The 144179-nt window shown below is 40.6% G+C and overlaps 1 protein-coding gene and 1 non-coding gene across 4 annotated transcripts; both read left to right on the plus strand.

Moving 5' to 3' along the window:
* Window positions 1–280: 280 nt before the first annotated feature.
* Window positions 281–97895, plus strand: Grb14 (growth factor receptor bound protein 14). Of its 3 annotated transcripts, none has more exons than XM_075985024.1 (14): window positions 281–613; window positions 1861–1993; window positions 60475–60631; window positions 73308–73429; window positions 75255–75329; window positions 77965–78102; window positions 80981–81091; window positions 81315–81410; window positions 87714–87794; window positions 93479–93595; window positions 93691–93763; window positions 93904–93991; window positions 95982–96075; window positions 97608–97895. In XM_075985024.1, exons 1-14 carry the CDS (start codon window positions 429–431, stop codon window positions 97752–97754), a joined length of 1617 nt encoding a protein of 538 aa, XP_075841139.1. In that variant the 5' UTR covers window positions 281–428; the 3' UTR covers window positions 97755–97895. The 3 variants fall into 3 exon arrangements, with proteins under 3 accessions (XP_075841139.1, XP_075841140.1, XP_075841141.1); XM_075985025.1 differs by having other exon boundaries at window positions 93694–93763; XM_075985026.1 differs by lacking the exons at window positions 281–613; window positions 1861–1993 and adding an exon at window positions 41617–41805.
* A 44603-nt stretch (window positions 97896–142498) lies between these two features.
* On the plus strand, window positions 142499–142602 carry LOC142858089 (U6 spliceosomal RNA). Its single transcript, XR_012911968.1, has one exon. It is a non-coding gene; the product is annotated as a U6 spliceosomal RNA (small nuclear RNA).
* The last annotated feature ends 1577 nt before the right edge of the window (window positions 142603–144179 follow it).

Raw genomic sequence — 144179 nt, forward strand, 5'->3', positions numbered from 1 at the left:
AGAGTGGCACTGGGCCCGTGGGACTCCCGGATTCAGCCTTGTGCTCGCTTGCCCACCTGAGAAGGCGGCGATGGGGCCTCAGGAGCCAGAGGCCGAGGTCCCCGCGCGTCTGCAAAGTGACACCAGCGCCCCCGAGTGCCCGGGCCACGCGCAGGGCCCGCCAGGCTGGCGCGCCATCCTCCCCGCCCCCCGCACCGCTCCTCCCGGTCCCCACCCTCCACGTTCCCACCCTCCTCCTCCGCCCCCGCCCCTCCCCCGCTCCCCGCCCCACAGTGTCCCAGCCGCCCCGGCCGTGAGCGCAGGCGGCCCTGCCACCGCACCTGCTGGGCGCTCGCTCGCTGCTCGCACCCGAGCGCCACTGCTCGCACCCAGCCCTTCCCCACTGTCGTCGCGCGGTCGATGACTCCCCAGACCCCTGGCCGACGACCATGACCACATCCCTGCAAGGTGGGCAGAGCGCCGCGGGCCGGGCGGCTGCCCAGGACTCGCCGCTGGCCGGGCAGGTGTGCCGCGTTGCCCAGGGCAGGGGCGACGCCCATGACCCGGCGCGGGTCCCCGGACTGCACGCGCTGTCGCCCGCCTCCGACGCGACCCGCTTCGGTGCTGCAGACAGGTAGGCAGCTTGCAGGGGGGAGGGGGAGAGGCGTCCGGGTTCACAGTCTGCTGGGGTGAGGAGGCGGCCCAGGGGTGAGTGTGTGCCCAGAACCCAACCAAGTTTTGAAAGTGTCTGAAGACAATTCCCATGGAGTCAGCCCCCGCGGGGTCAGCAGGGTCTCAGGATCTCCAGGTGCCCTGTTATAAATAGCATCGCGGGTCTGTGGAGAGCCGTCTGTCTCACCTCTGCCCTTTAGTGTGAACCAGGAGGCCACACTCCAGACTGACCACACTCAGCTCCTGGGTGACCCTTTTCATACTACACTATGGGCTTCAAAAACCGAAGCGTGAATGCGTTCACCTCCCACGTAGAGTCTTCCGGGGACCCCGGAGACGCAAAGCAGGATTGACATTTGAGCAGTCTTTATGTTCCACAGGAAAGAGCAGAGGCTTTCAAAGGTTTCCCATCTCCACAGAAATCAGCACCAAGTGCCTTCGGAGTTGTCATACTTTAGGAAAGAAAAAAAGGCGACAACAGTATATATATATAAAAAAAAAAATCTGTGGCCCTTTGCAGGCATACATGCAAATACCACTCTGGCTTCTTTGTCAGGATTGCAAAGTGCTCTGGCTTCAGCCAAGTTAAAATAACTCACCAGCGGGCGAGCGGACATTCATGCTAACACGTTTTATTGACTTACCTTCCCAGAAGGATTGCCTTGGTGTTCAGTATCTATAAGCGCTTGAAAAAACGAACAGACTGTGTGTGGGCAACATTGTGAATGAAATTTGAAGCGAGATGAACCACATCTATATTTAATAAATCATAACTTCCAGCAGCGATGAGTAAAAATTCCTGGGGATGAGTTCATTGGATGTAACTTACAGATTTTGTCAATTTAATAGGCGCCAGGCAATGGCTCATCCCTCGGGGTAATGTTTGCATAAATCATGACGTGGCCTGTATTGGTGTTCAGGAGAATCCTGAGTGCAGGAAATGGAGTGATCATGCCTAGTGAGATTTTTTTTTCTCTTTTTTTGGCCAGGTGTGTGTGTGTGTGTGGGGGGGGTGCTACAGAATTATTTGTGCTAGTCGGCATATTTTCTCTTGCTCCACAGAGAGATAGCGCTTTCCTGTAACTTGTATGGTGTTAGCATTGTCACAGAGTGGGGCCCATTAACCTTAACAAACGCTCTCTCCCCTGACAGCAGTTATATTTTACATTCGGTTTTATGTAAATGACATCCTATGTTCTCTTGGTGTAGGAGAAAAAAGAACGATCTGGATGTTCTGGAAATGCCGTCTATTCCCAACCCCTTTCCTGAGCTCTGCTGTTCTCCGATTACCTCTGTGCTGTCGGCAGGCCTGTTTCCCAGAGCAAACTCAAGGAAGAAGCAGGTATGTGCTTCTCGGTTTGGAAAATGCTCGTGTCTTCAGAGGTGTCAGTCCACGCAGACTTAAAAGAATTTTTCAATAAAGCATCAAGAGAGAATTTGCTTGACTCATGCTACATTACCCTTGCTGAAGAAGTTCTCTAGAGATAACCTTCCTTTTGGGGCCTCAGTTTCCTTAACTGTATAGCGTCAATGTCCAAAGGATTCCTTAGAATCTTGGGGAAGAGTAAGAGAGATGTGCACCGTCCTTGTCGGCTACAGTCATTCACTAGGTAGATGGGACAGTTGTGTGTGCTGACAGGTTATCAATTTCAAATCTCAATGTTAAATTGAAGGGATGGGGCAGTAGTAGTGGGTGGGTAGGGATTGGCTGTTTGTTTGCTTTTAACAATATCTTTCCGCTTACACATTTCATCCTATGCTAACCTCAGTTACCAAGGGAGGGAGCACTGTAAAGAACCTGGCAGGAATGGAGGGATGGTTCAGCAGGTGAAGGGTTTTGCTGCCTAGCCTGAGGATCTGAGTTTCATTCCTGGGACCCATATGCTAGAAGGAGATAACTGAGTCCCAAAAGATTTTCTCATACTTCTCAGTGGGTTCTATGGCAAGTACATGTGGATAAACACTGCACACACACACACACACACACACACACAGAGAGAGAGAGAGAGAGAGAGAGAGAGAGAGAGAGAGAGAGAGAGAGAGAAACACACACATGCATACACACACTACCTTACTGCATAAGGTAATTGAAGTACAGGGGCTGAAAATACTTTCCAGTAAGTTCTACATTTTGGAATCTCCAGTTGCAGAAGATATCTGACTTGGAGGTAAGGATCAGAAAATGAATTTTTATTTTTCTATTTTCTTTCTTGTTTAAGTCTAACTTATACAAATCAGATTGCAATGTCCAAGCATCCAAGAGACGATGCCTCATGATTATACATTTTGGGAGAGAAAAAGCAACACATCCTAGAATTATTCATCTCTTCTCATGGACTTATTCCAGTTTTGAACCAGCAAAATAAAGAACAGCTTCACTTGACAAAATCCACCTGTTCCTTTACAGGGAAGGAACAATAAAATTCAACACTCAGATAACTGTGGTGAGGGGAGGGAAGGAGACAGGTAGCCATGTTTCCATCTCTTCTCTTTTCTTTCCCCCTCCTTTTTTTAAAAAACCTCGGATAGGTTCGGTGATGTAGTTTTTCTTAGGGAAAAGAAGAAAATACTAAGGGAAGAAAGCATATTTTTATTGCAAGGCAGCAATAATGGACATAGCAAGAAATGCGCATGCAGGAGTCTCACAGGTGTTCAAGCACTGTGATGTGTGGATGGAGAGACCCCAAGTCAACGTCATGTGTCTTCCTCAAACTCTCCGTCCCTTGTTTTTACATTTATGTATTTATCCCTCTCTCTCCCTCTCTCCCTCCCTCCCTCCTTTCCTTCCTCCCTCTCTCCATGTGTGTGTGTGTGTGTGTGTTTATTTTCATGTGGAGGTCAGAGGACAGATTTCAGGCTTGCTATCTGATTCCACCATGTGGGTCCCAGGGATCAAACCCAGGTCATCAGTCTTGGCAACAAGAACAAGTGCTTTTGTCCACTGATGCATCTTCTACCCCACCCCTTACACACAAAACCTTTTTCTTTAAGACAATGTTTCTCACTGTCTAGACTGGCTGGCCAATGAGCTCCAGGGAACTAAATGCCTCCAACTGTACAGATGCACACTATCATGTCCAACATTTGGAAATGCTTTTTCGGTGGCTGTCTGGTATATACCAGACAGGGTTGGAACCTGGTGGCAGCTGGGAGAGACTAAGAGGGTCTATTCTCATCAGAGTAAGATTTGAAGTCTGATTGCTAAGCTACACATAGCTTTTCTGAAATATCCCAGCACATTGAGAGTTTGGGCATGGAGTTAGGGATGACAGATTTAAATGTGTGCTCTGTTGCATTGTTTTATCCTGGGTGAGGAACAATCTGAATGACGTTGGCATACTATTCAACTGGAGGGATTTATCAGACAGTTTCTTCAGTCATGGAAGACCACGCACTTCTCACGTTATCCTAGACAGTAGACACCTAAGCAGGTAGAGATGCTCTCCAAGGAGTGATTGGCAAAGCAGGCTGTGGTATGTGACTGGGGTAGAGGCTGGAAAGAGGAAGAATGGTTGAAAGAGTGACCTGGGAAGACATTCTTTTTAATTTTATGAATAAACACAGGATCCATCTGTCTAAAAGAAATTCTGATAGAACAGGCTGAGTTCAGAATTGAAAGGGAGAGTAGGTATTGGTGTGTTCGTGCTCACGGGTGGTGCAGTTAGTGATGACTTTCAACTAGACAAAATCCAGACTCTGAGCGTACTGCAGGGATTATCTTGATTTGGTCTAATCTGATGTGGGAAGATTTCTTCCTGGAGGTGGGACCATTCTCTGAGCAGGGACACCTGACTGGATAAGATGGAGAAACTGAGTGAGCTGAGCAGGCAGGCATTCATCCATTCATTGCTCTTTCCCGTGGATGCAATGTAATTAACCATCTCAAGCCTTGCTGCTGTAACCTTGAACTGTGAGCTGAACTAAACCGTTTCCTCTTAAGTTGCTTTCATCATAGTATTTTATCACAGAAAAAGGGAAAGAAACTAAGATTAGAAGAGAAAGAGGGTGCCTAGGTCTCAGACCTGGAAGTGCCTTCGGATCAGGCAGAGGCATTGGAAATGGTTTTTCAAGTTAGGAAGATGGAAAACCAGGGAAAAGGTGACTCGTTGCTCACTTCAACAGGTTTCCTCTCTGCCCTTGCAGCCTGTGTCCGGCCTGAGAGAAAACACTGCACACACACAGGAGGCTGAGCCAATTTATGAGCTAGTGCTGGTTGACTTACTGGTGCCAGTTCCTGAGGGGTGTCCCACTGTCTCTGCCTAGGTCAAGGACTGATAACATTTTGTAGAGGATGTCTCATTGTCGAAGAAGAAGATAGGTTTCCCTTTTCTTCTTTTTTTTTCCCCTTTTTACCTCTCCCAAACTTTGCATTGAAAATTGATCTTTTATTTTAATTACTTTGTACAATCTCAGTTCTTTGGGATGTGGTGCTTTGAGTACTCATGGCTCTCCATATCAGTTATTTCCATAGGCTCAGCACCTTTATCACACACAGGCATGGCCCACCCCCTTACAACACAGTACTTCTGGCCCCAATATCTGCAGCCTTTGGATGAGATGATGTATATGATGGTATGTGGCTACATTGCCCCTCCCAATATGACTTACGGCCGAAACACAGGAACATGACACCTTTTTATGCATCATCTTTCATTTGTTAAATCATTCCAGACATGTTGGAAGAAAATTCTGTTCTCTCCCTAGGAAAAAAATGAAGAAAGAATCGTTACTTGTTATTTACAAATGAATGTCTAAAAGGTTTGAGAGACTCCAGACTAGAAACGTTAAATTTCATTTGACCTTTCAAAGCCACAGTCAAAATCAGGCCACAAGTGTGCTTCCAAAAAAAAAACCATCTCGAGATGCTTCCATGGAGTGTGATTGGTATATTACACTGGCGCCACAAATAGGATGGGCTTTATCTCTTTGGCAAGTAATATGTGCCAAAGCATGTAGCGCTGTGTGATTTCAGTATTATTTTAACACAAGAACTAGGATGGAAATCTCTTCTTTAGCTTCCACCCTCTTTGTTTTAATGTTAACCCCATCAAATCATGAGCCTGTTTCTTTGTGTTTGACAGTAATAGTTATTTAAAGTATTCGTTCCTTTAACATATGTGATCCAGGAAAATTACTTACATTAAAAATGATTTTCATTATCTAAAGAAATGCCTTTTATAATTTCTGATAGAAATTTGCTAGGAAATTATCCTTTACTGATGGATGCCAAAGACCCATTTGAAGACACTCGGAGAATAGGAAAAAAGGAAGAGATTTTGATCTTCACAGCCAAATCATTTCTTGTGTTGCTTTACAGGCCTTAAATAATTTTTGAGCTTGGACACAGTTTGTGTAGGTTTCTGGATGGTTGACTCCCAGGTCTGTATAGGGTAGCTAATGCAGAATAAGGTGCCTGGACATTTTCAAGATTCAACCCAGTGAAAAATTACGTCACTGAATACTGGGGTTTGGAGGGATGCTTGACATCATCTACTGCCCTACTTTCATTGCCGTGTAGATTGTGTCTAAGTGATGCTAGGTGCTTAAAGGTGATGTCACTAGGATTTGGCAATTGTATTTTTTCAGGACTTGACAGTAGTGTTTTTTCAGGAGGTACAAATCTCCAATGACAGCAAGGACCAAGGATCATGTAACTAGTGTAGGTAGTAAATTCTTGTGAATATTCTTAGCTACAGCCTTACCTTCAATACAAGACAGCAGGTCCAACTAACCCTGTCTGTTAATATTCATCTAAAGATGTGGAATTTCTTTCTTTTTCCCTTTTTTAAAATATAACTCTATGATTTTCCTATGGCTTTGCTTTTCTAAAATTGATATGAAAAATCAATCAAAGAATTAGTTATATCAAATCATATTTGTTAGTATTGTTAATAACCAACTTTCACATGCAGTTTATGGTCCTTGGTAAACATCCCAGGAGAGTATTAGAATGTAGTTGGTCATTGTAGGCTGCCTTGTCAATCTAGTATTTAGGAGACTGAGTCAGAAGGATTGTGAGTTCAAGGTCACAAGGTATTTATAGTGCATCCAATAGAATATAATATCTTTATGTGTTCTGTGATAGATATATACGGTTTCTAGTCTGTCCTGCAGCATTTTTCTTTCCCTCCTTCTTTCTCTCCTTCCCTTCTCCTCCCTTTCTTTCTTTTTTCCTTTCCTTTCTTTCTTTCTTTCTTTCTTTCTTTCTTTCTTTCTTTCTTTCTTTCTTTCTTTCTTTCTGTTTGTCTTTCTTGAGGCAAGTTTTCCATGTAGCCCTGGATGACTCGACACTTGCTATGTAGAAGAGGTTGACATTGAACTCACAGAGTTCCACTTGCCCCTGAGTTCTGAATGCTGGGAGTAGTGTGTGTACCATAACTCTCAGCCCCTGTAGTCTCTTCAAATATAGCTCATAAAAACAAAATTGTCTCCCAAATAATTAAGACATTAGTTTTCCATATTCTTTGCCTTGGTTATCTTAAGGAAATTTCCTCTAATGTGTTGATGTTGTTCAAAAGATAACTGTAGACAGAAGTTTCTGTCCCACCCAGCCCCACAGCTGTTCAGTCCCAAAGAAACACACAGAGGCTTATATTAATTAAAAACTGTTTGACCTCTTAGCTTGGGCTTATTATTAACTAACTCTTACAACTTAAATTAACCTATAATCTTTGTCTATGTTTAGCCACATGGTTTGTTACTTTTTATCAGTAAGGCATTCTCATCTTGCTTCCTCTGTGTCTGCGTGGTGACTGCATCTCTTTGTCTTTCATCTCTTTGCCTTTTGTCTTCCCAGAATTCTCTTAGTCTGGTCACCCTGCTTATTTCCTATTTCCTGCCTGGCTACTGGCAATCAGCATTTTATTAAACTAATATGAGTGACAAATCTTTATGGTGTGCAAGAGCATTGTCCTACAACATATAACTAGATCTCTATCTTCCAATTAAAAGTCCTCATGTCATTGTGATGCCAATAATTATACCACTGTATATGCTGTCAAGCCTGTATGTGTGGTCCAAAGGATTTATGTATGCTATTCCATATTCACTACTTTAATATGCATAAATCAGAGAAAGAAAGTCTACCCAAAAGCTCATAGTTCCCATACTCAGCGATTATCAAGAGTTTGCTTAGTTTACTTCAGCTATTCCTTTAAAAAAAATTTAATTTTGTGGGGATATTTTGGAGTAAATCTAAGGCATTCTACCATTGTAACTCTCTGCCTAGTTTTTATATGTGAGCCCTGAAAAATACATTTAAGAACTATAATCCAAATAGTATTGTTTCTTAACAAAAATAATTCCTTTGTATCATTTGAAAACACTCATAATCAAATTTTCTCAGTTGGAACAACACAAGAAATATTCACATTACATATTGATTATGCTTCAAATGTCTGAAAATTAGCTATTTGGAAGTCTGAATTTATCTTCAGATGAAAACAACATCCTAAATTGTATTTAGGTCCTCCAAGCTATTCTACGAAATTCCATTTAATGTGAAATGAAATGCAATATATATACATTTACGAGAAGAATCATAGAAATAATGTTTGTTTCTATTAGGATGTCAAACAACTCTGTTTCCATCACAGTCCTTTGCTCCTTTTGAACGGTCCTACTTGATGAATATCATTGTTATTTTGGAGAATGTAGAGTGCACAGATATTGCAGCACGATTAAAGCAGTCTGTAAGAGCCAAGGTTTCTCAATGGGTCCTCAAAAACCACCATTTGTGGAGAATTTTCACTTCTTGCAGAAGTCCTTGACGAAAAACATCCCTGAAAAGGAGAGGGGAAATGGACTCCTTGTGTGTTTTCTTTGCTGTGTGCACAAAATCATCTGTTCTCTTCTCTGCCACTTTTAGAGCCTGTCAATATGGCTTTGAAAAGCTGTGGAGAAAGCACTTTAGTTGAGAGAAGGTGGGAACATTGCAAATGGACTTTGTTCGGTATCTTAGCCGTGTATTGATACTCTGGAAGAAACAGAGCCTCACATGAACTGGCTGGGAAAGTTATGTTTTATTACAAAAGTATAAAAGTTCACTGGTTTCATGAGAGACTGGAACTGCAAAGTAGAATGTCAACAAAAACCAGGGCAACCAAGATCTCACTCTTTCCTCTCACAGACACATCACGTAGCCGGTGCTTCTTGCAACTTCACTTTGTTGTCTTAGCTTCTGTGTTCTTCTTCATCAATGGCTGCCCTTCGGTTCTCTTAGTAGTGATTCAGTATGTCATAACTGACAAGAGTCTTTGTCTGCAGAGATACTATCCTAGCCTATCCAACTCTGAAACAGTTGTAGTCAAGGGGACAGAAGGACCTGTCCACTGCATGCTCATCTAGTGTGTGGGAGGGTCTTCAAGGAAGGAAAGGTTCAGCAGGCATGACAAAGAGAGACAGAAAAAAAAAACCCAGATGCAAAAAGAGCTTCCTTAGAGTGTGTGACTGAGAGTACACCAAAGCTAACTCTTGATAGGCATGTGTGACAGTGGTGACCACTAATCAGCTGTCTGATTTTGCCTGTGCTCTTTAGTGTCCAGTGGTTTAACTCACGTCTTCTACATGAAGCCCATTTTCTGCTGATGCCACTCTTCTGAGATGGTCAGATTGTCTTGAGCTTCATGAAGCATGCTGGCCTCTGATGATGGGACTGTCAGCCTGGGTCATCTCCGCCTTGTGGAACTGACCTTCATTTACAATAGAAGCCAGATAGCTCGTTACACTCCAGTTTCCCTAGCCCATCACCCACTTCAGAGAATTCTAATTGGAAGTTTATTTACCTCCAACATTTGGTTCATTTTGAGGGCACATTTTTCAGTTCATCTTGATTTTTCACATTTTAGAGGCTTGGCTTCTGTTTTGATTTTGCCTCAGGGTATAGATTATGTTCTGTCTGGGGAAGGAAAATTGGAGTCATTCACTATTCAGTATAAATGTGTATCTTAATATAATAATCCCTCAGACTTTCATATATTGCTTTGGAGAAAATGCTAATTTATATGGATAAGTAATACATTCTATTGTGTGAATATACACACTTAATAAGTAGAGATTAACAAACTAAGGAATTACCTTTAAGAAACTTAAAGGGCAGGTAAAAGGAGAACCTTGGAAACAGAGACCCTTGGCCCTGGCAAAGGAATAGAAAACAAGACTCTGAGGTAATTTAGAAGCTAAATGAGAGTGAGCACAGGAAGAAACTTCCTTGCTTTCATGAAGTCTTATATTTAACAATTTTCAAGCCACAGGGAAAAATGAATGCAACAGAAGACTTCAACTCCTTAATCTGCTTACAGTGTCTCCATCCCTAGAGGTCACTAGTGAGTTAGTTTGAGGGTTATCCACATGTGTGATTGCATAGACGAAACACTGTATGTGTTATTTTGGAATCCTTGTAACTCGAGAGCATTGTGAACTTACAGCATCCTGTGCCTAGCATTGTATCCGTGGGATGATGTGAGTTAGTGTGTTGTGATTGAAAGATGTTAGAGTGGGGACCAACACGCCCACAGTATAATAGCATCTTACTGCTTCTGACAAATGTGGTATCAGACCACTGCCCATTTTTCCCATGCTTTGGCGCTGTGCCATTTTGTTTTGGTTCCAGGGCAGGTGAATCCTATGACTTTTATGTCACTCATGACTCCTGTGTAGTAGACAGAAGATTCATAGGAGGATGTCTTTCTTTTTCTCGCTAGACGCCTTTCTGAGCTTCTTCCATGTTCACTATTGCTAAAGAATACATTTGAGGTGTGATGGAACAAGGGCAACAGTCCCTCCTCCACGGAAAGGGCGAGAATAGGAAGTCCTGGTTCAAGCAAACATGGTATAGCAAGTCAAGTCAACTATCAAAAAGAGAACCAGGAGTCATCACATCTGGGAGGCAAAAGGGTGTGTTGCTGAACCAAGTACTTAAACTGAGAGCTAAGGATATGAGGTTAGATGTGAACATTTGAGTTTGCCATAGGTCCAGTCTACACTTAGCTTGGGTTAGCTTCTTAAGTGTGCATTGGCTATAGCCCAAGTTCTTCTTCAGAATCCTTATGTTCCACCCTCCAACCCTTCATTTGGTTGTTAAGGACAAAATCGGAGGAGACTACTTTCTGTTCTTAATTACTACTGGCTATGCCCTTGAACCAGGCAGACTAGACTCAACACAATTCCCTTTGTCTCTGACCCTAACACCCTATTTTAAGCTTCCTGCAGAGACCTTAAAAGACCCTGGCTACATTTGACTGTCTTTATTCATTTTTCTATGCATTGGTTACTAGGAACTTATAAGTACAACGAAAGGACATGGCTCAAAACAGTCTATTGACCCACATAAACCAAGCCTAGGAACTTAAATAAACTCAGTAAACCTTTATGGAAAAACAAACAATACAGATCACATCTCTTCCACTGGATGAAAAGGTTTTGATCAGTTAAAGTCAAGATAGCATCTCTTCCTTTGGCCTATGGTACTGTACACAGTTGATCTGGTCTAGTGGCTCCTCCTCTACATTTGCACTTAGCTCATGAAACTGTGCTTGGAGTCCTGTCTGTGATGAACTAACTATCAAGCTTATTTCTTCTGCCTCAATGCCCTTGGTGTGTCTGCTTTCTGTGCTTGGAGACCCTCCCCTGACTCTTTATATGCTGTTAGGTTTTGGCATAAGATCCTGCAATTGTTGTGGTCCCTTTGCAGTAGTGTGCATGGCAAAGCTTTCTTTCCTTTATTTTCTCTACCCTGTCAGATTTCTCAGTTTGGGTTTTAACTGCACTTCCATGATCTGACTTGTCTTTCTATCTGTTTGGTCTACTTATTGTTTTTCCATCCAAATGGATTATCGTCAGTTTATTATTCCTAGGTTCTTTGGCTGAAAATGAATGGAACAAATGGATTCTCAAAGGGTAATACATAACAAAAACAGAATTTTATCAAATTGTGTCTTGTCATAGTTCAACCAAAATCAATTAGTTTTATTAAAATTTAAAAGTAACTGCAGTTCTATTAGAGTATTCTATTTACAAAAACAGACTTACATATTAGGACTAATTGGATTTGAGAAGTGTAATAATTTACTTTAGTTCTTAGGACTTTTGTCACCTGTAATGAGATAGTGGAGATATTTCTAATACACATTATTCTCATATAAGTGACAAGTGCCCAGTGGACTATTAGAGTTCCTTCTGCCCTTACTTTGTATTCCCAAAATCTGCACAGAAATACTTAAATGCAAATATTATCTGCCTATAATTCTCTCAGCTCAAGACAAATGCTTTATTTGTTTACTTTGATAATTTAATTAATTTGTTTAATTTGAGACAGGGTCTTGCTGTGCAGTTAGCCTACAATTTGTGCTGTTAGACCATTGCCTCATGCTCTCAGAGATCTGCTTGCTTCAGCCCCATGAGAATTGATTACTAAGTATTAGTGTCGCTAGTGACTTATTTAGGCCAGAGTTTGTCACATGACAATAAGAAGACATAGACCCCTTAGATACATGACAATAGGCGACTCAGAGATCTGAGGGAATCGGGTGTTCATTTTCTATATAAACATTACCTCCCTAGTGCTGATGACACTTTTCATTTTCCATTTGCTTATTTTCCAATTTTTGGCTTCAATTGTTTTGTGTCTAGACTGATGGGGGAAGACAAAGCCTCGAGAAGAGTGAAGGGCTCGTCTGTGAAAAACACTAAGTGCTTAAGAAGACTCTTGTCATGGATTTCAATGTATTTTTTACTGTGTTAACTATATACTTATAGGGTGTAATGTCAGTTGAGAGAAACTGTGCTTAAAAATACCTGGTGTACTGAGCAAGACTTTCCGGGAAGCTTTTTGCCGAGCACATTTGAAAACAGTACCTGTACTGGTTAGTTTTGGTCAACTTGGCACAACCGGAGTCAGAGTCACTCAGGAAGAGGGAGCCTCATCTGAAGAACTGCCTCCATCAGACTGGTTTTAGACATGTGTGGGGGCATTTTCTTGATTGCTGATGGAGGTTGGAGGGCTCAACCCACTGTGAGCAGTGCCTCCCCAGGATACATGGTCCCTGTGTAGGAAAGAACTTCAAGAACTGCAAACTGAAGAAACCGCGCAGAGCAAGCCAGGAAACTGTGTTCACCTGTGGTTTCTACTTCAGGCTCTTGCCTTGGCTTTCCTGGATAACTGACCATCACTTAGATGCTAAAATCAACTCCCCGTTTGCAAACTTGCATTTGGTTAGAGTTTTATCTCGGCAATCGAAGGCAAACTAGGACAGCACTGGTGGGAATGGGCACTGGAGAGAAGCCGGGCTGTCGGGCAGTTGCAGCAAAGCCTTCAGCCCGTTCCTTAGATACCCTGGAGGCAGGTGGGGCCTACAGAATTGTTGAGAATTGAATCACAGCAGCTGGGGTGCTTAGGAAATGCCCGGCTTTGGACTGAGTAGCTCCCTTTAGCAGAGTGCAATGGCTGTTCATGGGAAAATGAGCACTTCAGTCTGGAATATACGGGATGCTGAGTGGTCGTCAGCATCCCATATAGTTAGTGATTGATTCTTCTAAATGAAACATTTTTTTCCTGCAACTACAAAGATTTGAGGATAAATTGGATAAAGGCTAAAGATTAAAATTTATTGATGATTTTTCAATCTTTGTGCCTATTTTAGCTTTGGGATTAACTTTATGCTAACAAATTATATTATGAACTGTTTATTCCAGCTCTGCTCAGTTCCCACCCTATTTTGTCACAAAATATTTAAGTATGTCCCATGCCAGTGGCTGCTAGCGATTTTTGCAGGACACATCATTTGCTTTCATCAAAAGCATAAGAGAAGCTCATTAGGACACTTAATTTAGACATTCCTAATTTGATTTTTATTTAATCACACCCAGAGTTGGAACCCAGAGGGGAAATGTGTACTCACACAGTTTCCAGAGCAGGTCTGTGCACTTCCTAGGATTTCAACATAACAGTCAGAAGTCTTAGCCCCTCATCCTTATTATCATTACTGCTTTGAGTGAAGGATGAGACAGGTTCTCATTTGGGGGGAGGAATTGTGCTTAGACCTTATACACAACCAAGATTGTTCTTGAACTCATGACTCTGCTAACTGCACCTCCTAAGTGCTAGGAATACAATCATGGACCACCATGTCTAACAATCTAGTATTATTTCAAAAATTGACTTTTTTTTAGCTATTTCTATTATTCACTCTAACCCACCATTTATTTATTTATTTTGTCCTTATTTTTAATGTTTTGCTTCAGAATGATATTGATATCTCCATTTAAATGAAGAGTAAAGTTGAATTTTTTCTGATAGATTATCTTCTGTGAGAGGGGATTAACTTCCAAGTATATAGTTAGACACTCTAGTTCACTCTCCTCTCCTCCTCTTCCTCTTCTCTCCCCTCATCCTTTCTCTTTCAACAGTGTTCTGCTGTGTGGCTCAACTGGCTTCTGTCTGATCTTCCTACCTTACCCTGATTGCTGTGATTATAGGCATGTGTGCACTACCACATGTGGTCAACATTATCTCCAAACTGAACACACTAAATCTTAAGTCTTATGCTTTTGAAGAAAATATACTTGCAAGCATTCTATGAAAGTAAAAAGCTGGAAAAAAAAACCATGCAAGAACCTTATGAATGCATTGGTTTTGCCAAGGTTTGATAAAATCATCCATTTACTTCCAAAATTTTCTGCATATATTAGTTTGAAAAAATGTGTTTATGTAAAAGAGTATCAGTCACTACTGGTCAAGCAGTGTTAATGAGATATCTAGAAGCTAGAAAATGAACGAATCTAGCCAGTATTAATTTAGGAGGCTTGACTAGTTTGCAGCTGACTGATTGATAGAGAAAGATAATTTTACCTAGGTGAACCCAAAGGTTAACATTTTCTCTAATGAGTTCAGCACTCTCTTTCCTCCTTTTTATCGCTCAGATCTTATTACTGTAACACAATACCTGAGATAATCAATGTAAGAAAGAAAAGGGTGTTGGATCACAGTTAGGACGGGTTCTTTTGGTATCATGGCCTTGAGTCTATGGGGAGTTGCATGTCATGGTGGGGAGTGTGGGGTGGAGCAGAGCTCTTCACCTCCTGGTGGCTGTGAAGTTGCACAGAAAAGGGAAGGGCCCCCGTGCCAGGATCCATTTTAAAGAGCTCCACTGTTTCCTTCCTCCTCACATCTCAAGTTTCTGCCACTTCTCAAGGATGCCACGTGCTGGGGACTAAGCTTTTCATCCCCAGGCTTTTGGGAGACATTCACAATCCAAACTGCTGTGTTTGCCCAGCTTAAGCTCTCTTCCGAGTGCTTGCTATCTCCCAGTAGGCCTGTTCATACATGTGTGTTTACACATTGCTTTAACTCATAGGAAGTTCTATAAAGGCATCCATGCTCTTGTATTAATATTTTAAAATTTATTTTACTTTTAATTATGTCTGCATGTGTGTATGGAGGGCAGGTGCCTATGGCATACAGGAGAGGATACTGGATTCCCTGGAATTGGAATTACAAGTGGTTGTAAACTCCCCTTTATGGGAGCTAAAAATTCTGTTCTTTTACAAGAGCATACTCCTTGCCTTAAGTTTTGTACACCCAGTTTCTAGGAAGTTAAAAAAAATTCCTGGCACTTAGTAGTCTCTCAAATTTTTGCTTAATAAATAGAAAAATGAATGCATGAATGAGTGGGGGAGCAAACTGGGAGTTTTCGATTCTTTGGAGTGGGTGAGAGTCTATCTGAGATCATACTGAAAATTTAATATAAATGATAATTTATATAAGAAATTTGGACCTGTTAAGTCTACTTCTTTGTCAGAGAGGGTTCTGCTGTTGAAAGAGGCAGGATGAAATCTTGGGCAGGATAAACATTAGAGTATTGTTTTAGCTCTATGAGCACATTCTAAATTTGGATCCCCCTTGCTCAGGGTAAGTCCTGGTCTTTGTCTCTTGGTCTCCTTGTCAGCATTTCCATCCTTCCCAGGACAAGTGTGCCAATTAGAAAGCACACCAACTTTCTGGGACTGAGTCTGGTATGCTTTTTTGTCAACCCCCATTCACAGTGGAAGATTACTTTCATTCTTAGGAAGGGAGACACGGTCATGAGAGGCTCTGTATTCAGATGAAAGGGCCATTTTGGTGTTATTTAACTGTGTTTTGGCAAGACTCTGGCCAGTGTCTGGTTTCTCTTTAGAGCCATTTTGCATTAAATTACAGTTCTGTGCTATGCCAAGGAAATTAAGATCAGTTGGAACTCTCTGTTGGCCATTGGCTTGGACTCTTAGGGCACTGGGGACTTGATGACCTCATTTAGGCTGAACCTGCCTTTGTTCCCGAGCATAAGGGCTTCTTTACAAAACCACATCTGCACCTTGAGAAAGATATGGGAGAAAATATCATAAAAAAAGATATTCAGAGAAAAATGGCTTCATGGTGGAAGATATTTGGGTCAACATCAAGTATGGAGTACATAATACATGATGACAATTTAATTGAGAAAGATGAAGAGGAGGCAGAAAGTTCCTTCAACATGAACTTAGTCAAGTGCACTTATCCTGGAGACTTATTTGGAGATTTTGGTTTCTTTGACTCTGTGTATGCATCCGTGTGTGAGGGTCAGAGGCCAATTCTGGGTGTCTCCCTCAATCCTTCCTATCTTATTGTGCTTGAGATAGGATCTCTTACTGAACTTAGAACTCTCTGATGGAATAAGGCTGGATGGTAACCATGCCCCAGGTATCCTCCTAGCTCCAATGTTTGGATTTGAGGTGTGTGCTGTTGCTGGCCATAGGTTTTCGATGTGGGCTCTGGGGAGTCAAGCTCAGGTCCTGACTCTTTCTTGTCAGTCACTTTGCTAACTGAACGGTCTCCTCAGCTCTGAAAGATACGGCTTAAAGAAAACTAGAAGAAAGAAAGGCTTACAGAGCTGGCAGCTGTTGATGGGTCTTCTGTTTTCTCAAGCTGAGAAGATTTCCAGGGTGAGGCTTTTTTTGAGTAAACGTCCTCTAGACAGTGGGGCTCCTAATGACTCTGTGTACACGTGGTGTGTAAGACACTCGTGGGAGAACAATCATATGAGAAAACATTGCATGACAAACATGGAGAATCTTTTTAATGACAATGAAGATGATGATGATGGTGATGAATTTTGGAGACAAGGACTCATTCTATAACACTGACTGGCCTGAACTCACAGAGCTATGCCTGCCCCTTCCTCCTAATTTCTGGAATTAAAGGCATGAACTTGCCACACCCAGCCTGAATGAGTAAACTATTTCAATTGAAAATACGAAGAAGAGATTTTTCTTTCAGAACGTGGTTGAGAAAAAGGACGGGTACATGGATTTTCCAGCACAAATTAAATAGCTCAGTAATATTGCTTTCTCTGAGATGCTAAGGGGGCTACACAACTAATCTTCTAAGTTGGGTGGGTATGGTGGAGACATCTGCAAATTTCAATGTTTCTCATTCGAGAAGAGCCTGTTTGCGGCCTCATCTCTTTCTTCTCATTTCTTTGCTGCCCAAAGTTCTTCCTCTAGATTTGTTGTTGTTGTTTTATTAGCATCTGTGTTGTTAGTCTTGATGCTACTGGGTTTTGCAGCATTTGAAGAGTACTTTTTCTTTATGATGACAGGCAGTCATTCTCAGCAGTGTGGCTGAAGACCAGCTGATCCCCCAAGACTGGCTTTTCTGCCTTTATTTTGGTGGCTTTAGAGTTTGCTGCACCTTTCCTTCTGGAGACACCTTCTCGGTTTCAGTTGCTTACAGAGCTTGTTGTAGGAATTCGATATCTGTGCACTTTAGGGCTTTATCTCTAAATTTGTTTTCATCATATGGCCAGTGTGGTCTCATCGGCTTCCATGGCTGCCACTGCAGTATTGTAAGCTGGGGCTAGAACTTCATCCTGAACTGTTTGCTCCAGGTGTTGATTGGTGCAGTTTAGAAACTGCTCAATCTCAGCTTGTTCCAAATGGAATCATGTGTTTTCTGTTGGGGCTTGCTCCTTCCTCTCTGTTGTCCTTCACTGGAAATTGAAGATTTTCAACTCATATTGGCCAATCACAGAGTTCATCTTATCCTCAGCTTCTCTGTTCCTGACTCTTCTTCCCCATCTTATTGGTTATTAAGTCCCCTTGAGAAGACAAGTCTTGGGTCATCCACTTATTTGTAACCTGTCTTCCGCTGCAGTGGCTCAGGCTGCATCATCTTTCTCATAAGCATCTGGAGACTCTTCTCAGAAACTAGTTATTCTCTTTTGATCTTCTATTTTTAGAAATACAATGTGCTTAAATTTTGTTCTTGATGTTGCTGCTGAGGTCAAGTTCATGCAACACAATAGCTGTTTTACAATGATTGACTTATTGGCATTTAATACATTGACAATGCCACCATTGTATTCATGTAATTTCCAGACCTTTTCATCACTGGAAAGAAACACTATCCCCATGAAACTGTCAGTTCATCTCTTCCTCCCTCTCAGTCGCTGACAGGCATTCGTCTGTGCTTTGTACCTATGACTTTACAAATTCTGGACGTTTTATAAAAATGGACTTCTACCCCCTGTGACCCTTTGAGCCTGTTTCTTACAGCCAGCCTGTTTTTGTTTAAATGTAATTCCCAGTTTGTAGAGATGTAATTAGTTTCCCTTTTTAAGAACGAAGAGATTGTCATTCTACTCCTTACTGCTCATTTCTTAATTCTCCGTCTTCTTTGTTCCCTTCTTTCTAATTTGAGGGAAGCACTGTTCAAAGTCGGTAGATATCATCCTTTCCCTTTCAGAAGAATACCCTCCCATATACCATATATTAGTTCCTTCCCTCTCTTCCCAGAGCTTTGGAAACTTTTGCTTATCATGACCACCTTTCTTTACAGAAATAATAGTTTTGAAAGCAAGTCCGATTATAATATTCATTTCTTAATTTTTTTCATGGATCCTTCATCACTGTTCAAGTACTGATTTCAGTGGGGTCGTTGGGGTGCCAGGGCTGGGCCCACTGTCTAATCCTGTTTCTAACCTGTTCTTATTTGTATTGTGTGCTGTGGCCACACTGAACCTCTTTAGTGTCCTACTGCCCAACTTCTCTGATAAAGGTAATGAAATTCAGCTACACCTTGACACATGGGACAAAGGTCAAGGCTTCAACATGACGCCGATGCTTAATCTTTCTCTGTCCCTTTATCTTTAATCTCTAAATAGCTAGTGTGAAGAGCATCTTTGTGAAGGTCAGCCCAGAGAACTTTCTCTTTCCCTGATAGATGGTTATGAGCTGCCCCGATTGGACACCATCCACCTGGTCAGCCACATGGCTCTATCAGTCTATTTACTTAGCAATGTTCCATGACCTGGGAAGCTTTCCCAGGCTGCAGGAGTCATGGCTGCCTTTGACATCAATATATTCCTGGGTTCTAACCTTGTACCTGGACACACTCTGCAAATACTTGTTGAATGAGCAGGAGGTTCATAAAGCTCAACTGTGAGTTGGGTTTGTTCCAGGATCTGTGAATATATATTCTATTTAGATGTGTGTGTGCATGTGTGTGTGGCTTGGCAAGAAGACAATCTCAGATGCTGTCTTCTGATCAGCTGTGGAAGCCAACCATGTTTCTTAAGACAGGGCTCTCTGATTCAGTCAGGTAGTCCTGCTGGCCTGTGAACCTCAGAGATCTATCTCCACCCATGGCCCCATTGCCAGGATTACAAGCAAGTATCTCGCTTTTTTTTTTTTTTTTTTGTGGGCTCCAGGAATCACACTACTGGTTTCTATGCATGCTGTCAAGCTCCTACCCTCTCTTCCTGTTATTTTTCCCATGGAGTATGTATATTGTCTTTAAGAAATGTAAAAAATTCTTTTTTTCTTTGCTGTTTCAAGAAATGTCAGAAACCTTTGTCATTGTTTTGCACTGCGTAGGATTTTGAACAAATTTTCAGAGACCAGAAGAGAAACTGGATCATTGTAAGATCAGGATGTATTTTTACTGTGTGTGTGGCTGTGTTCTGGAGTTTAATTTTTATTTAGAGATCATAGTCTTAGATTTAATTAAAATTTATGTCAGGCAAAGAATCCTATTGAGTGCCCTAGGGACAAAACAGGTGGACTGGAGAGGACAGATCCCAGGGCTTCTGCAGAGAGGGTGACAATCTGGCAGTGGACCTGTCTTGTTAATCTACAGTAGTGACTAACAAGCCACGCACATCGTCATTGGAATAAATGTCGCTCTATAAGTATGACAGAGTATAATACTGTTTGTAAAATTAGGAAGTCATTCAGGCACTTAGACTGTGAATCCAATCTTATTTAGCGAAGAAGGTGATAGTCTTTTACTTCTGGATATAACTAGTCTTCCACAGGTTGTTTATATGTGATACTTCATGGTGGCAGTAGCAATCTCTCGCCTAGATCATTAAGTACAGGGTCCTCTGTGTCTCTAGACTGAGGCAGTAGGAGTCTGAACAAGTACCTGCCAGAAGAATCCTCTCTCTCCGATGCAGCTTGACTGTAGGCAACTTTTGAAGGGATCTTGCAGCTACACTGAAGGCTTAGAACAGCTCTTTCCCTTCCAGGAAGTGTTGGGCAGTCTGCCACCCTCACGGGAGGAAGTGGTTCTTTCTCACCATATGCTTGTGACAGATTTGTGCATCTGTAAGTTTTCTATGGACAGTTCTTGCCGAAATCTCTTTACTTTGTCTTAAACTGATTAGCTTTTGCTTGGATTTTAAGGGAGTTCGCCTTTAAAATGAAAGTATATTTACCATTGAATAGGGAACTTGTGTGGCAGATGGAAGTTGTCTCTGCTCCATGCCTGCTGCGCGGCTGCTGAGCTCACAGGGGGGCGCTGTGTGAATATGCTTTGGCCTAGGCAGTTCCAGACACACACAGCAGAGGTGACGTGCTTTAAAAATGACACAGGGAGGCTATTGCCTGATTTGATTAGATTATTTTATTCTTCAGAGTAAACTTTCCTAGATCACATTATTAGTTCATTTTGTTGGGATTATTAGAGCAATATAGTTTGTTAAAACAAATGGTCTGTTGAATAAAGGATTATGTGAAGTTCTTGTAAGACAATTACTTGAAGAAAAGTATTTAAAATGTTATATTTGGGAAATTCTCATTTGTGTCATGGTCTCACATTGTATTATAAACACTGGCCCCAGATAGTGTCTCTTTTAGGCTGAGTGTGTGTGTGTGTGTTTTAATTGTGAGAGTTTAAATTTTGATATGCTAATGGCCTAGTTGAGTATGAAACTATAATTGTCGGATTTCTCCTACAGATGTGTAGTTTATTGGAATAAGCGTTGCGTAGTGTTTTTGCCCGAGAACTAACATGTATCATCAGGCTGGATCATGTCAGCATTATCCTTTCTTCTAAACTTACTGTCTACGCAGACATTTTGTGTATAACTTAGCAGTCTCCTTTCTGTAACATCATTCCATAGATGATTTTAAAACATAAATTCTCTGTTAATTATAATGAACCGAAAGGTCTTGAGCTAAGTAGATTAGAAAATGAATACCTTTTTACATCATTCTCTTTTCAAACTGTGAATCCTTTGGTTCTCAGTGTGTTGGATGAGGACGGGGCTGCTCCACATTCGTTGATAGTCTCTGCAGCCCCTGTGAAACTTTGGACCGAGGAACAAATGTTAGTGCCTGTGTCCACACCTAGATGCAGGCTATTGTAGAGTAAGGATGATTAGGGACCCTCTCTTAAACCTCCAGGTGAGGGGAGGAGCCTTAATCTCCTCTGGAATCTTGGAGGGTTCTAATTACCTAGCCTGTAAACCGGATGTACCAGTGTGAGTTTGAAGCTTTGAGGGGCTGTCAGCTTCCTTTCTACTCATTGGAACACTCTCAGGAACTCTGCGTTGCCTTTTCTGAGCCCTGGCTGTACCACACACTCCATGCTGGAGAGTCCAGAGGATCATTAACTTTGCCTGTTGTAGCTGGAGAGCGAAGCTACAGCAATATGGGACACCTGCAGAGTAACTGCCATTTCGGGAAGAACTTCGCCAGTCTCAGACAGGTCACCAAGCAGAATTCATCATAGGCGTAACTAGCCCAGTCATTTTATTTTTCTTGTAAGCTATTGTGCAAAGATACCTTCCAGTGTTTGCTTTATTTGACATTCAGCTAGAGAAAGCTAATCAAGAGCAAACACACAAATAACACATGCCCATGGTATGTGTGCTCGTATATAAACAACTGCAGACGTTTACATTCTAGACATCCCTTTGGAAACTTTGCCTGCACTTTCCCATAGAAGCATTCAGAATTGAATTTCGCAAGTGTTATACTTAAAATACAACACTAGAAATGATCTCTGTCTTTCTCAGTACTCAAGGGGGGAATGCCTTCTGAAGTGCACTTCAGTATCCAAACGCGTGGTCAAGCAGCAGGAAGGAAAGTTCTTGGTGCTCTGTGTGGAGAAGTGTGCTCTACTTCATGATGAGGGAACACACAGCATCATGGTTCAGTTCTTACTCGGATTAATTTCATTGCTTCAAGTAAGCTCCTGGCACATCTCCTTCCCTCTTTGTTTTCAGTCTTATAAGGACTCTTTTCCTTGTGTTCGTTTCTTTCTTCTCTTTCTGTCATTTTCCTCCTAAGAGAAATTGAATGAAGCCTATCTTGTCTCTGTGTTGTGTCTTTTAGAAAGAAAACTGTTTCTCTTTGTCTTTCTTTTATTCTTTCTTCCCTCCTACCCCCTTTCCTCTCACCTCTCTCATTTCCTCTCTCCCCATCCTCTCCTCTCCTTTCTCTTTTCTTCTTTCTTCCCACCTTCCCTTTATCTCCTCCTTCCACTCTTTTTCTCACCTTCTCACTTCCTCCTTACTCAATCCAGTTTGTTTGTGGCCCTGGGAATTGTTAGTTGATATAGTCTACTAGATTCCCTCAGTTTACTTTTAGATTTAGGGAATGTGAGGGGTATCACTATATATTTTCACTTACAACAAATTAAGATAAATAATTTAAGGACAAAGGCAAAAAACAAATTGTGTGTGTGTGTGTGTATGTGTGTGTGTGTGTGTGTGTGTGTATGTGTGTGTGTATACTATTGAGGATGGAACATAGGCTTTTCCTCACACTAAACAAACATCTTTCCACTGGCCTATACCTCCAGCTCATTGCTTAAACAAATTCTAGGTATCTCTACTAGATTAGAAACTTTCAAGAGGGACTATAATTAGTTCATCATTATAATCACTAACACTTAGCAATGCCAAGTAAAGTGAGCAAAGATTGGGGCTATGGCTTCTGTGTGCAACTGTATATCTGTGACACAAAAGGATGAGTGCACCAGGTGGGCATTAGCTTGACATCTCACGAGCACGTGCAGGCTGGCATGTTTCTAGCCCTGGTGCTGTATGCAGCAAGAGCACGCAAGGGTTAAAGTTAAATTTTGTACTTGGTGTTCCCCTTTACTTCCCTTTCCACTTGCCTTGGTTCTCTTGTTAAAACATCCTCAGACCCTGGAACTGTGAATCGCTACAGGTCGGTTGTCAGCTCGTTAATGTCAAGGGAAAACTGGACATTAAGCACTCATCAGAATAAGGCGTAAAGGAAGAGTTTACATGTGATTCTGAAGAATAAGGACGCCATAGAGGGATCCTTTTCTTCCGACAGTTTCTTTGGAATAACAAACCACAGTTTTTTTCTCAAGCAAAGTAATGTACACTGTGACAGTTCCAGGTTTTTGCCAAGGATAAGATAATGATTGTTGGAATAGTTCAAGGTAAGTTTTGAGTTTTATGTTGCCTTGAGCCTGATTAAAGTGTAAAAATAAGATTCTAAGGAGTCCCAAGTAAAGAATAAATCATTCCACAAAGTGTTATCTTCCTTTGCAGTTATCAGGGATTTCACTTTAGCCATTCTAAAGTATTTGCTATTTTTATCTTCTTAGACTAAATATACTTCAAATAATTCCTCAAGTCACCTAGAAGGGAAGTGCAGCTATGAAAGAATCCTACATACTAATTTTAAGAGACATTTAGAATATGCAAGAAAATATATGTCAAGGATTTTAGTTTTATTTCCCCTGGTCTCATTTTAAAGAAAATTTGCATTTCAATGACACAAGGGGTATTCATTACTTTCTTTACATGTCATTTGAGTTTGGGGATTGCTCACATTTTTATTACAGCACAAATTAGATATGAGCTAAGAATTTAAAAAGATGAAATTACTCTGGGGACCTTGGCATATGTTTGTTACACATCCAAGGCGAAGTTTATGTTCTTTGAGATATGGCAGAATCTCTTACCTCTGAGAAAAGCTAATTTGTATTTTTTACATAGAGTGAAATACAGGACATTGAAAATCGCAGGTTCATATCTAGATATAAATGTAGAATATGCAACCCATGGTTATTCCCCACCCCGCCCCACCAGACACATTCCAATAAGACAATTTTTCTACAGCATTGCTATAGTTTCTAGTGCTAACCACTGCTCAAGTGATCTTAGATTCTGTCTACCTCTTCTTTCCTAAGATACAGCTCCATATTCTCTCTGGATTCTTAATTTTTAGGGTACCATTGTCTGGGAATTCTTGGTGTCTTAGGGTTCTTTTGCTGTGATAAAGATAATGACAAAAAGCAACTTGTTGGGGGAAAGGGTTTATTTCATCTTACACTTCCAGGGATAGCAACAGTTCATCATGGGGAGAACTCAAGGCAGGAATTTGGAGGCAGAAATCAAGGCAGAAGCCACAGAAGAATGGTGTTTATTGACTCTTGAATTGCTCAGTTTGCTTTCCTAACTCCAAGACCACCAGTCCATGGATGGCACTACTCACAGTAGCCTGGGCCCCTCTACAAGTAACCTTTGGAGGCATTGTCTCATTTGAGGTTCACTGTCCCTTGATAAGTCTAAGGTTGTGTTAAATTTGCAAAAAACAACAACAACAACAAAAAACCCAAAAAACCAACCAGGACACTTGGATTACTTCTTATGACCCATCCAGTGGAATCCAAGGTTTTTGTTGCTTGCCAGGCCTCTGTGATATGACCTATAATAGCCTACCCCTGCATGCTATCTTATTTTATCCATATCTGTCTTGCCCCTTCAGACATAGTTTACCATCCCAGAATGAATAATTAGCCTTCCTGAAGAGCGTGTCCTAATAGCTTCAAGGAAAATGGACCACATTCTCTGTGGTATCCATTGAATTTGTTTTTCAGAGTATCTATAATATCTGTATCCTTAATATCTATGTCTGTGCTCCTCTGAATGAGCAGATCATCAAAGTAGTGAGCTTGTATCTCAGTCATATATAACACTAAAGTGTCTATGGAATAAGAGTAGGCTTTCCAAATTGAAAATCTGTAATATCTGTCTGACGCTGCAAACACTGATTTATTATAAACTCCTTCTTGGGTCCTGGAGGATCTGTTCATCTCTCTCTTGCTTCACTGGTGTATCTAATGGATGTGTTCTTTCTGCTGTGTGCAGACACTGAGCCGAGCTATGTTGAATGGAACTGACATAGACCTATTAAAGTGCCCCATACTCAAATGTGGTGGCTGAGGAATAAAATTATTTTCATGGAGACCCATTACCTGAGGCCTGGCATGGACTAATTCTGGTGTTTAATATGCAGTAGGACCATGCATCCCCCATTTTAATTTTCGTAAATTTCCCTTTGCCATAGAAGTTTCAAGGAAAGTTTTTAGTGGTTAAGTTAAAACATGTACACTATATTCAGAGGAAAAAAACAAAGCTATACAATCCCTTATGAGGAAATAGATTGCTTCTTCCCATCCTGGATGATGGCTAATTCAATTAGTGTTCCTGGAGGTAGTCAGGATATATATGAACTTGGAGGCATCGGGTCTCTTGAGGTACTTAACATGCATTGTTTAGTGTTCTTGGGTAAACAATCCCACTCAATTCTGATGCCTTACAAAGAAAAACACAGTGGAAAGATGCATCTAACAAAAGGCAAGCAAGTTAGCTTTTCAAGTTAGCCCTGATGTTTAGTTGGACTTCATGTTGAAAGCCAGCAGACACATTCTGTGCTTCCACACCAATGGTATGCAGATGGCACTTACTCCGCTTATATCCTGCTGTACCATGAAAATTAAATATAATATAGTCCTGTGTACACATACAATCTTTTTATCACTTATCTCCTGCTGTACTATGAAAATTATTAAATATAATATACTTGGTGTAGGAGGTCCTTCTGTCTATGTGTTGCTTTCATTGGTTGAATAAAGAAACTGCCTTGGCCTTTTGATAGGACAGAAATTAAGTAGGCAGAGTAGACAGAACTGAATGCTGGGAAGAAGGACAGACAGGCAGACAGCATGAATCTCCTGCCTGAGACAGACGGTAAGCCACAGTCACACGGTGATACACAGATTTAAAAGAAATGGGTAAATCAAGATGTGAGAGTTAGCCAATAAGAGAGGCTAAAGCTAATGGGCCATGTAGTAATTTAATTAATACAATTTCTGTGTGGTTATTTCGGGTGTAAGCTAACCGGTGCCAGGGTGAAACAAAGGGACATTCTTCTACAACATATAGTCCTGTGTACACATGCAATCTTTTTATCACTTATCTCCTGCTGTACCATGAAAATTAAATATAATATAGTCCTGTGTACACATGCAATCTTTTCGTTTCCACATAGCCCATGATCCCAGAGCCCAGAAATAAAGTCTATAAAAAAAAGGTGGCTCTTTTTACTCTTCTTGCTTGATAGGAAAATGCCACCAAATGACTTAGCCCCCTTTCCTGTTATTTAAAAATTTCTTTCTCTTCCTTCTCTTCCTCTTCTTCTTCCTCCTCCTTCTGTCTCCTTATATATCCTAGTGTGGCTTTAAATTATCTCTCTGTTTTCCACAGTTTCCCAAATGGGATTATAGGGGTTCACGTCACACCTGATTGGGAATGTTTCACTCATTATCTATATAATCTATATCTGATGTTGGATTGTGTGTTACCAAGTTCCTGGATTTGTTAGACGTTGAACCTGGGTCCTGGCATCTATAACCAGCTATGCCTGACCTCTGTCCTCAATCAGCCAAGGAAAGAGATGCATCGTAGTGAAAGAGTAGAGAAAGATTTATTTAGCATAGCTACATTAAGAAGAATAAATAAAGAGACACTCCTTCCCAGGTCTGTCTTCAGAACCATGACATGAGATTCCCATGGGCTTTGAGTTCTTGGGCAGCTTCAATGGTACGTGCATGCCATTTGTCTTTCTGTAACTCCATTAATATAAGCGTACACATATCATTCATACTGCATAGAACATTGTGATCGTACTGCTTTTACTAGGAAATCTTTCTGTTTTCCTAAGGTTAAAAGTTGTGTTGTTGTCATATCTGTTTCTTTTCCTCTCAGCTGATCACCAAATCCTCCCAAGGAAACTGATTAAATTCGACACAACCTTCCAAAGGGCGCGGTGCAGGCCGCTGTCAGCCCCTTCTCCCTCCCAGAATCTCTGTCCAAATGCCCTGTCCTGTTCTGCTCCTCTCCGCTCTCCAGCACTGCTCAGTGCAGTCTGCCTGCTTTGCTCCCCTTAGAATCCCCTTTCCTCTTTCATGTCTTAGATTCCTCATTTTGACTCTCAGGATTTCTTCCCTTTTTTCTTTTTTCTTTCTTTCTTTTTTTTTTTTTTTTTTGGTGTTGGGGTATCTTGCTGAGAGGAGATGAGAAGTAATTTATTTAAAATTTTTTTTTGCATGTTTATCAGTTGTGAAGTCAGCGGTAGTTTTGCTTGAGTTTAGAATGATAATCATTTTCACCCCATTGGAGGTATTTTCTTCTTTTATTCCTTTTTTTATTAAAAGGTTGTTCTGAGATGTCTCCTTGGGACCTGGACTTTCCTCTTAGGGTTATCTATTTATCAGTGCTACTTGGTGGCTCAGCGTGAGACTTGCTCAGGAGTTCATTGTGTTGGGAACGCTATGACCTTTTTAACCTGGAGTTTGTTTTTCTGTTTTTCTGGTGTTTCTCTGCAGCATATTTCTACCCTCTGTTTGTTTCTTTCCTTCTCATTTTTGAAATTGCATAGATAAGATGTTGGGCCTCTTGACTTAATATAACTACTTTTTACCTTAATCTTTCTTTTTTTCTGTTTTGTAGGTATTGGTTTACGTTTTCACTTTGAGATAAAGTTTTTGTTTTCAGCAATTATAGCTCCAATATCTAAGAAAACAATTTTCTTATTTCTGAGTATGGTCTTCTATTTATATAATCTCTTGTATTATTTCTGCCAGTTCCCTCAGGATTAGCTCTGGTGTCTTTGAAGTTACCTCTGTCCTGTTTATTGGTTTCGGTCGGTTACTGTGGTCCTTTACATCTTGGGTGAAGATATCAGAAACATGACTACCCATTTTATTTTACCCATAAAGCAATGGCCAGTTTGCTCAGTTTGGGCGCCAGTATCCTCTAACAGTAGGCCAGAGTCATAGGCCAGATTGACCTCCAGAGCACAGAGTTCTTTTGAGAGATCTCTCTACTTCATGAAAGTCAGATCTTTTACTTCACTGCACAAGAGAATTTCAAAATGAGCTGGTTTGAAACAGAGAGTTTATCAGAAAGAGTACCAAGCATGCCTGCTAGGACTCCCAGAAAGTAGACACTATATTAGAGAAAGCAGTGGGCTCAGAAGATTGGTTCAGAGATTCCCAAGGATTGACAACTTAGCTGCCTGGCCCTTTGCAGATCAGCAGTCCTGGGGCTTAGCAGAGGCTGGCTTTCTTTGCCTGTTCTCTGAGGATTACAAAACAGCTGGAGTTCTTGTTGAACCTGGTGGGACCTTTGGCTTCTTCTGTTTGATTGTGAGACAGGGCTTTGCTGTGGCTCCCAGCTATTCCTGGTCTAACACGCTCAACCTCCTAGGATCTCCCTATTTAGCCTTGGTTGGCTTTGAACTCACAAAGATCCGCCTGCCTCTGCTCCCCAAGTGCCAAGGGCTGGGATTAAAGAAGTGCACAGCCATACCTGGCCCAGCATGCTGTTTCTTTTTCTTTTTGGTTTACTTTATTTTATTTGATGTGTATGGGTGCTTTACCTGTATATATGTCTAGGTACCATGTACATGTTTGGTGCTCTTGGAGACCAAAAGAGGGTGCTAGACCTTTCGGATGTGGAGTTAGAAATGGTTGTGAGCTGCCCTCTGAGTGCTGGGAATCAAACTCAGGTGCTGAGGAAGAACAGCCAGTGCTCTTGACTACTGAGCCATCTCTCTGGCCCATGGCACAACTTCTTTAATTTTCAAAGTAAAGACAGCTGTGGCACCCTGGGCCCGAGGCTCTGAATGAGGAGATGTTCTCGGTTGGAGGAGTCATAGGGGAATAGAAATTTTTCTCTGGGGCCTTGAAGCTTTCTCACCTAGTGGATAATTCAGCGGCATGTTAGAACAGGGTTTGGAATCCCAGGTGTTATGATGGCATGGGAGGTAAAAATGCATGTGTCGTTGTCTGTTGCGTGTGTCCTCCATCCTAATCTTTCTTAGAAATTTGGTGGTAGAAAGGAATTTGTAATTGCCGGGGTATCTCACTGCAGGGTTGGTAGAAAGTCTCAATTGAATATGAAGAAAGCTGCTCCTATGCATTCCTCTCTTCAATGAGCTTTTTATTAGCACTGAAAGCAATTTCTCAGTGTCGATACACATTCATTAGGCTCAGGAATCTTGCTGCGTTAAGAGACTATGCAATTGATATAGGATTACAGCCATGTACTGAGTGCTACTCCACAGGCGGAGTAGCTAGTTTTGAAATAAATCAAGAGAAAGTTTGCAAGTATGGATTAGAAAACGGGACTGGTATAGTTGTATACTTAGAACACTAAATCAAAGTAATGGCGATGCTGTTTTGTGTTTATGCAAAGAATGTGATTGGATCTTGTCTGTAGAACCGACTGCGAGCTTAGCCACACAAGTGACATCACAGTAGATTGGAAAAGGCTGGTCTTACCCAGTGTTGACAGCTTGCTATATGCTCTCTCGAGAGGTGACTGAATGCCACTTTTACAATTTGATTTTTTGATGAAATGAACAATCATCTGGTTGCTTCTCTTTTCTCTAAACTGTTGGAATTGCTTTATTTTAGGGGGGGCTTAAAGTCAGTGGTTTATTAATTTGTTTATTGTTTATCAGAAGACACATATTTGGATAAAGACAGGCTCATTCAAGCTAATCGCTGGGAATGGGCTTTGGTTCTGGTGACAGTGTTACTACCCAGCAACTCTGGAATAGGTAATTGAGCCTTAGAGGTTAGTAAGCAACTTTTATTTTGCTTACTGAATTGGTGATTGATCTTAGTGCCTGAAGAGTATCTGCTTTAGAGAAAACACACATAGTTGTGGTGAGCTAATTCTGGGAAAGAGATAAGGGATCTATTGGGAGAGAAGGTGTTGAGAATCAGAAGTTTTTCTAGGGACCTTGCAGAGCTCGGGGTTTGCAATAAGAAACATTAGCATGCCTCTGCAGAGGAACATGACGGGGTGAACATGTGATCTCTCCCAACGTCCTCTGTTGAAATCTGTAGGTGGAATGGGATGGAGACAGGAGGTGGGGACTGTGGGGGATCAGTAGGTCAGAAGGTCGGAGGGAGGGTAGAATCCTCACAAATGGAATTAGAGTCCTATGGAGGTGAGTGAAGACTCAGGAAAAAGATGGAGACTCCTGTGGAACCTGGAAGTGGCAGCGCCTTCAGTTTGGAGGCTTTGCCTTTTGCCTCCAAAACCCTGAGAGAAACATTTTCGTTGCCAAGTATATGGTTACAATGCAAACTGTTTAAGAGAAAAACTTCGTTAGATTAAGAATGCAGACCCTGTGAAATCTTTCTGTGGATCTTCAGTGTGCTCACTTTCTCTAGAACAGTATTTCTTCAAAGCATTAGTGTAGTTGTGGTTTGAACCCAATACTTCACAGCAGGGCAATTTATGGTTAGTAAAATTTAATAACTATATACCTCGGTGAATGGCAATTGAATACTAATCTTCCATTTTAGCTTTGTGATTGCATGCCTGAGTGATGGGAAGGCTCTGTGTACTGTGATGAGTACATTGAACATACAGAAACTGTGAATCTCTTCCATCAGTCTTCATGTATCATGGGCTGGACTGAGAGTCATGACTACTACCACCTAAATGTTATCCAAAAGAAGTCCTTTTATGATTTTACTTCATAAGGAAAGAGTCTTGAATATTTAAACAGAATATATTGTTTTTTAAAAAATATCTTGCAGCAAGCTGAGCATTCAAAAATTATTGCATTGATTTTAGAGTCTTTTTACTAAAAATAGTTTGCAATTTTGCCTCATTTATAACATACAATAGCAGCCTTTACTTTGTTATTGATCTGTCAAATAGAAAAGGATGTCCAAAAAATAAAAAAAACAAAAAGATAGGTGCATTTGAAATAATTTTGTGTGAAGCTTTGCTTGATGAAACTTGAATAATATCTGAGACAACCACTTTTGAAGAATTTCACTCATTTCCTGGCATCTAGATCTTCCGGCATATTTCAGGTTAGGCTCATTATCACGAAATCATATCTCCTCAATATTTTAACTGGAAGTCTAAACATTGCATAATCTCCCACAATTACTGTCAAGAACACTTTTTTTCTCTATACCTTCATAGAGCTCTATTAATAATGTCCACATTTGCTTCTGCAATGCTTCCTCTGTGTCCACTGGCAGAAGCAGCCTAGTAGACCAGATGGTCTGCTGATTTGAGGAGAGCCATTCCTTGGCCCTTGTTTAATTCAGGAGTTTGTTACAGTCTGCCTAGGAGCATCTAATGAGAGAGCATAAGGACGCTGCTGAGAAGACTAGGTACTCTGGCAACATTTCTGCATTTTCTGCCCACCCTTGGCTGGGCATTGATTTTAATTGCCTTATCTTAGTAAAGACCACTAAATGAATCATTTGAGCAATTAAAAAAGCGTTTTTTTCCCACATGACATAATATTTTAGAGATGTGCCTGTATATGTAAAACCCATGACTTACAGTTTTAGAAGCAGACTCATCTTTTAACTAGTTATGTTGAAAAGGAATCACCACTTGCATTTGGTTTAATTTTCAGGTCCAGTACTAAGATTTGAGAAATGTCACTCATAGGCTCATGAGTTTGAATACTTGATCCCTAGCTGGCGGCACTGCCTGAGGAGGTTGTGGAATCTTTGAGAGGAGTTTAGCTGCCAATCACAGCTGCAGGTCACTAAGTTCAGTCCTTAATGGTTCTAACCAAACCCCTATTCTAGGGCTCTCTGATCTCTGGCACCCTGAGATGTGTTGAGGAGCTTCGTGCTGCTGCTGCTGCTGTTGACTGTGTCGTCCCAGTGTTGTATCTCTCTACCCCGAAGAGGCAAATGACACCCTCCTTCTTTAAGTTGTTTTTTTAATCGAGCATTATTTATAGCTTTGGAAGAAAATAACTAATAGAACCGCCATGCCTGTGTTGTAGGAAAGAATGAGCAGGGGATCCAAAAGAGTACAAGGTTCTCTTCTGCCATCAAAGATTCTTTATCCACCAAATTCATGGGAGGGGCTAGTTTTTACTTCTATGAGTAAATACTCATAGAATAGCTGTTCTGTTATTCTCTCCAATTGGTCCTGATATCTAGAATAAACATTTCTTTTGGGAAGTAAGCCTAAGCCTTACTTTTTCTGGTCTTTCAAATAAAAATAAGCAGAGATTTTTTTCCCCTGTTGAATATTTTGTTTAAACTAATTAAAAGATACTAACAGACTCCCATTTCCCCTTCCCCTTTCACTGATAATGGTACAATTTATTAGTTCATAGTAAGAGACTTAGCTTATACAGCCAATACAATACTTTATGACAACTTTTATATTAAAGACAATAACCATGGAGACATAGCAAAACACATTGGGGAATATAGTATTCCAATAAACTAATTTATTATTGCTATGATTAGCTAAAAGACACTTCCCTTACGTGGAGACAGACAAACTGACTTGAGAAGTTATCCTCCAAAATGATGACTACCTGAAACAGTGTCTGAAACAGAATGAGTATTCATTAGTGAGGTGCTGCTTCCTTATAAAGGGTGCCTTTGCGTGACGATTCCTTTCATTTCATTTGGCTGAGTATACAATTCCATGTTCAAAATAATTTTGCTCTCAGAGCTCTGAAGTTATGAATCTGTTGTCATGTGATACCCAATTCTGTAGATTAAAAAAACCTTGCAATGTGAGTTCCATTATTTTTAAGGTTTATGTTTTGCTTTATTTACTGATTTTTAAACCTTTCTATGGAGGCCTTGTGGTTTTCACTGGTTGGGATTATGATATTGTCCTTCACTAGTCTAAAAGTTATTTTATTTTTAGAAGACTCCAAACAGATTCCTGCTTTGTCCTTGGTAAACTCATTTAAACTTAAGCCTACAGTCTTTCAGCTCAGAAAACAAGATGTGTTTTGTTATTTTTCTTTTCTGTTTTCCTCTTCTGGGTCCAAAGTTTGCTAAGCGTTATGCTCGCCAGTCTTGTGGTTTTGAGAGCATTAACTTCTAACATCTTTGATTGTCAACTGTATCATCATAAAGTGGAAATTAAAATCCCTTGGAGGAGGGGTCAGGACTCACTATGTCAATCATCCTTACCCTTTCAGATGCTGTGTAGCTCTGAGCCTATCCTTTTGATCAAGGGACCCAAGTCTAAATATAGACCTCAGGCTCCTACAGTGCTGTCTAGGCTGTTTTTAGCATGAAGGTTATTGGACACGACCCAGGTTTTCAAGGTAGCACTTACTCATTTGTGAAAACCCTTTGAACAGTGGGTTATGGGACAAATCCAGAGGTCAGTTCCACGGAAAGGATCAAAGTGTGTGTGCAAATGGGAGAAAAACATTAACTGATGAGGTTACCCTCAGAGCTTGTTTTAAGGTAGGTATCCATAAAATAAACAGCTGGCTTTATGATAATCTCACATAGCTTCAGCTAACATTTACAGAGGCACAGCTGTGGTCATTTCCCATTCCTTCTCAGAGTCTTCCTTAGATCCTCATTGTTGATAAGGCTAATATGCCTCCTCTGCTTAGTCTTCAAGCTGTGCAGAAGACTGGCTTTACTGAAATGTCCCAATTTTGTTTCCCCTATACCCAATATGGACAAGTTCAACAGAACCACCATATATGGGTTGCCCATGTATGCTTCAGCATTGCCAGGGTATAAATTTTATTTTTTAAAAAATTCGTTCTCTATAGAGCCCTCCAGTAAAACTCAGTGTACTACTTTGTTTCCTAGATCTAACCCCCACGTTTACCTTTCTCTGAGATTTCTACCTCTTACTTCTTCTAAGGAGATTGTTCTCTTACCATCTGGCTCAGAGGCCTCTTCCCCTACCAAAGCTCTTGCCAGTCTCTGTAACTTCCATATTCTGCTTCTCTTTGTGGGCCAGAGCCGAAAAGTTACTTGTGTGTTTCTTATCACACATAGCTTACTGCATCAAGGTGATTTTTATCTGGAGGGAGGAAAACGCATCTCCTGTATATACGCCCTTTTTTAAAAAAAAAATACCGTGACAGGTGTTGGCTTATACCTTTAATCCCAGCACTCAGGAAGCAGAGGCAGGAGGATCTCTGTGAGTTTGAGGCCAGTCTGGTCTACAAGAGCTAGTTCAAGGACAGCCTCTAAAGCTACAGAAAAAAATCCTGTCTCGAAAAATGAAAAAATAGGAAAGAAAAAAATTACTTTGAAGTTTAATATAGAGCAATTCAACCTGCTTTATTATGTTTCTTTCATATTATTATTTTATGAATATTATTATGAAAGAATATTATTATTCTTTCATAAAATGTTTCATAAGAATTATTCTTTCAAGGGCAGTAAGCTGAATGCACCAAAATATGTAAGGGATAGATTTTTTCCTCACTTTTTCTTTCTTTTTATTTTTTAGGCAAGGTTTCTCTATTGTAGCTTTGGAGACTGTTCTGGAACTTGTTCTGTAGATCAGGCTGGCCTTAAACTCACAGAGATCTGCCTTTCTCTGCTTCCTGAGTGATGGGATTAAAGACATGCATCACCACCACCTGGCTTTCCCATACCTCTTAGATCTTAACAATCAGATCTTTCTTGATTATTATCCAAATAGTTTAACTTTAGGAGGATGAAGAAGGAGGCTAAAAGTAAAATCTCACACTAGCTCAGAATTGGGTGTAATAAAGGGTTATTTATTTAAAGGTATACTCACAGATTACAATCCTCTGCATGAATGGGGAACAGAAACCGAATCATGCTCCCAGAAGAGAGGCCAGACCCATGCTTTACATCAACATATATAGTATACGAGGCCACGCACACGTAAACGTAAAGGCTACTACTGGCTTTAGAAATTCCTACAGCACCTCCTCCTTGTGTTTAAAGAAGAGAGTTTTAAGCCTAATACAAAATTATATACAATAAGAACAAATATCAGGTATAAAAATTAGAATTACAACCAGCATAAATAATATCAAGCAAGAAACATGATGTTTCAAAAAATTATCATATCCTAATGAGTTTAAGTCTTGTATAATAAATAACTTGGCCAAGTTATGAGAGGAAAGTAACTACAATTATCTAGTCTTGAACTCCATTGAAGATCCGAGGAGGAAAATATTATTACTTGAGTAAGCAGAAAGTGCAATCAAGCAGCTTCCAAAATGTGCAACAAATGACAGAGACAACTGGCTACCTGGGCAATCACCCAAAGTCTTATTTGCAACTTTGGAGCAACCAACTTTGGCTAAGGCCTAGAATAACTGACAGACCATTGTCAGAGACAGGAAAAATTTTCAAAACTCTCTTACTCTGTCTTGACAAGATTTGACTGTCTTTCTTTCTTGTATCCTGCTTGTTCTGTCCAGACATCGTGCATTTTGTCAGTGGTCAATGCATAGGCAGTTCTTGCCCAAGGCCAGTTTTTCCAAGAAGAAAACAAAGTCCAAGTAGAATGTCTTTGGTGCTCAACATTCTCTAGGGAATAGATTGGTGTTGCCAGGAGCAATCGTGTCTCATGTCAACAGAACCCTAAGTTATTTAAATGCCATATTCTACAACTCTTTGAAGTGGTTGAAGATTACCTATCTATGCAGAACACAATCTCTATGTATCTAAAGAATCTGATTAATCTAACTATAAGTATGACAAACATGGATGACTAATGAGCTATAATTCTTAATACTTATATAACTTAAAGACTAAGTTTTATTATTTAGAATATCAAACAATCTTTAAACAACTGTGCAACAAATGAGGACAATGACCTCAAAATGTAAACAATGTATAAATATCTTGATCAGAGGTAGAGTTGTATATTGCAATATAATAAATAAATCTGAAAATTGTATCAATATACAAAATGTCATAAGCAGAGGTAGAAGCATGCATGCATACACTATTACAAAATAAATTTGCCTAAGTATACAGATAGTATAGACCAAAATAGGAACATATTCAATATAATTTAAGTTTGTATCAATATAAAGGAATCTAAACCAATGTAAATTGCCTATAAATAATAGCTCACAATCTCTATTACTCACTATTATTATTAGTGTGAGTAAGATTAGTATCTATTATCCCATCTAATTTTCTTTCTTTTTTTCAAAGAGATCCCTGAGCCTACATAATTTCCCTCCCAACCCCTAACCCTATACCAATTATAATCAACCCCTAATTGATGTCCCTAACCTTGAGGACAAACTTTGTTGGGAGAGGGGACATTGTCTTTTAGAATTACTTCCAGCTCTCATGGGAGCGTTGTTCTTTCTATGGGATCCCGTGAAAGTAAAATGATGGTTAAGTTCCAAGATTATTGTTTTGTATAATTGCAAATAGTCTCTGAGTATTCAATACAGTTTTTCTGAGATTTTTATTTGGAGTTCTGAATGTTGTAAAAAAAAGTGCACCATTTCTGCTACACAAGTTGGAACCATCTGGTTTTAGGGGCCCTTGGGAGTCTCCCTAACCAAGTACTCAAACTTTATGCTAAGATTATATTATCAATTTTTTTCTTACATTCAACTTTTCTGATTATCCTTTACTCTTGTTCTTATTTGCTTCTGTGAAGATTTGTCTTTTAAATCTTTCAGTTTTGGAGTTGGGACATGTGCCATGGTGTGCATGTGAAAGTCAGTGGGCAGCTTGTAGTTCATCCTTTCTCTCTACCTTCTGGGTTCTGGGGTCAATCTTAGTGCCAATCTTGGAGGCAATCATATTTGCTCACTGAGCCATCCTGTCAGTCCAGTTCTTACATCTGAAAGGACTTTTTTAAATAAACAAGTAGGTAATTTTTCTTCTCACTTTGGCTGACTTTTGTCTCTGTCACCTCTTTGCCTGCAATTGCAATTTTCTTGGGGGAATTTAATATACTGAAATTGGATCTTCATTTTGCTACTGTTTTTCCAGCCCATGTGCTGACACTTATTACTTGGAAATCTTGGAAGAGGATCTTTGTGTTGCCTTTACTGCATTTCCGTTATGTTAAGTCCTTACTTCAGGCCCTGGGATTATTTTTGGTGTGTGGTTCCAGGATCTTTACTGTGGGGTCACGAGAGGTTTGAGGACTACCTCCTTTCAGCTCTCTTCCCTCCTCTTTCTCAAGTGCTTTTCAGTCTCTCCTGAGTTTCTGGACATATCCTGTCACTTCTCATGTGAAAGTGATGGCTCTAATTCTTTTTTTTTTAAAATAAATGCAACTCCAGGGATATTTTAGTTTTAGAAATTGTTTTAGTTTCCTTTCTCCATAAAGCATCATTTTTATCCCATCCCAGAAAAAAAGGATAAGATGTCTTCTTTCCCAGCAAAGATATTATTCCCTCTTCTCCCTTGCCCCTTCTTCATTCTGTTCTCTTCATATCACTTGAAGTTCGGAGGGGATGGAAAGAAAGGTAAGTACTTGTTTCACACACTCAGCTTAAATTTCTTAATAATATCCTTAAAAGAAATTACAAATGAAGGTGTTTCATCAAGATATTCATGTCAGCTGGGCGGTGCTGGCACTTGAAAGGCAGAGGCAGGCAGATCTCACTGAGTTTGAGGCTAGCCTGGTCTACAAGAGCTAGATCCAGTACAGGCTCTAAAGCTACAGAGAAACTCTATCTTGAGAAAAACAAAAGTTTGCCTTTTCCCTCATCTGGTAATTCTCTGTACTTTATATCCTTAATCTTCCTAAACAGCATTACTAATTCTATATTAAGATAAAATCTATACTATAATGTATATGTTTATTCTACAGATGATAGTCATACTCTTTAGTGGCATAGCATGGATATTCCTATCTGCCTTGCTGCATTATTTTCCAGACTTTCTTTGAATAACTGTGTAGATTTTCCACTAGGATTTATCTTTATTCTTAAATTCTTCATCATTTGGGTGAATTCTCTAATCTTATATTATGTTTTCTTTATTTTACATTCAATTACAAAACTTAATACATTGTTTAAGTTTGTGTGTGTGTGTGTGGCCACATAATCCACCTTGAGACAATACCCCCTTGACAGGCTGAGATAATGGATCTAGGAACAACTTTTGGTAGAACAGGCGAGGACATTTTCAAATAATTGAATGAAGTGTACACCGTGATTCCCATCATCACTAGGGCTTATGTATAAACCATTCGATTGCCTTTAAGAAGACATTTGCTGTGAGTAGTTAATCTGATGAGATATTCTAGGCATTCTCCAAGAAAGGAAACAGCTGTTGGAGTGAAGAGGGGAAAGCCCTGTGGGTAGCACTGGGCTCACGGGTGTGAAGCAACAGCATGTGGTAGGCCTGAGAAGCAGCGGGCCTTAGAAGGACGGATGGTGACAGAGACGGAAGTTCTGTTTTTTTTTTTTCACATAGAGGTAGAGGCTGTGCACGCTGGCTGCTGTAATAAGCTGCTTCTGAAACTCGTGTTTGCAGAACACTGTGCAGATTTAGCGTTCATGCCAGTAGCCGTGCCAAGAATGTCATAAAACAAAGATATGTGGCCGGGTGGGATGGTCCACGCCTTTACTCTCAGCACTCTCGTGGTAAATGCAAATGGATCTCTGTGAGTTTGAGGCCAGCCTGATCAGCATCAACATAGTGAGTTCCAGGCCAGTCCGAGCTAAGAAGTGAGACACTGTCTTTGTAGCTTTCTTAGGCAGAATTGCCTACAAACTGTGAAAGAATTTATGTTATTAAACCAATGCAATACTAAGCTCAGACCCAAACACAAGCAATGGATATAAAAATGCACAAAACAATAACTGCTATGACTTAGAAGGAAAGATGACCCCCTGGCAGAGTGATATTTGATGTGGGTCTTTGAGAGAGATGATGTACCTGGAGATTCAATAATTTCCCTCAGGTGGGTAGCTCAGTAGCACCGTGTGTAAGGATAGATGAAGGGGTAGGGAAAACTTGGTTGGCTAAGAGGTTCATGTAAGACTTGGTAAAAAAAAAAAAGCATTTTTTTCTCCTTATACCCGCCCCTTTGAATAATACAGTACACTTTGTAGATCATAATAATTACACTTGAACAATGAACTATCTGTCAAATGATTTAAAACCTGTAGAGGGTTGATATGTTGAACATTGGGATTCTGTCTTGATACGATGGAGTCCCTTTTATGGATTTGCACACTCAGTGGAGTAATGCAAAGCAATGCTAGTATGAAGTCACCCAGACGTCCAACCTGAGAATAAACTTGACACATTCTCATAGATCCCCATTAGTTCTCAAGCTCTGTGCTCTTTTCTATTAATAATTTCTGAAGAAAAGTTTGGCTTCTTTCTTGGAGTCTGCTTTATCCTAATGTGCAGTTTCTTCTCCCGTGGTGCAACCTGGTATTGGCCATTTAATAGCCATTAGTCTTGCCAGCTACAGAGTGTGATGCTTTAATTTAAAAGCTGATGTCTGTATTTTACTGAGTTAGTGATGTATTTTATTTAGTAATATACCTAATGTCTAATAATGTGGGCACACAGTGGGTTATTTTCTTAATTGATAGAGTGAAATAAATGATTTTGGTTTTGGTGAAACACCAAGAAGATATTTAAGACTAAGATAATACTTTATAATATTTATGTTGAAATTGGGGCTACAGTAAAGTAAAATATTATGAATAATGTTCTTGAAATTATGTAGGTATTAAAGATTTTGTCAATATTGGCTCCAGATGATACCAGATTTTTATTTATCTTTTATTTCATAGATGGTAGCCCCATCTCTGCAGTCATTTTCTTTAAGATCACCTGCACACACACACACACACACACACACACACACACACACACACTCACACACACACACACACTCCACACTTGGACATCATGAGGGTCTGAAGCGAGTCAGCTAGATGGCTCAACAGGTAAGGGTGCCTCCTGCCAGGCCTATTACTTGGAGTTTGATTATTTCTGGACCTGCCCAATCAGTTGCAGAGGACAATTGACATCTACAAGCTGTCCTCTGGCCTCCACACATGTGTGGCGGCATACGTTGTGATCACAGATATGCACAATAAATACAAGTCATAAAATTAGAGGGGATATTTAAGAGGAAGAAGGTTCTAGTCTGCAGAGTGGGAGACAGAGAGAGGAATAAGGTGAAAATGTCAATGTAGGTTTAGCAGAATGTAAATATTATTGCGGAATCATTGCTTCACGTAATGAATATATGCTGACAACTTTTCTCAGGATAAACCTAACTGAACAATGATCAGACTGATGTCCCCCACCCGGACCTGTCTAATATTACCTACCTTAAGCACACCTACTATCCCTGCTCCCAGACACTAAGTTGAGGGCACACTGGGCTTTGGAATTCAGAGTGGGGAGTCTGGATGGGCAGTGCCGCTCTCTCTTGGGGAGCTCAGTTTGTGCAGAAATCAGACTCTGTGGGGACAGCGAGGTGCTCCTCGGGAAGAAGCAGTTTGCGCAGTGAAATGGGAAGTGTGTGTCTGGGTAGTCCTGCTGCCCCCGCCTGCCCTGTGATGCGACAGCCTGTCATTCCCTAGAGAAGACAATGTGCCTTCATGGCTGAGGGCAGTGCTCACTCTGTCTGTGGGCACTGCCGACAAGCACTCAGGGTTCAGCAGACTTTGCCAATGACTTACTTCCCACCTGGGAAAGCTGATCAGTTTTTACCAGCAACTTTTTGGGACATTTTTGAGTGTTTCTTTCCTTCTTAATTGGAAACTTCCTTGTTAAGCATTATTCTTTTTTGTTTTGTCTCATTTCACTTGTGAACTTCCTCTAACCCCTGATTTTATTCTAATTTTTATTAGAATAAAAATTATAGGTATTCTAAGAAAAGTGAAAAGTTTTTCAAGGTTTAAGATAGCTTTAGGAGCAGCCGTTTTTAAGTTTTTTTTTAAGATACTGAAGTGTGCTAAATTATGCAAACCTCTGCGTACCCTAAACATGTGTGAGATCAGACCAGATATCATGAACTCTCCTTTTTATTCCACATTATTTCTACTGATTGCTAGACTTGTGTCTGGTAGGTAATATTCAACAGGATATGACCTTGAGAATGGCCGGAAGTTTCATAGTTGAAGCATTTCTGTTGTTTGGGCTATGATCTATATCGCTTATATTAAAACTAGCCTTAAAACTTAGGGCATAAATTAAAATTCTTTGCTAGTTTTCAGCCAGAGTTTTTTTTCTTAGCCTCATAGCTGATGCTGCAGTTGGAGCATTTATTAGTTTTGTGAGTAGCATAAGTAAATTTGGTTCACTTACATAGTTATATACCTCAACGTTTCTAACTAATGTATGTAAACCATGTAAAGAGTTTTCGTATCGCCTCACGTTGAAACGCTTTGGTGAAACAGCTGTTTAGTCAACAAAGATGGCATTGAGTTGCGCTGTTTTGGAAAAAAAAAATGTGAAGGGAACTAGATGCCTGTTAATCTGGGGCTCTTTAAATATCATAAACAAAAGTATCCGAATGAGTCTCCAAGGACAAAGGCGGGGTTCTGGGAGCTGTGATTGGCTACTGCCCTGTCCTGTCCGCTGCCATCCTTAATTGGCTTTGGGTAGACTGGGCTCACAGGGGCAGGGTGACATTTACTACTCCCCTAGAGCTCCTCTCCCTGAGCCTTGAGATTCCCGAGGAGTTGCCATCAAGGACTCCTTTCATTTTGTCTATGAGCACTCAGGACCATACTCGAGGAGCAAGCATGAGTCTGAGTGCAAGGAGAGTCACTCTGCCTGCAATAACACCACTAGTTCTACAGAAGAGGGTAGGTGCCTTATTTGGCTTTCTCCACCCTTGTCATTTTTCTGCCTGCCTTTATTTTTCGGTTACTGTGTATTTACTGCCAACTTCGAGCCTTACATAACTGTGAGAGAAGACTAGAATGCATTGAGACTACGGGTACTTAAAAAGACATATTATTGGAATTAACCCCGGGGGGGAAATGCTGCCAGGACATCCCTGTGGTAAAAATACCTCTATACAAAAGCCGCTGGTCTCAGTTACGGTCTGTTGTGATTTAGAGATTACATACAGTGAGTGTTCCCCCTTTTATTCTTCCCTTCTGTAACTTCAGGCATCTCTGCCCTTAATTCAACAGGAAATATGCTCGCTGTTGGGGTCTGTGCTTGTGAAGTGACAGCTTCTTTGTTTGCCTGAGATTCGTAATGCACCCACCTCTTCATTGTGGGGAGGGTGGTGTAGCATTTCATGCATTATCTTCATGTGTCTGCCCATTTCTGTGGGGTTTCTGTTTGCTCACGAAAGTTTCCAATAAATTCTCCTAGGAAAGGGCTTTCTATTAATTATTAATACAGTGAAACCCATGTGTGAAAATATTAGTGTTTTTAAAAAGATTCCTTTTGTGTCTTACTTGGGACATTTCATATTGCAAGACTGTATCTGTCCCATGTGATGGAGTCACAGCAGGCTTCTCTTGCCAGCACACCAAGAGCCTCCAAACAACTTACAGGGTCACCGTCGTGGTGTAGAGAGTGAAGACATGGCAGCTTCCCTGAATGGTTGTAGTGGCATAAGAAAGTCTAACTTTCCTTTCTCCACTCAGCTTTTTTAAAAGTTAACTGTTAACTATTAGTGCACTCCATTAAGCCAAAGGTCGTGTTTTAACTTACGTGAAACAGGATAGATTGAAAAGCAAAACAAAACAAACTAAAAAATCTTTTTAAGAAAATCATTTTTTATTGCTTTTAATTTTTAGCTCTCAGCTTATTTTTTTCAGCTGTTCAACTCCTAGTTACTAAGTCCATTATTCTCGTCATTGGCATAACTGCATTACAATTTTGCCACTATGTGTAATTTTACTTGATGGCTTTCTTTCATCTTAAGCAAATTTAATTAAAACCTTTTCCTTTTAAGCTTGACTCTTCGTTTTGGCTTAGATTTCATTGCAGTGTGGGTTGGTTTTTTTGAGGGTTATGCATTTAGGAAAAGTATATGAATCTGCATCCAATCCATGCTCTGTTAGAGTTTTTCTGCCCAGTTGATATTACCATATAGGCTCGCCATAACTCCACTGTGTGCATATTCTTTGGCCATTAATTGGATTGGTTGCCTGTTGTCTGGAGTCCCTTTCTAGCTGAGCTGTGTTGGTCTATCACATCAGGTCACATTCTGTAGATAAACGGCATCTGCAGGAGGATTTGGGGCTGTTGTTCTGTGACCCTAGCGTGTTGCCTTGGTTCTAGTTAACATTTGAAGTTGTCTATTTTGTTTTCGTCACACTGGATGAAACCATGGGAAAGGGTGCCGTCATTTCATCTGAGCACTAGCAAAGGCAGAATTGGTAAGAACAAAGCTTGGCTGGAAAGCAGCAACAGCGCAGTTGGCTGAAGAGAAAACATGGTGGCTCTGGACAGCCTCACGTTCTTCTGCTTTCTTACTGAGAATTTCTTATCAGATTGTCATCATAATAACTGTGTACATCAAAATTCCCAAAGGCCGGCTCTGTGAATGTGTACTGACACAAGGTGGCACCCCCTTAATTTTCTCAACATATTTAGGCCATTTAACCCCCCAAAGGTCTATTTGCCTACCCGATTGGTTTGATAACCTCAGAGTTTTTTGCCTTTTTAATTTTAGAAAATTCTTTTTTTTCAGACTAAAAGACACCCACCTGCTATGGTCACACAGTTTCTAAGTTTTCTTCTTCTTCTCTGAAGATATGAAAATCTTCCATGGCTGTCATTTTTCAAATGCCATTAAATTTAAAGTGATTTTGCACTTAGCATGTGGTTCATTAAGTCACCATTTGGTCCTCAGCACTACCTTCCTCCCCAGCAGATCTGACAAATAAGCACAAGCACGCTAGAATATTGTCAGGGAGTGAAATTTCTCCTCTTTCCCAGAAGGCTCTGTGCACACATTTTTCTTAGAGCTGCTCACCCTGGATGAGTGGTCCTTGCCAGACAATTGAGCAGCTGGAATCCCTATCATTTCAAAAGCCAGGAACATTTCTGAAAAGCCCTTGAGGAGGGGGTCCTTATCAGCCAATGTGTCCTTCTGCTGTGGCCCTGGGATTCTCTTGGAGTGATTAGAGGCTGAATTAGAAACATAATCCTTTATTCAGTACAGAGCTTGTTTATCTCTGAGAGCGGTCTGGTAAATTCTGACTAGTAGAAGGAAGAGAAAATTTCGACTTCCTCTAATTCTATAAGGATTTGAGTTCATGGATTTCAGAAAATCCGAATTTTAATGATGAAAATGTTTCATCAGACCTCTGACTGACTCTCACCTCAGCATTTTTTTTTTTAAGATTCACTACTAGGTGGTGGCTTCCCCCTTTTCTCAACTCCTCCTCCTTCATTTGCTCCTACTTTTTTTTGTCTCTTTTTTCAAAATGAGAAGACTGAGTCTCTTGGATGTTTAATACCTTATACAAGGCCACCCAGAAGGTCAATGACAAAGCTAGAAATAGAATCGAGGCTTTGTAACTTCCGTGGTGTTTTTCTGAGATGTGTGTTATGTCCTGAAACCAACCTGTAAGTGAAATTGCCGTATGGTGTGTACCGTTACCATCGTCCTCAATTCTGGGTTGAGGGAAGGCAAATCCTTACAGTCATCTACACCTCCAGCAACTCACGTATGTTCTAGTGCAGAGCATATTTTATGTAGAAAGTGGTTGTTATGCCCCTCCCTCCCCCTTTATTTCTGTCTCTCTCTCTCTCTCTCTCTCTCTCTCTCTCTCTCTCTCTCTCTCTCTGTGTGTGTGTGTGTGTGTGTATGGGAGAGAAGAAACAGAGGGACAGACAGAGATACACACATATGTGCACACACAGGCGGGGGGTGGAGAGGATGAGAGAGAGAGAGAGGTTTGGGATATTATACTTGTACTAAGACTTTAGATTGGCATATTAATTAAACCAAGAAAGATAACATTTTAAGGTCACAGAATTAATAGTTGAGTATTTTACTGTATAAAATAAATAAAGCATAAAATGTCTGCAAGATCAGAAGAGCCCATTCCATATTTTAATTCTGCAGCTTGTAGTATTTGATGCCCCCTGCTCGATTAATACTGCTTTTCTGATTATGCTTGCAAATTATCTTGCATTCACTATGCATCTTACCTTTGCAGGAAGTATTCTTTTTTTTTGTTTTGTTTTTTTTTCTTTTGTTTTTTTTTCTTTTTTTTTTAATTTTTTTATTGATAAAAGGAGGATAAAGAAAAGAAAAAAAACAAATTTCCACCTCCTCCCACCAGCCTCCCATTTCCCTCCCCCTCCTCCCACTCTTCTCCCCCTCCTCCCACTCTTCTCCCCCTCCTCCCACCCCTCTCCCCTTCCCCCCACTCCTCTCCCCCTCCCTTTCCAGTCCAAAGAGCTGTCAGGGTTCCCTGCCCTGTGGTACGTCCTAGGTCCTCCCCCCTCCATCCATATCTAGGAAGGTGAACATCCAGACTGGCTAGGCTCCCACCAAGCCAGCACATTGCGTAGGATCAAAACCGCGTGCCATTGTCCTTGGCGTCTCATCAGCCCTCATTGTTCGCCATGTTCCGAGAGTCCAGTTTTATCCCATGCTTTTTCTGGTAACAGTCCAGCTGGCCTTGGTGAGCTCCCAGTAGATCATCTCCACTGTCTCAGTGGGTGGGTGCACTCCTCGTGGTCCCGACATCTTTGCTCATGTTCTCACTCCTTCTGCTCCTCATTGGGACCTTGGGAGCTCAGTCCAGTGCTCCAGTGTGGGTCTCTGTCTCTATCTCCATCCATCACCAGATGCAAGTTCTAGGATGATATGCAATATATTCATCAGTATTGCTCTAGGGTAGGGTCATTTCAGGTTCCCTATCTTCAGCTGCCCAAGGAACTAACTGGGGACCTCAGCTTGGGCACCTGGGAGCCCCTCTAGGGTCAAGTCTCCTGCCCACCCTAAAGTGGGTCCCTTAACTAAGAATTGTGGTTCCGTGCTCCCCTATCCAACCTTCCTTTATCCCGATCCTCCTGTTTCCCCAAGTCCACCCTCCTTCCCTTCTACCTTTTCTCAAAATTGCCGGGGGGAAAAGTGGGATCTTGGGGGTAGGGTGGGATGGGGGTTAGGAAGTATTCTTAATAAGCACACAGCGTCTTAAAGTAGTTTCAGAAACGAAACAGGTGGGGAAAACCCAATTTTTACAATATGCTTTTTCTTAAGACCCAAGGCCATCTGTAAGTGGCTTTTCTGTTTTGATACAAAATAGTGTCTTATTATGTTCTAACCATATTTCTCACCCAGTGGGTCATTGCTGTAATTCCAAATCATCATATTACTGTTTTTCCCAGAAAGTTTTGAGCAGATTCAAACCTGCTCAGTAAGCACGTGCTCCAGGTCTGGCTGACCACGGAGCTGCCCAGTTTCCCAGGAGCCTGCAAGGGAGCCATTTCCTCCGTCCACATGAGATGATGTTAACCCCAAGGGCTCCGTGCTCCAGTTCCCAGGGTTGCCTCTCTAGACCCCGGTGCCTCCTGCCTTCTTTCCCAAATGCTGTTGTCTAAGTCTTTACCCAAACTGAAGACTTCTTCCAGTTCTCTAAAAGTGCGCTGCTTTTCTCTTTGGTGTCTTAATTCTGAATGAAAGGGCATGCCTTTGTTACTCAGCAACCATGTCCTGCGACATTATTTTACTGTTATCTATTATCATACTCAAATCTTTGTAGCCTTCATGTGTATTTATCCAAGGCTCCTAAACTTTTGAGATTTGGCTTTTTATTCTCTGTGTGCTTTGTTATTATTTATGTATTTGTTTCTTTCAGTATTTGTTTTTCAGATTTCTTTATTTTTTATCAATTCAAATTAAATATTTTATTTTGCAGTTCTAATTTAACACTTTGGTACTAATGTGCAAAATTTAACTTTATGTAACCAGAAAGGTACAGAGACATGGCTCGAACAGGGAAGTGATTTGTTTTCTTACACTTTGCTGTAAAGATCAGTCCACAGCTCATCCAGCAGTGCCGCGATGTCCTCAGGCAACCAAGCTGAGTATATGCTCCCTGATGTGGGTCCCTTTCCCTTTTATGGAGTGATAAATGTGAATCCCCAGGCGTCCAGTTCACAGCTTTGGCACGGAGGATGGATGCACAAGGCAGACAGGCAGACAGGCTAACAGGCCAGTGCTAGCTCGTGTTAACGTGACACTCAAGAACAAACCAGAGTTTAGGCTTACTGGCTGCGCCTAGACCTTGTTGGGTAACCGCACGCAAAGCACCCTGGGAAAGCAGGCTTGGAGCTCAATGTGCTCCTCTCCTCACCAGCATCAGCACTGATAATTTCATACATATCTACTGTGTTTATATCATTTTCCTCCCTCCTCTCCTCTAGTCCTTTATATATCACCCCTGCTCCTTCTCAAATTCATAGTATGTTTTTCCTTGATTATTATTGTTTTACACACACACACATACACATGTGCACAAGTGCAGAGAAAGATAGAGAGAGATGTATACACATATACACACATAAATAAATATGTATATAGAACCTAAGGAGCCAATTAGTGATACTTTTATGTATAGGGCTGACCACTTGGTATTGCATAATCATTTAGGAATCCTCCCTCTTTCTTCCAGAAGTCACTAATTGCCTGTAGCTCTTCATCTAGGGATGGGGACCCATGAGATTTCCCCCATCTACGTTGGCTTATTAACTGATGATGCTATTGTGGTCTTGTTTAGGAAATCACATTGTTGAGATGTTTATGGGTGCAGCTTCCCCTTTTCTATAGAAATTACTGTCTCACAGCAGAAGTCCTGGTTCTTTGGCTTTTACAATCTTTCTGATCTCTTTTCTCTGATAATCCTGCGCGTTGGATCCAGGAGTTGTGTTTTAGATTATCAGTTGTGGCTGTACACCACCACAGGCAATGTGCAGATTTCAATGCAATACTATCAAAATACCTATACCATTCTTTACAGAAATGCAAAACCATCCTAAAGTTCATACGTAGCCAAAAAGACTCCAAAGCAACTCTGGACAAAAAGAATAATGCTGGAGAGATGACCATTTCATATTTTAAGTTGTGTTACAGAGCCAGCATTACACTGGCACAAACCAGATATGAAAATAAATGGAAAAAATAGAAGATCCATACATGAATATGTGTAACTTATATCTGACAATGGTGCTGGGAAAACTGAGTATCAACATGTAGAAGGATGAAATTAGACCCACATCTGTTGTCCAGCACAAAAATAAGCTTCAAACGGATCATGATATGAAACCCCAAACAATGAAACTTCTAGAAGAAAACATGGGCAACATCCCCAAGGCATAGGGATAGGACAGGGGTTTTAGAATCGATCTCCATTTTCCTAACAATGAAGGCGTCCATCAGGATTCTTTGGAGAGGAACAAATGAAGGGTGGCCTTGAAGCCCAGCTAGCCATCCCTACCACAAGTGCCTCCTCTGTCCTTGGCGTTCAGCAAATATTTGTTATGATAGCGTGTACCAAGTTTGGTGGTGTGTTTTGGAGGACATTGGTTCTGTGCTTGTGCATGGGTGGTAGGCAGGCTAATTGGGGAGACGGCTGATTCTCTGAGTGACCAGGGCCATGGACGTCTACAGGTGGTGTTTTGGTTTAGATGGAGTCTTGCTTGGCGGGTACAGTCATAATTATTCCAACTTTTTAAATCTTATTTCTGCTCGCCCTTGATTTTCTTTCTGCTCATGTCGTTTCTATCAGGGTAACTTGACTTTGTCCTGAACTCAGGAGGGTGGCACCCGGAGCACTGTTTGGGTTATATTTACACAGAGTGTTCTCTTCCTTGAGAAATAAGGTTTCAGTAAACATGCCTTCGTGGACATTGTGTGTTTTAGAGGCAGAAAGCCTGGCACCTGAACTCAGCACTCTCCTTAACCCGTGGAGCGACCTTAGGTCTATCCTTTCTTACATGAGAGCCAGTTTCTCTGTGTTGCTCACAGTGCTGGGTTTACATGGACGCATGGTGCCCATGACAAAGACAAATACTTAGAAGAACTAACACATAGTAGAAGGCCCACAAATGTGCGTCACTTCCCTGACCCAAGCAAAGGCAGGAGCTGCGTTTTATGTTTGTTTGTTAGATTGGTTTTGGTCTGCTGTCATTGTAGTTGCTGAGAGACAGTTCACCTATGTAGCCTGGAATAGCTTCAACCGCAAGTTCTCTCCCACAGCCTCCTGAAAGCTGAGAGGACAGATATGCATCACTGTGCTTGGTTTCAAAATATCATGTTTTGTTAGCTTCATAAGCAGTATAAGTTATACCTAAAAACTTTGATGCTATCAGGAATTTAAATTTCCTTCTACAGAGGTTACCTAGAACTTTTTGTTGTAGCAAATGAATTCAATAAAAACGTATTGTCCTTGGTATCACGCCACCCGGGCCACAAGAATGACATCCTTTGCCAATTCTGTTCCTACTGCTGACTTTCTGTAACTGTATTTATGAACTTCTGCAGAACTTAAAAAAAATGAATTGCTGGTACACGGACTTCATATGTATCTCCCTCTCATCTAACTTTTCTGGACGCATAACTTGAAACACCACAAGATCTGCAGTCCGATTTTTCTTCTTGTCAGGGGTTGTTAGTCAGGAACTTACAGACTGTGTGCTTGTGCAAGTCAGAGTTGTGTGACGGCCAAAATGTTGGCAATGTTTGTAGCCTAACTGTGTGACAGTGGGCCTGTGGAACCTTTGATCATGACATGGGCAGCAGAGGTACAGTGTTATTCTATACAGGCAGAACACACTTAATTTGAAAATCCCAAATGTGAAATACTCCTCAATTTAAAGCAAAACTAATGTGCACCAAAGGCACTGACTAGAATTGTGAAGTGCAGATGAAGCATGAAAGATTCACGTGGAAACAGAGGATTCTTACTTTAGGATAGGACATTGTGGATGCACAAATGCTCCGAAATGAAAGGGAAAGAAAAGAAAAGAAAAGAAGAAAGAACGAACGAAAGAAAGAAAGAAAAGAAGAAAGAAAGAAAGAAAAGAAATTTGATACATTTTCCACTCAAGTACTTGAAACAAGCGCTATCAAATGGCAGTTACCATTATTTGTGTAAACATGGTTTTTGTGAAAACAAGATACTGGGATTTCTCAACGTCAAAACAATGTTGGGATTTCTCAATGTTGTTTCTCTTTATTATTCTTAGAGTTTTATCCCTTAGGGTGAAAAACCACAGGCCAGGGTCTATTCATCATCTTTATCCATCTACAACTTGGTGCTTTTGGTGAGTTAGAAGACTCCCTGCCTTCCCCATAGACCAGGAGAAACCAAAGCAACTGTGATCCGCTTAGCGCCAAGTCATTTTCTTTAGCCTTTGTAAGACCCTAACAAGGTTGGTCGCCAAACCTGTTCTGCTTGAAGAAAGTTGGTTTGGAGGAAGGTCATCCCCAAAGCTCCCACTAATAAATGACAGGGGGCCGGGTTATAAGCTTGGCCTCTCTTCCCAGACAGAAAACTGTCACAGAACAACCTGGACACACATGCTGTACAGCAAGCTTCATGTAACAGCTGAGAAATGCATACTGCATGGTCTGGCTCTGCGAAAAAGCCTGGGCACACACATTGTACACCTCTGCTCTGCACAACATCCTAGGTGCACACAGTGCATGGCTTTGCTTCACACAACAGCCTGGCCACACACTGCATGGCTCCGTTCCACTCGACAGCTTCTCCTCTTACCTGTTCTCTTCACATGGGACAAGTCTCACCTCTTTTGCCAATCTACTTTTTGCCCTCTGATGACTGCTCCTTGCTGTGGCCTCAGTCGTACAAGCCAGTGACTAAACTAGCTTGTCAGAGTACCCGAGAATGCACTTAGGGATGGAAGGGTTTCTCGAGACTTAATCACTGTAGACTCACTTTGCTTTAAGCATTACAACACTACTGCTAATACACAATACATAACCTTGAGCGCTGTTAGCTCTTTGTACATTTTAAGGTATGAGATGAGGAGTCTACGATATAGAAGATGATCAGTTGATCCTTTCCGGTTTGACCCAGATCAAATTGCAGTATCCCTAACACTGCAGACACCTGGACTGTAACTCCATGGGAACAGGCACGGAGCCTCACGTTATTTTGTAAACCACAATGCCTGGTCCATGCCTGGCACAGAAGGCTGATTAAAAATAGCTGGGGTGATGGACAGTCTCAGACTCCTTCTTGGGGCAGTCTGAAGGGTTGGCTCTCTTGGCTGTGCCCCAGCCCCATGAGCCAGAATTTAAAAATAATAATCTCGTGTTGGCAAGGAAATAAGTAGGACTTTTGGTAATTTCAGATACTACCTCCCTGCCCCCAAAAAATAGAAAGATTTCCACCCTGCAGGGCATTAAGAATGCTCAGTCTTCAGACAGTTCCAAAAGAGAAATGGAAAAATCGTGTTGGCAATAATCCCATTGTCAGAAAGTGATTATCGACTCGTCGCTCTGTTTTACATCATAAGAACTCAGAAGACAATTTTCCCTCCCTCCCTCTTCCGCCCTCTTTCTCTGGTTGTAATTTTCAAGATATATATATTTCTTTTATTATTCATTTATTTAGTTTTATGTCTATTTATTTACTGTGTGTGTTTAGGGTGGAACATGGGTATCCTTCCCGGGGTCAGAGAATAGCTGTGGGAGCCAGTCCTCTTCTTCTGCCCTCTGGGTCAGTATTTTATTTAGGTAGCTGACTTGGCAGCAAGCTGAGCCATCACTCCAGACAGAAATCTATTTGGGGGCAGCAGGGTGTCTGTGTTTGTACCAACTCAAAATAACGACTCCCTCTACTGGCTGTTTCTAGATTTGCATACTTTCTGACCAAAGATTTCTGACCAAAGGAAAAAAATGAAAAGACAACTCTTTGACTCTTTCTTTCTTTCTTTCTTTCTTTCTTTCTTTCTTTCTTTCTTTCTTTCTTTCTTTCTTTCTTCCTTTCTTTTCATATCTTTTACATGAGTTTAAATGTTTAACAAAAGCCAGAATTACAGCACGGATATAATTTGGTTGTCCCTAGAATTGTCACAGCATGGGAATGTTAGGATCTGAAAAGTAATTTTTTGGGGGTGCTATTTTTGGTCTATAGAGTAACACATAAATATCACAGAAAGACTGTATGTAGCATATATAATTGACTACTTGGCACTATATATTACATGAAAATATTATTTCATATATCTCCAGTTAAAATACTATATACCTTTTGTGGTAAGCTTCATGTGAGTTTCTGAGACATTAAATTGTAAACAATATTTTAAAAATCAGTGAAAGCCAACAATTCCTAACAGTGCATGGATTGACACCACATGTCTCAATAAGTGTGATATGGTTGAACGTGTCATGTTTTCTTTCCCCTTGTAGTCCCTTTCTCCCTGTGATTTCTTTCCTTTCTACTCTTCTCCATTTGTCCATTTTACTCTTAGTGTGAACTGACTTTGAACTTTTCACTTAGACACTTAGTGGTTATTCTGGGAATAAATGGTTCCTTAAAAATTAAAAGGAGATAGTTGGATAATACTGTGCCCAGCATAAGCTTGAGCAGTATGTTCCTCCCTTAAGTATGAGTAAGTGTTAGCACTTGAGGTTTGTGCCTTGCAGAGAAAAGTTAGTCCTAATGAATTTCATGTGTTTTATTGTTGAAGGAGGCTGCTTGGTTTTTCTGGTATTTCAGCCCCGAAATAATCACACAGAAACTGTACTAATTAAATCACTGCTTAGTTTATTAGCTCTAGCTTCTTATTGGCTAACTCTTATATATTAATTTAACCCATTTCTATTAATCTGTGTTTTTCCACATGGTTGTGGCTTACTGGCTAAAGCTCCGGCATCTGTCTCTGGCAGGGCTACATGGCTTCTAACTCCTTCTTTCTCCCAGCATTTAGTTTAGTTTTCCCCACCTACCTCTATTCCCTGAGCAGGCCCAAGACAGTTCTTTATTAACCAATGGTATTTACAGAGGGAAATCCCACATCACTTTAAAGCACTGACTATTCAGAGACATTGTCATGAATGAAGTCGTTGGGTACTTAGTGTGGGATTTGTAACTTAACTCTCTATAGCACACTTTAGATTCAAATGCACAGAAATGTAGTTTTGAGAGGCGCCTTGGAATTTGGGTGTTATAGAAATTATCCTCAATTGTAGTGGCACCAAAAGAAACAGGTAGGTGCCCAGCAGATCTAGGTGAGGTCACCCTCCCCTCCGTGGTCTGTCGGCAAGGGTGAAGCTCCACTAGTCATGTGAAGGCAGCCCCGGTGTCTGCACTTTGGACTGTTTTCTGCAAAATTATTATTACTATTATTATATTTGCTTTTTTCTTTCTCAGTACCTTTTCTCATAATATCTTCTCCAACCCCATTTTTCTCTATGTGTTTTAACTTTTCACACAACCCCAAATGTGACAATACACTACTGTCATCCCTTGGTTGGCCTTTATTCAGCTGAGAAATGCCATGAAAACTTGCTAATATTTTCTCTTTGGTCGTTGTGTGTGGTTTCAAACTTGAGGGCTCAATACTGCTCCTGTGGAATCCCTCATGCCTCACACAGGGCCACTGACAATGGCTTCATTCACCATGGAATAGCTGGGATAACTGCTTCAATTGTCCACTATGAGCTCTGTTCTCCACTAGCTGCTAGGGCCATCATAGGAGGCAGCTGTAACATTGATGTCATGTGGCATTCTGAGTAGTAAGGGCTTTTGATGCTGATGGCATAGGTACACCAGACATGGGACAGACACTCTGTCTCTAAACTGAAAAGGTCATTGAAACCTCTCTCATAGAAATAATGGCGTGTCTGGATTTTAGAGAAGAAAAGTAGGTTGTAGGGAGAGATGGTTTGTGTAGTGCCAGTGGTATCTGCGCTATTGCAAAGGTTCTGTGTTCTAGAAAGTGCTCTGCTCTTGAAAGTAAAGGAGGAGGGAAGGGTCGTTGGAGTCAGGTGGATGGGGTGGGGGCTGCACAGGGCCCTGTCTGTCAGTTCCTGAAGGTCAATATTAGTGACATTTACCTGTTTTGAAGTGCACTAACTAATTAAAAATTCACAGCTTGTGCTCAGGTATAATGCTTATTAAATATTTCTCTCAAATGTAAGACTTTATTATGTGTTTCCTCCAAACCATGTCCTCCTTTGCTCTCAGTATTTCACACCTAGGGAAAGAGTACAGTAGAGACATAGAAAGTAACAGTGCTTCCTGAATATCAGGGGCTTTTTGGAGCAGAGCCGTTTTAGAGATTCAATGTTTGAAAAGCAGATTTGGATGAATCCATTATTTCCATTCCCTTAAGCAAACACACAGGCTTGTTTAATTCAAAACTCCTACACTGTCTCCTCTTATCTCGGGCCACAGCATTCCTTATTTAGAAGAATGTGAAGATTCAAGGCTTCTCTGACCTTGCTATAAAAAATGTTTGTATAATTTAAATACATTTCCCGATCTGTTAAAAAACCACAAGAAATCACTTATTACATGTCCCACCATTGCTAAAGCCAGTCGGTTGCTATTCTCTGGATCCAAGCAGGATTTCTTTCTTTTGGTGTACAATTTCCAGTGATATTAGTCTTCTTATCCTATTTTCTTCACATTATAAATCAAGCTGGGAATTTGGGTCACTTAACTAAAAATGAATAATATCCTTTTATTAAATAGCATGGTTATATAAACTTCAGCCCCTTTTAGCTTTTAGGCTGTAGAGGAGACAGGATACTAATATTATGTTCTACGGGACCTGAAGAACAGTGTGCTGTTTGTTTTCCCACGATCCTTAACAGTGCAAGCTTGAGTTTTACACACACCAGGCCTGTGGCTTCTGTGAGGAGTCGATTTCTTTTTCTTGGATAGGAAGGTTTTAGTGTAATAATGCTTTATGCAAGAGACCTAACTCTGCTTGAGAGCTGAGGCTTAGGTTATCTTTTCTGTCTTCACATGTTTAAAGGCCATGAATAGACACTGAACAGAGTTTTCAACTGCCCTTCTGCACTAGTAACAGGACAAATGTTGTCTTACTGCATGGGTTCCAGAGACCCCAGGGTTATGCTGCAGGAGAATGCCAACTTAGGTAAAACCGCACCCAACCCTCACACATGCACACATACACACATACACACACACTCAACAAATATATACATGCATACACACAACAACATATGCCCCACAGGTACACACACACACATACACAAACACATGCACATGCATGTACACACACACTCCACAAACATAGACATGCATACACACAACAACATATGCCCCACAGGTACACACACATACACAAACACACTCACACACACTACATACCTTACACATACACACTATACATATACCACTCAAACATGCACACACATGTTTAATCATATCACCCATATACACATGTGCATATACATACAACACACACATACACACACACACAAATACATATACACAGAAGTAAAGATTTGAAAAACAGCAGCAGTTCTTTTTTCCAAAATCCGGCTTTGAAATGGAATTCAAACCAAAGTATTGTTCCTTTTCAATACATATTGTTTTTTGAAATCAATAACACTTATTCCGTGAATTTTAGTTGCCTTCTGGCCCAAGTTCACGAAAAGTTTCTTTTGGCTTTGCTTCTGAAATTTAATTTAGTAGTACTTACATGCTAGTAACAGATGTATTTGATAGGCATAATAAAATAATGAGGCTCTCAGGTCACATGTCTCAATTCTTGACAATCCTGATCATTTGTGACAGTGGAGGAAAGCAATGGCTTCCTGGGTGGGTGGGTGGGTAAACTGTCTGCTTCCCAGCCTTCTTTTCTGCCCTGTGCTTTTCTTGCCCTCGGTTACCATCGTGAATACCTTCTGAGTGTCTCCAGCTTTTGCATTTCCATAGCTTCCGTGAAATGTAAGGTGGAAATGGAAAATAAGAAGCAGGCCTCTCTAGCACCAGGTGATGAGAGTTTGCTGTAAGAATATACACAGGGCAGTCAGGAAGCTGCAGGGGTCTTTGCAGCTCACCCATCCTTCTCCAGGTACCCTGCCTGGGTTCTTGGCTCAGGGACACACCATTGCTCCACTGAATCCGGCTATGCTCACGTGACTGTTGGCAGGGGCTTCTTTCAGAGTCTGGTCAAATACACTGTAAGCCCAGCAGCGTGGGCACAGTGGGTGTGTCCGGTAGAAAGTCAGCCCTGGTCTAGTCCAGACCCAGATGTAGGAGGCATACCCTACAAACAACAGCCTACCAAGATGATAACACAGCACCGTGAAACTCCACACAAGTCGCCAGACAGGGAATTTCTGAGAGACAGATGATGATGGGAAAGGAAGTTCAGCAACAATCCTGATACTCCATGGCCGCCTCGTTGGCTTTGCAACTTCGGTCTGCCATATTGAATCAGTTCCAACTTGGAATTGTTTTCTTCCCACTGAAAAGTTGTGTGTACCAAGAACGATCCTCAGCAAAGATATTTTTGAATAATTATATTTACTGTGGTGGAAAATAGTTTCAAAATGAATGCCAAGAAGGTATATTGAATGTTGACCGTGTGTAGGATGCGGGTAGCCGTTGCCGTGGATGCTGGCTGCATCTGCTTGGCAGAGCTTGATTAAGCCAGGATGACCTAAGGCAGCTCCCTGGGATACAAATGTAAATAGTGAATAAAGAGAAACTGCCCTGGGGGTGGGGGCTTGCTAGCACAGGTGGGTAGGATACTTCATGAAGCCCTGAACAGTCAAGACAGCCTTCTGAAGAGGAGTTCATTTGATTTCAGGTGAAATATAAGTAGGAATTTCCCAAAATAAACATGGGGGGGGCATGTAGAGCACAGACGTGAGTTCCAGGTGGAACATCACATGATACAGGAAAGACAGCTTATAGGCCTATGTCATGTTTTTTATCCCCTAGGATCACAGAGTGACCCATTCCGTAAAACCTTGATTGCTACCAAGAGATCCACAACCCTACTCTAATCACCCCCGAAAGGCCAGAGCAGAGGTCACCCTACCACTCTGGGATTAGGGTTTCAGCATACGAATTGTGTTGGGCACAAACATTCAGCATATTGCCATGTGACTTCTTCTATCTGGGTTGCATCTACCACTGTGTTTCTGACCAGTAGCAGCTCTGGTCTACATCTCAACACCTACAGCACTGAAGGAAAGAGATCCCATACTGTGATTGTTAAACAGATATCTGTATGAGTTCTGCTGGCTCTTACACTCTGGCCTCTCTCATGGTTCATTTCCAGATCCCTGGCTTTCCCAGTTTTGGGGTTCCACCAAATCCAGCCCCAGAACTTCAGTAGAGTGTGTCTGAGCTGGAGGAGGAGTAGCCACAATTGAAAAGATAGTTGATCACGGTGATGGGGGAGCGGGGGTGCTTAAAAAAGGAATGACAGTTATAAAAAGAGGGAGAGGAGGCTGGGAGCCAAGGCTAAGGAAGCTTGTTGTATGCTGTAAATGTTTTAAACCCCACCTTTCAGACTGGCTTCAGACTCACTCTGTAGCCAATGCTGGGCTTGGATTCTGAATTATCCTGTCTCTGTTTCTCAAGTACTGCGATTACAGCCATGTGCCACCATGCCTGACTCGAAATATTCTTATATAATTTCTTTGGGTAATGTTTTCAAGATTGTCCAAACAACAGTCTGTTCTATGGAGGTATTTTTTATTTCCTTTTATTGTTGATAACTCAGGTCATTAAAATTAGGAAGAATGTTTTGTTGGCCTAAAAGTCACTTTTGAAAGTTGGCAAAACAACTTTTTAAAAATATTTTTGCTGAAGTGAAATTGCTGAGTCAAAGGAATGAACCTTTTAATACTTTCAATAAATATCCTCCCATTAATACACAGAAGGATTTTTCACCTTAGGTCACCTCTCCATTGTAAGAGAGAATTTACCTCATTGTAATACAATGAGGCTACTTTAATTTAAAGGCTACTTTAAATACTGAACAGGACGTGCCTCAGCGCAGTAGGTAGCGCGTCAGTCTCATAAAGACTGAACAGGGATATTTTTCTCTATTGCCTTTGCTTGACTTTCTGGCCATGTGTAAATGCTGGTGTTCCTATGATAGGCTTGTTTTCTGGACTGCATATTCTCGTTCTCACTCTGGTCTGTGCACACAGCTCCGCAATGGCTCCATTGCCATGTGTATGCTTATCTGATTACTAGCTTCATACAGATAATTCTTGATACTGGGGAGTCTCGTGCAGAGCGCAGCTTGGTGAATGCTGAGTGGCTCCTTTGTGGGAACTTCTAACTCTGTGTCATTTCAGCTGGACATTGGATGCTCTAGTTGTTCACTCCTAAGTCACAGAGTTAGCAGAACGTACACTTGCTTCTTACTCACAAGGATACTCCTAGCGGAGAATTGTCCTTGAAGTCATTTGGGGACAAGAATTCCTTCTGTCCATGACCTTAGTCTCCTCAAGGCTGTGCAGTTGTTTTTATTCTGTGGGAGGGTGCTGAAAGACAATCAGGACATGTGGTAGAATTTTATGGGACAGATCTAGAGGCTCACTGTTCCACAGGCTTGCGTTCTGCTGACTAAAACTCAATTCCATGGCCACATGGACTGCAGGAGAGAAAAGGAGTGTTAAAGGGACATGTGAATACCTAGTGAGCCCTTGCCCAAACTGCCGTACCTGAAATGGCAACGTCTGTCTAGGTATAGTCTGTTGTATTCTGGGTTTTATGACTATGTCTCAGTGTAGAGCACCCAAATTCCTTGGATTGTTTGCAAAATTTATATATGGAAAGAAAAATGTAGAATACTGATAAGAAGCTCATAGCTTTCAATAGACCCGAGGGTGAGAAAAATGACAGACTAGGCATCAAGCGGAACTTAGTTTAGACAATGGAGAAAAGACAGATGTTGAATAATGTGGCTTGGTGCCTAGGTGTGGATGCATGAAAGAAGATGAAATACACAAGGAATTTTATGGGGCTTATGCTCAGTTGGCAAGTTTGATGACTTACAAGAATGACATTTGTTTGAATGGAATATATTAATGAAGGGCTGCATGTAGCAAGGAACTGCCTATATATTTGAGCGTCATATATCTGATAAGGCTGCTATCTCTTTCCCACAACTCAACATCAGAAAGTAATCAGAGTGAGAAATGAGCGACACCGTTTCTCTGCAGTCTAATGGTCAGGTGACAGGGCTGTGAGAAGCCCTGAGCACTGAGATGTATAAATCAGAAACACTATAGGGTGCCATCACCCAGGGACCAGAGGACGTCGCTCTGGAGATGATGTAGCAGAAAGGAGAAAAGCTTCCATTTGGATGCAGGAAGAAGGGCATATTAGTCATTAAAAAAAATGGCAGAGGTGTTTCTAAGGAAATTCAACAGAGAACTACCACGTGACCCGGTGCACAAGTGTAGGCACTCAAAGGAACTGAAATTGCTATCTGTTATAGGCATTTGTAGCTTCATGCTCATTGTAAAGTTATTAATGATGCCACAGTATAGAAACCACCTGTGTCCCCACAGTGGAAAGATGTATATAGAAGCTGTAGTGTTTATGTGTATATGCGATCATAATGGACCTTTTAGAAGGAGGAGATCCTGAGTCGAGCATAGTAACTTTTGCCCATTTTCTCAGCATTTGAAAGTCTGAGGCAAAAGGACCACTGATAACTTCAGGCTAGCCTGAGTTAAATAGTTTGAGGTCAACCCAGGCTATATATAGTAAGACTTTCTGTCAAAAGAAAATAAATAATTTTATTTGCCTCATGTCTTAACCTGGAGGACGGTTTGTTAAGTGAAATCGCAGACATAGGACAATATTTTATAATATTATTTACTTGTGGAAGTACTGAAGAAAAAATATCAAATCTATAGCTATACAAGACAAGGCAATTGGCACTGGGTTCAAGGGTGGGCAGGTATATGCAAATTAGCAGATGCCTGGGAAGAGAAAGTCTTCAGCTTGTAAAGTCTAACATGTGGGCTGTGGACTAGTGTCATGTGGGGTGTGGCAGAGCAGGTGATCTTTAGCTCTCTGGCATTAAGCAGAGTGTGGATAACTGGGGCATGATTGACATATTAGTTTGCTTCCATGGTAACCGTTTTATTAGTTAAGCCAACCTCATGCTGAATATCTGAGATAGAAAGGATCACCATGGAAACAGAAGCTTTGGTATGTTTGAAGAATTATTCAGGTTGTGATCATTGACATGGTAAGATTCATGTAAATGTGAGTGGCCCCATTACATGGGCTGGGCCCTGGATTCTGTACCCAAAAGGAAGTGAGCTGGGCATGAACATCCATCTCTCTCTGCTTCCTGACTGCAGATGCCCTGTGGCCAGGCGCTTCAAGCTCCGGTCACCATGACAACCCACCAAGATGGCGCAAATTTCTTGTGACTATGAACCGAAAATCAACCCATCATTCTTTCAGTTTCTTTTCTCAGGGGTTTTGTCATGGAAAAGGAACCGAGACACTAAGCAGGGTTTCCTGAGCTCTTTCTCTTGTTTCTTACAAACACAGGTGATTAAAGTCTTCAGCGAGGATGAGACCAGCCGGGCGTTAGAAGTGCCCAGTGACATCACCGCCCGAGATGTTTGCCAGCTGTTGATCCTGAAGAACCACTATGTGGATGACAACAGCTGGACCCTTTTTGAGCACCTGGCTCACACCGGTGTAGGTAAGGATATGAGATTACTGTCTAATAGTGCCCCTTCTGGATACACAACCACCAGATGGCAAAAATTTTCTTCCTGTAGACAAAACCAGATAACTAGGTGTTAAGTAGTCCTTCTCTTTCATTTGGTGCCATGGATGGTGGACAAAGAAAGCACAGAATAGGAACAAAGGCAGAAAAGTTGTGAATTTGTCACCCTATTTAGTTAAATCATGATGGAGCTACAGCAATTGTGGAACCACAACACGGCGTTAAATTTCACTGTCAAATCTCATAATAATGCAGGAAAATCTCTCAAGAAGTTAGCAGAAAAAGATTTTGTTTGGTTGCTTGAGTGTTGGTATACACTCTAGATTTTTCTTGAAGACTTAAAAATGTAATCAAAACTTAAAATAGTATCTTTTCTCAAATATTTAATGGGATACTTCTCTGGGTTGTGGATTGTGCAGAGAGTTTTAGGATCTTCTTTTTCTTCTTCTTTTTTTTTTTTACTAAAAAAATGCACCGCTCATGGTTCATTTTTATAACACCCCTCAAAATTTTGACAAATGTGCTCAATCAACTATGGCTGAAGACTTTTAGCTACCTAGTAGATCTTTTGTTACAGTCAAGAAACTATTTTAATTTTCTGCCCCTGGAAGAATAGATAAAGAAAGTGTGGAATATATACACATTAGAGTACTACGCTGCGGTAAAAAACAATGACTTCTCGAATTTTGCATGCAAATGGATGGAAATAGAAAACACTATCCTGAGTGAGGTAACCCAGTCCCAAAAAGATGAACATGGGATGTACTCACTCATAATTGGTTTCTAGCCATAAATAAAGGTCACGGAGTCTATAATTGGTGATCCTAAAGAAGCTAAATAAAAAGGTGAATCCAAAGAAAAACATATAGTTATCCTCCTGGCTATGGGAAGTAGGGTCTTCTTTTAATGAAATACAAACAATTTATTGCCCTTTAGAGTGAGAACAGGGTTTGGCAGTAATTTTATTCTCTACTTTCTTATTCTTGTAGGTGTTTAGGTGGCAAAGCCTGCTTTTGTCTTTAAGTAGATGAGAAAGGAAGGGGTGAGTCCTGGCACGCTGTTTCATGCGTTCAACTGTGCACTGCTTTCACATGGTTGCTGTTACAAGTTACCATGAACTCGTTTGCTTATACAGGGCTGTTTACTGTCCCACACTCCTGGAGGTGTGAAGTCAATGCCTTTGGTTGAAGTCAAGGCTTGCACGATTCCTTTGAAGGCTCTAAGATAGAATTTTCGCCTTTTTTCTTCTTCTTTTCAGTTCTCATAGCTACCAACATTCCTTGGATCAAAGATGCACCTCTCTGATCAGCCTCTGGTCTGAGAGCCTACCTCTCTTCTGTCGCTATCAAGTCCCCTGTTATTGTCCCAGCCATGTTTAGAGCCTCCCTCTTCATCTACAGCAGTACCACCGTTTCAGAATCCTTACTTAATCACACCTGCAAAGTCTTATGTTTATATCTGATGGCAGGTGTTCAATGTGACACACACATTGCTTCTCTTTTTGCCATATAAATGTTACTGAGCAATCATCAAAATCATTTCTTATAACTTACTATTGACAGCCAAATTACTTCAAGTGATTTATTTAAAGAACTGTCGAGGACTTTTTTATATTCATCATGACAGTCATTCACTTCTGGAATGACTGTATAATTCTTTACCTTTGTTTCATTTGTTCTGAAAAATATGGTAATGACAACAGAGTTATTTGGTGGACGTGCTTTAAAAGAATTCTCGAGTTGGGAGATGTCTCCATTACTAAAGTGTTTGAGGTGCAAACACGGGGTTCTGACTTTGATTCAGGTACCACTTTGAAAGTCAGATGTGGTTACTTGAGTAAGAGATTGCTATACAACACCCTGGCACAGATAGACAGACTCTGACAGAAAGGCAGGCAGGTAGACACACACACACACTTCTGAAAGTGGTGTTGATACTGTTTACCTGCTTAGAAAGTGTTGGTAGACTTTCTCTTGGTGAGGACAGTTGTGGAATGTCTGAATTTCAAAGGAAGAAGGAGAATATGCTTGAAGCCTCTCTGGGAACAATCAGCCGCTTGACTGCTGAGAATCTTAAGCGGCTAAATAATTGAGAGAAAGTAAATGTCCTCACTCGGTTTTAAGTCTTTGAATTGTTCAATGGCAGGATATAGTATGACATGGTTCTGATAATGCAGTTTTACAGACATTAAGATTAAAAGGTCTCTGTAGCAATACACTTCCATAGACATGGCTCTGTACTTCCCTTGACAGCCACTGGATGTCACTGCAGTTCCCCAGATGAAGCCATTTGCGCTCTCTCTCTCTCTCTCTCTCTCTCTCTCTCTCTCTCTCTCTCTCTCTCTCTCTCTCTCTCTCTCTCTCTCTCTCTGTGTGTGTGTGTGTTGGGTGTGGCTTCAGTTCCAACTCTTCTGGAACTTAATGGGATCCATGTTTGTCTTGCTCCCATTTGGATTCCTAATTGAAGCTGTGGTACAAGGCAGTGGCAATTAACACTATACCTCGAGCACAAACCTACACACTTCAGGAAGAGGGATTAATTGTGTTTTAGTATCATTGCTACAGCAGCAGAGATTTCCATTGTGAATACTACCGTGGAGTGGCTTTAATAAGCAGAATGAATGACCGGAGGCTTTTAATGAAACCGGTTTTACACGCGCAGCCTTGTCCACACCATCTCTCAAAGCCAAGAGGAGTTGCACATTGCCGGGAGCTTGCAGCTACCTGCTCCTAAGCTGCAACTGCAGGGTTTTTTTTTTTTCCTTTTGTTTTAAACAGAAGAGGTTCCGTAATTTTTTTCCCTGTTGTCTAGAGCCAGTATAGAGTGAGCCTTTCTGTGCTGGGTATAACTTAGCAGATTTTAGAGTTGTGACCACCCTTGTCACCGTCAGGAACCTCAGTGGAGCCCTTAGGACGTGTTCTGTGCAGAGAATCATGTGCCCAGACCTCCTGTGCTCTCAGATGCAGTATCTTGGTGGCATGCGCAGTCCCTAAGCCAGAAAATATTTTACCAGCAAACAGTAGGAATTGTCTATAAGTAAAACTGCCTCTTGGTTCTTTGGCAGGTCCTCAGAACTGCCTGAGATCCCACTGTTTCCCCTTCAGGCATTATGGTAGCCTCACAGCTGGCCCTCTACCCCTTGGGTACCAACTTCATCCATCTGGGCAAGAGCCCGAGGCTTGTAGTTTTACCCACGGTCATTTGTAGGACCGGGATTGCCTGCCTACACCTCGGGTGCTCAGCCTGTGTCTCATGCCTCCCTCCTCTACCTGCAGAGTCGTGGGCACGCTGCCCTGGTTGCCGCTTGATTTCCTTGTCATGCTATTAGGATCCTTAGGTACCTACTTTATCTGGCTACCTGCTTGGTCACCTGGACTGTTATTTTTAGTGCCTTTAGCATTTTCTCACAGAATATGCATGCCAACAAGGTAAATGTGGTATTTTCTTTAGCAGTTGACAGACTGACGGCAGCTCCCTTAGTGTCACAAACTAGGAGGGAAAGCGAGATAAGGTCATTACCACCGTACACTCAGTCTTGTGTGGTATAGTCATCCTCTGTGTCTGAGAGGGGGCAGGTTGTCACACCTGCTTTTTCCTTGTATGCCCAGCTGGAGGTACATTCCTTTTCTGGCCTCCATGGGAACACACTCTCTCTCTCTTTTTCTCTCTCTCTACCTCCCTCTTCTCCCTCCCTCTCCTGCTCCCTTTCTCCACATATATATATGTGTGTGTCACCCTTATAAGTAAAAAATTAACCTTGAAATGACTCATTTTGACAAATATAATATTATGATGACACTTGAATAAAACATGTCCAAATGCATTATTTTCTAAATTTTATGAGAAATGTTTACATGTATAACCTTATGTCGACCTGGGGGAAAAGCCAAGGAGGAATGCTTTCTGATTATCTCTGGTTGGTAGAATTAGTGATGGATTGTGGTGACCAATAGTGTGTGACATCTTCCCTAAAAACTTAGCACAGACTCGTGGAGTAGCACAGATGCGTGGAGTAGCACAGACACCTAGAGTAGCACAGACACCTAGAGTATCAAGCAGGGTTAAATATCCATCTTCTTAGCTGCTGTACCATTTTTTATAACCATCTTCCTAATGACCCTATCGTTAAAATTAGATAGAACTTTTGTGAGATAAGGGATTCTGCCTGTGCATTCATCTTTGCATTCCAGGGTCAAAGACAAATAAATGTGTTTTGAGTGCACTTGCTCTGAATTGTAAGGTATTTATATCCAGTCATTCAAAGTATTGTCTTATGAAGTCCAGTGAGGAGAGAGACTTGGAAAACCCTCCATAGAGTTCCCATGCTCAGATGGATATTTAGTCCATCTCCCAAGGATGCGCCTGGTGACGTGCAGTCTATGGAGGCTGTTTATGAGCATGTCAGATCCGCATGCTTTCCCAGTGGACTGGAGCAAGCATAGACACAAGCCTTTGCAGGACAAGAAGTCTTTCTGTGAGCTAAAGTTGCCATCGCGGATCTGAGGTAATGCATAGGTTATTTTGATTTGCTGGAAAACGAATTTAATGATCTGTACGCCTTCAAGGTAAAGTGTCATAATTTCCCTGTGACTTTTCTTGGGGCCTTAATCTGATTGGCAGTTGTCTGGGAGCTCTTGGTGGTGTTAAATAGCATTCTCAGGCTAAGGAGCTCTTTAGAAATTGAGCTCCGGTTTATTCTTTGCTTCTCGTGTTCAGGTTTTGTTTTGCTTGGTCTGAGGCTGTTCATTTTGATCTGGAAATAAGATTGGCAAAATATAGGTGGCTTCAACCCAGCTCTGGGAAATACAAGGGACATTTTTTTTGTTGCCTGGAGTTTTCTGTAACAATGGTGTAGGAAGAACTGTTTTCTGGGTGCATTAGAAGAAAAAGCCACTTTGTTTCTCCTCTTATCAAGCGATGAGAAGAGCAGGGCTTTGCCTTCTATTTGAGCCCAGCGCTGTGCTTTTAGTGGATTCAGGGAACAAATCCAGGCAGAAGGTCACAGGTGAGCACTCCCATTCTCGGCGGATTGAAGTTTCTTAAAAGACTTTGAACTTAAATCAACACTTTCAGAGGAAACTTCTCTTTTCTTTGTTTTCTCTCAAAGAAAAAGTTCTTGAAAATTAAGCAGAAAACAGAATTATCTGGTAACTTTTTTTCTAACAGCAAGACTCTGCAAATACGTTAGAAGCAAAAATAAAATTTGAAACAATATGCCGTTCTCATTTTTTGTTGCTGTTGTTGTAAACATCATTAAGACTCCTCGAAGCTTTTCTTCCCATTTCTCATTCTTACTCGTTGTTTTGAAGTAATTTAAGGAGGCCTTCCTGGTATTCTTTACTTATGTATGAGTGATGTTTGATGACCACAATTCACTTTCTGATGTCTGAAAAGAAACTTCAGAAAGCTTATTTGAAAGAGGCTTAGCCAGTTCTTCCTTAGGCATCTAAGGGCAGGCAATATGGCCTTGGTGAATAAAATGATTTTTTTAAAAAAAAACAAAAACATGTGTCCATGTTGATTGTTTTTGTGTGATTCTGATCAAGTGCCCATCTAAACTACCTCAAGCAGGAGGCCTTTTATCTTTGCTCACAGTTCTGGGGGGCATCCATTCACTTGCTCCCACATTTCTGTGCTGTAATGATCAGACCATCATGGTTACTGGGGCTTGTGGAGAACAAAGGGGCCAGAGGCAAAAGGACCCCAAGGACTTGTTTCCTAACGTTGTCTCCCACCTGCTAACACCCTCAGAGTCTCCCGGAATAACACCACTGGCTGTTCAACGTATGAACCAGTGGGGATCATTTCATAATTTGAACTAAGGTTGCAGCTGGAAAGTTTTAGTAACATTTAACAGAGTATCTAGGTCGATTTTATGAAGTTAAGACAAACAGACAAATAAGCAAACAAACAAGGTATTTAAAATAATAGAGATGGATTTACACAAATGGCACCTATGGTTCTTTCTTGAGTGGCAATTCCAAGGCTGGAGTTTATTCTCATTTTGAACACAGTATCAAAGAGCTATGTTTTGGAGAATATTTTGCATTAAAAAATATAGGGAACTGAGAAGGAGTAGTTAGCTGGCTAAAACTTGCTTGTATTTAAAGTATATTTAAAGGAGGACAATTATGAGGAGAATTCAACTGGTGCCAGGGGAGCTGCTGTTTTTCTCTTTATTACCAGGTCTTGGTAGCATGGTTTATGGCAGTGCCTAGGCTTTTACACTGGTGTTCTGCAGCTTTTCACTCCCTCTACACATTACCTCTCATCTTCTCAGAAAGATCTGCCCCAGCATTGTGTCTCTTCCTGTTGAACGTTATGCCTACGAACGCTTGTATTTAGTGAGCCACCTCGCTAAAAGCAAACAAGTCACAACAAGCTGTGTTTAGTTGGTCATCAGCTGTCCCTTCCAGGGTCATTTAGATCTCTGTAGCTGTGGCTCCTGGAGGAATGAAATCAGCTGGAGGATGGAATACAAACGTGTCTCCACATCGAGACCATGATGATGGCTGTGTAAGGAATATCTAATATGATGTAATTTTTCAAAGCCACATTCCATGGGAAGACAACTTTAAGTTCATTGTCAGACTTGTAGATGATGAGGTAGAAAACATAGTTGTGTTCAGCCCTGTGGACTTTTACTGGATTTATGTATTATCTGAATTATCCATAGATGAGAGACAGAGTATTGCTTTAAATGAGTAGAGCAGATGTATTTTGCTTTCTTAAATAGAGCCTAGGATTTCATAGCCTTTTGAAAGCATGTTTCTTCTTAATATTGTGAGGATATTCTTCTGACCTTACTGTTTGCATTTTTTTTCAAACATTTAGTACTGGAGATCTGTGGAATTTCCTGAAGTACTCCATTGCTTATCTTCCCTTTCCAGATCTGTATCGTGGCTCTGCTGTGTGTGTGTGTGTGTGTGTGTGTGTGTGTGTGTGTGATGTCAACAAAGCACTAGACTGCATTCTACTTGGTAACCACGCACACCACACTGGTTTTTTTTTATTTTTATTTTTTTATTTTCTTATTCATTGTGACTGTACAAATACAGCTTGTTTTTTTCCAAACCATTTTATATTTAATTTTGAACTCCTCCCAGACTCAAATGATCTAAATTACTTTTATGGAAGGTGAAGATTGGATAATTTGAAATTTAACTGTTGCTTTTATTCTCCTTACATTCAGAACATGACTGTTTATTTTCAATAGATTAGCAAATATGGACACATTCCAAAATCAGAAGAAATAGATAATTAAAGCAATAGGAAATAAGAGAGTGACTTATACTTCTCCTGGTTATAGAATTAGGACTTGCGGAGGTGGCTGCTTAAGCGCCAATGGGAGCTTCAGTGTAGGCTGAAGCAGTGTCTTGCAGGAGAAAGGCCATCAGTTTGGGTCAGGTACAAGGGCTCAGCCAACCTGGACAGCTTGGGTTAGCTTTAAAACAGAAACATAACTTGCCCATTAGGTTATCATCATCATTTCATAACAGATTACCACGAACTTGGTGAACTATAAACTGCAGAAGTGTATTTCCACAATTCTGGGGGGTTTGGAGGGCTCTGAAGGGAGCCTGAGTGTTTACCTTTCTAGGTGCTGGGTACTGCTGATGTTTCTTAGCTTGTTGCCACATCACTAAATCTTTAATTTGTATTTCAATTCCCTTTGTTGTCTATTTCAAATCCCTTTCTGTGTTTTGAAGGATGCTTACAGATAGATTGAGAGACTAACTCTTTATTCCTCAACTCCGTATGTTTGTTGTCGGATGTCTGCAAAGGCTTGTCCTTGGTAGGATAACATTTACAGATTCCAGGAGTTAGGCTCTGGTATCTTTAGGGACATAATTCAACCTATTTAGGGCATTATACACCTGAAATGTATCAATGGCATGCTCACACACTGAGCCACGCAGAGATGCAATCTCTTCCTGTAACTGGAATAGATTTTAGACTCTGCTTCTCCTGACATCAGAAAAACAGAGAATTTAACCTCATGGTTTTTGTTGGCAGTCCAGATTGTGCTGTTGGGGTCAATAATTCAAGTTCTGCGGTGAGCTGCCTTTGGTTTGAAATGTTTATATTCGACCATTGAGACCCCTTTTACCTTTCCAGCATCCTAGTGGGAGACATCATTCTCGGCCAAGGTGTTTATCTTACCCTTGCGTCACTGTTTTCTCCATGTTCTGGAAGCTCCTGCTTGTCTCATTCTTCCTTTATGAAAAACACAAGGCCTTTCTTATTTATTTATTTAGATTTTTCAGCTCTCCCACCTTCCTTCTGGGTACATAACACTCATCCTGGTATGCTGTGAGGTTGGCATTGCCACCAACATCTGCTTCTATTTGATGCATGGGTTCTTGAGGATTAAAAAAAATAAGTCTATGGTTTTAGTCACTCTTCACATTACAGCTTACAGGGACCATGGACCCTGAAAGTGCTTCTGTTCCTGAAGGGGAGCAGATAGAGTTCTTGGTTCCTACATGACCCAGGGTCTGACTTGGCTCTCTCTCCCCTTCATTATTCCCTTACCTGTAACTCCCTTTGCAGATAAGGTTGGATCCTTGTCTGAGGCAGCAGAGGACCATGCTAGACGGGATTCTTCCTAAGCAATTTTATCTGCCAAAGATTGATTACATATATCTTGAAGTTTAACCATCAAGAAAATGGCTGTCTGTTGCTTTTTCGTCTCTGTGTTGGTATACCTTCAGGGCGGGGCATAAACTCCTTCCTTATTGTTAGAGACAGGACACTGTACAAAGAAACAGATCACTAAAAGCCAGGACACGGCTAGCATTATTGAATTTCTTCTCTTGGCGGTCGCAAAGAATATAGGTACACACTCTGTGTGCAACATGTGCACCCATTTTAGCTTAGAAGCATGAGCTAGATTTGTGGGAAGATGAACAGAAGTTAGTACTCAGAGACTGCTAAAATGCCGCTCTGTGCTGCAGGCCATTGATCTCTCGGCCGCACTCGCATGGTCTAAGTCTTCCAAGTTCCTTCTTACTAATTGCAGTCCTTCCAAGATTAGACTGAAAATCGCAGTGTCTTCCAGCACGTGGCCTTTTTATGCACACATTTGGAGTCTTTCCTTGGTTCCCACTGCTTAGATCTTCAGATGCATGCAGATTCCTCCCACCTTTTACAAAGCCCACAGCTACTATGTCAGTCTGATCTCTATCATCTAATCTAGCCTGCCCAGGTTAACTCCAATCAACTTCCTAAGTGGACTTCATATTTTCAGTCCTTGGAATTGTTAAAAATCCACTTGACAGTCAATGGTAAGTGTGATGCTGCTATAACAGTCCAAACCTGTTATTCCACGTTGTTCCTCTGTTCATTGTACTGTCTCCCGTAAGTCCTTATCCTGGAGGGTGGGGTTCAACACCCCCCCCCATGCCTCTAGAATCTCTCCTCCTGGTTCTGTCCTGTCACTCATTCAACATTACTTATGCCCACCGCCACGCTGTGCATCAAACATCCCAGCCTCGTCCTCACCCCGGACCTTCTTACTCTTCAGTGTGTGCTTGGCTCTGGCCTTCTTGTTGGCATCTTTGCTGGAAGATCACCCTCCCCACAGGCGCTTCTCTGTAAAGACACTGGAAATGAGCCCTTTCCCTTGCTCTCAGCACATTCTGTCTTCTCTGTGCCATCCTTTCTTGTGGAGTTTATTGCCATCTTTAAAGGGCTTACATTTTATTTATTGTCTGTGCTTTCCTATTAGGGGCTTCACCAGGGTAGTCCTTCTCTTCTGGTTCTGTCCATTTCAAACCCCCAGATCCTAAGAGGAGCATCTGACCCTTGCAGGCCTTTGGTGACAATTTGAATGGATAGATGGATGGATAAGGTGTCCTTGCCAGCTCTTACAGTTTCATTTCATGAGAAGTATAAATTCTTAAGTCTTTTGGGCAATAATCTTATGGGCAGTAGTTGAGGGTTGACTGCTATGATACCAGTGCATCATAGATACAAATTGTAACTGGAGGTTTGGGGACTAGCAAAGAGATTCTGTGAGAAAAGATGGGGGCCTATTGGCATGGTGGCATCGGGAATGGGCTGTGGTGGTTTGTTGTTTCTGAGGAGGATGTGGAGAGAGCACAATGGACAGCTGGGACTATTAGGAGTGAAGGATACAGAGTGGGAGGCAGAAAAACATGCTGAAGGGATTTTTAGTTTGACATTTCTTTGAGAGAGTATGGCAAAATAAGATGATATTAGCATTCACGAAAATAATATTTGAAGAAGAACAAGTACTTCTAGGTTTGAAAGGAAGATAATTGTAAGGGTAGTGAAGCACACTATTAAATTGTGGAAGAACAGCACAAATAGAATTTAGCATCTTAGCCAATGTAACTATGCAGTTCAGTGGGTGTATACGCCACATAAGCTCTGTAGACCCGGCACCTGCCTGCAGGATGCTCTCTTCCCACCCTGAAACGCTTTACTAGTTAAGCAGTAATTCTCTATTTCTCCTTCCCGCCAGCTCTGGAAACTCCTATTTGTTTCTCTGTTACTTTACATTGAAGCATTTTTGGTACCTTTATGGGGTTTTTTATGGGGTGTTTGTCTTTGTTGTTGTTGTTTTTGTTTTTATCTCCGTAGCATTGGAGCCTGTCCAGGAACTTGCTCTTGTAGACCAGGCTGGCCTCGAACTCACAGAGATCTGCCTGCCTCTGCCTCCCGAGTGCTGGGATTAAAGGCGTGTGCCACCATCGCCCGGCTACCTTCTTTTCTTTTAAGACTGATTTTCTATCTTGTTCATTTGTTATTTATTTTATTTCTATTTATCTATATCTATTGATTTTAAGGCTGATTTTCTATCTTGTTTATTTATTTTCTATTTTATATATATTTATCTATATCTATTTTCTATCGTGTTAATTATGTCCTCCATGGGCATGGTATTGTTTTTACCTTCTTTAGGCACAAATATCGTCTGGAAGTTTAACTTTCATTTCTGCAGGACTTAGAGCCAGATGTGAAATTGGGAGTGGCACTGAGTCATGATTCTGATCTACTGTTTTAAAAAAAATGATGGTGTGGACCTTGGCTCTTGGCAAATGTTTTTTAAGGGGGTGGAGAATCTCAGCAGTGGGGAGGGCAATTTTAGGCAGAGATTCACTTTGGGGAACTCTATGGAAGTGTCAAAAGGAGCCACTTCATTTGGAGAAGAAAGGAAAGAATGAGGTCAAAGCCTGGGTTCTGGAAACGGAAGCAGGGAAAGGAACAAGCCAGTGGGATGAAAACAATGGTATCTGATCCACCTAAGGACGGAATTCGCCTTGCCCAGGAGCAGTTACTACAACTCATCTGTATACATTGAGACGAATTCCTTTAAGAGAGCAGGTTTCTGTTTAAGTGTGGTTGCTTACAAGGGTTCCTATAATATGGCCCAGATCATGTCTGAGTGTTGAACCTCTGAGACGCTGCTAGGTCCTAGGAACATTTAAAGAACAGAGGAGTCCATATTCCCTTTTTAGCTATTCTAGGCTTTCTCTTCCATATCGGCAATTTCATAATTAAAATTTCCTGACTTTCTGTTGGAGAATGAGCTACACCAAGAAAGGGGAGTTCAACCCATGGGGGCAGCTTCGTGCCTTTTCATACACGGCATGTTCCTGAGTAGCATCTACAGAAATGAGCAGAATTGTGACCTCACTCAGTTGCTTCATGCACTCCCCACTCACCTTCCTTCTCCATTATTCCTGGCTACATGGATGAATTTTCCTCCCTTGGAACCTTATGTGAAAGGACTCATGCAATATACATCTTCTTTCACTTTTGAGATTTCTGTGGGATTATTGTAGAATATAGTTTTAGTGTTCTCTTAAAGATCATTTTTATGTCTCCATATATGGGTGTATAGGTAGTCTCCAGTTTGGGATGTTATGAATGATACAAATACCATCACAGTTTACAATACAATAGATGCTATGCTGATTATGTTTGACTTTTTTAAAGTTACCACTGCTTGGTTCATTTGATATTTTTTCTTTTCTACTAAGTACTTTCCTACTTTAATTATCTTCTTTGTTAATACAGGATCTATTTTCCTTGAATTAGTTTTGAGAGTCTAAAGTGCCACAAGGAATTGAGCTTCACAAAAAAAAAATTGTATCCACATGAGTGGAAATTTCCCTTTAAAGCAACTGTTTTAAATTTTTCAGCTACCTAGATTATGAGTCTTAAAATGCACAGTGAACCTGTCAAAATTCTTCATCTCTTAATGAGGTGAATTGTTCAAACCTGGAGCAAATATTTTAATTTTGGCACCATGATGAGTTAAATAAAGAATAGCTCTCATGTCTTAATACAGATTTGTCATCAAACTTATACTGCAATTTACATAGCAATAGAAGGAGACTGAGAGTTAGCAGAAATGGCATTTGTGATATTCTATGTAATTTTCTTTTTAGATGACTGTGTTGGCACAAAAGTCAATATAATAATTCAGAATTGAAAAGAAATCTTGCCAGTGTAGGTATTTAAGAACTTAGACAAAACTTGCTGCTTAATAATGCATTGTGGGTCCTACATAATTTACTCTATATGTTTGTGTGCTGATGCAGCCGGGTGTATCTTCATGTTTGTCTGCTGAACTATCTCTGTGTCTACCAACCCTCTCATTGAAACATTCTTACAGAAAGAACAATAGAAGACCATGAGCTGGTGGTTGAAGTGCTGTCACACTGGGGGATGGAAGAAGACAATAAGCTGTATCTTAGAAAAAATTATGCCAAATATGAATTTTTTAAGAACCCAATGGTGAGTGGACTCTCCATTAACAGTGGCAGAGTGAAATGAGTCAGTTAAACTTTATGTGTAACAGAGCATTATTCGGAGTAAGACAGAGCTAGTTACTTTGGATTTGCTCTCTGGTTTCTTATTCTGGCAATGGTGAGCTAACGTGATGCACGGTTGTTTTCATTCACAGGTAAAAAGCTGCAGCATTTTTGACAAAATCTGAATGGAAGTGAATTTGGTTATTTAATTGCAAACTATTGGGAAAACGAATTGGGAGATACTTTCTTAAGACACAAAGCCAAAGAAATTCTGTATTTGCTTTAGAAAATGAATTGTTACAGGTCCCCACGTGTCTTCCAGAACATTACAGTTTAGAACAATTCATAGAATTAAGGGAAGTAAGGCCTTCTCTAGATTAAATTGGTGATTGTTACAAGCACTGTAGCCTTACCAGATACTTAAGACTGATCTATCTCTTTCTTTAAATTACTTCATTTACAGCGTAGTAACTTCTGAACTAAGTAGAAATGAGATAGAGAACAGCGCATTACCTAGTAAACACTGTGTTCATTACAGTTCTCTTTAAAAGAAAGTAAATGCATGTCATCCTAATGAAGTCTGTGGATTCAGAGAAGTCAGAATCGCCTCTGGGCTCATTATTTTAAATTGTTTTTGTCTCTGCAGCTGTGGTGTATTTTTATACTAAGTTTTGGATAATTGGATTGAAACAATCCTTTATGAAAAATATATGATACACACCATAATAGAATATTTTCAAACCCTGGAAGACCTCTTATGTTCTCTTTTATTGTAACTTATTAATAGAAACATAATGGGTTGATCTTTGACAAAGAAAACGAGAGTTCTAATAACGATGAAATGAAATTAGATTCGAAAGAAAAGTATTTTCTTGTGGGAGTCTTTATTAAGGCACTCATTTAAAGGTTATATTGAAGGAAATATGGCTTAGAGTACAATTTTCATTTTATTTATTTTTATTTAAATAAAGCTTGACATTCATTTTTCTAGATCTGAGTAGTGGTTCTTAACTTGGGGGTGATGTGACAATTTATAGGGGCTTTTTTGTTTGTTTGTTTGTTTTGTTTTTTATCCACGCAGCACGGGTGAGGGTAGAAAGCTGGGCGTAAACCATCCCTAACCCACAGGTCAGCCCCAACAAGCGCTGAAGTTTTCGACCATGGTATTAGTAGACGGCCGTTGACTAACCTGCTCTTGAAGTAAATAGAGTAGAATATATATTTCCAAACTTTTCTTATCATGAAATTTACCTCGGGGAGCCCCAGGACTTATTAAAAACACAGACTTCGAGACCTGTCCAAATCTACTGAATCAGAAAAGTCAAGAATGAAGCGCTGGGATTTTCTATTTTAAACAACTTCCAGGGGTGGATTTTATGATTAAACTAGTCTGGAGAAAGAGTGGGAAGAAATGAGTGGCCTTTTAGCCTTCCAGGTGAGTCCTGGCTGTTTTGTGTTCTGGCCTATGACTTTTGACAAAGCCTTTGCCCCTTATGTCTTGACTTTGTGAAATGGGTCAGACCTTCCAGTATCTGGTAGGGTGATTGCGGAACTGAAGGAATAGATTAGAGCAAATTCAATATAAACTCAAGGGCTAGGATTTCTCCATTAGTGTGACTGGGGTGTCAGCTGATCTGAGGACGCACTGCCACCTGGGTTCTTTAAGAGGCCATATCTTTAGGTTCAGGAATGGGATTTTTCAAATCATTTTGTGGGAATTTTAGACATGCTGGTTTTAAGACGTTTTGCCATCATGGCATCTTTCCTGGCAGAGGGTTGGGACTGATTTAACTTCTGTCTTTGGTCAGTATTTCTTTCCAGAGCACATGGTGTCTTTTGCAGCTGAGACCAACGGTGAAAGATCCCCTACACAAATGCTGCAGGTAAAATGTTTTCCTTGAAATATGTAAGAACACCAAAAATGGAAACCTTGCTTTCCTAACTTCCTAAATTTTTGCCAGATTCTGAAATGTTATAGCCTGCAAGATTCACATTTTTCCCCGAAGATAAAAAGGAAAAAGAAAACCAGAATAAATAATTTGCTAAATAATAAATTAGCATTGCCCATCCTGATGGTAAAGAATTTTCAAAATTAAAAAAAAATGTTTTCTGTGAAAGAAAACTTGCATGCGATTTAAACTTAAAAATGTGCATCTTCTCAGTAAGCTGCAGACATTTGACTGGTATTTGAGAGAAAATGCACAGCAGTTAAATGAATAGAAGAGAAGGGGTGTGCAATGCATTCATTCCATAAGCCAGCACTTGTGGTGCTGTGAGGGAAACACATGCATCAATCCTAAAACATCCTTAGCATCTCCAGAAATTTGACCTTACGACCACTGGGCTTATTTCTGTCCCCCTGTCTGTGGCTTGGAAGGGTTGTTTACTCAGGCATTGTGTTTACAGTCAACTCTTTGGGTAATGTTATTTCCAAGAGATTAAGAGATCTGGCAGCTATGGTTGTTTTTCACAGGTTCATTAGTGCTGTTTAAGCCAAACCTGGGTGTTCACAAATTCAATTAATGGTAATGGTCTCTGGTCCAGTGTTTATAGCCTGCCTTTTGATATATGAGGCAGGGGCATTTAGCACACTTTTCTTTTCTGTGGATTTTTAAATAGGGGTGTTTTATTTTTATCCTTAAGGATATTCGATAAATATTGTTAGAGAATTTTTTTTTCTACAAACAGCTTACATGCTGCAGGGTCTCATGGAGGCACCCCTTGGAATAGTAGCGGGGAACCCCAAAGCTTTGCCTGCGGATTCTTCACTGATTTGTGTGATGTGGTGGTGGGAATGAGTTTTTCTTCCACTTCGTTTCCTAAATTGTCCTCTCCCATGATTCTTTTGCCTCAATGTTAAATTATAATAAAAAGGAAAATCACAGGCTTTAGAATCAGATAGTCCAGTGCACGCCCTGACCTCTCTTCTCCACTGAGGCAATGTTTCTACTTTTTAAAAGGTTTCTTCTCTTTCTAGCGTGACCCCTATGACTCTTCTTTAAAATTTTAATTGGTTTGGTTTAATAACTTGGAAAGCACTCAAACTAAAAAAAAAAAAAAAAAAACCTACTTGCCTGTTTTGCATATCAATTAATTAATGGCTCATTGCATCAAAAAATTTTAGTGATTTACTTAAAAATGTAAATATCTCCTATCAGCATTTCCCTGAATGTATTGCAGGCCTTTAGGGCATATTACGCCATTCCAGTTAATGATTTCTGCTATTTTAAATTTTCCCATTTTTGCGTCTGTGTACTCACAGGGATTTCTGTTTCCATTTAGGAGTCGCTAATGCATTTTCACTGTCTTAATAAGGACACAGCATAGCCACTCATGGCTCTTCTTTGCCTTCTTCCCCAGTATCACATGCCCACTGCCTAAACTAATTACTGCTTTGTAACCAACTGGTCCAAATCTGAACATTTTGCCAGTCATTTTGTGGGGCATGAGCTGGGTGAGAGTTTGCTGGTTGGCTCAGTTCTGTAGCTGTTGGACTCAGTGGCTAGAGGCTGAGCATCCCCTTCAAAGCCAGCTTTTCACTCTGTCTCTCCACATGGTGTCTCATTCTCCAGGGCTTCCCCACTTTCATTAGACTTCTTGCTCATGGGGGTCTCAGGTAACCCATCTTTATTTTCTCTTTTTTTTCTTCTGACAGCTGGTTTTCATGAATCAATTCGTGGAAGCCATCAAGCTAGAACTTCGCCTAGAATGGGTAGTGTTACCCCAAACAAAATCTAAGGGTGACAGGTTTATGAAGATTCAGGGGGCGAACGACAGATGCCACCTCTTCATGATTCAATATGAAGATTGTATTGTGGAAGAGAATGTGGGATAGAAGATGCTGTTAGATTTTTTTTTAAAAACCCCATCCTGCTTTGCCCACCTAAAATGGCAGGAGACAAAGAGAGATTGCATGCTTTATCCTCACTAGGCAGGTGAACTTGTCTCAGCTGTCTGAGTAAAGAGTGAAGTCAGGATAGTGAACCTACAGAATACTGCATTGCAAAATATCTTTTAAAGACAAAATACTTGTTTGGGAATCTATAAGTAGAAAAGATGAAACGTATCAGGACATAATTCTCCAGATAATGCCCAGTTTTATGTAGACATTCAAATAATTTGTGATTTGGGTTTTTATCCGATTAGTGATTACTCTGAGTGTGTATTTTCTGAAGACCCTTAATGTGGAACTTGTGACAGTTATTGATGGAGTTCTATGAAGCATGCATTGTAATCTCTGTACAGTACAAACACCATTGCTACAGTTTAATTTTTTTTTTTCGAGACAGGGTTTCTCTGTGGTTTTGGAGCCTGTCCTGGAACTAGCTCTTGTAGACCAGGCTGGTCTCGAACTCACAGAGATCCGCCTGCCTCTGCCTCCCGAGTGCTGGGATTAAAGGCGTGCGCCACCACCGCCCGGCTGCTACAGTTTAATTTTGTGTGCTCTTATCTGACAGGTTTTTACTATTGTCATCATTGCTCCCATAATATTATGAATGCATCTAATGTGTTTTCCAGATGTTTTTAAGTTCAAGCACATATCCTGAAATCCATGGCTTTCTACATGCAAAAGAACAAGGAAAGAAGTCTTGGAAAAAAGTTTACTTTTTTCTGAGGAGATCTGGTTTATACTTTTCTACTAAAGGTACTTCAAAGGTAAGCCAGTATCTGCGGTGATATCAAGTTTGACTTCGTTATGGCAATTTCTTTCTTAGTTGATGTCCAGAGTTGGAAATTTATCTGAATCCTAGTCATCTGCTAAAATACTTTTTAAAAGTCTTTGAACTTACTTTACACTGATGTTATCTGTCCTGTAGCATTTGTGGAGCCTGGTTGCTCTTATTCCCATATCAAAGGCATCATTTCCTCCCACTACAAACCGATTTTCTGGTTCTCCTTACTCATCGGAGGTTTCAGATTTTGAAGTCCAATAGAATTTTCAGTTTTTCTTTTCAAAAAAATATTCATTTTATTTTATATGTGCATTGTGCTGTGTGCTTGAGCATATGTCTGTGCACCACATGTATGCAGGGTCCTGTAGTGGTGAGAAGTGTCTGGAGCTGGAGTTAGAGGTAATTGTGTGCCATCACTTAGGAGCTGGGAACTGAACCCAGGCCCCCTACAAGAGCAGTAAATACTATCAACCACGGAAACATCTCTCCAGCCCCTACACCAGTTTATACAACTGGTCTCCAGAGGCGGGCAAAAAAAACAAAACAAAAAAAAACCTATTATAAGACTTGGGGAAATAATATTTTAAATGTTGTCTGTCAATTGGTATCATAATATTCTTCTAGTCTATATAGGAGGCAGGCAAAAATAGCTCAGTGAGTAAAGGCATTCACTGCTAAACCTAGCAAACTGAGTTCAAGGTTGTTTGAACTCACATGTGGGAAGGAGAGAACTGACTCCCACAAGTTTTCCTTTGAAATCTCCACAAGCACACACACACACACACACACACACACACACAATAATATAATTTATGTATGGAGAAAATTTTAAATTCACCAACTTAAAAATATCTATGGAAATAAGAGAACTTCAGTTTTTTAGACCTTAATATTCATGCTATCCGATGTACTACATGGTATGTCTACCTAGTAAAGAAAATGTTTCTCATTTTTGTTCCTTATTTTTCTTATGAGGGTGTCTTGGTTGAATACTTTCACTTCCAAGGAAGGTTGCATGGGACTTACTAATCACTACCATAAGACTTGGCGATATGGCTGGGAATTACATGTTAGTGAAAGCCCTAAGTACCATCTTTCCTTCTTTTTCCTTACATAAGCATACCAATAGATTTTGATAACTACATCTACATAGCCTTTTAGTATGCATTTTTATTATCAAATTAGGTTCTGTCAATGATAATATATATTCCAAAATATCACAACAGTAAGAAAACCTTTCTATTTCAATTCCTCGTTTTATTTTATTTTTTATTAAAGAAAATGTATAGCAAGTCTTTTCTGTCCCACCTGCCAGAACCCAAATAACCAAATGAAGACTGTTATTAATTATGATAGTTGGCTGATAGCTTAGGCTTGTTTCTAACTAGTTATTTTAATTTAAATTAAGCCACGTCTTTTAATCTACAATCTTTTATGTGGCTTGGTTACCCTTACTCTGTAAAGCCCATGCTGCTCTTCTGGCATCTCCTACAATCTTGTTACAGCATCCTCTGTGCCTGGAAATCCTGCCTAACTATTTGGCCATTCAGCCTTTTGTTAAATCAATTCAAGTGACACATCTTCACAGTGTATAAAAAGATTATTCCATAACAAAGGTTTTCTTTCAAAAAATATTTTCAGGCCCGGCATGGTGGTACATGCCTTTTATTCTAGAACATTGAGAGGATCTTAGTAAGTTCAAGGCCAGCCTGAACTACATACTGAGTTCCAGGATAGCCAGGACTATATAGAGACCATTTCAAAACCCAAAATAAATAAATAATTAAAAATTTTCTGCTTTATTCTCCAAAGAAGTACACTTTGTAGATTAAATTGCTTAGGAATAGTGATACACAATGACATCTTTTGAGTTGGGATAGCTTACTGGCAAATGACGATGAAATGTATTCCAGTTCACACTGCTGAGTGTATTTGGTGTGTGTGTGTGTGTGTGTGCGCGCGCGCACGCTTGCGTAGTCCTTGTGCTGTTGCTAAACACTGTGCATACAAGACCACCTGGGATCTTGTTAAAATGCAGATATTGATTCAGCGGGCCCCACATGGGCCCTGGAATTTTGCATTTCTAACAAGCTCCCGGGTGGAACAGGTCCTGGGGTTCAGTGACCACACCGCTAGTAGCAAGGTTCTGGAGAACAAATGCATTCCGGCCAGTTTTGATTATTGAGTCCACCTCAGAATTAAGCACTTCTCCAAGTTATTAACCTATCGCGGAATGATGTGACCTAGTGATTTCCCATGGCCAGCTCAAATCTCTCGGATTTTCCAGAGGAGAAATAGCCGCTCACGATTTCCCTTTGCCCTGACAGTCAGACACATTCCATCCCAGGTAATTTCCCTCAGCTCGTCTGTGCAGACGCCGCTTCTTTTGTGGAACAAGATGGCCAAGGCCTGCTGCCAGACAGCACATGGATGTGAGGGATGATCCTGTCTGCAAGAAGCAGAGGTTTTCTTTTTCTTTCCCCATTTTCTTCTCAAGAAGCCAAGTTTCCTCCTGTAGTAGAACCTCCGAGACGCAGGAAACACTTTAAAAAGCCTTTGAGGTTTTCTCTTTTCTCTGTTAGCTTGATACAATGGTTAACGGTTAACGAGACTAGGAAATGGGAATTTGTCTGTTAATAAAACAAATTGCCATTTGCCAATTTAAATGAAATTGTTTGCAGCTCCTGGTTATTTAAGGAAGTGGCAACTCCCTTCCTTTTGTTTCTATGACGTTGCACTGGCATATTGTTTGAGGTGACTTTCTCTTGCCCAAGTTATAAATCATGTAACAGGAAAAAATACAGAAGCTATTGTGAAACCATATACATCTATTTCAACATTCACATGTATGTTTCTTAAAGGAACCACGACATTTGCAGTTTTTCAGCGAATTCAGCACTAGTAATGTTTACATGTCACTGGCGGGCAAAAAAAAGCACGGAGCACCGACTGCCTATGGATTCTGCTTTAAGGTACAGGTTTAATGTTTTGGTAGATGGTTAAAGCAAGCCTCAGTTTTTTAGGTAAGCTTGGGCGTCTTTTGGTTTCTGGTTTCTTTCTTTCTTTCTTCCTTTATTTTTTTTTTTAAAAAGACAGAGTTCTCTTATGACTAGGAGAATTTTAGTGACTTTTATTTCAACAGGTGTTACCTTCAAGATTTGCATTAACAATAAACCATGTGCTGTGGCCTTCTAGCCTCACAAAGCAGGAGGGCCCCGGGACCTGAAAATGCTCTGTGCGGAGGAAGAGCAGAGCAGGATGTGCTGGGTGACCGCCATTAGATTGCTTAAGGTAATCTCTCCGGAGGGTCGGGGGCTAGCCAGTGCTCTGAGATGTGCCATGTGTGAAGACACCTCCCTTTCCATGTGGGAAGAGGCTGTGCTCGTCTGTGTGACTGGTGGAGGAGGAAGAGACGTAATCACGCCCAGATGTGATCACTCTTGAGAGATGACCATACAGCAGAGAGCGTGGCTCTAACCCCTGTGTCTTCGGTGTGTGAAATAAGTGTCCTGTTTCTAGAAACGACTTGTCTCTACTGTTGTGAGCTTTATCTGGATAGCCTGAGTGGCTGGATGATGTGTCTCCTGTATACAACTTGGTCTGCATTTGTAAAACGGCCCCAGATCCATAGGGATCGGGTGTCATGCTAGGTGAAGGGAAAGTTTGATTTTATAATTTTCAATGTTTTTATTGAGTTCAAATTTGTCATTTTACCTTATTATGAAGCATTTCTGTTTGACGCATTCAGCATGTTGTGCAACCATAGCTTTGATTTAGGCTCAAAAGCAGATAGTGGTCTCAATAAGTAGATTCTCCCAGGCCCTGGTAGCCACTGATCCGAGCTGTTCTTTTGAATGTACCCTGGGAATGGAATGATGTATGTACTCCTCCACGTTGGCATGTGTTTATCCACTGATGGACATTTGTGTTCTTTCTATATTTTGATGGGTGGTGTGTTTGTTATCCTAACAAACACAAGAGAGACAGAGACACAAGAGCCTCTGGGACGGGCTGACTGGCTGTTCTAGTCAGTCTAACGAGCGTTGGGTTCAAAGTGAGATGATATCTCAAAAAATAAAATGGAAAATGATTGAGGAAGACACAAGACATGAACCCCTGGCTTCCAAAAACATAGTCTACATACAAAACCACACACACACACACACACACACACACACAAACATACATATACACAAAAGCAGTATAGGAGACATCCTTTTGCTTTATGAAAAATACTCTAGATACATAAAAATTTATACCAAGTCTGAGGCTTGTAACAGAGGCTCGTTGCTCCGTATTGTGCTGTATCCTGGCTAAGTGTCAGCTCTTTCCGTTCCCGTCAATTAGAACTCTGCCAGCTTCACTCTCGCTTAGTTTGGTGCCTGTCTGCCCCTCCATGGGACAGGCAAATGTTGAGGTGACCCATGCCCTACCCCTCGGCCAGAGTTAAATGCTTTCTAAAGACCCCCAACAGCACCGAGGCACTGCCAGGATCAGGGACAATACATCTTTGAAGAAAACTGTCTTATTAGTAGGTAGCCGGCTTTTCAATGCTGATAAATAAAAGGTGGCCAAGCAGCGTGTTTCTTGTGAAAGTGTTGGTTTGAGGTTACTATCTGTTCTCTGAAATGAATGGGTCTAGGAATTAAGCTCCTCTACTTTTCTTTGTGAAGTTATTGTTGGCTTGGAGTTAAATTTCATTAGGTCCCATTAATGTCCATCAAACTTTAAATTAAAAAAATTTTTTTTTAGAAGTTGAGAAATAATTGGATAAAGGAGTCAGCATGGAGGAGTTTAAATGAGAATGGGTTTATATTCATGTTAAAATCAAAATCTTGAGAACAGTAATTCTCCTCTTTGACATTTTTTTCCTAATTACCAAATATATTCGCTTTGTGGGAATTACTTTAGGGAAATAGTTTAGTAAAAAGAAGCTGTTATGGAATTCATCCTGTGGCTAAGATTTGGTTCCTTGATTCTGTTTTCTATTTAGTCTCTATATTGGTCATGACCCCCCACCCTCTCGTTTTTCTATTACTTCAGGAAACAATTTAATGCATGTGATCGTCAAGGCAGAGGTTTCTAAGTATTGTGCTGGCAGACAAGTGTGTCATCAGCCCACACTTGCCCTGTGGAGGCAACACAAGGCACAAGGAGCTGGCCTAGGCAGGCTCAGGGAGTAAAAGTAGGTGACCCAGGCTGGTCTGCAGGAGATCTGCAGCTAGCTTTTAGGAAGACTCCAAGCCAGGGAGGGAGGCCCAAGCTACACTCTGGCTTTAGAATGTGAGGTTGAAACCTGATTAAGGCTTCCCAAGCCAAAGAGGCAGCTGTCCTGTGTCTGGTGGTTGGACTGCTCCCAGTGTTGGTCATTCTTCAAAGTGGAACAGACACGCAATGATGATCTTCACCTGGAGTTGATGGTGTATTTTGCTTCTCAAAACTGATGCCCTTACATTCCATGCCTGACTACATCTTCTGTTTTAGAGTCTTTCTGCTGCACAGCATTGCTGGCTCAGATGCGGCAAGAGCTGCTTGCCGGTGATGATTGATGTGTCGAAAGCTGGTGCTAGAATACGGTGCTAGAACCTACCAGAGGTTTCTTAGCTGTCCATGCAATGGCAGCGTTTGAAAAGTGTGCTGAAATAATTATATCAGTAAAGTTGGCCATCTCATTAGTTTTTTTTTCCTTTAGCACAGTGAAAAATTCAAGGGGAAAGCAACCAGATACATTTTTAAATGAATTTTTAAAAATTTCATTTTACATTCCAATCACAGTTCTTCCTCCCATCCCTCCTCCCATACTTCCTCACCTTCTCCCCCCTCACCCAACTCACCGCCCATCCACTCTTCCCATGGTGAGTCAAGAAAGCCTGGCCCATTAAGTTGAGGGAGGACCAAGCTCCATCCCCCTGCATTAAGGCTTAGTATGGCATCTCACCATAGGGAATGGGCTTCAACAAGCTAGCTCATGCACCAGGGATAGATCCTGGTCCAACTTCTAAAGGCCCCTCAGATAGATCAAACTTTACAACTCTCTCCCTCATGCAGAAGGCCTAGTTTGGTCTCTGGGAGACACCACAGCTGTTGTTCTAGAATTCATGAGTTCCCACAAGCTTGGTTCAGCTGTCTCTGTAGATTTCTCCTTTATGATCTTGACCTCCCTGGCTCATATATTCCCTCCTCCCTCTCTTCAACTGGATTCCCAGGACTCAGCCTGGTGCTTGGTTGTGGATCTCTGTCTCTGTTTCCATAAATTATGGAATGAAAGCTCTATGATGACAGTTGGGATATTCACCTATCTGATTACAAGGGAAGGTCAATTCAGGCACCTTCTCCACTATTGCTAGGAGTCTTAGCTGGGATCATCCTTGTAGATTCCTAGGAATTTCCCTAGCCCCGGGTTTCTCTCTAACCCCATAGTGGCTTTCTCTAAGATATCTCTTTCATTACCTTCATTCCTCTCCTCCCAACTGAACCATCCTATTTCCTCATGTTCTCATGCCCCATTCCTTCTGCTTTACTGCCCCCCCACCCCCATTTTACGCAGGAGTTCTCATCTAATTCCCCTTCCCAGGGGGATCCATGCATCCCTCTCAGGGTCCCCCTTGTTATTATTACCTAGCTTCTCTGGAACTGTTGGTTGTGGTCTGGTTCTCTTTTGCTTTACATCTGCTATCCACTTATGAGTGAGGACATACCTTCTTTGTCTTTCTGAGTCTGGGTTATCTCACTCAGGATGCCTTTTTTCTAGTTGTTTGCAAATTCCATGATGTCATTGTTTTTTATAGTTAAGTAGTACGCCATTTGTAGTAATAGGAGCGGCGGGGCTGCGTCCCCAGCACCCCGGCCACCTGGCTAGCTTATGCCCCGAAATAACAACACACAAATTGTATTCATTTAAACACTGCTGGCCCTTTAGCTCTAGCCCTCACTGGCTAATTCTGATATCCCGATCAACCCATCTCTAATAATCTGTGAGCACCGGTCTTACTGGGAAGATTCTAGCCTATGTCCATCCTGGGTTGGAGCTTCATCGCATGTGCCTGGGAGAGCGGAGCATGGCGTCTCTGCTCCAGAGAGCAGAGCTGTTGAGTCTGAGCTCACTCCCTCTTCCTCCCAGCATTCTGTTCTGTTTACTCCTCCCACCTATGTTTTAACCTATGAGGGCCAGCCAAGCAGTTTCTTTATTTTTTAACCAATGACCTTCCTCCATCAGCCATTGTATAAATGTACCACATTTTCTTCATCAATTTTTCTGTTGAGGGGCATCTAAGTTGTTTCCAGGTTCTAGTTATTATGGATAATGTTGCCATGAACATAGCTGAGCAAGTGTCTTCATGGTATGATTGAGCATCCTTTGGGTATATAAGCCCAAGAGTGGTATCACTGGGTCTTGAGGTAGACTGATTCTAAATTCTGAGAACCTGCCATACTGATTTCCAAAATGACTATACAAGTTTGCACTCCCACAAGCAACAGAGGAGTGTTCCCCTTACTCCACATCTTTTCCAACATAAGCTGTCCTCCAGATTCTTATGCAGACATCTCCAGAGTGAGTTTGCTCACAGCAATTTGTAGGCTTGTTTCTCGAATATATGATCCTGGCTTACTTTCCCACAGTAGCATTCTAGTTAATTCTCCATGATACTGTTTCCTGAAAGTAAAGGCACTACCATTATTTACATTTGGAAAATTGAAACTCTGTGTTGGAAATCTAATTCATTCCCCATTTCTTTAATGCACGAAGTCAAAAATAAATATTGTAAGAATACTTAAAGAAAAAGTGGCCTGGGAGATACTCCATCTGACGGAGTGATTTTTTTTTTAAGTGGGAGGACCTGAATCACTAGAGTGATGGGATTCCTGGAACCCATGTGAAAGGAAGGCTGGCTTGAGGGCAGGCATTTGTAAGTTCACCACTGGTCAGCCAGCCCTGCCTACCTGGCAAATTCTTGGATAGAATGTGGTTTTTTTTTTCTAAAAAGAGGAGGAGGAGAAGGAGGAGGAAGAGGAGGAAGAGGAGGAAGAGGAGGAAGATATAACTGAACTGAAGAATTACAACTAAGGTTGATCCCTGGACTACACACACACACACCTAGCCATTCTAGGTCTGTGGATTTTAGCTTGATTTTCCTTTAGTTAACAGCTAATATCCACTTATAAGTAAGCACATAACAAATGTGTCTTTCTGGGTCTGTGTTACCTTACTATGGATGATTTTTTTTCTAATTCCATCTATTTACCCCAAAATTTTATGATGTCATTTTTTTAACAGCTGAGTAACATTCCATTTATAAATGTATCACATTTTCTTTATCCATTCTCCATTTGAGGGAGCATTTGGGCTGTTTCCAGTTTCTGAATCTTATAAATAAAGCCACTTTGAAGGTACCTGAGCAAGTGTCCCTGTGGTAGGATGAAGTGTCCGATGGGTATATGCCCAAGAGTGTCATAGCTGGATCTTGAGGTAGATCTATTCCCAATTTTCTGATGAACCACCATATTAATTTCTATAGTGGCTGAACAAGTTTGCATCCTCACCAGCAATGGAAGAGTGAACCCCACAGAAGAAGGGGAGAAAGAATTGTGGGAACCAGGGGGATGGAGGATATTTGGAGAACATAGCCTGAAGAATTAGGGCTCACGGGGTTCACAGAGACTGACGTGGGAATCACAGAGCCTGCTTGGGTCTGTGCTAGGTCCCCTACACATATGTTATGGTTGTTGTCTTGGTATTTTGGGACGACTCCTAACAGTACCAGTGAGGGTGTCTCTACTGTTTTGTCTGCTCTTGGGACTTTTTTTTTCCTATTAGGTTGCCTTGTTCAGTCCTAATATGAGGGTTTGTGCCCAATCTTACTGTAACTTGTTAAGTATGTTCAGTTGATATCTCTGGAAGGCTCTCTCTCTCTTTCTTCCCCTCCTCCTTATCCACCCCCGGCGAGGGGAAATGGAAATGGAGTGGATCTGGGGGAGATGGGAGGTGGTGGGGATCTGGGAGGAATGGTGGGATGGAGAACTGCATTCAGCATGTATTGTATGAGAAGAGAACGTCCAAATCAGGAGGAGAAGGAGAGAGAGCACGAGCAAGGAACTCAGGTCCGCGAGGGGTGCACCCACACACTGTGACAATGGGGATGTTCTATCGGAAACTCACCAAGGCCAGCCGGCCTGGGTCTGAAAAAGCCTGGGATAAAACCGGACTTGCTGAACATAGCAGACAATGAGGACTACTGAGAACTTAAGAACAATGGCAATGGGTTTTTTATCCTACTGCACGCACTGGCTTTGTGGGAGCCTAGGCAGTTTGGATGCTCCTTGGACTTCCCACAGGGCAGGGAACCCTGATAGCTCTTTGGGTTGACGAGGGAGGGGGACTTGATTGGGGGAGGGGGAGGGAAATGGGAGGCGCTGGTGGGGAAGAGACAGAAATCTTTAATAAATAAATAAATTAAAAAAAGAAAGTATGGGGCCTAAAAAATTGTAAAAAAAAATAAAAAGGAAATGTGTATTGATAATATATAGCTATGAATGGGTTGACAGTCAGTCAGTTGATATCCTGAGAGCATGTTTTCTTGTGTGTCTGTTCTGCAGTATGGAATGCAGCTGTACCAGAATTACATGCACCCATACCAAGGTAGAAGTGGCTGCAGTTCTCAGAGCATACCACCCATGGTAAGGACCAAGGTTTCAAATCTTGACTTCATAATTATATCATCTAGTACTTCATTACACTAAACATATAATGTTTACATTTTGACTTTTGTTCTCAAATAAAGTAATTCTCTTGCAACATTTTCACGTAATGTTACAAAGAAGTCTATCTACCTATGTTCAGTCTCTGTAATAAAAAACACAGAATATATAAGAAGCATTCAATGAAATCCAATAATTTTATTGTTAAAGTAAAAACAATGGAAAGGATTATGTGAGGCATTCAGGGTCACTATGACATCTGAGATAAGATCATAATAAGATAATTTATAGAATATTTTTCTTGGCTATGTGGATTATGCTTCAGTAACCATTGATTTGAGATGTAGATTTATTGATGCCTTTCAATATTAATTTAGTATTGTTATAGACAAATAACATACCGTTATTAAAATATTTGAAGGTACATTATGAATACTCAAGCTCATCTTCATCCTGATATTTTAATAATAATATTTTTTATGTTCTAGGCTATTAAAAAGTCACCTGCTTTCCAGGAAACCATAAAACTAGTTGAAATCTAGGTCATCCATGACATTTGCACAGAACTGCTTCCCCAGCTTCGCCTTGATGTTCATTCGTAGACACACGTCTTGTACGTTTTCAGAACTTAGTTTTAATTCCCTATCCATTAACACAAAACATTTATTTATGAATGTAAAGTTTCTGCTCTGTTCTTTTTGCTGTACTCCTTGGTATTTGAGTGCATTCAAAATTCAGGTGTATGTGCCTGCATTACAAATTAGTTAATGTGCGTTTCTGAAATCTGTGTCTCCACTGAGGTTAACATACATTCTTCATGGCTGTGACCAAGGAAGGTCCGTGTGTCTCACTGCTCAGCTAGCAGATGCAATGTCCTGCTCTTGGAATCAGGCATGAAATGATGCTGGCTACTGAGTCTGATAGAACTGCAGAGAAAAGGCCCTCAAATTTTGTAGTTATGTTCCTTTAAGTAGTCGAAAAACAACTTTTCATTTTTGAAACATACCCTTATAAGCCTTAAAATAAGGAACTAAGGAAGATAATGAATCTTATAAAAGCAATCTCTTTAAGGTGGGTGTTTTTATACTTTGCCAGCTTACTTTTATCTTTCAATCCCTCGCATATAAAAAAACATTGAATTTTATTATCTTAATCTTCTAAATCTCTCCAAATTTCTTTTAGAGTCTGAAGTTATTGTGATGAATTTGTTAACAGCATCTAAGCATTTGGAAGCAATTATTGTTTAATGGCCTTTTAATCATAGGAAAATATTATAATCAAACTCCTTTGCATGCCCATCTCTGTCATTAGCATCCAAGCATGGGGTCAACTCTTACCTTTAGAAACTGTTTAATATGGGAAATGCTGGCAGTCAAGGTGTGTGTGTGTGTGTGTGTGTGTGTGTGTGAGAGAGAGAGAGAGAGAGAGAGAGAGAGAGATATTTCAGTTATAGTGTAACTTGATTACTATGTATAGGAAGACAAATTCCATTGTGACTCTTGCTGGGTCTGGAGACTGAAGAGGAGAAGCAGTTTAAGTGTGTGTATGGGAGAGACCTGTCCCTGGGGTGGCGGTGATGATCCGAAAGGGCAGTGTTTATGACTTTTATCTGTGTAGTTCATGATTTATGTGCTAGAGACTTGGAAGCAGTGGGAGACGTTTTGCTTATCCTGGTGTCTGTGCAGGATCCCACTTTTCTAGGTTATTATGGAAGAATTAGAGGCTTAATAGAAGCAACACACCTACCTTAGCTGCTTCTCATTCAGGGACTACTTAATAGGATGTCACATATAAAAGACAGGATACCCAGTTACACATTTAAAGGCATATTCCATAATTTTTTCAATATATACACTTTGAGAAGAGAAATGATGAAAGCAGTTCATACACCATACTGACCACCATAACCGCATACAGCTACCCCTCATTGACTTTGAGATGGGGATCAGCTGCAGTCATTTCAGGAGGCTGGACACACCTGGTTTTTCACAGGGCAAAGTAAGGATTCTTGTGAAAGAAGGGCCTGTTGATAGGGTCCTAGCTGGAACGGGGGGCCAGGGGAAATCAACCAGAGTTGCCTCTTTTCTCCACTTTTGACCTAACCTATATGTTCTAAACTCAAGTTCTTTCCCGTGCCTCCTATTTGTGTCAGTAAAAGAACCATAGACAAGACACAGCATGTCAGTTACCCCTTTTACCAGAAACTATCTACATGACTTTGGCTAGTCTCTGGCTTCTTACTGTGCAAAGATAAAGGGATTATGGAATAGTCTCTGAGGACAACATGTCTCTACGGTCCTTTGGCTCTGTAGGGATGAGATGAGGTGACAATATAGGAGAAATTCTGTGCCCTTTTTTGTAATGAGGGGCTGTGGATTTATTCAGCTCCTTCGAATGGGATGGTGTGCCTTGTAGCTAAACTCATAAAGAGACATGTTGTGCCAAGGGCACTAATAGTGGGTGGATCAGATTTCAGTGTGGGTTGGAAAACCCAACCTAGTCCCAGGCCCTTTCTTGTTCGGAAAGAAGGCAAAGGCTGTTATAATCATGGACTGTTTCTTGGGGAATGTCTCATCCATCTCCTAAGAAGAATGGGGGAGAAAAGGAGGCATATAATTGAGAAATCCAACCAGTTTTGAACGTTATCAGCATTGCTTTCCTACGTGAAGAAAATCGAGCTGAAAATGACCTTTCCAGGCTGTCAAATTCAGCTTCCTTTCTATTTCTTTGTCCACTAAAGGTAAACTATTAATTTTTCATCCACCACCTGCCATTCAGTAGAAAACATTTGCTGTATTACTGTTTTCCCACAGTGTAGTTACCATAGCGAATAAAAATGTTCTTTGCTTGTTGTGCAATCTTCTTACATTTGCCAGGTAATTATGAACATGGGATCTTATTTTACATCCTTGTCTGCCATTTGTGGGGAAGAAAAAAAAGAAGAAGAAGAAGAAAGAAAACACAGAGCAACTGATTGTGTTTATGTCTCTTTCCTAACATCATTTTTATGTTATCTGGCACTAGAGAGTGCAGAACCATCTTGGCATGTGGAGGTAGAGATATTATAGGGATCAAGCTATCATTAGGATCGAGGCCAGTTACTCTGTGTTGGGGCAGGTGGATGATTTTCATTAAGGTCGGCAAAGCAAAGGCATATCCGACTGGTCCACAGCCCGGCACCGAAGATCACGGGGTGAGGAGGGCAAACTGAAGTGTGACAGCAAATAGAGATTACAGAGACAGCATCTGCTGGAAAGAGCAGCCGTCAATAATAAAAACTCCCCGCAACAGACAGAGGATTGCATGCGGGTCTCAGGAAGAGAGGTGAGCCGTAATAAGGCTGCAACTTCTCTCATGTTTTGAAGAGAAAATAGCAGATTCTAATAAGTAGGGGTCTGTGATGCAGTGATAAAGGAGCCCTGAATTCTTCCTTGTGGATAAAATGTTGTGTGAAGTCCACACGTGACCGTGGGTTGTTGACTGAATCCTCGGGGAGGTAAGAAACGGCACTCTCTGAAGGTTCCCACATGTGGCATGGCTTCACTTCACCACCATCACCACACTCTGGGTTCATTCTTTTAATAATTAGTGGAGATTAATAATAAGTGTCTTTCTTTCATGCTGTTTTCTTTGGGAAAGTCTTATGTTATTTCCCTGGCTTATGAAAACAGCAAGACTCTTAAACTAGAGACTTTGAAAATTCTGTTTTCTAGATTCTTGACTTTGTGGGGTGATAAACTTTTTAAGAGATGTATTGCCCAATAACACCCTAAAGGAAACTAGGTCCAGGCATTGATTGTTTTGTTTTCAGAGAATTGAAAACAAAAGAATAAGCATCATAACAAAATAAACAACCAAATCAAAAATTGATGGTCTTCTCGCTTATTTAAAGCAGTCTTCATTTTGTGACACTGTCTGTGGTTCAGGCTCATGTGTGTAGTTTCCGTTTTTTCCATGGGTCTCCCCAAAAGAGGGATACAGATGATGCGTTGAACACAGACATTTGAATATTATGGAAATGTCTGAATTATTATCCCACAAAATTTTGCTTCCTAAATTTAAATAAGAGTTGGTGCCAGAAATTTTCAAAATAGATGTCCAAGTTTGTTCCTCCATAAAACACTAGTAATTTTATTCAGCAACTATGATACATTTTAGAATTATAACAAACAATGAAAAATAGTAAGTTTCTCAGGATTTTTAAATTCCTGACATGGTATTCTTTGGGTTTGGGGACTATAAATTACTATTCTCTAGAATTCTTAGACACTTTGAAATTGTGTCTATTTCAAGGGTACTTTTATACAATCTCTGTACTATTATATTTGGATAACTAAATTCATTTTTATAGAATATATACATCAAAAATTAATAATAAAAACATGAATACTAATTCCAAGTAGATGTTTGCCAACTTAAAGTATACCTTTTGTAGATATGTGTTTTATAAAGAGTGAGTCCAGGCTGGAGAGATAGCTCAGGAGCTAAGAGCACTGATTGCTGGACCTGGGTTTGATTCTCAGCACCCACATGGATAAATCTTCTATAACTCCAGTTCTGTGGAATTCAATCTCTTCTTTTAGCTTCCCTGGGCACTATATGTGCAGACATATATGAAGAAAAAACACACAAAATAAAAGGCTATTTCATAAGTAGTTGAATTTGACATTTAAATGCTTATTGACAAAAATCTTAGAAGGATGAACTAATAGATCATTTTCACATAATAGTTATGCCTCGCTCAGTGGGTATTTTGCCATCTTCCTGGAAAGATGAAGAGCTAGTTTATTTCAAAGTTTTTCTAAATCCATCCATGCAGTATTCACTTAGTTATCTTGACAATTACCCAGTAGCTCACTGGATTGATGAATATTAGACCACCATCTTACCTTATACACAATTTAACTTTAAATTTCTGATTAACCACATTCAGAATCCTGTAGGAGGCACAGTCTAGAGAAAGCATTGGAAAACCACGAATTGTTAAATAGGCAGGTCTTTTTTCTTCAAAGGAAGAAAATGACTGATGTCTGGTCACCTAGAAGATCGGAGTGGACGTTGTCTAACAATCTGGTGATCATTTGCTATTCTATGGAGCAATCCTTCTGGACTCCCCCAATATCCGGAACATTGTTTAGGCCCTCATCCTGAGCTTAGTCTCCCAGTGAATAGAACCCATCCTTATGAAGAAGGTCCCATGAACTTTATTAGTAGATAAAATTCATCTACTAATGGAATCCATCCTTATGCTTATTAAATCCTTCCTCCCTAGGCCCCTACCCTGAGCACTGTCTATCAGTCAATAGAACGGATACTCATCGTAAAGGTCACAGGTGCTTTGCTACTTTGCAAGGGAGTTCCTATATAACTATGCCTAAAGCTTTGTTGAAATAATTGTCACATGGAAACCCATCTTCAAAGAATTGCTGTGCTTAAATGTGTAAGGGAAATAAACTGTGACGTCAGACTCTGGAAGTTTTGACCCAGCGCCTGCTAAAGACACGTGGAATCTGCACCTGGCATGGATCATTTCCCTGCTGACCGTGACCTTTGCAGGGTCCCTGACCGAGTGGACACATACGGACAGAAAAACACTGAAGGTTAGTTGGTAAGGTATACATTGATAGCTCAAAAGTTTTTGTTCTATTGTTTGAATCTTTCAGAGAAGCATATCGGAGAACTCCCTAGTAGCGATGGACTTCTCAGGTCAGAAGAGCAGAGTCATAGACAACCCCACGGAAGCGCTTTCCGTTGCCGTTGAGGAAGGGCTCGCTTGGAGGGTAATGCTCTCTTCGTTGTTCTCTGATGTTTATGATTTGAGTCATTTTAGAAGATTAAAAGTTGAGATTTTATTTTCGTTCCTTTTTATGCTCAGAAGAAAGGATGTTTACGCCTGGGGAATCACGGCAGCCCCACGGCCCCCTCGCAGAGCTCGGCTGTGAACATGGGTATGTCTCCTCTCAGTGTTCGTCAGCTAGTGGAGGGAAAACTGTATGGATGGTCCTTCAGATTCAGTCCCATGGGACAGGACGGGCAGTGCGTGTAATGAGGTCATGGTCATTTCAGACAAACCTCTGTCTTCCTTCAGCTATCCATCGGTCCCAGCCATGGTTTCATCACAGAATTTCTCGAGACGAAGCTCAGCAACTGATTATCCGGCAGGGGCCTGTGGACGGGTAAGTTTGATATTTGCAGTTTGAGAGATAATGTTTGGATATTTTCCCTTTATGAAAATGATAACTTGGCACATACTAAGAAATTTTAATTTTGACTCATCACAAATGAGAGGCCCTTTTGTTCCATAAGCATGGTTGTCACTCTGTTATAGCAGTGTTTAATGTTTGTGTGTAAATAATTTATTCTTGACCAATCAGCATTAATATCCATTTTTCATGAATGCTATCATCTCAAATACTAGTAGATGAATGGTGGCATCTAAATCTCTTGAGGTGTCAGCATTTTGTTTTGTAAATATAATAGATATAATCTAAAATATATTTTATAGCATGATGTTTTCATAAATCAGGTTTCTTGATATGTTGCAAAATATATTAATTAAAATTTTTCTTATATATTTTGAATTCTTTCCCCATTTTTTGTTCTTTTTATGTCTTTATTGCCATTTCTCTAAAATAGTATGTGCCTATAAAATTGCTTTTTGGCGATAACCCTTATTATTTTTAATGAGTATAAAAGAAGAAGCTAAATGAATTATCCAACATTTATAATAAGGATTTTATGTTTCACTTAGTATATTTCATTCACTTAGTATAATTTTAGCCGTCTTTCTTTCTCAAATGCACAGCAAATTGGAAGGTGGGGTTTGTATTTGAAGAGGAAAGAAAGCAGCATCCATTTAAGCAAGTAGTGATGGATCTTTTGTCTGCAAAAGTTGGCTCAGGATGTTGACAATATTTAGTTTTTTGATACTGGCATTTAGATAAAGATGCACAGATGCACATCTTAGATTCTAAGAAGAGATATGACTATGTTTCTATATGTCCTAGCGTAGTCCCTGGGGTTCTAAATGTGATGAGCTGCAGAGTTATACAGAGAAGAGACCAAGAAAAAAAAATAATAAGCACTTACCTAAGTGTTCTAGAAGATTACAATTCCATTAATTTTTGAATCCAGTATTTGTAAATTAAATGGTATAATTGAATAAAGAATAATATTGAATATGTTTCTTTAACCTTTTTTTCTTTTTTTCTATTTGGAAAGATGTGTTGCTGCCAAGTATACCACTAGGTGGTAGTGCTGATCTTCTTGGGGAAGAGAATTAGAGCTGACTTTACCACTGAAATGCCCTCTGCCCAGTCCCCCAGTGATGTAATTTCTGAGTCTCACACAGTACACAGGAAATGGATGCTTTCCTCAGACATTGGCTGCCGCTTGGCCCAGGCACAGTGAGATTAGTATTGGAGTCAGCGTAGGGACATTTACACAGGGTGCCTCCCAACAATTAATACAAAACTAGATTTGCACAGCGCTGCCAGGAAATACGAATCCCTGCCTGGTAGTCTTTTTTCCTTAGGCCATTAGGCCACATCTTGCCTGTCTAGCCTGACATTATAAAGGTTTTATGCTGGCCTCTTCAAGGTTAAAGTGCAAGTTGTTTGGTGTTTCTTTTACTTAAAACATCTTTACCTAAACATTTCGCAAACAATTCCGAGATTAATTTGTTAGAATATATTCATTACTTAGTACTTGTGTGTGTGTGCTGGTAGAAACAGGAGGGCCCACTGCAGGAGAAGGGTAAAAAACTATTTGATTCCAAATAATTACCTCCTTTCAGGGGCCCGTCAGGACCCGTCAGTTAAAATAGCAATGTCCATCCTTTGTGATGGATAGCTGTGTGGGAGTACCTAGGTTCCCAGTGAGAAGAGGGCATCATAGTCGTTACTGATGCCATTTTAACCTTACATTGACAGTCACAATCATGCAGCCTGCCAAAGGGTTGTGTGTCTACCCTACTACACTCCATTAGGATAATGACAGTTCAGCCCTCTTGTTTTCCAAGTTGCATGGTCTTTCTCGTTGGTCCACCAGTAAAGGAGGCCCCGAATCTCCCATTTATATGGATGCTTTCCTGCATTTGAACACGACGTATTTCTGTGAAATCTGAGTGTGAAGAAAGACACAGTGAAATTCCTTCTCTCTCTTTAGAGTGTTCTTGGTACGGGACAGTCAGAGTAACCCCAGAACTTTTGTACTGTCCATGAGTCATGGACAAAAGATCAAACACTTTCAAATCATACCCGTAAGTAACTGTCGTCACGGTGGCATGCCCTGCGATCCATTGGAGATGCACAGATGCATGTATCGGAGATGTTCTTAATGCATACGCTTTGGGAAACTTTGCTTGTCTTTTGTTCCTTTTAGCAAATATAATTTGGGAGCTTGTGCTTTGACTAGAGTTAAGTTTGGCAGAAATGGTTTTATGAGCCTGAATTAATATAAGAAATACAGGAATTGTAAAAAATTAAATTTCCCTCTGTTCCACCAAATGTGATTTAGCAATACTGTGTAACCCTCATGCCACACATTGTTAAAGGCCACTAAAAAGTCCTTCTTCTGAAGGCCACTAACAGATTATTTTACAAAACAGTGCTTGAAAGCCCCTGCCTCCTTCTTCCTCTCAAATATATATACTTTTTTTCATGTTAACTTCTTCTTTTTTTATTTATTTATTAAAGATTTCTGTCTCTTCCCCGCCACCGCCTCCCATTCCCCCCCCCCTCAATCAAGTCCCCCTCCCTCGTCAGCCCAAAGAGCAATCAGGGTTCCCTGCCCTGTGGGAAGTCCAGAATTCTACCAGCGATGTTAACTTCTTTTTAACCGTGGCGAAATCAAAGGTGTTGTATAGCTAGTGGATATACAAACTATTCTTAGAACATTAAGAAAATTCTTTGTTATAGTCTGCTTTGGTGTTCCTCTTGTGTTGCTGATGCATATACACATGTGTGCATGTGTGTGGTGTGCACACTGGGAGCCCACGAAACAGCAGAGATGTAATTCATCCTCACAAAGGTATTTCTTATGTTGCCAGAATGCTGGTAGTTCCTCCTGAGTCTCCTCTTTCTGAATTTTTCCAGTAGTTGCCTAAAGTGTCCTCCCTGCTTCTTTGATTATTTTTTATTATGTGATCAGCAACCCCAGCAAATATGAAGAGATTTGTGCCCCAAAGCATGACTAAAAACCAGTCCACAAATCAAATCACAACCCAGGAGAACCTAGACAACAATGAGTACCCTAAGAGAGACATACATAGATATAATCTACATGGGTAGTAGAAAAAGACAAGATCTCCTAAGTAAATTGGGAGCATGGGGACCTTGGGAGAGGGTTGAAGGGGAGGGGGGAGGCAGGGAGGGGAGCAGATAAAAATGTAGAGCTCAATAAAAATCAATTAAAAAACTGCAAAAACTCTAAATGAAAACAGATGTTTTATGCTTAGTAAAGACTACAGAACCCTCACTGCTGATAGACAATTGTTGTGCTATCCTAAATATGCTGAACACTGGGAGAATTAGGAGAGAAAGAACTAGACTGCTTAATAAAAGAATAGATAGCTCCTTTTAAATGCAAGAAATATTACCAGGCAAAGTGGCCACGGGGCTATTTTCATTGTCCTTAGTTTTATAGACTTGTTGATTTAGGCTTATGAAAACATAGTGTGCAGAGAACTATATTTGCAGTTCTGGGCGGTTTATCCCCTCCTTTGTTTTTAAAATATTTGCTTGTTTGCTCATTGCTGTTCCTTTCACTGGCTTGTTGCTTGTCCTATTGAAGGTGGAAGATGATGGTGAGTTGTTCCACACCCTGGATGATGGCCACACAAGATTCACAGATCTCATCCAGCTGGTGGAGTTCTACCAGCTCAACAAGGGAGTCCTTCCTTGCAAGTTGAAACATTACTGTACTAGGATGGCCCTTTAGCCAAACTGTATGTGACTCAAAAAAAAAAATGGAAGAAAAAGGATACAAGAGAAGAATGTTTAAGGAGAAAAATAAAAAATAGGCTGAAAATAAACCATGGTGAAAAAAATTGAGTTACAAGAATGGTCATGCATTGAAACTTAGTGAAGACTTGGATTGGTATTATACTCATTACTTAAAATTTATTAGTTAAAATTAAACCTTAGTAAAAAAAATACTTGCTTGTGTTCTTGTGTGATTATACATTCCTATAATATTTTGTTAAACATGTAACTGTAAAGAACAAATTGTCTTTGTTTACTTTTGTACCACCAGAATTCTCACCATGAAGTATGAAAGAGCAATGGGGGGGTAGGTGTACAGACTTGGGGACACATGTTTCCCCTGAGCACTGATGAGGCAAAGACTTGACAGGCATGAGCTCAAGGTCTGACTGTGCCATGAAGTGAGACCCTGTCTTAAAGAACAAGGTTTTGGATGTAGCCACGTGGTTCTGCCATTGCTTGAAGTCCTGGGTGTGATCCTCAGCACAGCCAAAAGTGAAAACCAAAAACTGATCCAGAATGTTTCTTTATACACTGCATTTCAGCTATGCTACCTTAAAAATATTAAAAATATAATAAAAGCTTGACTTATCAATTAAATGGAGCTACCTATAACTAGGCTTATATAGTTATAAACTATTTTAATGCACATATACTCCTGAGTTTAAAATAGTCAAAGCAGGGAAAACTCCAATTCATGTTGTTAAGTGGGCTGAATTATTTTTTGGAAAATTGTTTTTTGAGATAATTCATAATGTTTTAAGATCTCTAGTTATACAGTCTCTCCCAGTAATAAACCCTTAGTTGTAGATTATTAAAATTTTTTCATTTATTAAATTCATTCATTCATTCACTCATTTTTTGGTAGAGAGATTTATCTTTAAGGAAATAATCAAAACATAGAAAAGGTTAGGATAATTAACATGTGCTTCAAGACTTATAATCTATGATTTTTGTGCCTGGTCACCACAATATTTCACATTTCTCTCATGGTCTAGTTTGCACCTTACTTTAGATCCTTTTACTAATAGATCAGTTTCCCAACAGAGCAGGTGAAATTCAAGGCTTCAATTGAAAGATCCAAACAGTTAAACCTGTTTTCTTTGCTTTGTGTGTTTTCCTTTTAGCTCCTCACTGTGGTAGCTAATCAAGTGGCAAACTTGAAACACTGAGATACTATCCTCCCTCATTATCTTGGAGACCTTCCAGAAAGAAGCCAATACCTCCTCCTCCCCCTTTTCTCTGCCCTTCCTCCTTCGGCTCCTCCTCTTTTTCCTTCCTTCCTTCCTTCCTTCCTTCCTTCCTTCCTTCCTTCCTTCCTTCTTTCTTTCTTTCTTTCTTTCTTTCTTTCATGACTCTTTTTTTTTCCTTTTGGGGGACAGTAATAGTTGTTCTTAAAAAAGGACTAGAAACAAAACACCAGCAAACATTGATATATCTTTTTTTTTTTTAAACTGACCTTTGTAAGAACCTCGTGGGAAAGTTAAAGATTTCTTAAAAAATATTTCAGAAGTGCATACTTTATCTTAGATAACAGTGCTGTATTTTGGTAACAGAGCATGGTAAATATTCCCAAGATGCTAATAAAATCAGTCATCACTGAGACGTAATTATTGTTCAACTTACTTTAATATTGTAAGCTTAACTCCTGAAGTACTGAAACATAGGCCATTTGTCTGTTGTAAAATCCTGGTCTGCTCTCTCTGAAGGCTTAAAGATACAGGATCTTTAACTGTATCAGTCCCTCTTCATCTTCCAGAACAGGTCTGAGTAGATCTGATTTATTTCTAATTCATGAAACACACTTTGTGTTTTGAGTTAGAATACATTTTATCATTTTTACACAGTCCAGATAGATAATATCGTAAACTAGGCTGCTCACATAAATCCTAATCCTAATCAATTGACCCATTTGTGTTTGTCTTTGTTATTTATGTCTCTGACTCTATTCATAATCTAGAGTTATTATAAATCAAAGAAAATTATTGAGGGAAGCTTGGTGAAGGGAAGTCATTAGTTTTTATTCCTTTTGAAAATGTGTGTGTGTGTGTGTGTGTGTGAATTTAATGTAATATTAAGTCTGGTGATGTCAGACTCATTCAATTGCTAGAGGATTTCAATGTATTCCTCAGAAAATATGAATTACCTTTAGGTTATTTTCCACTTTGATTTAACTCTGTTCACTCAGTTTGCACAGTTTGGATAAGGGTGAGGAAGAATCAGTTGCTTTCTTCTCTGTGTGTTAACATGTTGCAGTGTGTTCCACTCTCTTAGAGAGGAGGGGATGTGGTGCAAACACCTGTTCTCCATTCTTTCTCTTCCCCTGGTACTTAAGGATTAGAGTATTATCATAAAATATTTAAATATCCAAGAAAACAAGATTAAAAAGTGTTAGGAGTGTTTTGTTTAAAATTAATTGCTCATTTGTGCCAGAGTATAGGCCTTGTCTGGTTGAGGAGACTAGATAGGTGTTCGGGTTTAGTGTTCTTTCAGAGGGCTTACCATTAGTTAATCAGAATCCTCTAAGGCCTCTGACTTTTGAACAATGATAATTGCAGACATTTTATTTGTATGTTTAGTCCTCAGGTTATAGTGTCTGGGAGGAGGAAGGATTGTCATCGGCAAAGTTACAGAGCAGTTCCCAGAGCTGGCCTCACTATTAAGAAAGATGTTCTCTCCATTGACAGACATTTGTAAGCCCCAAGGTGTTCTGGATGCACCCAGTGGCTGGCTGAAGCTTATGGACATCTGTCATGGGATGCCTTGAAATGTGTACAATTGTATAATGTGTATAAATAGACTTGGAGCTAATTGTGTAAATACATACTTCTGTATTCTTCTGCATCTAGATGACCTCATTGCAAACCCTGATGAGAAGTTTCTTTCTGTGTCTACTTCTGGAACAGTGTTTTGTGTTTTTCATGTAAATCTTTGAGTTTCTATCTTGTGTTCTCTGGAAGCTCAGTAGGTGACTCAGAGCTCTACTTATACTCCCAGAAGGGCAGAATAATCTTCTTGAATGCGGGGCCCCTCTAACATTTGTTGAACATTCATCGACAGCTCCATGCCTGCTCTGGGATGTATCATCTTTGCCAATCTTGGCTCTTGCTTTGCCCATCTGTGATGTTTAGGAATGTTCCTTGGGTTATAACTTTGATTTTTGCATAAAAGAAAGGCCAAACTCTTGCTCTTGGCTGAGCATGTAAAAAAATAATCACCTTAAAAATACTGCAGAAGTTTCTCAAATATGTTTCTCTCCAGTACAAATGCACATTTGTGTAGCTGTAATGCCATGTGATCGAGTCTTCATCTTGCCAGTTGCCTTACTAAGTTCACAAAATTCCCAGCTTTCTAATTCAACCTCACTCAATACAGAGGCAGTTAAGATGACAGCTTGGGTTTTACATTATATGGGTTTGAATTCCAAACCATTTTCTGTAAGTACATAGCCCTAGCCAAATAAGGTTTTTAACTCTTTAGAGTACTCCACCATGGCTACCCTCATTATCATCCTTATCTTCACCATCACCTCTTAAATTGCCTTGACTCTTAATTAAAATCACTCATGCTGGACAGTGCTGATGGACACCTTGAATCCTGGTACTTGGGAGGCAGAGGCAGTCAGATCTCTATGAGTTCAAGGCCAGCCTATTCTACAGAGTGCTTTTCAGGACAGTCAAGGCTACACAGAGAACCCTGTCCTGAAAAACACACACACAAACAAAAATCATTCATGAAAAATGCTTAGCAACTTGTCAAGAATCTCAACGAAGAATTTATATTGCATTATTGACTGTACATTTAGGTCCCCTGCCTGCCAGAGACATCCCTCTTCTGTGTAGTGGTGTTGCTTTGTTGCCCATTCTTGGCGCTTCATGCCATGAGCAATGTGCTTCGTATGGTGCACCTCTACGTTTGGTCTAGGCCTCCCTTCAAGGCTTTATCTTGGAAGTAGCCAGGAGCACCACTGCTGGTCCTGCCCCTAACTTCTGTAGGGCCAGTGAGGATGGCCAGACTATGTTTGTACCAGATCCTACAGAACATCCCTAATTGTTTTCACCTGCTATGTAGGACAATGAAAATGAATTTGCTATTCTCAATTGTTGAATCTTCTTCTTTCCTAGTAATGGAAAATACAATAAAAAATATGGAAGCATGAAAACTCATTTTGGGGATATTGAATCGACACTATGGGGGGAAAAAGGAATGCCAGGGTAGGTGGGAAGTTGAAAGAACTCTTCCTAGGTGATTTTTTTCAACCCTGAGAAATTAGGAAACTGCGTACAATCGTCCACCGTGAGACAAAGTAGGATTTGCTTTAGTTAAGTGAGACCACAGTAAGGTAGTTCAGTATTTTTTATTCCATTTTTTAAAACTTATTAGGCATTGTAAGTAGGATTTATCCCTTTATTCATCTTTGCATCTCTTTTAAGCATCTCCATTAATTGCGATGGCTGATGAACGTGCATGGCAGAAGCCTGAATAGTCCTTCAGGGAAAAAAAGAAGTTGAGAATTACCTTCACTACTTAGGCTGTGGTCTTTGTCATTGAGAGGACCCAGAAAATTTCCATTCCAAGGACCTGCTTTATAGATGTGGTCTCCTCTCCCCATCTTGCACCCCTGTTTCTCTGATACCTTTCCTTGGTTTCTCATAGAAAATTGCTTAGCCTTTCGACTTTCTTGCTCTTGTGTCTCTTATCTTCTTGGTACTTTGTGAACTTGTTCTTCACTCCATGACACAATTATGAACTTAAATTTTTTAAAATGGTGCTTTCATGTAAGTTCCAGAACCCTGTGCATTAGTTGAAATCATCTGTGAAGCTCCTGAAGAACTGGGATTTTAGTCGCTGGATTTATAGAGAGAATGCAGCTGCCGCTCATTCGTTAACTAATATCAAGATTGTTGAAGGCATCACCCAGTTCTTCCCCACACTCACCAGTCCCCAGAAGCTGTAAGATGTGTGCTTAAAACAAGTCAGAAGAAAGGAAACTGTTGGGACTAATTGAGTCCTGGCCTTGAACTACTCTCAGGGATCCCTGTCTAGAGCCTTCTAATTGAAGCGACTGAAAGCTGTGCTTTGCCTAGAGGATCAGAGGATGGGATTTTCACCTGTTTGCCATTGATGGCACGGTATTTACGCCTCCAAGGTGCTATTAAAGAAGGGCTTTTTGGTACCAGTGTTGGAAGGCCTGTGTGTTGGTCTGTCTTTACATGTGTATTCTCAACCTCCAGCCCCTTGCCCGAAGCTCGTGAACTAGGTTCTAGCGCATAGAGCACAGACGGGGGCCCGCGGTTTGCGGCAGAAACATCTTCGTGAGTAAAACATTAGATAACATTGGCAAAATCTAATCACTCAGAGTTATGACTCATAGATGGCACACTACTACAAATACTGGTGTTGACAGTGAGAATGCCCTGCGCATCATGCCTTAGCATTTCATGCTAGTGACCCCTCATCTAGCCAAGGTAAATTCATTTTGGGCACGTGACTTGTTTTTGCAAGTAGTCACAAGTGATTACTATCTGTAGTAATAAGGGCAGCGGGGCTGCGTCCCCAGCACCCCGGCTGCCTGGCTAGCTTATGCCCAAAATAACAACACACAAACTGTGTTCATTTAATCACTGCTTGGCCCATTTCTATCTAGCCTCTTCTAGGCTAATTCTCACATATTAATTTAGCCCATTTCTAATCATCTGTGTAGCGCCCCTAGGTGCGCTTACCGGGAAGATTCTAGCCTATGTCCATCCTGGGTCGGAGCTTCATCGCGTGCGTCTGCCTGGGAGCTGGGAGCATGGCGTCTCTCTCCGAGGCGTCTGCTCCTGAGAGGAGAGCTGTGGAGTCTGAGCTCACTTCCTCTTCCTCCCAGCATTCTGTTCTGTTTTCTCCAGCCACCTGTGTTCTAACCTATGAGGGCCAGTCAAGCAGTTTCTTTATTTTTTTAACCAATGACCTTCCTCCATCAACTATCTTATATGTGCTTTGTGCACTGCCCGAAAGATTTGGGAAATGGCTTCAGAAGATTCTGCATGCATGTCTATGTGTATTTTATGTGTGCAATTGTTTGTGTGTATGTGTGTGTATATGTACATACAGGTGTGTTCATGCATTTGGAAGCCAGAAGCCAATGTTAGGTTGTCTCCTGCAGTAGCTGTCCACCTCATGTGTCGACAAGGACTGCCACTGAACATAAAGCTCACTGATTTGGTTAGATTTTCTGGTTATTGAACTTTCAGAATCTTTCTGCCTCTACCCCACCTCCCCTCCACGCTTCTAGTGCTGGATCATAGAAACAGGCGATCACACTGACTTTTTATGTAGGTTCTTGAGACTTGGACTCAGATACCCACGCTTCTGCAGCAAATATTTGATCGACTTTGCCATCTCCTCTACCCCTGTAATAAGTTTTGATTGATGTGGTGGTGAGGTTTTAGGAAATTGACAGTATAAATATATAAATTCTGAAGAATTTGGTTCCACTGATGAAGTTGAATCTATGAATGTGTGAACTTCTAATATTGGAACACTGAGGACAATAGTTTCAACATTCATGCAATGCTTCTCGAGGTGTACTTTGTGAATAAATACACGAGAAATTCTCAGAGTTTCTACTATAGATAGGCAATGGTGCCACCAAATTTCCAGTGGCAATAAGCCTTCCAGCTCATTGTTCTTCACTTGAGAATCAAACTAAACTTTAGACTCAGTTCTAAACTTTGAGAATCTTAATTTACTTGATGTTTTCTGGCTCATTGGTTTTTATCCTAATTAGAGTAGTAGGGAAATTCAGCAAATTCCTGGCACCGTGAGATGACAATCTTGATGTCCATTGTGAAACACTAAAACACGCTTTATCTGCTCACTTAGTTTTTCTTATTTTAACTCAGAACAGTAAGAAATTTTATCAGCTCCATTTTACACCAGGTGGTTACCACCTATGAGTGATTTACAAGATCTTGAATTCATCCATTTGGGGCACTAAAGGCAATGGAGAGATAGGGAATATGATTTGGACAACACCCAGGGAAGACAAGCACAACATGCAAAAGCTACCAATTCTCTTTTACCCTTTGTAGTAAGGAGCCGGAGAATCCATGCAATGCTAGCGGACAGCCAGTAGGTGTCACCAGTGCGCCATGGATTTGCAGAACCAGTGTTTTCCCTCGGTTCTCTCAGGATTAACTGGCTGGTGGTCTTGTACCTCATACCATCCAATATGTTTTTCCCTTCCCTTATAAATTATTGACTGACTTTGTGCCAATTAGTTCTACCAGTTGGTAGGTTTGTTATCAAGTTAAGCTTCAAGACAAGAACCTGGACTCGAACGATTAAAAATTTAGAAGCAGTTGATTACATATGCAGCTGGTCTGTGAAGTTACTTCTTGAAACTATTATAATGTTTTTTAATACTAATGATTTGTCTAATTAATAAAAAAGGCTTGAAAGGGTGTATGATAAAGTGAGGCTTTTGAGAGAATGAGGATAAATGTCAAGAAGTAAGTACATTGGTAGGATATGTACACTGTGCAAGATAGATACAGCTATTTTAAGAAATGATTCCCTTCTCAGAAAATTCTGTATTCTAGAATGTCACAATGGTTATGGAAATTTCATGCCCAACAGATGAATGATCTGAGAGCTAATTAGATAGATTTTGTAAATGATATATTTTTTGCTTGAATTAAAAACATTGGTGACTGCCGGGCGATGGTGGCGCACGCCTTTAATCCCAGCACTCGGGAGGCAGAGACAGGCGGATCTCTGTGAGTTCGAGACCAGCCTGGTCTACAGAGCTAGTTCCAGGACAGGCTCCAAAGCCACAGAGAAACCCTGTCTCAAAAAACCAAAAAAAAAAAAAAAAAAACATTGGTGACTGTTGTGGATTTTGCAACTTGAAGGTCTGCTGTGCTGTCAGCAGCAAGGCACAGAGGCTCCCGTCACACGAGATCACTGTGGAGACTCCAGCCCCTGGCTTACAATAGAGCTCTATTTTAGTTGACAATAGAGTTAACGTATGTCCCTAAGCAACTCTGATTGCCAGCTTTTAGGTTTTAAAAATGTATGCATGCATCTCTAGGTCTTGACTGCTTCTCTGCTGTGGGCAAGAGTTAAGATTCAGCCCCGATCCCGCCACTGTCACTAGCAAACAAGCCACTGAAACCTCTTGCACTTTTCTCCCTCCCCTGTGTCACTGAACACATTAAACAAGGGTAGGGATAGCTAGTCGTGGACTTCTTTGCTCCATGTTCTGTCCCATCACTGGTTCTTTGATTAGGTAATTCCCATTGAAAAAAAAAATCCTGTAAGGGTAGTTGTGCAGTTCTGACACTGCAGAGAAGAAAACAGAAGGGCTGAAGCTTGCTTTCAAGTCATGGGGCGTGTGATTCAGTAACCTTAGCTTTCAAAAGGGTTCTGTTCAGCACATAATGCTGTTGCTGGGCTTTCGAAGGCCCAGGCATCGCATTGAATACACTCCATGGGTAGCACATTCACGAAGGGCTGGAAGTGCATGCCTCAATGTGAGCACCATTGATACCCAAGTTTGATATTACTGGACAGAAAGTATCTGTCAAGCCTCTTCCAGAGTCCTTTGAAGTGGGCCCTTCATGTCTGTGCTGATCTATAGGATTAAACCTAGTAACCCACTCTTGAGACACCGTGAAGACAGGGCCGTGAGGAACATTAATGTTTATTGGCTAACTTGTGGAGCACGATTAGAAGACAGGAGAAAATGTTCTCAGTCTTAAACATGGGAAAAAAAAACATCAACAGTAAATAGGTGTGATTAATTCTCTCCAGGTTAGCCTGAGTTCTAGGGTTGACTACCTCGTCTCATGCTAATGCATGGATGTGCAGTTGTGTGCAGTGGCATATTAACCCCAACGCTGCTGCAGAAGGAGATGTACAGGTGCACTGAAACCAAGGAAAGACGACTGCTTTCACAGCTAAAGGGATTGCTAGGTTGTTCGTAACTGTGTGTTCTAATCACACAATACGATTTGATTTGTGGTAAAGCACTATGGGTAAATAATATGGCAACTATTAAATGATGTTAAATCTTAGGAACCAAAATTCTTTTTTTTTTACCAAAAATGTATTGGTAGCATAATTTGTCTTCTATTCTTTAATAATTTAGGATTTGCTTGTATAGTGAAAGAATTTTTTTTTTAAGTTACATATTTTGTAGTTACTCAAACGTAGTTGCTCAAATTTTCAATGGCCTGATGGCGGTTATCTCTACTTATCTTTTCTTTAACAACCTGGTCTATAAAGTCTTTGAATAGGGGAATCTTGCCACTAGACACTTCAGTGGGCTAGGATTTGTGGGAGCCAGCATGTGCTGGGGAGAGGAATAAGAAGATCATATGTCTCCGCCCCAGAAAGACTCGGGGCCAAGCCTGCTTATTAACTCTGTGACTTGAGATGAGCAACGTTTCCTTTCACAAAAAAAATTGCCATATGAATCCAGATAAAACACACAAAGCAGAAGGTCTAGGTTGTAGAATAAAATCTTTCAATAAATATTATTTTCGATGTCTTTTTTTTCCTCTTTTGAATACAACAGCCATTCCTTAAGTTCAAAGGATAAATGACCACTATGGTAACCATGTGTCTTTTAAAGCCATGTAAGGATTATTATGTCCATTCTCACTATGTTTTTTTTTCAGTGTCATGTATTCTAATTTGTTCCTACTTTTTTTTTTTAAAGGCAGCTGTAGTAGGAGAGCATTTGCCTTGCATGCATGAGTCTTGGTTTGTGTTCAGCACCAATACCACACTCAAGAGAGAATGCAAATCATAACTCGCTTGAGTTCTCTGCTACACTCTGGGCTATGCTTTTGTGGGTTGCTGTGTTTGTTCTGGGTAGGTTCCTCCCCTGCCCTCTCTTTGAATCCATTCCCCTAGACATAGACATTTTTCTCACCCAGGGTCTCCTTTGCTATTCATAGTCTGACTGTACTTCAATGAGCTACAGAAAAGGAACATTTTCACTGAAACCATCCAAGAAAAAGACAAGTTAGATTTATACGGCAAACTGTTCTCTCAGAGGCTTACATTCCTAAGAACACATTCAAGTGTACTTTGTCAAATTAGCGTGTGTTTGGAAGAGCCTGGATGGTTCTCTTGGACAGGCATTGCATTTCATGTTCTGCTGTCGGGTCTGGCCATGCTGTCTGCCAGGATAGGCAGGCAAATATGGTCTGATTTGAATAATAGATATGTCTCCCACCAAAAGATACAAAAATAGAACAGAATCTTTCCTCAGCACTTAAAAATAATTTTGATGGCTGGAGAGATGGCTTGGTGGTTAAGAGCATGCGTTGCTCTTGCATAGGATCCAGGTTCAATTTCCAGCACCTATGTGGTGGCTAACAACTGTCTGTGGATATAATTTCAGAGGATGTGGCACACTCTTTGGCCTTGACACATGACATGTACATGGTGCCCATACTTAGGCAAAACGCTCAGACACATGAAATAGATATAAATAAAAACTAAGAATTATTTTTGATTATTTCTTCTTTCCTTTGCTAGCATGTTAGCAATATATGAAAATAATCTTCAATTTGTGTATAAGGTAGCTACTGAAGCTGTTTTATTCTAACTCTGACACACCTATTTAACATTTAGTGATCACATCCTATGTCCCAGCAATTGTCATGTGGTGAGAAACCGAAGTATAAAAAGACAAGGTCTTTGTCCTCAAAGAACTCACAAGCAAGGAAGCCATAAAGCTATGAACAGGTAATTATGAAAATATGCTGTCTAGATAGAGAACAAAATCGCATATACGATGACTCTAAATGGGTAACTTCACCCTGCATTTACTGTTATTGTTTTCAAAAATACATGTTCTCATCTTGTATCTTTTCCTCAAAGATTTTAATGGAAGTGTTCAAAATATTTTATCTCCCCTCATACTATTGTTTCCTACCATTCAAGTTCATAAAATCTTAATTTCCATGTTCCAGGATAAAAATTTAATATACATATGTACACACAAACATATATACTTCTGATTTTTGAATTGTATTCATAAGCCTCCTTCCTATGCACAAATTTACCTTTTAGATTTCAATATATGACAATATTTATAGAAAGATTCTATGGCATATACTTACTATTTTATAACAGTAATAGTATGGACAATGTCTGTGAATAGCCACACAGACTACAGCATTTTATATTTCCATATCACTTGATACTCTTCAAAATATATTTTTTAATATCTGAGTCTTTGGATACATGTTTCCCGGAAGAAATGGACCATGTTTCTTACAGACAAAAAGGGACAGAGTCTATGGCTCCCTCTTTAATACAAAGAAAATTCCAAATGTTTACGTGATCCTTGACTTGTCAGAGATTGCAGATGCACTTCAGATACGGTTGACTGATTGTATAAATGAGTTTTTCCACTTTTATAGTTATATCAACAGACATTTCGTTAAATTATACTTAAAGATTTGATGAGATAGGTGCTGGGGAAAGGAAGTCAGCTCAAATTTCATTGTCACGTTCTGATTAGTCTAGGTGTGGCGGAGTCTGAGAGGGTGGTCTTAATCAGCGCAATCATTTGCAGGAAGTAATGAAACTTAATAAAAAATAATTCCAAGAGACCTCGTTAAGCTGGAACATTATTATCAAACAGATATATGTGTGGAAGACTGTACCAATAAATTTCGGAGCTGTGGACACATAACCACATAAAGAAATGAAGGTCAGTGAAGAGGAACCACTTCTCTTGTACTGGGAGAAAGTTTGCTTCCCAGTTTTGTTTTATTTCTCTGCTAAAAAGAAGAAGAGGTGTGTTTGGTTTTCCACCCCGACATGTCTGAAAAATCGAGTATGTCTGCATGCACTGCATGAAACACAAATACATTCTAAAGAAATGTATTGGATTATTTCTGCTACCCAAGTTTAAGATCTAGCTGACCACAGCAGTCTCCTGAAGTTTGGGAGTCTTGATACCCTAATAACAGTGCTTTGGATTATAGTCATGAATAGCGATGTAGGATTACTTAATCCAGAGAGTTTGCTTTTGAATGCAGAATTTAGTAAACACTCAGTATTGTTGCAGTGTTGAGCTTAATACAGCTAAAGCCAACAGGTGAATATGCTTGAGAACAGGTTATGTTAGTTTTACAATTAACAACAAATTTAAAGTTCTTCCTTTGACATGAGATAAAGAAACAGATGTGCTTGGTTGGATTTGCTTGTTACAGAACACGTATACACACTGGCATGAAATTGCTGTAGACTTAAAAATAACCGGCTTGCAACTTTCACACTGGAAACTGCCAGCACAGATGACTACAGCTTGGCTGGGCCAGGAGAAAACTAAATCCATTACAGAACACAGGGGATTAATGAATTTTGTAAAGAGACCGAATCAGATGAATTTTAGGTATAATTGTACAAACCCAGACATCAATGAAGATAAACATTATATAATCCCCTTAAAGATATTTTTTAAATGTGTAAAATATCTCAAGAATTTGAACAAATTTTTATTTTTTTATTTTTTTGGATTTTTCGAGACAGGGTTTCTCCATAGCTTTTGGTTCCTGTCCTGGAACTAGCTCTTGTAGACCAGCCTGGCCTCAAGCTCACAGAGATCCGACTGCCTCTGCTTCTCGAGTGCTGAGATTAAAGGCGTGCACCACCACCGCCCGGCTCAAATTTTTATTTCTTATACTGAATACAATGAAGACTTAGAAGAGCAAGAAGGAGTTACCTTTATTTGATTTTTGTATTTCCTTTTAGGCATAAGAAGTTAGGAAAGGCCTGACTCCTGCTTGCTGATTACAGCCTTGAAAGGAATTATTTGAGAAGAAAAGTCTGATAATCCATGAGCCATTTTTGGGTCGGGACACCTTGCATGTTCCCACTCTGGTTCTGCACTAACAACTGCTTTAAAGCTATTCTTTCCCCTAATTCTTGCCTGACAGTCAAATGTTGGTTTTATTCATGTATGCCTTTAGGAAGAGATTTAATAGTCTGCTCTTGTTTTGTGGTTTCTCTTCTCTCTTTCACCTGTGCAGTCGATGTTCTCTCTGGAAGCCCTCCTCGAGCCGCCTGACTTGCACCTTGGCCCTAGGCAGACATCACCAGTGGCCATTAATGTTGAATTTTCTCTCCTGCCAGGTGATGTGGGAGTGTCATATATCAATCTGTTGATTTCATTGGTTAAGCAATAAAGAAACTGCTTGGCCCTCATAGGTTAAAACATAGGTGGGAGGAGTAAACAGAACAGAATGTTGGGAGGAAGAGGAAGTGAGCTCAGAGACGCCATGCTCCCCTCTCAGGGCAGATGCACGCAATGAAGCAAGCCGCCAGGTCAGACATGCTGAATCATTCCCGGTAAGACTGGGGCTACACAGATTATTAGAGATGGGTTGATCGGGATATCAGAATTAGCCAGTAAGGGCTAGAGCTAAAGGGCCAAGCAGTGTTTAAATGAATGCAATTTGTGTGTTGTTATTTCGGGCATAAGCTAGCAGGCGGCCGGGGTGCTGGGGACGCAGCCCCGCCACTCCTATTACAACAGCCAGGTTCGTGGCAGATTGATCTCTAGCACTGGGAACAAAGCCGTGTGCCACCACACCCTGCTCAGAAGCCATTTCTGCGATTGTTTACCATTTCACTGCTTACATCCCTGTTTCTGTGTCTGGATTCTCATTCCTGTCCATCATTCAAGTTGTATTTTGTACTCTCTAAGCACATGGCATCACCTACTAGGACTTTATATAAAACAAGGTCTTCTTCACTGGTGAAGCAAGTATGTACCTTTTTCTTCTTCCAGAATTAGTTTTGAAATGTTGTCCTCTTCTGTGGATTTAAGAATCAGTTTGTCAGAATCTTTGAGGCTGGAGCGGTGGCTCAGTGTTTAAGAAGACGGGCTGCTTTTCCAGCGCACCGGTGAGATTCCCAGAACATATAAAGCTGCTTACAACAGCCTGGAGCTCCAACCTCAAGGGATCTGATGCCCCTCTTCTGTTCTCTACAGGCACCAGTTTTCGTGCGTGTGCAGACGTACACGCAGGCGCACTATCCATATGCATAAAAATAAAGAATTTAAAAAGAAGAATCAGTTTGTCAATATATGGAATCCCCCACTGTGCATTTGAGTCCAGTTGTGCCGAGTTTACAGATGCCCATGGCGTTTTCCCTTGTCCACGTTCCATTCGTACATTGGACAAAAGAACTAGTGCCTTTAATGCTAAAGCAACAAATAGTGTGTATATATCACTTTCAGATCTAATGGGACTCTCAAGAAATGTGAACCTGTGCTGGAGAGGTACGTTAGCTAGGAGAGCAGGTGGTGCTTAAAAACAGGAAAGAATTTGGAGGGAATTCAATTTAAAAAAAAAAAACGGAGAATGAGCAAAAAAAGAATCATAACCATGGCAGAGAATGAAATGAAATTTTATCAGGTATGTGTAGGGTGGGAGGGGGCGTTAGGGAGACATCCCAGGAGAGAGGATGCTAGCTGTATTGTTTGACGGCAATGCTCTGAAATTGGAAACTTTTGAGTGTGTTTCAAAGTGGCAACCTTTTCCCGCAAATAACAAATAAATTAGTTTCACGAGCCATTGCCAAGTTCAAGCTCTAGAATCCGCCTGTGTAAATGGTCGGTGCCAATGCATTCTTGTCCATCCCCACTCTCCTCTGCCAGCTTCACTGCTGATTGGGTACTGATGGATGGCATTGTTCTGTTCCACGGCAGCACTTTATAAATAACAGAATGTGGGATTCCTACGTTCGCAGAAATTGGACCTTATGGAAACAGACGATTTCCCTAAGAGCAAGGCTTTGGATGAATATAGGCAATTTGATCTATCTCTAATAAATGTGTCAACACGGAATTAAAACAAGATATATACGAGTTTAGATTGAGTAGGAACGTTTTGGGTATAGAGCAAATTTGCTATTTAAATGCACTCGTGCAGCCATAAGTGAACAAAACTAAATAAAAATAAAAATAAATTGATACTAGAGAAAATGTCAAGCACGTTTTGCATGTTTGTTTGGCAAACTTCTCTATTTGGCATTAACCAGCATTCATATTTTATTTCCCAAATGTCCCTCCTTAGGATTGTTTCTGAAGGACACTTACGTTCTACTCACAGACATGTTTGTACACTATACTATAACAAAACTGACAGTATTGTGGTGAGAAAAACATGTAACAAAGAGAAATTTGATCAAAATAAAATAAAGGGAGGGTGGCTCACAGCTTCAAGGTTATCTTCTAAGGGGCTGCAGACTCGATGACTTGGAATGTTAAGTCAGCTATTTACATTAGCTAATTAAGAGTTCTGCAGTGAAAGTGCCAGTGGCCAGCTAGATTAAAAAGACTCAAGGAAATCTCGCAGAGACGCGTTCCAGCAGAGAACAGGAGTTACAGGTCTCGGGAATGACGCGAGCTGCAGAGTGACTGTGCTGTCTTGTCACATCCTGCCATTGTGCCAAGGACACCACCAAGGGCAAATTCTCTTTTGATTTGACGGTTACCCACTAGATCATTTTGATATCATCGTACTGAGTTCCTCTACTCCATCATGGAACAACACTTTCTCCCTCACCATGTGAAACACCCACAATTACTACTAATCTTAGCTCTCGGAAGATTCCCTTCTGTGTCACACTCTTTCCCTTATGTGCCTTTGCAAGTTCTCCTTCAGTTCAGAATGCCATTTTCCCTCCTACCCAGTCCACACAAGTAACTTCCTATATTTTCTTCGTGATAGTGTACGCCTTTAACCCCGTTACTCGGGAGGCAGAGGCAGGTGGGTCTCTGTGAGTTTGAGGCCAGCCTGTTTTTCAGAGTGAGTGTCAGAACAGCCAGGGTTACTCAGAGAAAACCTGTTTCTGAAGCCAAAAAAAAAAAATAAAGGCAAAGCAAAATAAAAGGAAAGAGAGAGAGAGAGAGAGAGAGAGAGAGAGAGAGAGAGAGAGAAACAGACAGACAGACAGAAAAATAAGAACTAGTGACATTTGTTGCGTGTCTATTGCATGCCATGCACTGGCCTAGGCAATGACAGGACTCTGCTCATGAAGTCCTCCTACTGGACTGGTAAAGTACATTTTATCATTCCTGTTTGGAAGGTGGGAAAACTGAGATGATAGGAGAGTAAGTAAATTTTCTGCGATCCAGATGACAATATTGTATTTCAGCCCAGATGGACGCCCGTGGAACACTGTGATCTGTGTTACATCGACACTACAGGACTGTAGCTCTCTCCTTTCCGAGCATGTACCATGTCACTATCCAGACCCTGTCCTGTAGTGACTATAAATAGATTCCACTTTTTATCTCCCCCATCTCTCACAAGATTCTTAAAGGCAACTAGGAATACTATATAGAATTCAGATTTTCGTTCATAATTAGACAGACCTGCATATAAAATCCCAGCTATCGTACATATTTATTATATAACCTTGACCAATTACTTCACCTCTCAAGGCTCAGTTTGTCTTATCTGCAAAATGGAGATAATAATAGTTGCATTATCATCATGTCATTTGAGAAGCATTAAGTACATTACTAGTACAGAAATTAGCTGTGATAAAATTATTATTTGTATCCTCTAAGTTTAGTGTGGAGCAAGTGGTAGATATTTATTTGTTCCTCAAAACAGGATATGAACGAACAGAGAAAAGACAGATTGTACTATAAATCGTCAAGATATTGACACATTTGTTTCATGAGCTTTGAAACTTTAGCCTCTGGTATTGAGAAGTAAGCCTTCTTTAACTGTGTTGTACTGAAGCATAGGGTCCTCCCGTACCCTCCAAAGATGCCTTTGTCGACTTAGCTGACACATTAAAGCAAGCGGCCAAGGATATTATTTAGGGCACAGAAAGTGGATTTTTTTTCATGTAGTGGTGTTTTCTGAGCTGAAGGACGGGTGGACACTGAGAGAATTGAGTCCTTTAAATAGTTCTTCAAGCAGATGGAAGGAGCTATTGTAGACGAGCGATCTGAGCCATACGGTTACTGTATGACCTTCAAGGTTTCATTCTAGTTTACCCTTCAAGACAGGAAAACAAAACTACAAAACTCTGGCTTTCCTTCATCACTGTCCCGTGTGTGTATGGACTATGTCTGAGTGTGTACAAGTGGGGACCCACATCATCTTTGTCAATAAGACCCGGAAAATCGGCTGGGCTCTACAGGGGAGGTAGGCAATGGCGTGTCTGAAATTTCAGTCTTTAAACATATGCCCTTACAGTTAGAAATCTAAACAAATAAAAAAAAACCAAACAAACGTGAAACAAGGGAGAGAGAGAGAGAGAAAATAAAGAACAAAGAGATGACTTCTACAAAAGATGAAAAGTTCCATGATGTTCATTTTTGTATCCAGTGTCAGAGCAGGAGAGATTCACCAAAGTCCCCAGCCTCGACTGACCTCTGCACTTAGAAGTGGCGATGAACATAAGAATGGTGTGACCAAATGCCAAGACAGGAGAGGAAGCCCTGATGGAATTTACTGAGAAATTTGGGGAAGATTCCATTTATAAGGAAATTTTTTTCTTAGGTGCAACATAACATTAGTGAGTTGCTGAAAGACACCTACGCATCTCCATCTTCAAGTGTTCTCTACTTCTCAGCCAGGAGAACCTCTGCGGATGACTGTGGGAGTTGCTCTATCATTTCTTCACCAGTGACCTGCAAGGTTACCCTGGATCCAGGCCTCACTTCCCTTTTCAATCCATTTCAGGTATGAGCATTTTGTGGGACCGGGTTCTCTCAGTGAACCCGGATCTCATTGATTCAGCTGGGCTTGCTGGCCAATTAGCTTTACGAATCGTTCTGTCTCTGTATCCCTAAGCTGGGACTACAGATGCTTGCTGTTGTGCCTGGCTTTTATGTGTGGCATGAAGAACTGAACTCAAATCTCATGCTTATGTGGCATGTTCTTTACTGACCATGCCATCTCCCTACATCGTCAAATTAATTTGTAGTTGTGTTATAATAATGATGCTCTCAGTGTGTGTGTTAGGGGGAGATCTTAAGAGAGGGTATACACCAACCAGCTTGCGTGGACCTGACCTAGGTCCTCTGGACAATTGCTGCAACTGGGTAGCTTGATCCTCTTGTGGGATTCCTGACAGTATGAGCAGGAGCTGTCTCTGACTCCACTGCCTGCTTTTTCTACCCTTCCCTCCCACTGGATTGCCTAGTTCAGCCTCAATAGGAGAATAGGTGCCCAGTCTTACTAGAACTTGACATGTCATGACTGGCAGATATACATGGGAGGCCTGACCTTTTCTGAAGAGAAGGGAGGAGAAGTGGGTGGGTGGGGGAGTTAAGGGGAAGGACTGGGAGGAGTGGAGGGTGGAAAATCTGTGATCGGGCTGTACAAAATAAATTAATTATTAAAAAGAGAGGGTTTATAGTATAGCGTGGGTGATGTGAAGAGGAAGAGGGGAATATTGTGAAAGAGGTAGGTTTAATAGGGAGAGGGTTGGAGAATAGGGATGGGTGCGAATATGGATAGCTACCACTAAAAATCGTTGTTAAATCTATATGAAAATCCAATTATATATATACATATGTGCATACCTATTTATAGGTATATATTTATATAAAAGCACTTATTTGAAGTTATATACACAGGGTTTGCTGCCTCTCCTAGAAGCCACAGGTTCCAAGATGTGGGATACCCTCCTTAAACCTATTGGTCAACCGTGTTCTGGAGATTCCCCAGCAAAACAGATTATTGCCATTGCTCTTTGTTGCCCATCGAAACTTTGCGACATGACCTTATTGCTGAAGAAACTCTGGACACTAGACATGGAGAGATCAAGTTGGTACCGCTTATGGTTGCTCCTTTAGCTTAGGCTCTGGGGTGTAAGGAGGACCTTAGCTTCTTTTGAAACCTCTGTGTAGCCAGTACTTACCTTACTACCTAGAACACACAGTGTTGGGTAAGTGCTCGGCCGCACCTGACAGGTGAAAGAAGGAGTGGATGAACTGTGGCTGCTCTGGTGGAGTTCTATTAGGAGAATCAGTCACTTGGATTGGAGCCCCCAGCCAATAGCTTTGTGCGTTTATGAGGGTCATCCATTAATGGCTCAGTTAATGGCGGAGTGTGAAGCCAATTTACAGAAGGGCTGCAAATGACAGTGTGTCTGGATTCTGCTGAAGGTGAGGACTAATTGAATATTTAATGTGCTTTTGTTGTGTGTAAGGGACTCTGGGGGAATCCAGATTTGAGCATGATGTGACATCTTTCCTGTAAATCTTGTAATTTAGATGTGGAGTAGTCCTGTAAACAGGTAAGCTTAGGTGGGTGCGGAAGACCGACCTGCACCCTATACTAACTGTTGTTTTGCTACCGTGTGATGTAAGTGTGGTTTGGGGGCATTGATGCCACCTGGGGTTTCCGAATTACATTGGGAAGTCTGTGATTTCACAGTCTCTCCTTTAGCCTGTTCCCTAGAAGCAATGGGTGCTATGTATTCTCGTTTACATGCTGTTACCAACATCTTACTTGGAACTGGTGAAGTTGTCTGTTATTTACTTATCAAGTCAGGGAAACATTGCTGATTTCCTCCTGAGGGTCAAGAACTAGGTCAGCTGTGCCAGGCAGAGGAGAGTGTGGAGGAGTCTCATTGTCCTATCCTGTCCCTGAGAAAACAGATGGTGGGAAAGGATGACGTCAGAGAGTAGAAAGTGGGGAGGGAGAAACACTGGCCAGGGAGTCACTTTGCATAGGTAGAGGAGGAGTGGCTTCTTGAAGGAAGGTGGCATGGGTCTCAAGCTTCGAGGATGCATATGAGCTGGAGGAAGTGTCCACCCTTGGAAGAGGGGTACAAGGGAAGGCACAAGGTAGGGCAGGGCTGTGTGTCTAAGAACTAGGGAGGCAGTGTGCTGGAGACCTCTGGAAGAGGGAAGGGAGGAGGTTAGACAGGCAGAGCAGCTAGGACTACGGGCGGTGTACAGCAAGGACCAAGGAGCACTTGAAGAGTTAGAAGCACCACACGGACAAGTCCTTGAATGAAACTCAAAACAAGGGACAGGGGAGATGGCTCAGCACAGAAAGGCCCTTGCAGTGCAAATCTGACAACCCGAGATATCTCCAGACCTCAAGCAAAGATGGAAGACCTGTCATAAAGTTATTCTCTGACCATCCCTCGTGTTCTCACCGCCCCCATACTGTGTATATACACACAACGATAAGATTAAACAACAATTGAGATGATCTGATTTTTATTGTTAAAGGATTATTAATATTAGTGAGAAGAGGTCATCCTCTCATCTGAAAATGTCCCCGGAATACTTTAAAATGGAATTCTTTTAATGATGGTCTTAAGAGGTAGGTCCTTTTGAGACGTGATTAACTTAGAATGAGAACTGGGAGGAGGAAGCTATCGTAGACTTCCTTTTGCTATTTGGCTGTAGGATATCCATGGTATGCGAAGAAGAGATTGAACTTGGTGACACCTGTGTTTCCTAGCCCCCCAAAGTTGGAAATAGATCTCTGATTTTTAATAGACCTCATACAGTCTTAACCACCTTTGGGATTGCTACTAGGTTCCACTTGCCGTTTATGGCAAGTTCCAGCCAAAGCTTACCCCAGTGATGGTGCTGAGCTGCTGGGTTTTATCAACAATGTTCCTGGGTTTTCTATAGGGATGGAATGACCATATTTTTCAGAATTGATTTGTTCGTTCATTTTCAATTTCCTTTTCATGATTAGTTAAATCAAAATCAAATGTTTAGGGTCCTTTTAACCTGCTCACCTCAAACCCAGTTTCTCTTTTTGAGCAGATCTGTAATTTCCCAAAGTGGTGCGTGGCTGTAGCGGATCACACTTATCCGGAAGAAGCAGGTTCGGCTGGGGGTTCATGCTTCAGTCCGTTTTTCTTATCTTCCTCAAATGGCCGAAGTTAACTGATTTGAAAGGGCCTCATTTTAAATTACATTCATTCAGTGAAAACAGAAATTAACACTTAGAGACATCTATATGCTAATGATTGTAGCTCAGGGAATTCACTTCTAACCTTTCGAAAAGGCACTGGTAAGGAACCATTTCACTAGAAAGCAACTTAGGAAAACTGGTAGATTAATTAAATACCATAAAATTTCTTTTTTTTAAAAAAAAATCTTTATTTCATTTATCATGTATGCCATTACTTTTTTTTTCTTCCTTTTTAAATTGTGAGCTACTGTGATTCAGAGTGTACCGCTATACCGTGTTATTTAGCAGATTGTTCAGCCTGAATAATACAGAGCCCAGGGTGGGAAGGGCGGGCAAGCATGTTGGGAAACAGGGGAGGAACAAAAGATGAAAAGAAAGGAAGTCATATCCTCATGGCCACTCCTTGCTTCTGTTTAACATGGTGCAGATTTTTAGAACGTCCTGCCCTGTTTGGGGGAAGCCTTCCTTAGGAGAGGGTCCTAGTGAGTAGAGGTAGGGACAAGACACCCCTGAGTCCCGCTAGCTGGCGCCCCTGTGCCATGATAATACCACACAGCTACCCAAGCAAAGGCCTGCGGCAGTTCAGGGCTCTCTCTCTCCCTCTCTCCTCTGTGTTTGCTGACCTCCACGTGCTTTCATTCACTCCTTCACACCTGCTAAAATCAGGGAGAAGCGGCTTTTCTCAGTCATCCCTTCCCTGAGGAGGCAGATTCTGTTAAGGGTTCTGGAGGACGTTTTGTTGAGGCAGATAGAGTTGGAGGCCCTATCGTAAAGCAGCACAGCCCCTTCACGGGGTCGTCTCATGAAGTCCAAGCAGCTTTATGCCATCCTTACCCTCAGAAGGTTGCTCCAGTCTTCAGAGTCAGCTGACCAGAGCTGCACATTTGGGGCCACAGAGGAGCTCTGTGCTATGACCTACTCTGGGATCTGATTTCACCTAGTTAGGGTAGCAGGGGTTTTATTTCAGTTTTCACACCCCTCGTTTCCCTACCTGGAAAATGGGCGCAGGAACACTTGGAAAGATTAAATGAGAAAATGCCTGTGAAGTTTGTCGTATAATGATGGGCACAGAGTAAACACTCCGTGGCAAGTAGTGTCTAAAAGGATGAGATTAAGTTGAAGAAGCAAACAGTCTTCCTGCACACCTTATGTTTCTACAACCTGTAGCCTCAAAAGTGGTGTGCTATCACCAGGGCACCCTGTCAGTGAAGGAGCCAGGGTATGTTCCTTTTTATTTCTCTCCTTGTTTTTAATAATTGTAAGATCTGATGTATTTAACACTTATTTGTAAACCAAACCCCTTCACCACAAATTAGGAACTTGCCCATCATCTTGGAAGGCTTCCTTGTGTCTTTCTTTAGTCCTCTCTGATTCCTGTAACCATTTCTAGTACCCCATTCCCAGACACCTAGGAATCTGCTTTTGGTCTTCACAGTGAGTTTGCATGGTCTAGGATCTGATATAAAGGACACCACACATGGGCATGACCTCATGTAGTTTTGCCTTGACCTACTTTCTTTCGCTTAGTATGACCATTTGTAGTTATAAGAGAAATATTTTGGCTTCAGCAAATAATTTTGTTGTACATACTAACAATTTATTGCTGCCTCTTGCTGGGTAGTAGTTACTACATATAAAAAATCACTATTTTTTTCAAATATCAATTGTCCAATTGATGGACTTTTGGGTTATTTTCTGTTTTGGGGAGGAACCCTTTTCTCTACTCACTCAGATATGAGCTTTTGGTAATGGCATTTTTGATTTCTTTCAGAGAAATATCTAAATGGAATGCTGAGATTATATGGGAGCGGGTGTTTAAGTTGTTAAATTGTCTTTCAAAGACTTCTTCCGGATTGCAGTTTTCTTCTGCAGCACACGAGATTTATGGTTAGTCACAATTCTCAACAATACCAGGATGCTTGGTTTCAGCTATCCTAAGAATGTTTTGAAATGACATCATGTTTTCCTTTTTAATTTCCCTAAATCTGACCACGCCCCTTTTCTCTATCATCACGTCCTGTTTGATGGACTGACTATGCAAACACTTAGCCCCTCCCTTTTAATTCAGAATACTTGTCTCACTGTTATGGGATATATTTTACTATTATCAATTTTAAGTAATAACAGAAATTCCCTGTATTACCAAAAAGAAGTATCTAAAATATGTTCCTATGTTTGGGCTAAAAATCTTTTATCGGATATGTGATTTGTAAATATTTTCACCCCATCTGTGTCTGTGTTTTCATTCTCTTTATGGTATCTTTTGAGCAACCAGTCTTAACTTGGATAAGGTTCAATTTATCAATTTTATCTTTCATGAATCTTTCCCTAACTCTATCATAAATTTTATCCATTTATCTCTGTGTATGTGTGTGTGTGAGGGGGTGTCTTATAGATTTCCATTTGATGTGTAGATTTATGATGTGTTGATTAGGGATATTCAACTACACTAGTGCTATCCTTGGAAAATCCTATTTTCTTCTTCTTCTGAATTTTCTTTGCATCTGACCACCAAAATCTACTTCTCATTCAGGCGAGGATCTATTTCTGGACTTTTATCCCATTTGCTTTGTTACTGAATCTGTCTATTTTTAAGGCCAGGTGTAACTTGAAAACAATTTAATTTGGAGACAAATTGTTGAGCTCCATTCCATCGTCCCCTACCCTGATCTCTCCACGGAGCTCAATCAGAGAATTCAGTACAACATTCTTTTTACTTGAACAAAGTGAAGTTTTTCTGTGATTATGACCCCCTCTACAGCTTATTCTACCTTTTCCCATTTCTCCACTTTCAATTTCCTCTGGTTTGTATTTGCTTTGAGAGGACAGTGGCTACCTTACAAAGATCTTTCTGTGCGCTGCTCTCTGCTGCATGCAAACCTATGCCAACCAGTGTACGCCATCATCACGGAGGGAGGAGTCGTATGGACAGCTGCCAGGAAGGAAGGAAAACATCAATCAACCCTCTCAGAAGGAATCTTGCTAATAAATGTGTCGATTTTCAAATTATGCCCAGTTTTTCCTCTGTCCTTTGCTAGATACACAGAGGGAACTGTTCACTTCTGCCTCAGACATGACATCAGGGGTTCTCGAAAGCAGAAGCAGGTCACAAATCCCAGGGCAAGATCCAGTTGAGCCTGCTTGAGAGCAGGGCTTTCTCAGGCAGGATTCTACTGTAAATCCCAGCTGTCAAACTGACTGACAGAGACAGCTCGGACAAGGAAAGATGCAGCCTAAGGGAGGAGTCCAGGGAGAGTGTGTGCTGCAAACTGGAAGGCTGGAAAGCGGTTATCAGCCCTTTAATAGGTCTAAGCTGATTGGCGAGCTCCTTGTTGATTCTAATGAGGCTATTTTTATACTGATAACTATATTATTCCCAGCAATTGTCATGGTTACACAGACAAAAGGAGAAGGCGAATGGTAAACTTTCTGAATAAAGGAGATGGCACGAATTGGAATCATTTAATCGCTTATTCTAACAACAAAAACAGGCCCTGTCTGTGCTGAGCTAATGAACTCTGGTTATCCCTGAGGCTCTACCCCTCCGTGGACACCCGTCTCCTTATCTTTAAAAATGAGGGGTAGGACAAAGTCAATGATCTCCTAGGTCCCCTTTATGTTGAAAATTCCATGATTTTGTGGTTATCCCATCTATTTCTTCATCACTGAAGCTTTTCCATCTATTTTATGTGAGAAGGAAACAAAGAGAACTTTACTTGGAAAATTTGAAATTTTATATTATTGAGTCCCAAACTTGATTTCGAGACAGGAAAAGAGGGTGGATCTTTGACTGAAAAAATTAATACTGGTTTCGATTTTTAATTGGTGTTTTGAGTGCTGGTGGCCTAATCTGGCTTGTAGGGTCACGGGCTGTGCTCACAACACTGGGAAGTGAAGACAGGTACATTCTAGGAGCACACTGACCTGTCAGCCTCATAGAAACAGCAAACCTCTGATTCAGCGAGGGACCCTTTATCCAGGCAGTAAGCTGGGGAGCTATGGAGGAAGACACCCGATGTACCTCTCTGCTTTCCAGATATATGCCTGTATGCACTCGGACCTTCCTAGTCACATGCATGTGCCACATATGTGTACCACATATCCCCACAACGAAATTGCAAACAAACAGCAACAAATAAAGTTCTGAGTCTCAGGGAACTAAATGCCCATGCAACAAGCTTTTGACCTGGACTTTGAATCCTGGTGCACCTGATATCTAATGCCTGTATCACTTCCTCTCCACCAGAGATGGTAGCAGACTTCATCCCTCTGTTACTGCAAGTCGCTGAGTTCTTTTCCCAGAGTTCCTCTGGCACCAGAGGTAGTGCCTCTCACTGTTTGCGCTCTAGCATGGGTTTTCAATGCTCCCACACTTGGCCAAGCATCTGCAAGTCGAGCTATTGGCATGCCCTAGAATTGCTGGAGGAGAAATGAAGGGGTAGGGGAAGGACAGCTTGGTAGGGCCTGCATTATTTGAGGGAATACCTCTCAGAGAAACTTGGAGATGAGCCAGTTACGACAGTTAAGTTGTGTAGATGAATACAACTTAGACAAGTGGGCAGAACTCAAACCGGTGTTTAAAACTGAGCATAAGATTCGAAGGTAACCAACGAGGAATTTTTTTTTTTTTTTTTTTTTTTTTTAAGGCTCAGACACTTTGTTTTTCAGGCCAGATCAGAGTAGATCGTTTAAGCTGGTTCAAAGCCCTTTTGCATTTACACCGCTTGAACAATCTCTCTGTGTTTCATTAGTTGCCAATAAGTTATCTCTTTGTTTCTGCGCTCCGTTTTATGGATTCTATGGCTGTAGCGATGAGAGCGCAGGGAAACCATGTAATGACAGAGAGAAGCACTCACTGGGGGAAAGAGAAAACACTTTGAAGCTGTGGGGCACCCAGGCTGCATCTGGGCACAATGCCAGCTCCTCTGCAGCTGAAGAACTTGCCACAGAAACAGCTGGCGATGGCTACAATTCACCTGCAATAAAGACAACGGATACAGGACCACTCAGCACACTAATCAATGATTTAATAATTGTGTCAATGAAACAGATTATTCAATTGGCTCAGGGGCACAGGAATTCCCGCTGCTGTTATATACAGGCTTTTGGAATGGCCTACCCTTCCGCACTAGACTTGCACATTTTCCTCAACTACTTTTATTTTAAGACCCTTCTGGTTATAGCTTTTATACGAAAATATATTGGAACATCATATGGCCCCTAGACCAGTGTTTATTGACATTTATGGAGGTGCTAGAATTTCTCCCTGAGTGAATAGAGCCTTTCCCACACTGTCTGTCTAGGTTTGTGGAATCTCTCCCTGGACACAGCATTATCCCCTTGGGGGCCATAGGATGTCTTCTCCTTAAAGAAGACAGTTTTCTGAGAGCCATCACTCTTTTCTATGACTGCACAGTTGTGCCGGAAAGAGTATATGATAGACTCCATTGTATTCTGGCTTTTGCTCACCTCTTGTTTTCTCTGCATTATTGTAAGTTGGTTTAAGCCAGCCAATATTTCCTCTAATCTTAAGAACTTCTCACTGAGATTTTGGGGTAACATCCCCTCTCCCCACTTATTGGTGGTCAAATACACATATGTAATAAGGCACAACTCTTCCTGGCTTTCTGTTGGATTGTAGCAATCACTGATCTAATCCCTCAGTCCTTTGTAGGTTCCTTGAATGACCCCTTAGATTACAGGTATGGAACCAGGATAAGGCATGCCGGAATAAACTCTGAGAAGAGGAAGTGGACTTGGGTTCCCACTCAAAACTAAGAAACCATCTTCAGCTGATACCCCTTGGCAAAGGAAAGATTAGTTTTCTTCAATGAAATCTCACTGGGTCTATTAACCACACTTCTGGTTAGGGTGAATGCCTAGGAATAGATGGTTCACAAAAAATTAAAACAAAAGTCAAAAAGGAAGAAACGATGCTCAATTTTTTTTGTACTTTTGTAGACTTTTCCACCATATTGTTTTGTTTGGACACTTGTGTGTCTGTGCATGTCTTACTGGCTTGTATATATAGGTCTCTGTTTTCTCATTTTTTATTTTAATTTTTGCTTGTTGTTTTGTTAAGTAGAGAAAGAGAAAGGGTGTAGGGGTGGGTGGGGTGAGAGGGAGGATCTGGGAGGAGTTAGGGGAGGGGAAAGGTATTCTCAAAATATATTGAACTAAAAGAATTTTTAATTAAAAAATAAGTAAATGGAAAAGATTTGGTCCCACAGCCCTGGGACCAGTCTGTCCTGCCCAGTGTGCTGGTGATGCTCTTTGGAATTTGGTACTTTTGTCAGGTATTTTCAAATGTAGTACCTGCTCATTTGGAAACCAATGGAAAGATCGTACTCAGCATACTGATACATACAAAGAAGGTAGGAAAAAAGTTTATGTACGGAAATATATTTGTTTATATTATCTTATCTTACAGCGTCCCTTTGTTTACTTTCCATAGTGCTGGTTCATTTCGGAGCCCGATTATTAAGGGTCTGACCTTTGAGAAGACGACGGTTCTTCTAAGAGTGTATGCATTTTGGTAGGCTTGACTAAGGCCTAGACAATGACTTGAAGGACTGAGTCAATAATGGGATGATTTCAGGCAATGTGACAGGTATTGGGGGGGATGTGCTTTTGGTCAGAGGACCTGCCTGTCTCCCTTCAAATTTCATAGAATAGACAGTTGTCTACTCCATAAGCAAATGGACTATATCCTTTTCTACTTTTTTCCCCTTCAGAATTTTGACACGAGCTGTGCAGTGGCAAGCAGGTACTGACTGGTAGTATCCATTATGTATGGGGGCCAATTTTATTAAGGATCTGGGAAATCCCTCCCTGGGTGGCATATTTAGAAAGTACTATTGGCATCCCGTCCCTCCGTGTTACCAGTGAGTGACATGTCAATGTCTTGATGCCTCATCTTAATTATTTACTCTCTGCCATTTCCAGAGCCTTGCGATGGCTCTCGTCTGTGCTGACACATGGAATATAGCAAAGAGCATTTGTGGATTATAAATATAAGCACAAGATCAGAGAGGAAAAGTTAGCTCTATAAAATTACACATATGTATAGAAGCACATACGTGGGTAAAGATGAAGTACTTATTATAAGAACATGCTGGTATCCAGCAGAGGAGGTATGAGTCTATCTCAGTCACCTCAGTGACTTTTTATCTTGATCACCCCTCAGGGAAATGTTGGATTATTTAAATGATACTATTAATATTTATATAATGTTTTCTATTGTACAATTTGCAGAGTGCTCTTCTGAGGCTAGAATAAGGTGACAGATATGAAAATAAAGTTGGGAAATTAGAGGTTAGAGGATGAATTTTATACTAATTATGACTATGATTATTTTCATGCTGTTGTTTGGATAGGAGTTGGATTTTCAGTGTTTCTACTAAAATGGCAGTCGTGAACAAAGTACAGTCACTGGGAGGAAGGGAGAATGACTTGGGAGCCAAGGAGCGCGGATTATATTACCAGCCCTGCTGATAACAAACTGAGTGCATTGGGCAAATCTTTCATCTCACGGAGTCTTTGAGAGATCATCTATAAAATGAAGTTGGTAAATCTATTCCGATGTTCAGAAATTAGTAGAGTTTTAATGTATATGACATCTCTTATTTGGAATTTTTCCATGATTAACTATTTCTTTCAATGATGACAAAATGCTTTAGTTTAATCCCCATAATATCGTAGGTTGTAAAGAACTTTGGAAGTTGAAAGATTTTCCCGAAATTTGCTCCATGTCAGCAGCCTCCTGACAGGATATTATAAAGACTAGTTCAAGGCAGGAAAAAAAAGGATATAAATAAAAGTAAAAGCTGAGGAAAAACATTTGCTGTTAATGATATTTTCATTCATTCTGATTTGCATAATCCCAAGGTAGTACATAAAACTTCCCCTTTCTTTAAATTTCCTCCCCCTCTTCCTCTCTGGCTACCTCTTTTTCTCCCTCTGTTTCTTCCTTTATGCTTCCTTTTCTTCTTTCCATCCTTCTTAGTCTGATTCCTTTCTGAGAAATGCAGAACCATCAATCCCAGATGCTAATTTATAATGGCAAACTCTATCAGTTGCTAGCAACTTCCAAGGAACCTATCTTATATGCCCCCTCATTATTTGTGGATGATGAAGAGATGGAACAGAAATAAACTGTAATGCATTTTCATTTTCCTTCTAAGCTACAGCATTCCTAAACAATGTGTCCATCCTTTGTATTCAAATTATATCAACCCCTGGGTTTTCCTCTGACATGGTGTTATTTTAGCAAACACTTTGAAAGCTTTATTAATTCCCTATTTAAAAATCGCCTTCACAAATTAAATGAATCAACTGTAGCTGTAGGGAAAACAAATAGGTTTATATAGTATACCTCCCAAGATCTTAGCGGTAAGGTGACAATTGAACAGGTTCTATCTTCAAATAGGTTGGGGACCAGCATCAGGGGTGAGGAGTAAAGAAGTGCAAAGGCCTTGAAGTGCTTCTTGCATAGTAGAACACTGTTAGGCACAGCAAAGGGAGTAATCCCTCTGAAGTCAGCACAGGATGTGAAGGCAGGGGAGGCGATACTGAAGATGATGAGGGGTGGGCAGAGTTTGCAGGACTTCCTAGGCAGTTGTGTGGAGTGGGGAACACTGGAAGGTTTGTGCAGAGGAGAGAGAGACTTGGAGCAGTGGTGTTGGAGCATCAGCAAGTCATGTCTAGTGACGTGTGTGGCGAGCTGTTTAGAGACAATTTGAATGATGCAGATGGCAGACAGTGCTTTGGAATGAGATGACAGACATGAGACTTAGTCTGTAGACATTTTGAACTGGCTAAGGAGAGAGAAACAGGGAGGAAGAGAGGGAGGGAGGGAGGGAAGAAGGAAGGAGGAAGAAAGAGGTATTGCAGCTGGAGAAACTGAAACTATCCTATTGACTGTAATGGGAAAATGGGGACTTTGTCTAAGAGAGTAGTTTTCCAATTCTGCATGGCAGAGAAAGTATTTTTTTTAAAAAAACTTTTAGCTCTTAGTGTACTCGTATTGACTAATTCCTCTCATTCACACTCAAATTTAAGAAAGGAAATTGAGAAGCAGATAAAAGTCCAGGGTGAGGCCATTTTCTCCAGTTCATTTAACATTCAGGTAATATATACTGTAACCTCTTATACATTAAAAGCACTCTGCTAGGTGCTGCAAAAAGTAGGAAAATGATCAAATGAGAATTATGCTATTAGCACACATATAATTTAATAGTGGCACCTGAAGTGTGATTCATTACGGTAGATGGAGTGCCATGATGCTGGGGCGTATGGAAAAGCGGTTATGAAGGGGTAACATGTGCTAGCCTTAAAAAGCAGGCTGGCATTTTACATTCTAGGATAAACAGCTACATCAAAGCTAAGGAGGCTGTGGAAGGCGGAAGGCACCTTCTTATTTGTTAATAACTTTGTGAAATCGTTGAAAGTGACCTGAAAGAACAATTGAGAACAGCCTTTGTGAAAAGCTGGGAGAATTAATCCTTGAGACTCTTTCAATGTAATGCATTTCTTCACCTCGTGGGTTTGGAGAAAGAATTTGCTGTTTTCTTTGCTTAGGAGCCTTGAGAAAATAATTCCATGGTTGGAAAATTCTGATCAGTCAGTCCAGGTCCTCAGTTCAAGATTCAATTTATACGAAATCTAAGTTCAAGATTATATTTAATTAGAGGAGCTCGGTTTCTTGTCAAACTTCCGGTCTTAACCCTGTAAACAAATAAGACGGTGGTGGTGGGGCCCGATGTCGGCTGAGCTCAGTGTTAGGTGCGTGGCTGTAGTTAAGTGGACATAGCAAAAGAAATCAAAGCAATTGCTCTCAGTCTTGCGGGTTCTATAATGTAATTTGGAAGATAAACACAAGGACAAATGCATGCAGTTCCACAGCGGGATCAAAATACTACCCACCCGTACCGGAGTCTCAGAATGTGAGCTCAGGGTAAGGTGCTGAATTGCCTTCAGGAATAATCAAGGCTAGCTGCGTCCTCAGAGAGGCAAGCCTTACGACACTGACTCAGAAAAAGCACAGGCAATCCATTGATATCGACGCTCAAAAGCGGCGATTTCCTGAGCTAAATGGCTGAGACTGTCTAAAGATGCCGATGGTCCTTGATTTCCAGCATTAATCTTCACGAACAAATTTTTGCTTCAGTCATGTTTCTACGCCTGAAGTCTGCTGGGTTTTCCTCTCCTGACGGCTGACATCTGTCTAAGAGCTGAGTGGTGACAGTGTCTTTTTGGATAGGCTTTTCCATTGACAGTCATAAAATCTCTGTTTGGATATCACTGAGTGCTGCCAGCACAGAATGGACATTCTAACATGACAAGAAGTTACAAGGAAAATGCGGGATCCTTTGCGGACAGACCTCCACTCCCAGAGTGTGGAGAGCTGCTTGTCAGTCTCTGTACCTCTGGACGAGGGCTTTCTTGACGACTGAGGGTCCCCCCCTCTTTTTTTTCTCAATGAGGGGCTTAAGCCCTTGGCATCTTTGCATGCAAGATACCCTATAACACCCCGTGTGCATTCAATACAGCAAAACAAGACAATCATGTTTTCCTGGGTCCTCTTTGTAGGTCTTGCCTCCAGAAGCCACCCGTTTGCAGTGGTAAACATCTGAGGTAAAACGGCAAAGGTCACACACTCATGTGCATGGAGGAGGATGGCTGGGCTGACTTCTGGGGGCACATTGAGGGAGGCCGGAGAGAACATGTCAGTGCCCCATGTTACCTGAGCGCAGCACATTGAAATATCACATAAGTGATGCATAGCATTTAATGAGTCGGGACTGAAAACTTTAATTAGCTTGTAGGGCTTTTTTTATTTTATTTTTTTTTTGTTCATTATATTTCCTGCTCAGTCTCTGTGGATGTTCTGCATTTTCATCATCAAATGACTGGCTGGCTATTTTTGTCAAACAAGAAGCCTGAAACCATCAAGTCTGAGTGTGGAGACAGTCTGCCCGCTCTGTCAACAGGATGAAAGGGAGGCTCGGGCTTTTTTAATTACAAGGATAACATGTTCGCTCATCTAATAATGAAGATGGTTAGCAATTTTAAATTTTAATAATCAATTACTGAAAGTAATTCTCCATTAAACCACAAGAGAGCCATTAAATCTCAAAAGATGGAGCGTGCCGCATGTAACAGTAGCAAGTTTTCTATTTTTAAATATCATTAGGGAATATCTGATTGTTTCATTTCTCTGCATTTCTTTTACCTTTCTCCTCGTGCACACCATCTCATTTTCCGCAGGAAGACAGCACACGGTCTTATAAATAATAAAAGAAAACCCTTGCAAGGCTTGATCCAGGGGTGTGAAATATGTGCTAAGAATGTAATTTATTTCAGTCTGGCATATTTGGATGGAATAATCATGAAGGTGACTAATTAATATTATACTACAAGGTGGGCAAAGCAGTGCAGTGGGCTACTCGAGGCTCCTTTAACCTCTGGAGACCTGTGCCCGAGCCTTCAAGGGCTCACGACCACTGAAAAGGCTTTTGAGGGAGGACAGAGGGGGCCCCCAGATGTATTCCGCTGGATGTGAAGAGCCCTGTCCAAATCCTACAGCCACCCTGAATCAGTCCCTGCTCTCAAGTGACAAGAGAAAAAAGCCGAGTCCTAGATGGATATGGCAATGGGACAAACTTGTATGTTGGAGGAGAGCTTCCAGGATGCTTCAGCTGCTGGAGCCCTAGCCTGCTTTAACAGTTTACTTTCGTTTCACACACACACACACACACACACACACACACACACACACACACACGCACCCTGACACCATTTACTCAGCATATTTCTTAGTGTTTAGGTAAGATGCTGGGTGGAGTTATCAGAAAATAACAACAGGGGATTTTAAGTCAAATAGGCACAAAGCTCCCTTAGAAACAGCTGATTCCACTTTGAAAAGTATTTGTGATTTAGTCCAAAGGCATTTGATTGGTTGGCAGACAATGGGTAGTTCTCAGGAAACTGGAGAGGTACCATTCTTAATATCCCACTCATTTGCTCACCTTTGGGATTCAGGGTACTCAGTTGCTTCTAGTGGTACCCTAGATGGGCTCTAACCATCTTTTACTTGATAATCTTTCAGATGGTAGTATCTCTGAATATCTGAACTCTTCTGGTCTTTTTAATGATTGCTTCCCTTGCAGGGGAATTAAGGCAGGCAATGTGGCAAGTCTGCAAAGAGGGGTGTGTGTTGGTGGGAGCTCAAGTAGGTAAGGATGACATTATGGCATGTAAAACTAAGATACCGCTCTTTTCTCCTGTTTATAAGAAAGCTGAAGTTTCTGGATGCTGCGGGATTTCCATTTCTCTCTCATTCTGCTACTTGAAATGTAATTGTTAGACATCACCAAGGAGATACTGAACTGCTGGAGATGAAGGACCTGTACTCAACAGTGCCTAATTCTGATCTGTGGCCATCTGAATAACCAACATCGGGAGGTTAAAAAGAAATTGTTAGTTTTAATCCTGAAGTTAATTTCAAAAGCTTGGTCATGATGGCAAGTTCACGTTTGTATGTGACTGTGCACAGCTGGAACCGTACATCAGGGATGTGCTTCACCTAGGTTGGGATGGCTCCTCCATGTTTGTGTATGACTGTGCACAGCTGGAACCATGTGCCTGTGATGTACTTCATTCAGGTTGAGATGACTCTTCCATGTTTGTGTGTGACTGTGTGGAGCTGGAACCGTACGTCAGGGATGTGCTTCACCCAGGTTGGGATGACTCCTCCATGTTTGTGTATGACTGTGCACAGCTGGAACCGTGTGTCAGGGATGTGCTTCACCCAGGTTGGGATGACGCCTCTATGTTTGTGTGTGACTGTGTGCAGCTGGAACCCATGTGCCCGTGGTGTACTTCATTCAGGTTGGAAGGATCCAATACTGGAGCTCAGGTAGACAGATTTCAGAAACCGGAAATCTGCTAATGCAGTGAACAGAATCCACGTTATTGAGTTGGGTTTCACTTAGGTAACAACTTTGTTCCTTCTTGAGTTTCCTTTTCTACCCTCAACTTCTACAGAAATACTTTCAAAGCGATGCAAAAGAAGAAAACTATACTTCTGTATTTTTCAAGTCTTCACTTAAAGATATACTCTTGATACAGATTCTGTAGCAGTCCGTCTGAAGATAGGTGTGTTAATTCTATAACAGGTATCAAAATAAAGTGACACAGAGCGTGGAGAATCTTGTTTCATGCTGACTGCTAGCTTTGTTTAGGATGTTTTATGTTAGTCCCTGGGGTGCATGTAGGTAGCTAAGCAACATGCATTGGCTATTTTGTTAGAGAGTCAGGTTGTGAATCTCTTTCCCTTGGAATCTTCATTATAGCAGAATGGGAAAGTCAACTCTCAGAGGCTTCCCTATGGAATGTCTGATATTTCACAGACACTTCAGAGGAAGAACAATGCCAAGTCCTCATGGTTTTTGGGAGGTACTTGGCTTACTCAGAATTACTTCCTATGGAGAAGGCAGGAAAGTCATCACCCTGGGGGACTGTTCCAGGAATTCCCTCTTACTTGTTGAGTAGTAAAAACAAAATAAAGACAAAGTTTTAGTGAGGCATCATCTAACCCCAAGAGAAGGGTGAGAAGGTAGTCTTTCTGGAATGCTCATGGGTAGAATCCTAGACACTTGGGCGATGCTCTCTGGTGAGAATCTGAATGGAGATAATGGAGATAATGGATGCTGACTGAGGTAGCAGTCAGCATCACCTTAAACAGAGGAATTCTGAATCTCACTTTGAGGATTGCCGCATTTTGAAGTGATAAGTAGGGGAGGCAACGAGTCTACAAAGAGGCACCAAACAGCATATCTGATAGGATGGGGTTAGGGTTTTGAAATTGTACCGTGCTGTGTTGGAGTCCCAGCTCAGTCCTCTGTTCCTAGGGAGGAGCTGTGTGGGATGCTTCCCCTTTCAACCTCAAGTTTCTCATGGGTCAAATGAAGACACTAAGACAATAGGGCGGGGTTTCTCAGTTTGCATACATTCCATGTTGGATTGGATAACTCTTTGTTTGGGGCTGCCAAGTGCTCCAAGAGTTTTTATCATTGTCCCTAGCATGTATTTCTTATGTGCCCCACCCCACCCCAGTCATTTTATGTTCTGACAACTCAAATGTTCCCTGGAGAAAATGACATTCATTGAAGACCACTGCAATCATGTTTTGGAAGGAATAATAAGGCTCCATGTGAAGCACTTAGGATTATAGCTCCCATATAATGTTCCTCAGTAATTAATTACATACGTTTACCTGCTTGGAAAAATGTGAGCAATATTTTATTTAGATGTTAAATAAGGTAGATGGGAGATTATGCTGCTCACTGTCAATGTATGAACATCCTTAGCTGGGATTTTCAGATAGCTTTACTCTGCTTTGATTAGAAGAGGAAATGGGTTTTGAGGAAAGCCTTCTTTGCTGCTTTGCATGTGTTCTCTGCCTCAGCTCCCGAGGACTATGAGCCACAGCTCACCTTGCAGAGGCCTTGCATAACCTCAGCTGCATGATTAATTGATTAAACACTGCAGCGTTCACAGCATATTCTTTCAGACGAATCACGACTTCCCTCCCCATCAAGTTCGTGTTGCCTAGCTGTCCACAGCATTCTCTTAGGAAAACATTCATGGCATGCCCATGTGGGCTCCTAGTAAAAGTTCATTTATACTGTGTCTGCACCACACAGTGTTTGCTTGTTTGGTTGACATTATCTGAATAGGAATGATGGTTTTCATTTCTGTGAGCCATGTATGCCTTAATATCTTACCTTGTTTGCTACTATTCAACTGCACAAAGAACACAATGACTTGGAAGGCAATTCTAGCCTCTCTTTCAATCCAGTAATTAAAAGGCAAACTGCACTACATAGTACATGGAGTTTGGCTTTCCATAAAATTCCCACCAATTCTTCAGCAAGGGCAAACTTCAAGATATCAATGAGAACAGGCATGACTAACCAAGGCAATTTCTTCCTGCATTAATTGCAAACTCTTCAAGAATCTTCAAAGCTTTATTTATTTGGCTTCGGACTGAACTGTTGCATTTTGCAGAAAGCAATGTTAGCTGTTGCACAAGGAAGATTAAATTTTAATATAAGACCCAACTGCCACTATTAAAATGAGTGAGGGAATATTTATGTTTCATACTTTAAAAATCAAAAGATGCATGAGCATACATGTGTGCGTATATATGCATATATATATATATTTTATTTTAAATCTTTTGGTTAGGAATCTACCTTTCAACTTAGATTAGAAATATTTGTCATTATCATCCCAAGTGGCATAACTTCATTTAAACCATATGTGTGTATATTCCATGACGTCTAATTAACTGAGTGATTTTGTACTGGTTTGTACACTGTTTAATATTTCAATGATATTTTAAATTCTTTCCAAAGAGACGGTTGTTTCATGGCCATCATAGACTGTCTGTGACTTTTCTTTTCTTCAAACATTCTACTAAAGAGTTTTAATTGTGTAACGACTTTGTGCTGGACCACTCAATGTTTATGTTTTTCAACCAGTTAAGAACAAGGTTTTTTGAAGGAATTCTTTGAATGTTAAAAATTATATGATGGTCTGTGTAATAATAGATAACACAACCAGAAAAGCTGCTAATATAGAAAAGTGCACATGTTTAGTATAGAGCCATTTTGCAGACAAGAAACTAAATGCATAAGTAATGCACTTGGCATAATCTCAATGATCAAGTTAGTGCAGTATTTGATAATCTTTCCTCCATTAGTTAAAGTATTGCCAGTAAGAAGTATCGCCAATAAGAAGAGCACTTTAGATTCTCATGGAGCAGCAAGGTAGATAACACTCATTCCTAAAGGGCCAAGAAATACTGGAGCAGCAATAGATAGCATGTTAGACTGAAGCTCATGCTGAGAGGTTTGTCCCTAGGTATCAGAGTCTAATTTGCCATGCTCTACCTGGGAAAATATGATGAAGAATGGATCCTATGCTTTATTTACTCATACAGAAAATGGGTCTAGTCATTTTAGCTATGCCAAGGGACTTAACAGACCTGGTATATTTTACAAGGCATAAAAACAATCCTACCAAATGTTATCTGACATTACCAACACATTAGACCCTCAGAGTTGAAATAAAAATCATTTATTATTTAACCCATTATAATTTACAAATAATATGTGGATAGTATCTTATATATTTGACAGGGTGTTTTAAGAGTGTGTATCTTTCTATTCTGTTTTGTCAAGGTCCACAGGAAAATTTAATTTTATTTGTAAATTACTTAGAAAAGGTAATTCTTCTGTGTTTTCAGTTGAGATGATTTCAACGCCATAGATACTTTTGTTTTCATTTCCAAGAGAAATCTCATGACCTTCATTTTAAAATTAACTGTCAATGTCCCTAAAATTTCTTATCATTTTAGCAATATATCTTTTCAAAGAACTTTGTTTTAGACAGTGAAATGATGAAAAATAATACCGAAGGCAGCTTCAAGTTTTTATTATTACATAACCCAATATTTGTTTAGCTATCTAAATCTACAGATTGAATAAAATATAAAATGCAGATGAGGACACAGTATTTGTTTCTTTTTACAATTTTATTTGTTTTAATTTCAGCTTACATCCCCTTTGTCTAATGACTGAAGAAATTATATTTCTGGAAATGAATTATATACATTTAAAGGACATTTCCTTTTATCTGAAATCAAACTAGCACAAATGCTTCTCCTTTGATCCTGAGCAGATTTGAAGTGTGGCTCTGGCAGGGAAAACTCCAAGTACCTACTCTACATAAATTAATCTCTGAAAGGAAAATGCATTATGCTTATAATTGAAGTTATCATTGCTAATACCACCATTAATGCTGATTGAATCTTAAATTTGTGTTGGGATCATTTATTTGAGGACACTATATCTCTTAAAAATTCATGTCAAGTACACACTATGTAGACTAATCTAGAGTCTTGAAGCTATTTCTTAGGCATTGGCAAACTAGAGAAGGACAGGTTATGAATCTAGACAAAAATAAAAGCCTATACTTTATGACTGGAGGGGGTGATTTACTCACAATTTAGCTTAAGTTTTTTAAAAATATTCATTTTCATTTTGCTAAACCAAAAAATTTCATTTTAAAGCATTTCTTCTTTGCTTCCTCTGCTAAGTTCTTGAACAAAGTGACATTTCTGGTTTTCCCATTTCTTCATATTCTTTTCCCTGTTTCTTCACAGCTTTCCCTGCACAGAGAGTGGACATTACCCTCTACCCAATTTCTATTTTTGTAAGTTTGTCAGGAGGGACCCTCTTGAGACCTCCCCTCTCTCCTGTAACTATATCCAGTCATTCTCCAGGTATTGTTCCCTATATGAAGGCACTGACAGAGACCACTTCCATTGTCTTAGTGTAAACAGCACCTGGACAGTCCTGAGGCAGAACCATGTATAACTGGCACTTAATTTAGATAACGATATACATACTGGATGATTTTTTTAGTAAAATCTAAATTATTTCCCCTTTTAAAAATTTGCTCATTTCGAAGTTAGATATATCTTTGAGTAATGCAAATATAATTATATTTTGATCTTGTTTACTGTCTTTAATGGTTTTGAAAACCTAAGATAAGGTCCATATTCCTGCTTGAGGTGTTCTCTGTTGAGCTTTTCTGTATCTCTTTTATTCTGCAATTTTGCTTGTCTTCTGGTTTTTTGTGAGTGTTGTTTTCTGTACAAGAATTATCTCCACTGCCTCTTTGCTTGGCTTCTTCCAGTTCATCGTTTTCCTTTCTCTAACACCTGGGCACCAGTAGTTCATATAATATAAGCTCACTCTTGCTTTCCTGGATCTTGCATTCAGTACCTTCCATAGTGGTAAAGGCTCTGTGTTTTGGATGGGACCTTGGACTTCCGGTGGGAAAGCATGAGGTGTGCTCAATGTGTGTTTTGGGCAAGGTGCACACTTATTCAAGGTAGCCACAGTTTGCAGACATCAAAGATGAAGATAATGATAGGAAGTGGTAACCTTGACAGACACCTCTGAAGCAGGACTCACTGGCAGGCTACCCTTGTTCAGACTTTCTCTCACCAAACATTCTTTAATCTGTGTCTAATTTCTGTCGTGTGGGAAGGGAGCATCATTGTTTTGTCCTTGCAGAGAACTTTACTTGGATGACACATGGGGACAAGAGTGAAAGGAGGATCAAGTGGAGCCATCTTTCCAGCCACATAGCTAATTCACATATCTAAGACTAGATTTAGAAAATTACAGAGTAAGAGGCAGAAGGTGGTGGTGCACATCAGCAAGGCACTGTCGTTGGATAAGAAAGGTAACACAAAGTTCGAAAGAAAATTGTCCTGCTTTTTTTTTTCTTTCTGGGAGTCCATATTTTATTCGCTCAGCAGATTGGGGCCTTGAGTTTGCCAGGCTCAATTTATAGGGATTTATTGTTAAGGCTAAACCTGACAGTTAGAGAGGAAACGATTGTCTCATGGGAATATAAAAGTAGTACACAGAGCATGCTGACTTTGCTGAGAGACCTTTAAAGACATCTAAGGGACTTTTATGGATGTACATTTTTGTATTCTCTTAATGACTCTCCAAGGTATCAAAGTTCCTTGTTTGTTTTTGCCTTCTCCATTTTGTTCTCCCAACCAATCGGAGTGCTTGTTTTGTGTTCTCTATTTCCTTTCTGCATAAGTTCTTACTTATTCAATACATCTATTCCGAGTGAAAACTGTCCATAGCAATGTATGGAAGTATTGTCCTGAGGGTTCCGTGAAGTCCCAGGTTCCTCTTTCCTGCCGATTGTTCATCGTCTTCTTTCTCACATCATCTGAAAGGGCTCTGACCTCTTCTCTGGCTTCTATCAGAGCTCTCCCCTGCATCCCATCTTTATGGGAGACCAGTGGTCTCTGTGGCTCAGAGAACTGGGAAGTGAACTTAAGAAGACAGAATGAATGTGAGAATGTCCACATAACGTGCTTGCTTTTAACAGTGGGTTCCTGGCACCCTACCAACCTCACTACAAAGCACGTCCCCTGAAAATTTCAACCCTGATGTCTCAGGCTAACGGAGAAGTCTTTTGGTCACTATGAAAATTTAAAAGTAGTCCTTAAATTCTATTAACTACAAAAACCATTAATGAATATTTCATTGAAAGTCCAACCAAAAGACAATCCAAAATCATGTCTATTTTTACACTGCCTGTTTGCTTATATCTTATGTTGTATTTAAAGAGAAAGTACCCCAAATCTTAAATGCTTTGAGATTATTTCCAAACTATGCCCATTCAAAACTTAAATTATAAATATAGGATTTTCTTGTACTTGACATCATTTAAAAAAAGACTTAAGACATGAAGGTATGACTCCGTGGATAAAATATTCACCTTGCAAATATTTAGACTGAAGCTCAGATCCCCCACAGCTAAAGGAAAAGTCAGGTAGGTATGGCATCTGCCTATAATCCCAGCACTTAAGAGGCACATACAGAAGATCTTCACAGCAAGCTGACTAGGCAGACTAACTGAATTGGTGAACTCTGGGTGCAGTGAGAGACGCTGCCTCAACAGACAAATTGCTCCTCCATAGGAGAAACATTGAGGATGACCCTGAAGTCAACTTCACTCCTCCACTTTCAAATGCACACAGGCGTACTTACACACACACATGCTCCCCTCCATTTGCAAACCTGTATAGAGAATACACACATGCATCCACACCACATGTACATACACAGGTAAAATAAGAAGGGATCTTGAGGAAGACCTTCAAGTAAACCGGACCTATTTTAAGTAGATAGCTGTTTGATGGATAGGGAGGCAATCCAATTACAGTGCAGCATCGCCTACCATCAGGCTCTTGCTGTCCTTTTAGCACTGTTTTACCTTCAGTACCAGGGCACTTATTGCCTGGGACCCCAAGATTCACCACTCCGGGAATTACTGGTTACTGTGAGGCCAGAGGTGCCTTTAGGAACAATGGGAACGGAAACCTTAGTATTTCCAAGCTGTCATTCTCCTGTCACAGCTCTGTTTAAAAGGGTTTGGGGTTCTCCTTTCATTACATATGCATAAGTTCCATTAGTGTTAATCACATGCTCCATTTTAGAGCTGTTTTGGCCCCTCCGGTTAAATGGGCGTTTAAGCAGTTTTTAATGCATTATATGTACTTATTTTTTAAACGAGTATTATATGCCCAATTGACTGGAATGAATACAAAGTCCATCAGGTGAATACGGATTTATAATTGTTTTTTAAAGCATGTATTATTTACTCAACCAACCATGACAGTCCCTTTGGAGTCATTCCAGCTGAGAGGGAAATACTTGTATGTGTCAATACCAAATAAACCCCCGTGAAACCTTCTCGCAGGCTTCTCCCTGCTAAGCTTCAAGCTTATCTGGTTAATGATTTTCTTTCAACCTCTCTCTCCTTCACAAACAAATTCTCAAAACCTTGTTCACTATTTTCAGCTTGCATCATCATTGTCTGTAAACCAGCGGAAACTTCCACAGTGCCTCATTTGATCCAAATGTCTTCATTAAGATCATCAGGTACACTGTACGTACATAACGTTAAGACCTAATGTGGAAGAAGAGGGATCTACTTCTGTCAAGCTTGACATAATCAACAGACATGAATAGTAAATATAAATAAATGATTGGATGTTATAAATTAACTGAATTGTCTAAAATTTACAAAACTAGGAAGACTCAAAAGAAGTTAATATGCATTTTTCTTTTCAAAGACAAGTTCTGTTTTGCTAATCTTTTCATAGATATAGTTAGGTTTCTTTTCTTCCTTATTTGCGCTTATAGGGTTATGATAAATTTATGTCTGAGCCTTCTGTATCTTTATTTTTAAAGTATAGTAACACATCAACTGTATATTAGTATATGGGAATTTGTTTGATATTATTAAATTAAGATAGATGCATCATGTAATATTTGGCAATGTATTCATACCTAAACCAAATGAAAAATGGGTGATGAAGGTTCTAATTTAACTCATAGGTTCTGTGGTAGAGTTGAGTCCAGATTAACTTTGAGAAGAAAATGTGTTGCTTATTGTCACAAAAGTATAGTATATGGAACTTCAGTGTTTAACTGGATGGAATTTAAATATGTTCAGATTTCCAAAGGACTTCACAAAGACCCTTCCACTTTTAGCCTTTCAAAAGTAAACATGAAAAAGTGATATTCTCTGACGTGGTCAAGGAAACATCAATTCAGTGGTGGATACATGAGAAGATTCTTCTGTGCCTTCACTGTTAGCAGACACTGGTGTTGGGGAATATTATTTTAAGGTGTGTAACTTTTGTTTATGCTGCATTTGTTTAACTCCATGAAGCTGTGATTCTTTGCCTGTCTAAAACACCTGATGGTCCCAATAAAGAGCTGAACGGCCAATAGTGAGGCAGGAGTAAGGATAGGTGGGGCTGGCAGGCAGAGAGGAAAAATAGGAGAAGCCTGGAAGAGGGAGAGAAAGCAACAAGAAAACAAAGGAGGATATCAGGGCCCAGTCCCCCAACCCCCCAGCCCCCCACTCAGCCAGCCACAGGGTAGGAGTGAAAGGAAGATATACAGAAGTAAGAAAGGGAAAAAGTCCAGAGGCAAAAGGTAGTTGGGATAATTTAAGTTAGAAAAGCTGGAAAGACACAAGTCAAGGCCAGGCATATGTAACTAAGAATAAGCCTCCATGTGAGTGATTGATTTGGAAGCTGGGTGATGGGACCCTCAAAAGACCAAAAAGTCAAAAGAGTAAAAAGTAAAGTCAAAACAAAACAACAAACCCCGCACACTGGTGGTGGTGTCAGCCTTTTCTTGGAGGTGTGCTTGCAGCCTGGGGTTCTTGCCTGAGAGTTTGCCCATGTGGAAGGACCCTGAGCTCAGGTATGACTACTACATGCTGCTAGATGTATCCCAGACTCTGGTTTTTCTTTGCTCTTACATATCTGCTATGAAAGGAGGTTCTAATAGCGTGGTTCAGAGAGTAGGCAGTGGCAGGTGGAATACTGTTTCTTTATGGGAATGAACAGACATTCACCTTCATAAAACGCGTCTTTGAGAAGTCATAGAGCTAGGACTCCATAGTGAATTGTTTTGGTGATCCTAGGCATTGAAGATAGGGATTGGCACATGCCAGGCACGGTCTCCATCTCTCCAGGCTGAAATTCCTACTACTGGGTAAATTGTCATCCTGGACATGTTTTATACCTGTATTGCTCAACTGTAGATTATTATTATTGTCTGTCGGTGGTGGAGGCCATTTAACCAACACACATGTACGTTTCCTTCTCTTATTGAACTTCCTTGTCTTTCGTTCCATACACCTTGCAATTCTCCGCCGTCATCTTCTTCCTACAAATACTGACTGCAAGTTTGTTGTTTCTTTCTGTCAGAATTTGGCTCTGAGTAGAAAGCTCAAGTCTTTACAACAGCCATAGTTTAGTAAGAGCCACATCTATATATAAATATATAAAATAAAATACTCTAATTTAATAAAGGTAGTTGGGTTTTGACAGTGGCTTGAATTGGTAAAACTTTGTTTGATGTAGACATGTCTACGTATGTGTTAACCTTTAGCTTAGCTGGACTTTTTCTTAAATTGAAGGAAGAAATTTCCTTGCAGAATCAAAAGTATCCCATTAAAATTATTAGAATTCTTCAGTGCCCTTCTCAGGGAGTAGATTGATTAAATATATTCATTTAAAGGAATATAAAATATACAGTTTATAAATTCCATACAATAAAAATATTACGTGCACGTGCATGCACGCACGCACTCACACACACACACATATACACACACGCTCAGCAGTAAGCCACATTTTAAGTTGGACAGTACTGTTCATAGCATTGCAGAATCTGACCAAGAACATAATTTACAAAAGAATAAAATAATATTTTATGATACTGTAAAAAGACTATAAAAGTGTTAGCATGGCATTTTCCTCCTCATTTTCATTTTAAGAGATTTTCAGAATTACTCAAAGTGCAGATCTGGAGATGAGCAGAACCCGCCATCAATCTTAAACCACATTCCAGCTGCATACTTTGTATTTTTTTTCCACCAGCATGCTTTTCCTACTGTTTTATAAACAACTTAATTCCATTTCTATGTTTCTGTCCCATAGTGCAATGCCCTTTGTGAACGGGCACCATACAAATTTCCACAGAGTAATCACACCGATTAACTGACCTAGTTCATTAATTAACACACTCAAAGAACTCTAAGAAGTTTACCAGGGAGGTGAGTACCGATGTGACATCGATGGTGACATTTCCTTTTTGGTTGTTGCTTTTCTTGTATTTTTAAAATTTGTTTTCTATCCCCTGGTTATTTACCTCCTCGAACAGTGATATTGCCTTAACGTTGTACTAGGCAAAAACAGCTTCTACATTCAGTGATCTCTCAAAGTACGCAAGCATTTCACTAATTGGAATAATCGTTACGATTTACCGACTCTTGCATTGGGAAGGTGGCGGGCAGCTGAAGGCCCCTTCTTCTCCGATGCCTTCCATGCAGCTATTGACATGAAAATAATTAAGTGAAAAGCACCAACACTTTACAGTGTGGCGATTGCATTTCGTAAAAATACAGAGAAAATTGTGACTTTTAAATGTTGATTGCTACTAACAGTTGGAGCTTCTATTCTCTTTGATGCAGATAGAACAGGGATTTCATAAGGACTTCCTCGCAATGGACAGGAACAAACAAATAAAGCCTTGCTATCTATTGTGTGCTTTGCAAATAAACAAACAAACAAGTGCTCGCTTCGGCAGCACATATTCTAAAATTGGAACAATACAAAGAAGATTAGCATGGCCCCTACGCAAGGATGACAAAAAAAAATGATAACTGCATGTTTTCCCCAACTTGCTTTTTAAAGAACATGTACTTGTGATCCATCTATCCTATGCTGCTTTTTATTATAGCTAAAGAGAGATCTTTTTAAAAACTTGCTTTATTCTTACATATTTCTCAATGCTCATTTTGTTAAAATATCTCAAACTCCATCAATTTGATTCAAAGTAAAAGAAACCATCCTGGCATGGCAGAGATATCTTCAGAAAATCATTTTGTTCCGAGAAGTCAGAACGTTCATTCTGGTTTTCAAGCAAGAGGGAGAGGAGGTGCATTTAAGGAGTCAAAGCATTCTGCCTTGCCCTGGCTCTGGCTCTCAGAAGCCCCCGCTGTCCACACTGCAGCAAGACTGGTCGCATGCCTGGTTCAAAGCTGGCCTACACACATGCTAGAAGGGCTGTGAGAAGAGATGCAGAGCTGTCTGCTCTCCCACATACCACCACATACACACCCTGGTTCAGCAATGCTGAGAAGAGCCGGCGAGAGATCTTAAAGCCGATGCTGCCTTACAGACTCACAGGCTGGCAGGCAGTCATGTCTTCAGGCTGCAAACGGTTCACCCGATGTTTAGTTTCACGTGTATTAGAGAAAGTAGAAGGACTCCCTACATCTCTATTGGTTAAATAAACATTCTGTCAAGTGTTGCAACTGAAGCAGGCCCACGAATATGATCCTAAAAAGGGGCCAACCCTGGCTTATCTTGCATATCACATTTGGCAGGTGCTTTCAAGGTTTCTCTGCATGACACAGTGCACTGCTGGGAAGAATCTACTGTGATACAGATACCAGGCTCTGCGTATGCTTATTGACGGCGACACCGCCTAATCAAAGAGGGAACATAATTAAGTGCCGAGGCTCAAAGTGTCTTTGAAGTCAGAATTCTGCTGATTTTTTTTTATTTTATGTGATTGCTTACAAATTAGTTCTCTATTTGCTCCTAAAGAATACACTTAAACACTCAATCAATGAATAACCTACAGCAGTTTGTTGTAGATTCAATAATGGGAATGGTGCACTGTAGCAGGATAGTCAGATATACCCATAGGGAGTGTCAGTGGTCAAAATGTTTCCATTGCCAGAAGGTACTCTGAGAATGGTCTGGAAATTCGATACAGCATTGACCCTACATTGGAGTCAGGATCCACAGTCAGTTTCCCAACTGTATGGGAAGTTTTAAAAAAGAACGATTTAAAAAATACATAAATTTTAAGAATATATTTCCAACTATATTTTTTATAAAAAAATTAATTTTAATTGCATTAGTTCAAATGAACTACACAGCAACACGTAATTATTTTATTACATGTGAAGGGTCTCTAAAATTGTTGCATTTTCAAAGTAGTTTTATCAATTGTATTAGCTCATAGCTATTGATGTTGATTTTTTTCAAAAAAGTTATCAGTGTATTAGAAACAGGATAAGTGGTTAGATGGCTATGTAAACAGGCTCGAGCAGTTTACGAAATGCCATGTAAGTCTGTTTGCTTTGTACTTTGTTCCCGAGAACTGCCAGCTTATTTTTGTTAAAACACACATCAATTTCACAGTGCATAGCTCTTAGGTCCTTTCATTTGTATCGTAATT

The sequence above is a fragment of the Microtus pennsylvanicus genome, chromosome 9, assembly GCF_037038515.1.
Source record: "Microtus pennsylvanicus isolate mMicPen1 chromosome 9, mMicPen1.hap1, whole genome shotgun sequence".
In the NCBI taxonomy this organism is placed as follows: Eukaryota; Metazoa; Chordata; class Mammalia; order Rodentia; family Cricetidae; genus Microtus; species Microtus pennsylvanicus.

Bases quoted from the DNA above. Each gene is read 5' to 3' on its own strand.
- Grb14 (XM_075985024.1), top strand. From the start codon at position 429: ATGACCACATCCCTGCAAGGTGGGCAGAGCGCCGCGGGCCGGGCGGCT. The intron at 73,430-75,254 runs GTGAGTGGACTC...GTCTTTGGTCAG, and splicing joins AATTTTTTAAGAACCCAATG to TATTTCTTTCCAGAGCACAT. The intron at 78,103-80,980 runs GTAAGCCAGTAT...TGTTTCTTAAAG, and splicing joins CTACTAAAGGTACTTCAAAG to GAACCACGACATTTGCAGTT.